The sequence below is a fragment of the Agelaius tricolor genome, unplaced genomic scaffold (genome assembly GCF_023055355.1).
Source record: "Agelaius tricolor isolate 1412-34295 unplaced genomic scaffold, bAgeTri1.0.p SCAF_20, whole genome shotgun sequence".
Classification (NCBI taxonomy): domain Eukaryota; kingdom Metazoa; phylum Chordata; class Aves; order Passeriformes; family Icteridae; genus Agelaius; species Agelaius tricolor.
This window is the reverse complement of record NW_027269280.1, coordinates 506,016-626,562: the sequence shown is the minus strand read 5'-3', so window position 1 is coordinate 626,562 and position 120,547 is coordinate 506,016. Positions and strand designations below refer to the sequence as shown.

The window sequence follows — 120,547 nt, the reverse complement described above, 5'->3', positions numbered from 1 at the left end:
TGTGAGAGAAGCTGGTTCAGCATGTAACTCTCCTCTGTCTTTGATGGATCATTTGCTCAGACATAATGAATTCTGCTGGATCTGATAGCTTTATTGCTCGTGAAGTTATCACAGTGAAATAATGAGTTACTATATCATCATTTCTGCTTTGTTTCTCACTGCTTGCCTTTTACACTTGAAAAAAGTCCTTGAGTTCTTGATTAGTCTTCTTGGCTTAAAGGACCTGTCTTTTGCCAGGCTGAAAGAAAAAATTATTCAGATTCTTCCCTTTTGATTCACCATTGCTCTGAAATAATGAATGGTATCCTTCCTCATAATGACCCAGAACATCAAGGGTGGCTTCCTCCTCAGTATGAAAAGAGCCAGGTCCAGGTTTTTCATTGGGATAAAGAACTTGTTAATAAAATCAGCACAGTGCCTCAGACACGTTCCCCTGCTAGACCTCCGACAGCAGAGGCACAGATCTTAAGAAGAAGAAGAAAGGGAAGGAGAAACAGAGATTCATGGGAGAAAAAAAGGGGGGAAAACGTGATTTCAGATGGTATCAAACAAAAGAAAAGAATGATACCGTCAGTCCTCTCCCACCAAATTTGCCTCTGCCCAGTTCAATGCTGGGCACTGCTCAGGTCAGGAATTCATTAAAATGCAATAAAGTGACAATATTTCTGAAAACACAGAGCCATGGTGGAGCCACTTGAAGAATTCTCCTTAAAGGGACTGACTCCAACCCAACTAGGATCTTCTGCATTGATTCCAAGAGGCTTTCAATTACACCAGAACCCTGCAGGGTTGAAACAAATGCTGAGCAGGTTGTTGGCAACGTGTGTGAGGGAAGGCAGCACTGCTGCTGCTCAGAGTTTATTGCACACAGGAGCACACCAGAACTGCTCAAACAGAGTTTATTGCACACAGAACACACCAGAACTGCTCAAATCGAGTTTATTACAGACAGGAACACACCAGAACTGCTCAAATCGAGTTTATTACACACAGAACACACCAGAACTGCTGGAACAGAGTATGTCACACACAGAACACACCAGCACTGCTCTAACAGAGTGTGTCACACACAGGGACACACCAGCACTGCTCTAACAGAGTTTATTACACACAGGGACACACCAGCACTGCTCTAACAGAGTGTGTCACACACAGAACACACCAGCACTGCTCTAACAGAGTGTGTCACACACAGAACACACCAGCACTGCTCTAACAGAGTGTGTCACACACAGGGACACACCAGCACTGCTCTAACAGAGTGTGTCACACACAGGGACACACCAGCACTGCTCTAACAGAGTGTGTCACACACAGGAACACACCAGCACTGCTCTAACAGAGTTTATTACACACAGAACACACCAGCACTGCTCAAACAGAGTGTGTCACACACAGAACACACCAGCACTGCTCTAACAGAGTTTATTACACACAGGGACACACCAGCACTGCTCTAACAGAGTGTGTCACACACAGAACACACCAGCACTGCTCTAACAGAGTGTGTCACACACAGGGACACACCAGTACTGCTCTAACAGAGTGTGTCACACACAGGAACACACCAGCACTGCTCTAACAGAGTGTGTCACACACAGAACACACCAGCACTGCTCTAACAGAGTGTGTCACACACAGGAACACACCAGCACTGCTCTAACAGAGTGTGTCACACACAGAACACACCAGCACTGCTCTAACAGAGTGTGTCACACACAGGGACACACCAGCACTGCTCTAACAGAGTGTGTCACACACAGAACACACCAGCACTGCTCTAACAGAGTGTGTCACACACAGAACACACCAGCACTGCTCAAATAGAGTTTATTGCATACAGGAACACACCAGCACTGCTCTCACTGGCACCTTCTGCTCAGGAACTCTGTGCAAGGAAATCTGGCACAGGCCTGAGCTTTCTGAAATGCTTGAAGAGTTAAAATTCTTCACAAGTTTCAAACTTGTTGTATCAAAACTCTCAGAAAGGGCTTGTATTTCCTTCTCACCCAGTACATTTTACAAGTGCATGCCCTTTCCAAAAACCCTTGCATGTCCTACTCCCAGCACTGACCTGTACTGTCTGTGCTGGACCTGGGTATTATTTTTGACTAAAATGAGATCTCTTTCATCAGCTTTCAAAACATTGTGAACTGAAACTGCTCTTATTTAAAAGTTTAACTTTACTTTCATCAATTTATAATCAGAGTTCCTCTGATATGTTTGATTCCTGACAAACAAGGATAAAAGTCTTGTGCCCCCATTGCTAATGAGATGATAAAACAGCAGGGATCAAGTTTTTAATTACTACAGGCTATGCACTGGAGAGGTACCAGTGATATTTTCTATTGCATGTCTAAGTTGTAACTTCAGGCTTATGACAGTCATGCTGTGTTCCTCTGCCTTTGATGATCACTCATCTTTGTCTCCTGAGAACATACAAAAATTTCTGAGCTGGGCTCCTGGGGGGTTGCAATTATTGCTGTAACCTGGCCCAGGTTGCAGGGCAGCAGCAGAGCTGCTCAGCCAGGAGATGAGAGCACACACAACACGGGCAACTTCTCTTCTCACACAATCTGGATTCTCAATCTAGTTGTTCCTTTAATAATTATGCTTTTAATTAAGAGGGAGAATAATTTAATATTGTTCCCGTTTTTGCTTTTAGAAGCACAATCCATTACCTTCTCATACATAAAGCATCAGGGCCACAGGCACTCAGCAGTGCACGGTTTTGGCACTAGGGGACCCAGGTCTTGGAAAATCGGCAATACAAGCACGTTTTTGGAAACGATCATCATTCCTACCCATGTTTATAAGCTTGTGGAGTGAGTTTTGTTTCCTTGAATAAAATTACATTGATGCAAGAGATTAAAATGCGTTTCTAAGCAGCAAATCATGTCCTTATAGGGCAGAGGGCTGAGGCTGGCAGCGCTGCAGAGCCGTCCCCTGCCCAGCTGCAGCTGCTCAGCCTGCAGGGCCTGGGCCATGGCTGTGCTGCCCCAGGGCCTCTCCTGCAGGCTGCTCTTGGCACACAGGAGGGGGCATCTCCCGGGAGGGCACCTGCAAATCCCCTGTGCCAGCTGCCCAGGGCCACAGCGCGCTCAGACCACAGAGCTGGGCAGAGGAAACACCCGGGAAACCCTGCAAGGGCTCCTCACTGAGCCTCCGAGAGCTCTTCTCTGAGCACCCAGCCTAGCTTCTCATCAAGGAGTTCGTGAAACCTGAGCCTGGGCCCGTCAGGATTTTCAAATCAAGCAGAGGCTGCTTCCACTCAGGCCATGTCCCCCAAACCTGCTCTGAAGCCACCACTGCTTCTCTTCTGCCACAGCTGCACAGCTCTGCCACTGTTCCATGGCATCCTACAGACAGCATTTCCTTTAAATTCCTTTATGCTGAGAGAGGCACTCTGTGAAAAATTATTTCATCCCTATTTCGTGTTGCCTTTTCTGTTTAATCTCTGCTTGATGTGAGAGATAGGTATGTCTCAGCCTTTTATCCAACTAAAATGAAGCTGCCATTCCTTTTCTCAGTTCCTTCAGTTCAGACTTCCTCTCTGCAGCTAAATCCTAACCCAGGAGAGAATTTTCCCTCTGGGGAAGGAGTGAGGAGCACAGAAGCAATGACATCTCCAGTGCAGTCAGCAAGGGGAAAAGACGAGCCTGGATTCAGGAGCAGGAGTCCTCCTTGAGAGCTGAAATACAGAAAATAAGAAATGACTTTTTCTCTGCCCGAACCAAGGTTTGACAGTGGCATCATTTGTGCAAGGGTGAAATGCCAAAGGACGTGCTCGTGTGCAGAGATATTGTGAAATCCTCGGTGTGAGCAGCCCTCCAGTAATGTATTCATTGATTTCTGTGAGAGCTGGGAGTTGGGATCTGACCGGGGCTCTCCAGGGACTGCATGTCACACGTGCTGCAGAAATCAAGAGCCCAGCTGACCCACTTCTCTCTGGCCTGAGGATAAAACCCCCCTGCTTGGGTAGCCCCATCCAGCCTGGCTGCACAGAACCATTCCTGAGGAAAACACGGGGGTAACCTCACTTCAAAAAGTACTGCACAAATCTGAAACTTCCATTAAGTAACCAACCATGATTAATGCACTTGGCTGTAGAAATCAATTATGTGTAAAAGCCAATCATGAAGGAGACTTCATCCTTGTTTTCTCTTACAACTGAAATGACAGATCAAAATGCTAACACTACAAATACTGCACTGACTGGGACCCAAGTATACTGAAATGCACTGATTTATTTCACAAATGTAGGACATCCAAGTGGCAGACTATTGTTGTGTGGAGGCAATCCATGGCACTTGAGAACTTACAGCTCAGATCAACCCCAACCACTGCATAAACAGAATCAAGAGACATTTACTGGGCTGCAGAATAGAACTTGAAATGAAGTTGACCATAAAATGTGTGTAATCTAAACTGCAGAAATCCCTCCACTCTAACGATCTGTTCCCTAAAAGGAAAATGTAAAATGTTTAAAAGATTTAGCAAAATCTCTGCATAAATTGAATAAATCATTATGGTATCAGTTATATCTTTAAAATGGTGTTCAGCTCTTATAACATCAAGGACTGGTTTTAATTATGGCTTCAGTGTAACTAATATTTTCTTAATTTAAATGACTGTTGTCCTATTATAGGATTAACTTGTGATGAAGCTGAAGAAGCCAGAATAATTTTCAGATAAAAGAATTGCAAAGACCTTTGACAGGTCCACGAAGAACAGCAGATTGTTTTGAAGTACATTGGATTTTGGCCCAAATGCTGTTCCAGTTTCTGCCTCAGAGGATCATCCCCTGGCAGTATGGCAGTGAGACTTGGCCTTTTTTCCAGAAGTGCAGAAAGCAAATATTGCAATGGGCTGCAAGGGCAAAGCTGTAGTAAATTCCTGCCTGTATGTGAGAGATCCGTGTAACTGAGATAATCCCAGTACATCACTGCAATTCTTACTGGGCAGGCACATCAGTGACTGCAGCCCTGCAGGTTCCTGAGCCCAGCTGTGGCTCCTGTTCAGTTTTATTTATATCCAGTGAATAAAACTTTGAGGGCACCGATGGAGCAGCAGAACTCCAGCAGCAAGGCAGGGTGTGCACTGAAATATTGTGTAAAGCCCAAAGAACCACCTGGGGGGCTCCTGAATCAAAAAGAAAACAAAAAAACCTGACTTTGCACTTATCATAATTTCAAAGCATTTTAATGTTTTACTATTGAGGAGGAATAGAACTTAGGGAGCTGCAGCCAGGGCAGAGAGCCAGGGGTGGAGCAGTGCCAAGAGCCCATTTGTGAGCACTCAGTGTCCCCTCTTTGCCTGGCACACCCAAGGGTGACCATGGCCTACCTGCTGTGCATGTCCAGGGTTTTTGTGTGGGTCCCTCCTTAGGCCACTGCCATGAATGAGCTCTAATGTGGGACATAGAGGAGCTGGAGTTTGTGATCCACACACGGCTTGTGGGCAGAGCTGGGGCTGTGCAAACACCTGAAGTGTTAGGGCAGAGATTAGCAGTCAGCACTCAGCCTGGAAAATGGGCTGGGAACACAGGGGAAGGAACTTCACCTTGCCTTTATACTGAGACTCTGCTACTGGGAAATTCAAGTAAGAATTCCAACCCAAAATATTCATGTTCTCAGAGAAATGAGCGCAGTTCTTGAGGCTACACTCACCTCAAGCCTCGTGATTTCTGCGTGCTACAGACAGAAACATTTGCATCTGGCATCTCATTTTTCTTCAGCAAATTCATTTCCTGTGACTCTTTCATTAGAGGAGCTGTAGTGTGTATCAAGAACATTATTTTGCTTATACAAAAGGAAAACTGGATAATAGGTGCTTTTTATGTCTCCTGCTGCTGGAGAGCCGTAATATTTAAGCCATAAATGGGCAAATGTCAAAGCAGGTCTCCCTCTGGGCCTGACTCCCTCTAATAATTAGGTGCTGTTTTATTGTTGTGGGGCTGAGTTGTGACTCCAGCTGTCAGCTGACACAACTGCTAATGGAAGGACCACATTCCTCACAACCAGACAACTCCCTCAAAATCCACGGCACATTTACAGCCCTCAGTTTGCAGGGTCAGGTTCCATGCCATAGCTGTGCACAGCAAAATAACATCTCAGCCTGTGTCACTGCACTCTTAAATGCATGAATCTGGCTGCAAGAATTTCTATTCACACAAAATAAGGAGGAGCTGAGCTTCCACCCAGCTGTGAGTGGGCCTTGCCTTTTGCTCCCCCATCCATGGAATCAGAAGGAAGCCCCATGGGAAGAGGACCTCTGAGGTTCCCAGCCACCACAGTAGACATTTGCAGCAACCACCCACTAAAAAAATTCAGCAGCTTGCCAAAAAGCAAGAAAAATGGTAAAAGTCACCTGGAAAGGTTGTTGGGAGCATACCCAGGCTCTGATTTGTGTTTGCCAAAGGAGAACCCAGCAGGCATTTGTGCCTCAGCTGTGTTGGAAAGGTGTTTCACCATCCTGCCCGTGTCAGGCACCTGGGAAGCTCCTGGGGTACCATAGGAATGAGGGGTTGGTGTCCCTGGCATGGACATAGAAATTATATTTAAAAATTTATCTGAAAAGAAAGGCAATCACTAAATCAGTAAATTCTAGGGGTTTACTAACAGCCATGTATTGACCCTGGTGAAGATGTTAATTCACTTTAATGTTGTACGAATAGGAAAAAAGCACAGTGAAAAAAAAAGAGGGAAAAGAAAAGAGGAAACAACGTAAGATATTTTTCTGCTTTCTAAACAGTAACTGATCAATCAGCCAAGTTTTTGCTAGATAAGAAAGTTCCAGTGGTGGTATTTGTAAGATACTTAATGCAGAGAGACTTTTTTCTAAAATTATTTTTGCCCAGGAGACAAATGTGTAACCATATGATTTTTCCCCCTGCTATGTTAAAAATGCATTTATATTTTTCCAAGCACACCCCGATTAAAGAGGGCACATCTGTTTTAAGTCCTCCTTTATGAAAATTACTGAGCTTCCTCTGAAAGCTTATCTTTTAATTTCAAAATTCTTTGTAGCAATAACTTAGATAATAACCAACCATATTTCTGTCTTCTTTAGAGGAGGAAAAAAAGAGAGAGAGCGAAAGCAAGGAGCATTTTGAGCTTTGAGCTGCCCTGGCGGGGTCTCCTTCGCAGCGCCCCTCATTTGCGGTGGATGCTCGGGCTCTGATTAGCGCCGGTGCGGGCGGAGCGGGCGCAGCTCGGGCGTGCGGATTCCTCCTGCCCCGGCCGGCACCGAGCATCGCCCCTGCTGCCCGCGCCTTCTCCTGCTCCCGCCACGCCGCTTCTCTCTTTATTTTGGTGTTTGTCCTCTCTCCCATGAAGGGTTCCCAAGGCCGGGTCACTCCGCACAGCAGCGCTGCCCCTCCCGAGCACGGCCGGCCCTACTGACCATCTGTCTGTCTGTCTGTCTGCCTGCCTGCCCCAGCCATTGTTCACGGCAAACATAATTGAAATACCTAAATTGGGACCTGGAGAGCTTTGTCATCAGGGCCATATTATGGCACCTCCAGTGTTTCTGTTCCCCCCAGTCTGACTGAGGTGATGTTTGCCCTTTATTCAGTCAGCAGAGCTGTAGAGGACGCTGGGCTGGGGCTGTATTAGCAGTATTTAATAACTTTCACCATGGTCAGCACTTGGAACACCAAGTCTGAGCCAGCTCTGAGCAGACTTTTACAAACCTGTTACCTGGCCTTAGCTACCTGTGCCTGTCTGTGGTATTTGGGTGCTGTTACTCATCATCCCTGCTGAGATGATGCCTCAGGACCAGTGAAAAGGGGTTGTCCTTCAGCAGAACAAAAATAAACAGCAGGCAATGTTGTGTGCCTGAGTTGTAGCCCAGTTTTGTGTCCTCTGAGCCCACCAAGGAGGAGTTCCTGCAAAGCTGGGCTCTCCCAGGCCCGTTGTGGCACAGGAGCCCCAGTGCTCCATGAAGGGCTTTTTTGGTGAGTGACACATCTCCCTTTGCTCCTTGGCCTCCAGCTGCCAAGGGCAACCCTCCCTCCTGGAGCACGGGGAAATTATCTCCACAGGAAATTATCACATCTACAGAAGGGCAGGACCACTGCCCAACTCTGCCCATCTAAAGCAGGCACGAGCTTGGATGACGGTTCTGGAGAATCTGTTGTTTATGGGAAGAAACCAGCACCTGCAGCACGTGGCCATCCACATCAGTGCTTACATTGGAAGGAATATCCTGGATTTGTGGGGTGTCCTACTCCCACTGACGGGGCACACAGAGCTGAGCAAGGGAACCTCAGCACAGGAGGCACCAGGGAGAGCCCCCAGGGTCACTGAGCTGGGCCAGGCACGGGGCACTCCAGCCACTGGGGCCAGACTCCTCCAGCTGGGATCTGCCCGTCCCAGTCCATGCCAGGGCAGCCAGGCACATCCTCTGCTTCCAATGGCCAGTGTATCTGAAACACATTCTAATGTATCTGAAACACATTCTAATATACCTGAAATACATTCCAATGGCCAGTGTATCTGAAACACATTCTGATATATCTGAAATACATTCTAATGTATCTGAAACACACTCTAATATATCTGAAATACATTCCAATAGCCATGTATCTGAAACACATTCTAATATATCTGAAATACATTCCAATAGCCAGTGTATCTGAAATACATTCCAATATATCTGAAATACATTCCAATAGCCAGTGTATCTGAAATACATTCCAATATATCTGAAATACATTCCAATATTCAGTGTATCTGAAATACATTCTAATATATCTGAAATACATTCCAATAGTCAGTGTATCTGAAATACATTCTAATATATCTGAAATGCATTCTAATATTCAGTGTATCTGGAATACATTCTAATATTCAATGTATCTGGTATGTGCCAGGGTGGCAGCACGGCTCAGAATCCAGGCCAGAACAGGTTTTCAATAAAATGCAATTATTACACCTTAGATTACTGCTCCTGACACCAGGATCTTCACCACCATAACCTCACCCTTTCCCAAAGGAGCCCATGTGCAAACCCACAGGATCAAACCTGGCAGGATCATTTGTAACGTGGGCCATCAGGCAACTGACATTTTAGAAGTTAAACAAGACAGAATTTTTAAAGTCAGTATCCACTGAAAAAATATTACAAGGGAAGCAAGTGAAAAGGGGACAGATGTTCTGCATGTAAGCAAATACAAGCTTGAACACAACATAAAATGTGTGAGAATTATTTAAACCCTATTGCAAAGTTAATTATTGGAGGTTTAAAATTGTAAAGCACCATTTGGGCTTTAAAGAATGTTCAAAATAAAGAAAATAGCTCAGGTATTTATTGTTTTGCTTCAATTTACATTGATGCTATAAATAGCTGACAAGAAATGATGACAAATCAGCTATTGTAACCCTTTGGGAGTTTATTAGGTCATTTGTGAGAGGTCTGAATAGAGTCATTTGTTGCCCTCAGGTGTTTGAGAGTCTCTTTACCCTTGGGAAAGGAATTTAACAAAGGAGTGTATTTCAAAGCAGGCACTCTGTGTTTTCCACCCTTTTTCTGAAGTGTTTTCAAACACACTCCAAGCTCAAACTCCTCAGAAGTGAGAAAGGGAGGTGTATATCAGATGACCCCTGAGGCAGCTGACAACCCCGGGAGCAGAGGTAGGCTCACATTTTAGATGCTTGAATCCCAAATGCATTTTCACTATAGGAGGCCCTGATTTATTTTTGCCCCACCCACTGGGTGCAAACTTTGAAATGCACAATCCAGGAGTGTTGGACTAATGCCCTGCTTGCATTTTTTTATTTGGCTGAAATGGGACATGTCTTATTCCTTGTGTGCTTCCAAAAACACAGGGCAGGCCCTTTGTGACAGACAGCCATTGCATCTGCCCCAATCTGTCCATCTCCTCCATCAGACACAGCATCAGCATTTGTCCAGGCTGGAGTGAAACAGGCAGTGACCACACAGCCATCAAAATGAGCCTGGCAAAGAGCTCTGGGGAAACCAGGAGCTGCAGGCTGGATTGCCAGGGAGCACCGGGGAAGCTCTGCCCCAAAGCCACAGCACAGCCAGGCCCCTCACGGGATAAAGGGGAAAGGGAAAATGGAATTTCATCTGGCTCTGGGGTTTTTTGGTCAGTGTGATTTTGTTCAGGGTCCCAGAGGTTCAGCAGGTTCAGCATCCCCCATCCTCTGCAGCCCAGGGTCTGAGTGCAGGGGGATTCCTGACCCACACTGGGAGCTGGGCACTGCCTCTGTGTGCACATAACTCATGGCAAAACTGGCCCTGCTCTCCCTCTCCCTGCTGGGGCAGGGATCTGTGCATTGCCAGCACCCTCCAGAGCTGCTTACAGAGCTTCCAATGATCCCAGACATGGTCCTGGCTGCTGTGCAGCTCTCCTGTGCCCGCTCCCAGCAGTTCAGAGCTGCTGAACCCACCGAGTATCACAAACTCTGCACCCAGCTCAGGGTCTGGGTGCAATGAAGATGGCTGGGGCTGGAAGGAGCTCCCCTGCACAGTGAATGAGACTCAGGAGGGGTCCCAGACTGGCCAGCCTCACACCTGGCAGGGCTGGAAGCCCTGGATGGACCCGGGCTGGCACTACCAGGGAGGCTCTGCAGAGCAGCACCTGGGGCTGCACGAGGCTCAGTGCGGTGCCACCACTCTCAGAAATGATTTCCTGCCCTTCTTCAGGCCTTCAAGAGCCCACTGTCATCCACTTGGACTCCACTTGAACCCCCTCTCAAGTGAATGCCCTGCAGCTCTTGTCTTCAAACGGGGCTGTCCATCCTTTTTGATCATCCCAGGCATGCAGATTTTTCAAAGGCAGAGCTGATGCTCACAGCCCCTCTCCTCTCCTGCTTGCTGATTTCTTGACTGGACTCACTGTGCATTCAGCTCACAAGCCATTCATGCAAATAAGGCACTGCATTCTCAAAAGGTGTCCAGGATGAGCAATAGCTGAGATCAGACTGCCCCTATTGGAATAATTCATGTAGCCCACATATCTTTAGCTTAGGCTAAATTTGAGAGCATACCAAACTTGCTTGTCAGTGGGCAAATATTTTAACTGTGACTACAGTTTATTCTGCTGCCACTCATTCCTGGTTACTCCAAGTCTTTATGGGGCTTCCCACAGCTTGCCCATATTGTCCTGGATGTACCCACAACCCACATCCATCCAGCCTGGACAGACTTACTGACTCCTAAGCAACCTCTGATGCAAAGAACCTGAGGAGCTTTGTCAAGACAGTTTTTCTGCTGGAGAAGTGCAGAAGAGTAACTTGGAGTGCCTGAGGAAATCTATAACAAAAAGTTCAGTGCATTTGAAGTGAGGCATCTTCAAGGATAGAGAGCACCTGAGCAGGAGATTCCAGCAGCAGCCTGGTTCTCACTTCAGATGACAAATGCTACTTCAAGACTTGACAGACGAATACAGGAGGGAGAAATCAGGAACTTTGCAATGCCTTGGACACACTGCAGTGAAGTCTCTGAAGGCAATGAACCCTCAGAGGAAGTCAGCAACTGCTGGCCAGGATCTGAGAGCATCCATCAGTCTGGAATGGCACAGAACTGAGGGTGGGTCTGGAGGCAATGAAATGCTCACCCTGTGTGGGAATCTATAAAATCAGAGGGTTTTAGGAAAACTGCAGAAGACAGGCTTCAGATACAGCAGGATTGTGAACAGTGCTAAAGCAGCAGGGAATTCACAGGTGTCTGAGCTAAACCCAGCGCCCTCACAGGCGGCCCTGAGCACACAGGGGCCCTGCTTGTGCAGGCTGCAGGTGACAGCCCCTCGGCCTGCCCCTCTCAGCAGCTGCTCTGGGAGGTGTCACCCACACCTGCTGCAGGAGCAGGCCCCCAGAGTGCCCCTTTTCAGGGGACAGCAGTGTACTTAGGCACCGAATTGTCTCTGCATCCCTGGTGAGGGGAGCAGCAGGACGGGAGTCAGTTCAGCCACGGTGGAAGAGGCTCAAAGGCAAATTCCTCTGGAAAAGGTCAGGGAGCACCAAGTGCTGGGATCTTATTTTCCTCCTAAATACAGAGCAGTTGCCTTGGTGCAATGAAACGCTCAGCTGAGATAATGGGAGCAGAGCAGAGGGAGTGTGGTTTGGCTGGAGCAGTAACCAGGTGCACAGGGCGTGCAGGAACGTGTCTGACTGAGCTGGGCTGAGCTGGGCTGAGCTGGGCTGAGCTCTCCCACCCTCCCCAGCCCCACAGCCCACACCTCAGCAGCCAAGGGCTCCTGCTCACACTTTACTGCTACCCCGAGGAGTCCCCTCAGCCTTTTGTAACTCAGGGTACCACTCCTGACCCACGCCCTTGTCACGGGTGTGTGCCTGTCAGAACCCACCCATCTTCCAGAAGCTCTGGGAATACCAAAGCTGAGGATGCCCTGGCACAGGCAGTGCCCTGGCTGTGGCTCTGAGCGCAGGCTGTGCCTGGCAGTGCCACCAGGCTGTGCCCTGGGAGTGCCACCAGACTGCCCTGTACCATGCACAGCCTCAGTGCCACCAGCCTGCCCTGGCAGTGCCACCAGCCTGCCCTGTGCCATGCACAGCCTCAGTGCCACCAGCCTGCCCTGGGAGTGCCACCAGCCTGTCCTGTGCCATGCACAGCCTCAGTGCCACCAGCCTGCCCTGGCAGTGCCACCAGCCTGCCCTGTGCCATGCACAGCCTCAGTGCCACCAGCCTGCCCTGGCAGTGCCACCAGCCTGCCCTGTGCCATGCACAGCCTCAGTGCCACCAGCCTGCCCTGGGAGTGCCACCAGCCTGCCCTGTGCCATGCACAGCCTCAGTGCCACCAGCCTGCCCTGTGCCATGCACAGCCTCAGTGCCATGCACAGCCTCAGTGCCACCAGCCTGTCCTGTACCATGCACAGCCTCAGTGCCACCAGCCTGCCCTGGCAGTGCCACCAGCCTGCCCTGTGCCATGCACAGCCTCAGTGCCACCAGCCTGTCCTGTACCATGCACAGCCTCAGTGCCACCAGCCTGCCCTGGGAGTGCCACCAGCCTGCCCTGTGCCATGCACAGCCTCAGTGCCACCAGGCCACTCATTCTCAGGCACGGCACTGGCAGAGTTTTCCATGAAAACATTTCAAAAATGATTTTGCAACTTAAGAAAACATACTTCAGCAATTACCATTTCCTTTACCATGAAACCAAACTCACTGTACATTACAGCTTTAAAGCTGAGATCTAAGGTTCAGATCAACTCTTTAATCCTGACTGTGGCTTCGGGTACTTCCTGATATTTATGAGAAATGCTCCAGGCCTGCAGCTGGGCTTTGAACAAAAAAATAATGAACTTCGTTGACTGTGAACAAAGTTCTACACTATTTTAAAGGAAGTTAAGCTGTGACATTTTTTAATCCAACATTAAATCACATAACCCAAATTCTCTGCACAATTCAGGAATGTTCTCAGCAATAAAAAGACAATTAGATCAAACTGAGTTGCTAAATGAGCTGAAATCAATCTATCTAAACTTGAGAATTCTTGTTAGCCTCTCTCCTGGAACACTCCCATTTTACTGTATAATATCTGAATCAAAACACTGTTCTATTCTAACATACTCCATACACTAACTCTCCATCTCCTCTTGCTAAAAACATAGGTAATAAAGGATATCTTACAGAATACACACCTTACAGAATTTAATATTATTTATTGAATACGGTTCACAAATCTAATTACAGTATTAACTTCTGGAGGCCTTGTTCCTGTCTGTGTAATGTGACCTCTCCATCTAATACAGTTGTTATTGAGAACATGCCAAATCACTTCTTGTTCACTTCATGCAGGATTTGCACACAAAATAAATGTCAGCTAGGCCTGATGTGAATTTTTAATATAGCAGGGAAATACAAAGTTGAAACCTTTATTTTCTCTCTTCTTGAGAGAGTGCTTCCATGATACTTGCTATGCAGTGGTGCAATATCTCCTCAGTGGTAATTCTCCTTTCTGTCTCATGCCTTTTGCTCTCTGCTTTGGGATGCAAGCACTGCCAGTGCCCACACCCCAGCCAGGGCAGGGCCATTGGCTCCTCTGTCCCAAGCTCCATTCCAGGAAAGGACACGTGGCCCTCAAAACTTGCACTGGGAAGAGGCTGTTGGCTCCTGATTCCTATTGCAATGCCACACAGGCTTTAAACATTGCCTCTCTCACTTCAGGAAAAACTAATGAAGAATGTAAAAGCACTGTGGTCCAGACTCACAACTAGTTCATACCTACCACAGGAACATGAATTCCAATGCTTATTTTTGAGAAACTCCCCTTTGAAAATTTCTTAACAAATGCTTAATGAGATTCAGGTGCACCACGCTGGGCTCCTGAGAACCTGGCTATGCATGCAGGTTACTGAGTGCTGTTCTGAGGGGTTCCTCTGGCTCCAGCACAGCAAATAATGGGGTTTATTCTTCTGTCTGGAGATGGTGCCTTCTCTGGATTGGAACAGAAAGAGCTGGTGGTACCTGGTCCTGGTGCTGCAAGAAATGCACGAAGGTAAGAGTGCAGCCTTCCTTGTGAGGCGTTTGAATACACTTCAGCATTCCACTAAAGGCAGTGAAGTGTTTTCCTCCCTGTGTGCACTGGAGTTTCTCCCTCATTTGCCATTCAGGAGCCCAAAGTGCTGCTCACCACGCAGCTGTCTGCTGGTGCAGTTCCTGCCTCCTACCTCCTCAGGCATCTTTTTCCTGTTTATACTTGTACATCAAATGGGCCTCTGGAAAAATCCCTGATTTTCTTTTGTTCTGTGCTCTTTGTTGTGTTTCCATGCAGTCCTTTCCCCTTTGGAGATGACCTGGATGGGAAATGGCTCATTGTAGCAACAGGAGACAACAACAATTGCATCAGGGTAAAGCAAACATCAAAGCACAGTCCACGCCAAAGAGCTGGGGGAAATTTCATGTGTGATTCTCTGACGTGCTGAAGTCCAGCTTGGGAGGGCTTTGGCAAGGCAAAAATGACGTGCAAGCAGTTACCATTTTCCACACCTTGTTTGCCTTGGTGTTTCTTGGAGCAGCCTGGGCTGAGGGCACCAGGGACCTGCAGCCTCTCCTCATTCCCTCTGCCTGTGACAGTCCTCTGAGGCCCCTGCACAGCCAGCTTGAACTGGATGGAACTGCTCAAAAAAAGCAGGCCTGAAAGACTGAACCACACTGGAACCTGTCTTTCACTAAGCTCTAATTAACTGTCTGACAGCCCACGTATAAAAATTAGAGTGCTTATTGTTGATGTTTATTTTCACTTTAATAAGGAATTGCTGTAGGTAGCCAGCCTGATTAAATAGTTTAACAACTCCCTTCTGAAGGTAATTAAGTTCTGCAGAGAAATGTAAGGAATTTGGCATCAGAAAACCATTAAGCAGGCAGATATTTTAAATGAATAAACAAACATAACTCTTTCCAACACACACATTCTGCTTTCTCATGATTTACATAACGCAAATGACTTTGACAACATCTTTATATTCTGTTTATCTTAAAATACTGCTGAGCCAAAACAATCTGCATATTGTGTTTCTGCAGCTCAACCTCTGACCCACTGGAGAGTTCTGCAGGCTACAGAGCAATAAAAGTTGCCACTGTGGGTGAAGAGCCCATGGCAAGGAGTAATCACTGCTCCTAAAGGCACTGAACATGCCACATCTAAGGGTATGCATTGAGTTTCTTAAATGTTTATCCAGATTTATATGTGAATAATGGAGATCACATGCTAAAAGTACTTAGGTTGTCTTTAAGCAGCAACATCCACACTTCCATAGTTGGAAAGCTCTGCTTTTTAACTTCTGAGAGAGAACCGAGTGGGTTGCTGTGCTGACATAGTCAGCACAAGAAAACTGGCTTTGAGGACAGACTGACAATACAAATGAAACAAAAAGAGATATTCCTGTTATTTAAGTATTGATGTCAACAGGCTCACCCACTTCTACCTGCAATAGCAGAGAACAAGGAAAAGGAGCCTTGTTCACTGCAGGAACCTCAAAAACTGTAAATGACCTCACAAGGTCAGAGTGGTGTTTCACAAAGGTGAGTGTTTATTAGGGAATATTCTTTATTAGGGAATGTTCTCTCTGTCCCTGGAAGTCAGTGTCCCAAACACACCAGGGCCATTTAATCTTTAAGCAAAGGCACACTGGCAAACAGAAATGGTGCACGTGAGCCCTGGTGCCATCTACACATCCCTTGTTCATGGAAAGGCTTGCTGGGCAGTGAATTCCCACTTCAGACCGCTTCCCCCAACACTAAGGTCTTCTGGTTCTGTTGAGAAGCCCAAAATACAAGTTATGGTTCCCTGTCCCAGCCATTGGGAGCAATGGGAGCTTTTCCCCTCTCTGTGATTGCCGGTGTCCCTCGGGGCAGGAGGGTCACTCGCAGTGAGCTGGGGTGCTGCAGCAGGCTGGGTCACATCCCTCCTGGTGGCAGCCTGCACCACGCTCAGCTCCACTGACACGGGCTCTGTACCTCCGAGGCAGCCAGGAACGGGTTACGCTGATTTTTATTAACATTTAATAAAGCCATTTAATAGAGTCAAAGTAAAAACGTGTTTTAATAGTTCTTATGGTAAGGGTTGTGCTTTATTGTTTCATAGTTCCATGTCAGTTTTATTAGTCAGTTAAGAAGTCATAGTTTCTCAGGACTTATATTTATTTTATTGCTGTGGGATAGATAGCATTAAACACACGTGTGTTAAGTGCATTAATTGGAAGCACTTTAAAACACTTTAAATGTATCAACAGGTTTCCATGTATGGCATCTGATTGATTTGAAATTTCCCAAAAGATGTTAATTTGGTAAATGCAGATGCTACCGACATAAATAAAGTCAGGGCTGGTGGCAGGTCAGTGTGCGAGCCGCAGGCAGCGCAGCCCCGGCTCCCAGGGCGCCGAGCGAGCCTCCCTGCGCTGGGCAGCCAAGCTCCATTTCTTGTTGGACTGCTCCATCTCCTGGCGAGCTGAAATGCACCTTCCACCGCCGGGGCAGGGGGAAACCACTGCCAACGGGACCGCGCTCCGCCTGCCCGGGACTGCCCGGGACATCCGAGCCCGCCCGCAGCGGGGGCAGCGCCCCGGGGCCGGGGGAGCCCCGCCGTGCTGGGGTGGATCCCCGCTATCCCGGGCTGCATATTTATTGGGATAAGGGTGGGAAGGAGAAGATAGAACACTAATGCTGCAGGTTTCTAGCGGATCCCCGCTATCCCGGGTCGGATCCCCGCTATCCCGGGTTATATCCCCTCTATCCCGGGTCGGATCCCCGCCATCCCAGGTCGGATCCCGCGGGCACAGCCGCAAGGGGCGGTGCCGTGAGGGCGGGGCAAGCGCCGTCCTTCGGCTCCCTTCGGCTCCCTTCGGCACTCTCCGGCAGCGCTCGGCAGCCAATCGGCGCCGCGGGCGCCTTCCCGCCTCACCCCGCTGTCGCGTGCCGTGCGGGCCCGGTGCTGAGGGCGCGGCGGGGCCGGCGCTGTCCCGGGGCTGTCCCGGGCCTGGCCTGCGGCAGCGGCGGCGGCTCCAGCGGGGACAGAACCGAGGGGGGGCTCGGGGAGGGCGGCTGGCTGTCTGCGGGCGGCTAGGAGCAGTGTCCCCGTGCGGCCCGAGGGCAGGCGGAGGTAAGGCCGCGGCCCGGTGCGGCTCTGGTGGGGTTTTGGCCCCACAGGCTGCGCGAGGCGGGCCGGGAAGGCGAGCCGGGCCCGGGCCGGGGCTGGGAGTGCAGGAGATGGGCCGGGCCGGGCCGGGCCGGGCCTGGCCTGGCCTGGCCTGGCCTGGCGGGACCGAGCAGGCCGCAGCGCCGGCACATGCTCTGGAGAAGGAGCTCTGCCCTGGGGTAAGGGAACGAACCGGCCTGAGCCCAGCCTCGGGGGGAGCCTGGGGGGAACGTCCGAGGGCCCGGGTTACCTCGGCTGAGGCCGCAGCTCTGACTGACTCACAGCTTCAGCCTTGAGGCGGCCTGTGCCCGTCCCTGCAAACCTGACTGAAGGAAGGGCCTTGCCCACGCTCCCCTGATGGCTCTGTCAGTGTGGAGATCCCCGAGCAGAGAATTCGGCAGGGATGGGTGTGTTCTGCTGAGCCAGTTGAGGTCAAAGCAGGGCAGATGGTCTAGTGCTGCTCATAGTATTTATTGGAATAAGGGTGGGAAGATAGAACACTAATGCTGTAGGTGGCTTGTTTTAGAAGATGACTGGAAGAGCTAGAGCCAGAGGAAGGCCTCCCAGACAGACACCTCCTCTTGCTGCAGTAGGAGATGCACCTGTGAGTTGGTTTTCTTTTTTCTTTCTTTACCAGGATTTGAGAGTCATACCTCACCTACTTCCTATTTCAATATCAGGCAGACGTGTTCTATGTTTTATGTGTGTATGCATATATTCTGCTGGGTGTACAGTTAATACAGCTCTGTTTTATTAAAGATATTTTATTAAGTTTCCAGTAACATGAAACTCTGAATTGTGGGATTGCCCGTGCTGTTCTTCCAGCCGCGACACTTTTTAATGTAACTTATTCACTAGCCACTAAAATTACATAAGACATTTTTATAGAATAACTAATCAGTTACTTGAGGTATCAGAGGGATTGTAGAAAATGAGAAGTCCATGAATTTTAGTTAGAGCTTGGAAAGAGGGGATTGGCATTAGCTATTAGTTAAATGAATAATAACTTTAAAAGTTTCCTCAGTCCAGTAATTTTGAGTTTCAGGTGTAGAACAGTAACTCTGCTACTTAGTATAGCACAGAAAGGGTTTAAATGTACATAACCTAAATGTACGTGTAAGGGTTAGAATGTGCATCCCTCGTGCCCTGGAGTGCGTGGTTTCTCTCCTCAGTGAGTGCCCTGTTTGTTCCCCAGTGGCAGGTCCAGCAGGGCATGCCTGGCCCGCTGCGCGGCCGGCGGCACCCACAGCAGCCCCAGCTCCAGCAGCAGCAGCACCCACAGCAGCCCCAGCAGCAGCTGCAGCACCCACAACAGCTCCAGCAGCAGCTCCATGTTCCTCCAGCACAGTCGGAAGAGCCCGGGGGCCACGGGCACCTGCGTGCCTGTGAGACCCCCCTGCAGGAGAGGAGGCCAGAAGGTGAGAAGGGCTGGGACATCCGGTGTCTACAAGAGCACCTGTTCTGGAGAGAATACAGGCATCCTTTAGAACACCTGTATTTAGAATTGAGGCATCCTTTAGACTGTATTCATCTCTTTTTTCTTTTCAAAATGAGTTTTGTTACTGAGATTTGGAAGATGTTTGCTACATAGCAAAAGCTGAAATTTAACATTTTGTGATTACTCTTAAATTTGTCTTAATACCTTTCAAGATTTAATGTCATTATATATTTTTATTTGTTAATATGTGATAGTATGTGTGTTATTTATTACTTAGTTGTGATTCTTGAATTTTAAACAATAGGGTTACAGGTTTCCTCAGGACTCCAGGATTTGTCTTTAAGAGATAGGGGTGGACGTCGCAGAGATTTCCATGACCTTGGGGTAAACACTCGGCAGGCCATGGTGCACGTTCAAGAATCCAAAACTGGTATGTTTAAATCAGACTCTAGACATGTAAGCAGTTTGAAATGGAGGAGTCTCCTTTATTTCTGCTCTTAGTTTCCCCTAAAGAGCCAAGTAAGATAAATCTTCAGAGTGTATTAGAAGAAGAGAAGGAGTTGTTGCTGGTACCTGAAGAGGAGCACGGAGCGTTGTCCTGGCAGCTGAAGGCTGTACAGAAAGCTCCAGAGGGTGGATGAGTGTGTCTGGTAATACAGAGTGAGCCATAGCTCACGGGGTTAGAGCAGATGAGGAACACCACTGGCCTCTAATCTTTGTCTGCCTGCCACAGCTTAAACAACTGTCTCAGGCTGTTGAATGGCTGTGAAATGGTAACATTCTGTAACTGTTCCCACGTTGGCTCTCATTTCAGGTTTTTCAGGAAAAATGATCAAGCTGACCACCAACCACTTCCGTCTGACGTCGCGCCCGCAGTGGGCGCTGTACCAGTACCACGTTGGCTACAGCCCCGAGATGGAGGCGCGGCGCCTGCGCTCCGCCCTGCTCTTCCAGCACGAGGAGACCATCGGCAAGACACATGCCTTCGATGGCTCCATACTGTTCCTGCCAAAGAAACTGGAGAGCAAGGTATGACACCAGAATGCCCTTTGGTTTTGTGTCATCGCTTGCAGTTTGTTCTTGGTTCTCACTAGCTAGGTGAGCTTAGGGAATTGATGTCCCACAGGCAGTGTGTTGAATATACCAATGTAAGCTAATTTGTTGTGTAGAGAAATTTGGTAATAAACTTCTGGTTCTAATGGTTAATTTCTGGAATCATCCTCTGCACAGAAGTGATACTACAGACAGTATTTCTCCTTTTGTTTCCTTTGTACTTAGATCTTTTCATACCGTCTGTATTTTAACGCCCCACGTAATTGAAAGGGTGGATGAGCTGGGTGTATGTGGCAAGGTTTTGGTAGCTGGAGGGGTCAGGGTGGCTCCTATGGGAAGGGGTCAAGGTCAGCCCTGTGTTGCACAGTCATTGCCAGCCAGATTCAGAATGGACCCATCACAGGCTAAAGCTGAGCCCATCTGCAAAGTTGTTGGCACCTCTGTGTATTTAAAAAGCAGGGAAAAATTGCAGAGCAAAGAAAGATCTGAGAAGAAAGGAGCACCAGGGGGAAAACACCTCTGTACTGATGGCAATCCCTGCCCTCTGTGCTGTATGCCACTCCTTGCTTCACTGCAGGGACTGGGTGTAGCCAGTGCTGTTCACAGAGGGGCCAGAGGAGTCTGGAGTGAAGCTGAGTTTGGAAAAGGGAGAGGGGAAGAAGTTTTCACTCTGTGTGCTAATCTTTGTCTTTTTGCTTCCCAGTATCTGAATCAGTAATTAAATATATATTAGTTGGCAATATGTTAGCTTATTTCCTCAAGCTGAGTCCTTTTCCTGTCTGGTAATGGGTAAGTGATGTCCCTGCCTTCATCTCAAGTTCAGCTGCTCTGGGAGAGCCCCATTCTACCCCCAAGTTGTTTTCATCCTCATGAGCAGAGTCTTGCAGGTTGTAGTTGACAGTCCTAGTGGGAGATGGAATCCACATTTCAGTTAGTCTTGAATTATTGCTTGGAATAAAAATGGCTGAGTCCAGTCTGATATTACTGGAGCAGAATGCAGAGACAGCGCTGTTTGCTCTGGTTTTGTTAACCTCATTTCACTTTCTCAGGTTACTGAGCTGTTCAGTAGGACTCGAAATGGGGAGGATGTGAAGATAACAGTCACACTCACTAATGAGTTGCCACCCACTTCACCTACTTGTCTGCAGTTTTACAACATCATTTTTAGAAGGTATGCTCTACAAGTTATGTCTTTATAAGAAGTTACTCTAAAAATATCTGAAGTAAATTTTTCCACTCCAAGGAATAGGCTACAACAAATAAGTATTATAAATGTAAATTTTTAAGCCTTTCTGGCTATTGTTATTGTGGGGCCAGCCACATCTGGCAGTACTGTCAAGTGCAGTTGTGTGTATTTCTGAGCCATGTTAGTGTGAAAGGAGTTAATGCTGTTGTAGGCAGTTACAACACCCCACCCTCCTTTTTGTGTGTGGGTTTGCCTCTTAAAGCAAATTACAGAGCAGGACATTGAACTGCAAATTTCCTCCTTTGTGGCTCTGGTCTTTCCTCTTAACCTTGGTATCTGGCCTGTTGGGACTGCTGCTTTCAGCTGGTTGGTGAAGGGTGGAGTTGGACCTGAACTTCTCACCTGATTATTGTTAATAAGTGTCCATGACCTTTATAAATTGAGTGTAATGAGAAGTTCATATTTTACATAACCAGATGAGCATTGAGTTTGTGCATAGGGATTGGACCATGCATGATATGATGATGATAATAATAGTAATAATGCTAAAGGACATCCATTTTTCTATTTTTAGGCTTTTGAAGATGCTGAATTTGCAGCAGATTGGACGTAATTATTACAACCCCAGTGATCCAGTCTGCATCCCTAACCACAGGTTAGGCAGAACCCTTGGTTTTCAGAGGGGTGCAGGGGTTGCTGCTGTCAGGGCTGTCCTCATTCCTGCAGGATCCCTGCAGTGTGCCTGGTGCTCCTGCCTGCCCTGGGCCTGCTCTACGAGCTGGTGGGCCTGAGCTGCCTGGGGGCCATCATGGGGCTGTGCTGCACTCCCTGCCTTTAATCTGGCCTGTACAGCCTGGCTGCTGGGAGGAACTGGGCAGTGTCCAGCTGGATAAACTCTGGTCTTTTTGTTCTGAAAGTCTCCTGAATACCTACACACTTTGTGAGGTACTTAACAGCATGAAATGGATTTCTTAGCTGACTAAAGATAGCTACCTGTAAAATATTTTTGATTTTGTTAACCTTCAAGAGCTTGTTATATTTGGATCATGGCTTCACTGTGCCATCACAGTGAAGTGCTCTTGGGTGTCTGTGAAAGTGGGCAGGAATAAGGGGTCAGAATGAAGATCCTCTAAAGCACACTAAGATTCTGTGTGTTCTCCTTTGCCAGGCTGATGGTGTGGCTGGGCTTCACAAGCTCCATCCTGCAGTATGAGGAGAATATCATGCTGTGTGCAGACGTGAGCCACAAGGTTCTCCGTGGGGAGACAGTGCTGGATACTATGCACAGCCTTCACTCCCAGGTTGGAGAGGAGAGATTTAGAGATGCCTGTGCTAAAGAGCTGATTGGTTTAATTGTTCTCACAAAGTAAGTCTTCTTGGAGAGCTCTTGGTGCTCCATGTCCTGAAGTAGGCAATAAAGCATCAGAAAGCCAGAAAATGCTGTCATTGTCAAACTAGCAAACTGATCAGGGTGACAGCATTTGCTAAAGCAGAAAGTACACACTGGTTTTCTTTGATTTTATTACAGTTTAGCTTGAGGTAGAATTGAGAGCCTATTACAGTTGAAAACTTGAAGTTATTACTTCTGAAAGGAGCAAAACTTCCAACTTTCATGAGTACTGACAGTAACTTTGTCATCCCAGTGTATTTCTTTTCTATTTGAGTTAAGATTTAAACAAAGAGTGATGAAATGTTTATGTAGGTACAATAACAGAACATACAGAATTGATGACATCGACTGGGATAACAATCCAAAGAGTACCTTCAGAAAATCAGATGGTTCTGAGATGAGCTTTGTGGACTACTACAAAAAGGTATGAAAATGTAACTGTGTGTTCTATGCTTTGACTTGGAATGCTCAGTCATTGTTACAGGTTTACTTAGGATGCACGGGTTTCTAATTAATCCATAGTATTTTAATTTAACAGAATTTTGTTTAAAGGACACTGTGTAATCTGAGATCAGTAACTCACCTGCACAGCATGGTTTGCTGAGAGGAGTCCATCCCAGGGAGTAGTTGGTCAGGCAGGAGCCTGCACAGATAAGCAAGGAGCTGTTGGGAAAACGCAGAAGGGAAGCTTTGGGAAGGTGGAAGCAGGGCCAGGTAATGTGGGAGGAACACAGATACATTGTCACAGCGTGCAGAACTGAGGCTGGAAAGCCAGAGTGCCTCTGCATTGAGTGTCTGTCACAGCTGCACCCCTGGAATTGTCAGGTCTTCCTTCATGTGTACCAGCTTCAGCAGAAACAGGGCTATGGGAAGGCTCAAGTTCAGAAACTTCACTTGGCAGTCTTGTTTGATTTTTGTGATTTCTTAAATCCAATTACTCTGTAGGTTGGGAACTTTGTCCATTGCTGAAGTGGAAGGAGCATCCCAGTGTTGAATTAGATAGCCCAGATGATAATGCCTCAGGCAAGGCACAGGCTTTGTTTCTGTTGTCTCTTACACATCAGTAGTTTGATGGCATCAGTTGAGAGAACAGTGCTTCCCTGCTTTGCCTTTTCTGGCAAAAGCAATTCTTCTGAGATGTGCTAATTGAAAAAGATTACTAGTGGATTTTGGGTTTGTTTTAGGAACAATACTTGTTTTCTAAAGTGAGCACTATTATTCAGAAATAATAATGTTTGTTATGAGTAACTTGTTTGTTATGAGTAAATTAACATGCAGTCTATATTTCTGATACAGCAATATAACATAGAAATTAGTGATTGGATGCAGCCTGTCCTGATCAGTCAGATGAAGAGGAAGAGAGGGAACATACAAGGATCTGTGGCTCTGATTCCAGAGCTGTGCTCCTTAACAGGTACTATAGCATTTTCCATATCAAAACATCTGTCAAACCATAATGCCTACTGAAAGAGGTATTCTGACAGCAGCTTTCTGCAGAGTTCAGGGAAACTGTTTTGTTTCTATAAATGTGAGTCTAGGAACACACTTTGTAGCTACAAGATTGGATATTTAAACGGGACCGGAAAGCTTGAGGGGGTTTGTTGTTGAATAGTGTTTAGCTATGGTGTTCAACATCAGCACTCTGAAAACTGGTGGAGTTTTGGTGGTAGAACTTCTGTTGAAAAAGAGCAATTCACTAGCAATTGATGATAATTTTGTAAGATACATAAATACATGTTTTGCACTAGCAGTACCTGAACATCTCAGCTATTTGTTTTGATTTGAAAACGGAGCTGAAGAGCTGCAATGCCTTGTGTGGTTTCCTCTCAAGTGCAAAAATCCAGGATTTCTTTTCATGCCTATGGGGATGTATGTACAGGAAGCAACTGAAAACTTGGGCTACTACTGCCACCACTTCCTCTGTCTGCAGGACATGTAGTACTAATCTGCACGAGCAGCAAGTTTCATTTTTACAGTCCTTCATCTTGACTCGGACTCAGAAAAGGCTTTGCTGTTGGCAGGACTGACCGACAAGATGCGCAACGATTTCAACATGATGAAGGACCTGGCCATCCACACACGGCTGCCGCCCGAGCAGAGGCAGCGCGAGCTTGGCAGGCTTCTCAACTACATCCAAAAGTATGGCACCTACTGTCCTCTGCTTCTGTCTCTTCAAAGATGCCTATAACAAACCTCTTGCAGTGAAACTTCTGAAATCTTACTAGATTTTAAAAAGTCAGCAGGAACAAATTTCTCACGTTTTTCATTCATATCTTGTTTTTAAACAGAGATGACAATGTTCAGAAGGAGCTCCGAAACTGGGGTTTAAGCTTTGATAATAAATCAGTGTCCTTTACAGGAAGAATTGTTCAAGGAGAAAAGATCTTTCAATCAGGAGCCATGGTAAATAATAAATCAACTTCTAAAATCTTCTGGGTGTTTCACTGATGAAACAAGTTCTTAAGGAAGGAAATGGTACTTTTTGGTTTATAAGTGAAGGATAAAGAGTGAAAATGTTATACACAAGTCTTTGTCCAAGCAGGAGATTTGCAGATTTCTTAAGTTGTTCCCAAGCTGTAGTTAGAAACCCTTGAAGGCACTCCATCACAATGGGGCTGTCCTTGCAGAGCAGTCCTTCTGGCCAGGCACACAGTCCAGGAGAGCAGAGGTGTTTCCCATTAGTTTCCATCTGTTAAAGAGGTGCCAAGGCTTTCTGCTGAAAAGCCACTAAGGATTTCAGCTGGGTGGCCAGAACACAGGCAGGATGAGCACAGGATGTGTGCTCAGCACAGGTAGGATGAGCCCTGTGAGCAGTGCAGATGTGTGTGCAGTCAGAGGCTGTTGTCAAACACGAGCTGTTTGCCCCGCAGTTCGATTACAACCCCCAGTTTGCCGACTGGACCAAGGAGACGCGCGGCGTGCCCCTGATCCGCTCCATGCCCATCGACAGCTGGCTGCTCATCTACACCCGCCGCAACTACGACGTGGCCAACACCCTGCTGCAGAGCCTCTTCAAGGTCACCCCCTCCATGGGCATCCACATGAACAGGCCCAGCATGTGAGTGTCCTCGCTGAGCTCAGGGAGAACCGTCACTGTGCTGGGCTGCTCTGTGAGGGGAGGGTGTAGTGTGTCCCACAGCCGGTGTCTGGGAGGTTTTTCATAAAGCACAGTTGCTTTCAGTATGCAGATTGTTCTGTTTTCTCTTGGGATTGACTTTCCTTACTCATACTTTTATTTCTGAGAGCTTTTCGTATGCCAAAACTAAGAAGTATCAGGCAGACAGTCATTGAAACAAACCCTTCTCTAAGGAGTATTTTTTGCTGACTTAGGATGTATTCTGATTCTGATCTGTTCTCCTTGCAAATATCCTCCCTTGAGTACCTGTACTTGCTTTTAATTTTGAATTTCATTGTGTTTGGAAACCTGAGTTTGGAGGTGATTCCTTTTAATCTTCAGATGTGTGAAAGTGGTTTGTTAATAGCTGTAAATGTGACATTTCATACACTATTGATGCGTAGTGAGCTTTTATGCTTTTACTAAGTTTCAATAGCTGTTAGCTGTTCTTTTTCTGTAAGCATTTTCTCTCTTTCTTTTCAGGATTGAAGTAGATGATAGAACAGAAGCATATTTAAGGGTTTTACAGCAAAGGGTTACCTCTGACATAAACATAGTATGTATTTGAATCCATAATTTCAAATCCTGTTTATCTCTGTAACTGGTGTTCAGTGGGATTTGCTCTCAGAACCGCAGCTTTGGGCTCCTGAGAATCCACTATGTACCTGCCAGTCCTCCTGTGCAAAGCTAACACTGACCATGGGTATCCTTCTGGATAAGAGCCTTTGGTTCTGAAGTACAGACACTGACACTTTGCAGTTCTTTCTTTCACTGTGAACATTTGAATATTTCTCTTGTGCATAAGAACTTTTTCCTAAAGAACTGTTTAAGTGCTGTGTAGCTCTGAGAATGCAGCTTCTTACAAAGATTCTTTTTCCTTCAAAGGTAGTTTGTATCTTGTCTAGCTCCCGAAAGGATAAATATGATGCCATCAAGAAATACCTGTGCACAGACTGCCCCATCCCCAGCCAGTGTGTGCTGGCTCGCACTTTGAGCAAACCGCAGACTATCATGACGGTAGCAACAAAGATTGCCTTGCAAATGAACTGTAAAATGGGTGGGGAGCTCTGGAGTGTGGAGATCCCCGTAAGTATTTTCTTAGGAATGGTAAGTGCTCTTTCTGAGGCTGTAGTTCAGAAGCAAGGCCGGTGTGCAGCAGGTGCTGTGTGTGATTGCCTTGCAGCTGAAGCAGGTGATGATTGTGGGCATCGATTGTTACCATGACACTGTCTCTGGCAAGCAGTCCATCGCCGGCTTCGTCGCCAGCCTCAACCAGTCTGTCACACGGTAAGAGCGGGCTGCCACGGGTAAAAAACCCTCAAAACAGTAAAAAAACCCTTTCAATGGGATCGCCCATCAGGAAAATTCATAACTGGTTTGCTGTAATGGTTAATGTGAAATGTATTGTGAATTTTACCCACTGCATCCCTTGAAGGAGTGGCCTTGTCCCACATTGCTTGAGAGAGGGGTCAAGTGGTGGAGACATGGCTGGGATGAATAGAGAGCATCAGGGTAACAGGGTCTTCCTCTTTTGTGTTGACTTGTGTGAAAGGCTCCTCTTGGTTGAGAAGAATTTTAAGTCACGCTATGGCACTTTTGCCATGTTTTTATTTAGGGGGAATATTCTCATAGAACCCCAGCTCTTCCTTGGCTGCATTGACCCACGACACCCATAAAGACTAAGTGGTCATGGGCATTTTAAAAATAACTTCATTGCAGCAAGCCTGGGAAATGCTTTGAAGGTTTCTTTCATTTTGTTCTTCACAGGTGGTTCTCCCGCTGTGTTGTTCAAAGTCGTGGGCAAGAACTTGTGGATGGAATCAAAACCTGCTTGCAAAGTAAGGGAAGGAAAGGGAAGGAGTTCTGCTCTTGTAGTGCCAGATCTAAGAACTGACAATTCAGCTTCTCAAAATCCTCCTCTCCTGCTGGTCTGAGAGGAGGCTTTACCAGCCTGTACTTGGATAACCAGAGATTAAACATTCTATTATAAATACTGCTGAAAATGAATAGCATCTTGTGTAAATCTTTCACTGATTGCCACATTCCTTTGCAATAATTAAAAACTACTGAGCAGTGCACTTCCAAGAATGCTTTAAGGGAGTCTGATTTCAAGGAGGGCAGCTCCTGCTGTGAGAGAGGCCAGCAGAGCAGGTGTGTCCTTGGGTCCTTTCTGGTTGTGGGTGCACAGGCAAACCAGAGCTCTTCCTTGCAGCTATGTTTGTGCAGCAGGACACTGAGGGATTGAGGACCTTACTTTTCCAACTTACTGCTGTTTTTCTAGGAATAAAAATCTATTTCTGTTTTGGAATGAATTGTCATCACAACTAATGGCTTTTACTCTTGTTTTTTTAAGCTGCTCTGAGGAACTGGTCTAAATGGAATAAGTCTTTGCCCTCTCGTATTTTTGTGTATCGTGATGGTGTTGGAGATGGACAACTCAATACTTTGGTTAATTATGAAGTGCCTCAGTTTCTGGATTGCTTGAAGAGTATTGGTACTGACTACAGGTAAATCTGTTTCTACCAACCCTCTTCTTTATACTGCCAGAGAAATAAACACTGGCTACAAAACGAGCCTATGGATGAAGACTGTCTAAAGTTGTGAACAGTGTCTTACTCTGAATCACTAAAGACTTACCTGTGAAATTAATGCCCTGGAACCCCAGAGAATCTGCCCCTGAATACTCCTTGTGCAGTTTTGTAGGAGAGTATTGTTTTTTTCCTTTTCCCTTTCTTTTAGCCCGAGACTCACTGTGATTGTGGTGAAGAAACGAGTGAATGCCAGGTTCTTTGCAGAGGTTGGGGGAGGACTCAAAAACCCACCCCCAGGGACTGTTGTTGATACAGTGGTGACCAGACCAGAGTGGTGAGTTCCTGCAGAGGTAACACACACACTGCTCCAGGCTGGGCACAAAGGAGATGGATCCAACAGTGGGACTGTAGGATCAAGTGTAAAAACACTTCCCACACTTGTGTGGCTCAGGGGCTGGAGAAAATGAGCAGTGTAAGCTAAGGGCATGTGCAGGGTGGTTATCAGGAGGAAAAGGGGACAGAACAAAGAGTTGAGGTTGTTCTGGTCTCAAGACCTGGTCCATATAATAAGGTTATTCACGTTCCTCCAGGTCTCCTGGCCTTTCAGACACACAGGAAGCTTTTGTGGCCACAGCCTAGGCATCCTTGTGGGGTGCACTCAATAAGCATGAAGTGGCTCTCAAAACAAGACAGATCCATGGGGACTGTCAGTAACGGGCTGGGGTTCCTGTGGCAGGTACGATTTCTTCGTGGTGAGCCAGACGGTGAAGAACGGCTGCGTGGCACCCACGCACTACAACGTGATCTACGACACCAGCCAGCTGAAACCCGACCACGTGCAGCGCCTCACCTACAAGCTGTGCCACATGTACTACAACTGGTCGGTGAGTGCTCCTGCCAGGGCCAGCCTGCATGCAGAACTGACATTGCCCACCTGCAGAAGTGTCTGCTCCTTTGTGGAGGTGCAGCTGTGCTGCTGCATTGCCTTGAGGCCTCTGTGGCACACACAGCTCAGCACACACTCAGCTCGGGCACTTCTGCAGCCACAGACAGCACACACACCTCCCACCTTCTGCAAGGCCCAGCACTGAATGTTAACCTGTGTAAGAGGTAGCAGGAGGGCACCACAGTCGGGAAGTTTTGGGGTTTTGCATCTGTTCTTTTTTGGGAGTATGTAAAGTTATTTTCACAAATCAGCATAAACAACAGGCAATACAAATTTTACAGGTATGCAGACTTTGGAGGTCCAGGGCTCTTTGTTGTAGCATCTGCATGCTTATTTAAAATTACCTGAAAATAATTGCCTTCCTTTTCTTTTTTCCCCTTTCTGCAGGGTATTATCAGAGTACCTGCTCCTTGCCAGTACGCTCATAAGTTGGCTTTCCTTGTGGGTCAGAGTATTCACAGAGAACCAAACCTGTTGCTCTCAGACAGACTGTACTACCTTTGAAGCTGAGTTACCAGCCAAACAGAAGAGAGCAGTTCCTCTCTAGGGAATGTAGAATTGTCTGGGCTTTTGGTTTCATTTTGGTTTTCGTAAGAGACGTGCACAGGATATGTGCAGCTGTGGAAATTATTTTATTTTCATTGTACCAAGGAAAAGCTTGAGATTTGCATTTTGAACAGGTGTCTGCTTGCTAGAATAACTACAAAAATTTTTATGATATTTGATACTTACTTTCTAAAGTTTTTCTCAAATTCTTCCCAAAGTTTATTGGTTGTTCTTATTTACATTTTGATAAGTCTTACACAGAATTACTTCTTGCATGGGAGATAGTTATGCAGACCAGAATCCCAACTCTTCCAGCTGGTATTTACCCTTCTAATTTTCAAAATGCTTCAATATTGTTGATTCCTTGTTTTTCTTGGTTAAGATGAGGGCCAGCTTTGTCTCCTGAGCTGTTTCATACCTTAAGAGGAGGTGACCAGGTGCTCTTGGTTACCAAGGCTTTGTCTGCAGGCTGCACAGAATGCAGAACCTTGGCAGGATTTTGAGCAGTTGTTGTGAGGGATTTGCACACCAGCCCCAAACTCTGGTGCTGCCAGGGCAGGGAGGGCTCTGCCAGGCTGGGCAGCTCAGGGCCAGTGCTGTGTGCAGCCAGGGGCAGTTCAACACAGGCTCCTTAACTGAGAAATACATTTCCATCAAGGAATATCAGTGCCCTGGCAGGCTTGGGGTTTTGGTTTTGTAGTTGCAAGCACTGGGAAGCAGCCCTGGTTTGTTCATGTCTGAGGTTTTCATTGGTCACTGTTCTGCAGCTCATTTTGTGAAACTAACAGCAGCTGTGGGGATGGAGGTTGATTCCAGATTTTTGCAGTAGCAGAGTCAAACTACTGCACCTGGAGAAATTCAGATTAGTGCTGGTTTTCTTAACCACCTTGTTGTGAACCTTGTTGCTTTTCTTTGTGAGATTTAAATAAAGTTGTTGCTGAAATCCTTGCCCGTTTGAACCTGTTCTGGGTATTTTGTACTTCAGCACTGGGCTTTGGGCACAGATGGGACAATTGCTGGAGTAACTTTGCAACCCTTTTTAACCTCTGGGAAGCTCTTGCAGATGAGGAGCTTTTCTTTATTCTGCAGTGAACTTCAGCAGCCAGGGGCAGTTCTGAAACAAGGCTGACACAGGAAGGCAGCAGCTGACACAGGGGATTTATGAAACATACTGCACTCTACAAAATATCAAATTATTTATTTATATAAAATATAATACACAACGATCGTACACATGCACACACCCACACAGTACTTTACCACAAATGTAGGCCAGTTATCTTCTTTAATTAAATGTTATAATCTAGCACACAGTATTTTACAGTAATTTACATTGTTATCTGAAGACACAATGGGGAAGCTTTGATCATTCATTTATAAACCTTCCATAAATTACAAAAAGAAAGGCAGTCTGAAAAGTATGTATAAACAGTAAAAACAATTTACAAATGGACAAGAATTACAAAATAGTAACAGCCAATGACTGCCATCAGGGTGGAGGGTTGGTTTTTGTGATATGCCAATGTTGCAGTTGGGTTTGATAGAGCCTGGTGTGGCTGTAACGCTTTGTCCTTTCACTGCAGATGGACTTGCCTCAATCTGACAGCAGCAGAATGAAAATGCCTTTTAACCTAGCACTGAACCTCCACAGGAAAGAACGGGGGAGTAAAGGGGTTTTGGTGTGCAGTTGGTTTTTCCCAGTAGCTTAGGAAGGGAACCAGGAACCCCAGAGCTGGAGGATGGAAAGGGGTGAGGTTTGAGTAATTACACTGCCTGGTTCCCCTGCATGAGAATGGCAAACCAGTGCAGGGTTTTGGTTTTTACTGGGGCAGCAAAAACTGAAAAGGGTTTAGCACAGCACTTGCACACTGCCAGGAGTCCATCAGCCGGGGCTGGGGCAGTACCAGTGTTCATCTGGAGCTACTGGTGGAGGGAGGATGGACACAGCTGCATACACAGTACATACAAAGTATACGCTGCATATTTATTAGACAGTACAAATCATTGTGCATTAATAAGGCAAAACATCAAGGCTGATTCAACTAGGAGTTTCAAGACCATTTTTGTTAATGAGTGGATCCAGTGGGGGGATCTCTCTGAACTAGCAATCAGTGAAGAGAGTTTCCTCCCCCCACTCATGGTTCAAGGAGAATAAAGGCTGAGATTTTTCCAATGGAGTTGTAGGTGTTGAGATGACTTCAAATAAAACCATGTTCTTCTGGTCTTAATCCCATAACTTTTTTTTTTTTTTTAACTTTTTAAAAAATACTTTTGCAACAGCAAATCCATTTCCCTTTTTTCCTTGCTGTTTTGATTAAGCAATTGGCATGACTCTATTGATGTCAGGGTTAAAAATGCAACGGTCTGGTAAAGTACTGCATAGTCATGAAAGCCCTAGTTTTGACTTTAAAAACAAAGAAAAGTACACAGACTGGAAGCTTTACAGGTTGTCCAGGAGCACATGACTCATTTCACTGCACCAAGCCTTTTCAGCAGTTTCTTGCCTTTGGAAAGCAGCCCCTTTTTCTTTTTCGAGGCCATATCCCTGCCTCTCCCGGGGCTCCCCGAGCCCAGCACAGGTGACGGAGGAGACCCGGAATGGAGATGAACTGTGGGGGAAGGTGCTCTCCGGGAGGTACCTGTATTCTCAGGAGGAACCTAGTAGGTACATTGTTATCATTTATTCAATCTTTGAAAGCTTCAAAGCCAACAGAGCAAGAAACTTGGTAACATCACCTGTCCCATTACCCACTTAAACAAAAGGGGTTTCTTTCTTCTCTCTGGCTCAAAATACTGCGTGGGCTTATGGAAAATACATCAATTTAGAGGGGAAAAAATATAGAAATTGAAAACCCACCAATAAAGCCCAGTTTTGGTTGTACCTTTGTAAAGGAAATGTTGGATACACTTGCTTTGCCAGAATTCTGGCCATAAAAGCCACAAAATTGGCTTTGGTTTTTCATTTCAGTACTCTGATAGTACTAAAATGGAGAGGGATACTTTCAGCTATAGATTTAAGAAAAATAAACATGTTAAGTACTACAGATTAGCAATCTATAGAAGCCAAACTCTTTTCAGAAGAAAGTACTTAAAATGCTACATGATCACTTACTTTTTAATGTCCTTTAAATGCCTTTTCTTTAAAATTGGCTAGCAAACTTTATGTACAGATTAGAGAAGATGGCACACTGGCTTAAAAAAAAAAAAAAGGAAAAAGAAAAAGCTAAAATGAACCTTAATTGCAATCAAAGAAAGCTTAAAGGCCCTGAGTGCTTGATGTGTATGCTGCAGCTATGAGGTTGTTAGATGACAGCATTCCTAAATATTTTGAACAGCTTTTTTTTTTTTTCAGTCATCAAAAGCACTTGGATGAAAATGCTAAAATTACATATACTCAGCCTATCCTAACTACAGTGCCCAGCTGGCAAAATGGTTGCTATCAATTAGGATGATATTTTCACAGTAGAATCCATGCTGTAGGGAGGCCTGCTAGCTTTAGTTCAAGTTAAAATGTCAGCAATTCACTGGCTCATTGTGCAACAGTGAGTTAAGCAAAGGGGCTTCAAGCCTACTTTGATTTTAAATCAAGGTCTAATTCTAATGAAAAAAAAAAACCAAAACAAACCAAAACAACTTGGTAAAGCACCCCAACGTACACCTGAAGATACCAGATATGGAGTCTAATGCATTCATTCAGTGAGCTGCATGTTTCAGGTCGAGACTTTATTGCATTGGTAAACCAAACAGTCGCTAATATTGCAAAGGTACGCTGCTAGGAAAATCCAGTGAATTGTACCACAGGAGGGGATTCTTTTCAGAAGTGTTGAATAGTTGGTCTTAGGCAAACTGGGGTACAATAGATTGTGGAAAACACATTTTAAGGCAGACAATTTAAGTGGCTGTGTTTGAGTGTAGTGAGTTTCAGAACCAACTATCCCCTTGTAAACTACCGTCCGTGCCAGCGGCACTGCTGGTTCTGCAGGGGCTGCAGCTTTGTGCTTTTCTCTTGACACATGAGCTTGGAATTTTTACATCCCAGCTTGGCTAGCAATGCAATATGCAGCTTTGTTTGTAGGGTAGTTAGACATCAAACTCTCCTCTCTATGTAAACATAAACATTGAGCTCGGGAAGAAATATGTTCCAAACGCTGACCTTCATACAGGGAGGGCTGATGGATTTCAGAGGTTCCTGTTTTAAAGGATTTGTCTCCCAAGAAAGGAGAGGACTTGACTAGGTACAGCAAAGGCATGCAGCCTGGTCTTCTGTGGCCAAGGGGTTTGGAGACATATTTCTTTTCTTTTCCCCCACAATTAAGTTTCAAGACTTGCATTAGATAGCCAGGTAGCTTTAATTGAAATCTCTATTGGTATCTTCAGTTGCTCACTTACGTGAAGGCTACATTGCCTTATTAAGGTGTGAAATGAACACTCTTCTTCTGTTTCCAAGCAGATGAGCAAAGAAATAAAAATATATATAAAATATATAATATATAAAAGTATTGCAGTGATGAAACAAAACCAAAAATGAGATACTCTAAACATGATTAATTCTTTCATGAAAGAGAAGTCTCTGAGCAATTAATTATTGCCAGTTGGAACAGGAAGTTGTAAGGATTAAGAGAGGACAACTGTCAGTCCATCAGCTGCAGTTACAGTTTGTATTTAGAGGAACACTGGTACCAGGCTTTTGTGCAAAGGAACCTTTTTGAAAGAGCAATTTAGAAGCTTTGGGAAATAGCTATCACCAGGAAAGAGCTGCTTAAATTCAGGTTATGAAGGGCGGTACTGCAATGACTGCCACCACACAGCCCACTCAGTTTCTCCATTTACAAACGTAACGAGCTGGCAAAGGCTAAAGCCACTTTCCCTCAGGTTTTATTTTATATATTTGAAAGGTAACTTTAAATGGGCAAATGAATTTAGATGTAATGTTAAAGATAATGTCTAAATGGTACGAGAGACAGAGTGGGATGGCAGATGGGAGTTTAGGTGCTCCTCAGGGGGCTGCTTACCCTTTTGGCCTTGGCTCGCATGGGCGCGTCGTGGGCGTAGCGTGAGGGCGCCTCAGAGAGAAACACTTCCACATCGTCAGGCACTTCTTCGAGGAAGTTGGAAGGAACCAGCCCCTTCTGTCCATTGAGCTCCCCCTGCCAGCAAGGGAAGGAGCAGTGAGTGCTTTCCTCCCACCACATCTGCTCCCAAGGAGGCAGGGACACATTTCTGCCTATTTCAAAGCTGGCGAGGAAGAGGAAATTCCCCTCTACGGCCCCTGGGGAGGCTGAGAGCTCACACAGTTCCACATCCCCTCCCCAGGCTGGTGTTTGCTGGAGCTGGGAGCAGTTTGGGCTGAGCCAGCAGACACAACTTACATAGTAAAATCCATCTTCATCGATCTCACCAAAGACAGTGATGATGTCCCCAGTGCAGAAGGTCAGCTCGGCCTGCAGGAGAGGAGCAGGGACAGGCAAAGATCAGCCTTTCTTTATTAATAGGGAATCCATTCACTTTTCCCCCCACTCCTTCATGTTAAGACACTGGTGAAACCAAATTGATCTTTGACAGCCAAACTTCTTGTTTTTTCCCTTGGGGTTTTTTCCTTGCTAAGCCCAGCCCCTGTCCCAGTGTGTGTGGACACCCACAGGGCTCCCTGTGACCAACAGCCAAGACATTCAGGCCTTGAAGAACCTGCACAAGCTTTGAGGCTTTGAATTGCAGCTTCAAAGGGTCCCTAAATCCATCCTGGTGGAGGGGGAGCTGCTCAGGGCTGCAAGGGAGCTCAGGGCATCACCCAGCCCAGCCCCTGAGGCACAAGGCTCCTGCACTGCAGCTGTGCTGGATTCTCTTCAGCAAAACCTTCACAATGGGCAGCTCCTCTCTGATCAGCACCCAGTGCACTGGGCTCTTTTAATTGTCTGTGGCTTAAATGCAATTAGGGTGGGGCTTTTAAATTATGTTTAATTTCCTGTGGCCATGGGAGAGAGAACAAACAAAATCTTTGCAATACATCAGCACAATTTATTTGATTTGTTGGCCAAACTACTTTGAAACACCATAATTTAGAAAAAGATTTGGTTCAATAAGAAACAGAAAAAAACCCAGGCTGTGTTTTAAAGCACCATGTCCCACATATTTCAAAATTCACTTTCTCCTTCTACAATTCCCCAATTAAAACCAAAACCAAAACAACATTTTAGAGGACGGCTGAGGAAGCTCACAGGCTCTGTGCCCCCAGCCCCCGGGGCCCAGCTGTGCTCCTACCTCCACATCCACGTTGGGGGAGCTCTCCCTGGGGTCGTAGTCGTAGAGGGCCACCATCCTCCTGGTGGTCAGCGGCTGCTGCCGGCCCCCGCGCCGGCCACGGGGCTCTGCTGGGAGGGCAGAGAGAGAGAGTCCCTGGCACAGGTGCTGCAGGCCCTGACACAGGTGCTGCAGGCACTGACACGGGTGCTGCAGGCACTGACACAGGTGCTGCAGGCACTGACACAGGTGCTGCAGTCCCTGACACAGGTGCTGCAGGCCCTGACACGGGTGCTGCAGGCACTGACACAGGTGCTGCAGGCACTGACACGGGTGCTGCAGGCACTGACACAGGTGCTGCAGGCCCTGACACGGGTGCTGCAGGCACTGACACGGGTGCTGCAGGCACTGACACGGGTGCTGCAGGCCCTGACACGGGTGCTGCAGGCACTGACACGGGTGCTGCAGGCCCTGACACGGGTACTGCAGGCACTGACACGGGTGCTGCAGGCCCTGACACAGGTGCTGCAGGCCCTGACACGGGTGCTGCAGGCACTGACACGGGTGCTGCAGGCACTGACACAGGTGCTGCAGGCCCTGACACGGGTGCTGCAGGCACTGACACAGGTGCTGCAGGCGCTGCAAATGCACTCCAGTTACTGCCATGGCTACTGCAGGGGCTCATACAGGTGCTCAGGTACTGATAAAAGTACTGCAGGTACTGATACAGGTACTGTAGGTGGTGATAAAGGTACTCAGTTATTGATAAAGGCACTGCAGTTATTGCTACAGGCACTGCAGTTACTGCCACAGGTACTGCAGGTACTGAAACAGGTACTGCAGGTATTGATACAGGTGCTCAGGAATTGGTAAAGGTACTGCAGTTACTGCCACAGGTACTCATGTATTGATGCAGGTACTGCAGGTGTTGATAAAGGTACTCAGTTGTTGATAAAGGCACTGCAGTTATTGCTACAGGCACTGCAGGTACTGATATAGGTACTGCAGGTACTGATACAGGTGCTCAGGTACTGATACAGGCACTGCAAGTACTGATAAAGGCACTGCAGTAAATATTTCAGGACACAAAACCCACTCTTTTTTTTTTAAATCAGAAAAGAAAGCAACAAGTGGAGCTGCGAAGCTGCAGGTCCCCATTTGCAGCCAATGCTATCACCATTAAATATTAGTTATATAAAGTTGTCCAGACACTGACACAGAACGTATCCCCTGGGGCAGTAATGACTGCAAAATGTGGATGCATCTGCATAAAAACAAGAGGTAAATGCAGCCAAGCTAAGGGAGCCAAGAGTCTGGAGGGAAATGTCTGCATTTTCCCTTACCTATTTTCTCAATTGGAGTGTTCAAGGGAAGGAAACCTTGTTTAAGGAGCTGATCCATCATCTCTTCATCATCTGCCTGTATCTCAGAGACCATGTTACAGGGGATAAGGCCAACTCTTGCACAGGTTTCTCCACGGTAAAACCCATCAGCATCTTTGTCCCCATAAACCTGATATTCAAAGAAGGATAATATTGGTCAAAAAGGTTTTAGCATTTAGGAAGCATTTGGAAAATGCTGCAGCTCTGCTCTGGCACAACACCAGCACTTCTGGGGTTCCTCTGCCACAAAGACCCTCTCTGCAGCAGCTCTTCCTGCAGGGTTTGTGCCAATGGAGCTTCAGAGCCACAGTCTTGGGCTTAACCTAAACTTTTAATAAAGACTGGCCCTCACTATCTACAGCAACTTGGAGATTTTTGCCCGTTTTGTGATCATTTTTAAGCCCTTAGCACTAGATATTAATTGCCAGGTCCGGTGAGATTCACACCTGAGCCTCTGAAGGAAAAGCCCCAGGGTTGTGATCACACAGGCAGCTTTTCCCCAAAGGAGAGCCTGTCTGTAAAAGTGCTGTGGTTCCTGTGGCCTCAGGTCTCACCTTAATGATCTGTCCCTCCTTGAAGGGCAGCTCCTCCTCTGCAGCATCGGGGTTCGGGGACATGGTCAGTGGGTCGTAGTCAAAAAGTGCAACAAATATTCGAGTGGAAAGGTCTTCTGTGCCAGGGTCTGTTTCAGACTCCTCATAAATGTCTGGGGAAAGGCGGTCATGGCCACCGTAGCCATCTGTGACAGCAAATTCAGGAAAGAACAATTCAGTAATACAAGCTGGCCTCATCATCCAACTCTCCCAGTTAATATTTGAAACATGTTTGGCATTTCAGTGAAAAAAACCCAAACCTCACTGCGTGTCCTATAAAGCTTGGTGAGTTTTTTTGTTGGTTTTTTTTTTTTTCATTAGCAAGTTGCTATTTTTTAAAAAAGCTCATAAAGCCTGCACTGGAAGCTGGGCTGATTTCCTGTACCAGACTGACATTTGCACAGCTCACGTAGGAAAGCCATTTTTGTTAGGTTTGCAAGAGTTTGCTGTGAATTAATGAAAAAAGTAGTCAAGAGAATGGCAGGTGAACACAAACGATGGCTGATGGATGGCAGGAAGCACGGCTGGGACAGGCCTGCATGGCCACACTGACCTCACTGACCATGAGTGACCTGCCAGCAGCTTTGCCCTGAGGTGAGATCCAGCTGTGCCTGAGCTGAAACCACCCCAGAGCTCAGCAGGCACTGAGTGCAGAGCAGAGCTGCCAGCAGTGCCAGTGACTGCCCTCACAGCCGGGCAGCCCCAGCTCACCCGGTCCAGCAGAGCTCAGTGTCTGCACCCATCTCACCCCCTCACACCAGGAGCAGCCTGGCTCCACACTAGAGCCTGCTGCTGCCTTTGAAGGCATTTGATGCTTTCCTCCCCAAGCCTGAGGCTGCGAAGAACAGAAATGCACGGCTCTGTCCAACTAACCAATGGAGGGGACCAGCAGGGGCCGAGACCTTTGTGGCACTGCACTGCCATGGGAGGACCTTCGGCCTGCATGCTCCACCCTGTCAGGCCGTCCTGCAGAGGCTGGGTTACCTAAAAGCTAAAAAACAACAACAGAAAGAACAGGCTCGTCAGTTCCACGCATGGCAACATCGTGCTTACACGGCTGGACACGGATCAGGTCAATCACAATTGGAAGCACAAGCTCTAAAGGCAACTAAACTTAGCTTTTAACTGAAAGGTTAGCTGAAAAGTGAGCACTGCTGCCTGGCAAACCTGCAAAAGAAAAAAAATGGTTCCCTGATTTATGGCAGAGCTTTGTAAACCAGCAGTCGCACGTCAGAACAAAAAGAAAAGAAAAGAATAATTTTTGAAATATTCTTTTGCCTTTGCTGTTGCGGCTATGGTGGCGTTTGAGTGTCCTGAAGAGTGGCACGGGCAGGCTGAGGGCCGGGCAGGTGGGGCCGCCCTGGCAGCCTGTCACACCTGCAGTGCCAGCCCTGGAGCTGCAGCAGGGAGCCAGGATGGCTCCTGGTGGCCCTGGGCAAGGGCAGGAGGGCTGCAGACCCCCCAGCACAGCTGCCTCTGCTGCCTGGGCACTGCAGGGGCTGTGGGAGCTCCCCTGAGCTCGTCCTGCTCTCACTGGCACCAGCACTGCCTGGTCACTCCTGCTGCTGGGAGCAACTGGGGGGTCACTCCAGCCTGGCCTGGGAGGCTCCAGGAGCAGCAGCTGGCCCTGCCCTGCTGTGGAACACGTCAGGATGGACTGTGCAGCCCAGGGCTGCAGGCACAGGGGGCAGAGCTGGCCCTGCCCTGCTCTGGAACACGTCAGGATGGACTGTGCAGCCCAGGGCTGCAGGCACAGGGTGCAGAGCTGGCTCTCCTCTCATGTGCAATGTGTCAGGATGCAGTGGGCACCCCAGGGCTGCAGGCAGAGCTGGCTCTGCTCTCGGGGATGTGTCCCTCCCTCACACCTGGAGGCTCCTCTGGACGTGACTGGGCAGAAATGCAAACAAGGTGGTGCAGAGCATCCCTGGCAGGTGTGCATGGCCCTGGGCTCCCCTTGGCAGCAGCTCTGTGCCTGCATTCTCTGCAGAGATGCAGTCTGCAACTTCAAAGGCAAGAAGAGATGGTCTGACAAGGACGGCAGCGTGGTGACAGCGCGGAGATAAGGCAGAAAATGAAAATGATGAAGCTGTGACTCCATAAATCTGGGTCACTGTCACACTGGGGGAGAGTCTTGATTCTTGTCTTGAGATGTTCCATGATAAAGAGCATATCCTGAAAATTCTGGGAATGAGATGAATAAAAACAACATGATGAAATGAATTTCTTGACAATAATTAAAAAAAAAATTAAAATATGGATGAAACATTTCTCCAGTTAAAAATGCAGCTTGTTTTTTTTTTGTTTTTTTTTTTAGAGCAACATTCAGATAGGCAAAATAAAGAAAAGCAATCTTTTGGAAAAATTATAGTTCAGCTAACCCTTAATTAAAATTTAGATTCAGTTGTCCTTTAATAAAAGCAGCCATTATTGTAATTTGTTTGGGGGGAAAATCATTGCAAAGCAAATTAATCTGATTTCAGCATGACTCAAAAGAGGACCATAAATGAAAATGCAGAGTAATAAACCAAAATGAATGGGGAAGAAAAAAAAAATGGGGAGAAAATGTAGCAGATGGGTCCAAAGGACGGACTTTAAAAATCAATTTGGGAAAAAAAATGAAAAAAGAAAAAAAAACAAACCAAGAAATAAAGAGAATAAAGAGACCAGACTGATTTGGCAAGCAGATGTTAGAAGGAAGATACTTCACACACCAGGGAGTCTTGTGCATCTCTGAGGGGTGGCTGTGCAAGGCCAGCAGCTGCCCTAGGCCCGGCTGCTCTGGGGAGGCTCCTCCAGCCCCGCTCCTGCTCGGCTCTGCGGGGAGCCCCGGGCTGCTCCAGCTCCCCGAAATCCTCCTCGATGCTGCTCTGCCGGGTCAGGGTCCTCCTGCGGGACAGCGGCGGCCGCGGGCCCCGGCGGCACGGACAGGGATCGGGGTCCGGGGGGGCTCGGGCAGAGGGCCGGGACTGCTCTTCATCGCTGCCCCTTTGGGCTCTGACACCATAACGGGGCTGCTGCTCTTCATCACTGCCCCTTTGGGCTCTGACACCATAACGGGGCTGCTCTTCATCACTGCTCCTTTGAGCTCTGACACCATAACGGGGCTCCTCTTCCTCACTGCCACTCCTGTGTCTGACACCCAACCAGGGCCGCTCTTCATCGCTGCCCCTTTGGGCTCTGACACCACGCCGGGACCGCTCTTCATCACTGCCACTCCTGTGTCTGACACCATAACGGGGCTCCTCTTCCTCACTGCCACTCCTGTGTCTGACACCGTGCCGGGACCGCTCTTCATCACTGCCCCACTGGGGTCTGACACCGAACCGGGGCTCCTCTTCCTCACTGCCTCTTTGGGCTCTGACAGTGCGCTGGGGCTCCTCTTCCTCACTGCCACTCCTGTGTCTGAACCTGGGCTGGGGCTCCTCTTCCTCACTGCCTCTTTGGGCTCTGACAGTGCGCCGGGGCTCCTCTTCCTCACTGCCACTCCTGTGTCTGAACCTGGGCTGGGGCTCCTCTTCCTCACTGCCCCATTGGGGTCTGAAACTGTGCTGGGACCACTCTTCATTGCTGCCCCTTTGGGCTCTGACACTGAACCGGGCTCGCTCTTCATCGCTGCCCCATTGGGCTGTGCCACCAAACCGGTGCCGCTCTTCATCGCTGCTCCTTTGGCATCTGAAACTGTGCTGGGACCACTCTTCATCGCTGCTCCTTTGGGCTCTGACACCGAACCGGGACCGCTCTTCATCGCTGCCGCTCCTGCGTCTGCCACCACCCCAGGGCTGCTCTTCATCGCTGCCCCACTGTGCCCGGCCCAGCCGGGGCTCCTCCTCCTCGCTGCCGCAGTCCAGGCCGCTGTCGGGGCTGCGGGACAGGGCCTGGCTGCATTTCCCTCCTCTGTCCTCCAGCTCCTGCAGCCCCGGCACTGCCCTGGCCCTGCCCGGGTGCCTGGGGCTGTGCTGCTGCTCCTGACGGCAGGGCCTGCCAGCTCTGGGGCCTCTAGCTATTCTGGGGTTCTTTCTATAGGGCATACCTAAACCCTGCTTGTACAGCACTTCGGGGTATTCACCGTCCTCTTCAGCCACCTCTGGGATACTGAAAAGCCTTTTACTGTGGCGTGTCTGCTGGGGAAAGCCAGGCTGTTCCACAAAAGTGGCTTCAGTGGTCTTATTCTTATCGTACTCCTTAAGATTATGTAATGTCAAAAACCAGACAGGGAACAAAGAGTGTGTGACAAAAATAAAATGGGAGGGAAAAGGGAGAAAAGAAAAATAAAGACAGAATTAGTTTTAGAGCAATGGCAAACGTAAGACATGCAGCTTATATTATGAAAAGGATGTCATGCTTTGAATGAGGATCTGTGAAAAACAAAGATGTGGTTAAGAAGTTGCTGGGTGCCAGGTACAACATGAGAGGTCAGTACAAACAACTGAGAGATGCTCTTAACAAGAATGAACTCATGCATTTGAAACGGAGTCATGGAAGCCACGCACAGGGTGCAGCATGGTGGATGAGAATGGCACTGAAACTCCTTCCTGCCCCGTGCCAAAATGCCATCTGACCTCCTCTGTAACCAGAACCCACAGCTGAGAATGACAGCTCTGCCCTAGCAAGCTTGCTTGCTTTGCATCTCCTAAAGCTTCTGTGTAAGAAGTAAATCTCTTCAGTCTCCTGTCAGAGCAGAGCTATTCCACAGCCATCATTAAAGGAGTTCTGGTTTCCTCTCTACAACTCTAAAAAACCCGCACCATTTTTAAAGCTTGGCTCCCAGGGAAAGCCCCAGGGTCACCTGCTCTGCACTGCCATCAAACCTCATCATGATCTGGTACCTGCCCCATAAAACCAGTGCTTGAACATCAGCTGTGAGCCCAAGTGTCTGTTTGTGCCTGGAGCAGATAAAAATGACCCCAGCCTGGGTAAAACCAGCATTCTGGACATGCAGATACATTCAGCGATTTTCCTGTTCCATTTCCACAAAGCACTGACCAAGAACCCTGGGAGAGGGAAGGGAGCACAGGGCAGGAGCTGCTGGCTCTGGCTGCCAGGATTACTGACCCTGCATCAGAGATCATCTCTCCTTGTGCCTAATGCCCGGATCAGGGGCACCTCTGGGCTCAGGAGCACCCAGAAATAACAACAGATCCTCCTGGAGATGTCACAGCATCCCCCTCTGAGCACTCTGAACTTAGCTGCCGTTTGGACCTTGTCCCTTCCAGGCAGAGGGAACTTTCCAAGTCACTTTAGACTGTTTCACCTATTTTCCTTTGTTTTTAAAATGTGTGTAACACCTGTGAAACTTGAGATAAAGCACCATGGAAGTGAGAAAAAGATCACTAAGCATGAACTACATCAAGAGAAGCCTGCAAACTTCAGCAGGTCAAAAATGATTTCCAACACCAGTTAAGGCTCTGGAACTTTCTCAGTATCAACACTGGCAATTATTTTAAATCCAAGAAGTAAATACACCTTCTGATGCATAAAGAACAAGAACAGTCTGGGGATTATTCTTTTTGCCAGGGAAGGGGATACAATGGGCGTGCAGAAGGATTTTGGTTTCAGCCTTTCTGCTGGTGCAGCAATACAAACAATGGTAATTCCTTACTTTGAAAAGGTCCCTGTCTCACTGCAGACAGTGTCAGAATAAAAGGACTGGATTCACAGCACATGAAAGCAGTCATAGCAATGGTCAGAACTCTTGTATGCATGACAAAATAGTACTGATTTTAGTTAAATAACGATCTACTGAGGAAAAAGGTAACCTGTGGGTTTGTGCTTTCCAAGAAAACCCAGTTTGTGTAATTACTACACACATAAAGAAGCAAATACAATTCACAGGTACAAATACAATATGGCAAATACATATTCAGTACTGGGTATGCTCAGTGCTCTGCATATGCTTTAGGTGCTGCACTGAAGTTTCCTTCATGATGAATATTCCTGTACTAAAGCAATATTTCTGGAACATATTTCCTACTCTCTCTGGTGATTCCCTAAAATTCAGAGCACAAGGAGTTCTGATAAAGCATTGATCAAACAAAGCTGAAACAACTCCCTTCTCACAGGAAGGCTTTATGCCTGTGGAAGGGATGGGACCAGCACTGGGTACATGGACAAATCACTCACACAGGAAAAACAGAAGTTGTTTTGTAAGTCTTTACAAATCTCCTTGCTCAGAAACAACTCATTTTTCAGGGTGGCACATGCAGTATATCCTCACAGAGACAGGGGAAGGCCCCAGATGCAGAACAGAAATTGCAAGGGCAACAATCACAGACAGGAAAACGCTCTGTTAGTTAAAAGTTTATCTATCAAATAATGTAAAAACCATAAGTAATAAATACATTAAAGCAGCCCAGCTCTACCCTCTAGGGCAGAGTGAGCTTTAGTGTCTGCAGGCTCTGGGGTGGCTGCAGGGAGCACCCAGGGGTGCCCAGGCTCACTGGGGTGGCTGCAGGAGCTCTCAGGGGTGCCCAGGCTCACTGGGGTGGCTGCAGCAGCCCCAAGGCTGCACCCAGGGGTGCCCAGGGGTGCCCAGGGGTGCCAGGCTCACCTTGAGCGCGCCGTGCGAGCCCAGGCTCAGGCGCCGCCGCCCTTCCTCCAGCTGCATCTCGGAGTAGAGCTCCTCCTCATCCTCCTCCAGGATGTCCGACAGGTCGGAGCCCCGGCTGCTCTCCGTGTGGTACTCGTCCCCCAGGCAGTAGTGAGCCTGAGGGGCACAGAGAGCTCTGCTGAAGCTGCCAATCCTGCTGAGCCCAGAGGAGCCGCCGCAGCCACAGCCCGGCGCGCTCTGCTCTGCTGCACACATCCATGGAAATTCTGCTGCTTGCCCTTTTATCACCCTAACTCCAGAAACCCAGCCTCAATCCCATGGAAATTCTGCTTGCCCTTTTATCACCCTAACTCCAGAAACCCAGCCTCAATCCCATGGAAATTCTGCTTGCCCTTTTATCACCCTAACTCCAGAAACCCAGCCTCAATCCCATGGAAATTCTGTTTTGCCCAATTTATCACCCTAATTCCAGAAACCCAGTCTCAATCCCTGTGGAAATTCTGTGGAAATTCTGTTTTGCCCATTTATCACCCTAATTCCAGAAACCCAGTCTCAATCCCAGGGGATACAATAAAGGACATCTTCATTCACAGCACCAAATCTAGTTTTAGTCTTGATTAAATTCCCCTTATTAAAGAGGTCCTTCATACATCAATGGCCTTGCTGACCAAACTGTGAGAGCCTGAGGATAATTCACATATCATCTGTTCTTTGCAGCTGTTTGTTACATCACATTATCATTTCAAAGTGGTCAGCATTTAATTCTTGCAGCATATTGCCACCATTGTGGACCCTCCACACAGGAGCTCAGGTCTTTGAGTAAGGTTTTTTAAACTATGCCAAGACATGAAAAACCCATCTCTTTTCTAGACTTTATATCTCCCTTGAAATTAATGTAATCAGTTATTTAATAGTTGCTTTCAGTTGGATCAGACTAAAAGCTGTGCAGTTGTGCAAAACACAGGGAACAGGAGCATCCCTGCCCACAGCTCAGCCTCACCTGTGACACCACCTGTGCCACAACCTGTGTCACCTGTGTCCCAGCCTGTGTCCCCGCCTGTGTGACTGTGTCCCAGCCTGTGTCCCAGCCTGTGTCCCCGCCTGTGTCCCCGCCTGTGTCACTGTGTCCCAGCCTGTGTCCCCGCCTGTGTCCCCGCCTGTGTGACTGTGTCCCAGCCTGTGTCCCCGCCTGTGTTCCCAGCCCGGCTGCAGCCCTGGCAGTGCCCTGCCCGAGCTGCCCTCCAGGGATCCCTCTGCTCCTGCTGAGCCCTGGCACAGCCAGGCCAGCTCCTCACCTGCTTCCCAAGCTCGGACTCCTTCAGGAACTCGTCCACCGAGGCTCCCCTGCGCTTCACCCTGGGCGAGTCGTAGCCATCCTCCTCCTCCTCGTCCGAGTACGGGGCTGCGCTGCTCCTCTCGCTGAAAACGCTCCTCCTCTCCATCTGGGGACAGCAAGGGACACTGGGGACACTGCCCTGCACCCACAGACACAAATACAAACGCTCCTCCTCTCCATCTGGGGACAGCAAGGGACACTGGGGACACTGGGGACACTGCCCTGCACCCAGGACACAAAGACTCAAGCACCCAGTTTTTAAAAGCTCCCACAGTTAAAGCACTTTAGTTCCCCCTGGCTGGAACCTTTGAGGAGTTTCCAAGAAGTTTCTGCCTGTTTTGTTACCCTCACTCTTAACCAATTACCTGACTGCATGTGCTTATCAGCTGAGCTGCCAGCTCTCCTCCCTGTTCTGCTTCCCAAAATTCCCAGTGCTCTGCACTCAGAGCTGCCAGCAGACACGCTCCTTTCCCTGGCAGAGCAGTGCATGCTCAAACCACAACAGCATTTGTGGCCCCAGCACTAAAAAGCCCCAGATGAGGCTGTGGCTCCTGCTGTGCTCTGAGGAGGCTCCTGGGCTCAGCAGCTCCTGCTGGCTCTGGGGACTGAGCCCATCAGCCCCCAGCAGGCAGGGCAGGCCCACAGCTCCTTCTGCAGCACTTGCCTCGAGTGAAGAGTTTGTACCACAGGGGACCCAACGTGACAAATATCCCTGGCAGGATTTGATTTAATTTAGAATCAATTTGTCTGTAAGCTTCTGTCCAGATTCCTGAATAAATCATTTCAAGCATCACTTAAACTAACGTAACCAAACGTGGTCCAGAGCACATGTTATGTCAGCAACTTTCCAAACCAGAAAAAGGATTTCTGTTCTCTTTCCCAGTGTGGTTCTTAAATCAACTTTCACCTCATAGGGCCAAAGAAACCAATTGCCTTTTTTCCCTCTATTCCATTCCAGTCTTATTTATAAACAAAAGAGAGATACATACAGATGCATACATATGTATTTATCAGACCTATTATCACTGATCCAGAATTATTCAGGTTCTCAAAAGCTTGCTCGATTTACCCACTGGATCAAATGCATCCCAAAACAGGAACAGTCAATTAGCTGGGGCTGTTAAGGCATGTGTGAACTGTCCAAATTAGTGGAGCTATTTTGGAGATACAATGGGAGACTAAAAACTGGACATAACTGATGACTGCCAGATGAAGCACCAAGAAAATCTGTGGAATATGTGACACTTGCAAGAAGTAACAGACAGTTGTGAGCAGCTTGTGATGAGACAGTAACTGCCCAGGGCACTGGGAGTATTTAAATATTGCATATTTGTGTGGAACACACACAGCACGTTGTCAGGATGCATCCACATCAGCTGCACTGACCCCAGAGCCCCAAGTGTGGGATTGAAATCAACTGGCAAAGATCTGAGCCAGTGCACAGCCTTGGGTCAAGGTGGTCCCAAACCAGGGGTGTCCTTGGGCAGTGACACTGCTGGAGGGAGAAGCAGCTGCAAACCCGTGTGAAAAGGCAGCACTGAGAAGGGCGAAAGTGTAAAATTCCCTGTGGATCCACCACAGCAGACACAGGAGGGCTCCATCAGCCCAGAATTCCAGCACTCTGCTTCTCAAGCTGTGCATCTTCAGAACTTAGGAACGATCACCCACCCCTTGAAGCACATGATGAGCAATCTTTGGTGGCAGGTGCCACAGTGGACAGACCAGCCGAGAAACGCCTGAATGGCAGGGGTCAGAGTGAAGAGACCAGAAAAGCCCCAGTGGTGCCACAGAGCCCAGCCCAGCCCAGAAAAGCCCCAGTGGAGCCACAGAGCCCAGCCCAGCCCAGAAAAGCCCCAGTGGAGCCACAGAGCCCAGCCCAGCCCAGAAAAGCCCCAGTGGAGCCACAGAGCCCAGCCCAGCCCAGCCCAGCCCAGCCGGAGTTTGCCTTTACCCTGTTGCTCTCTGCCACCCTCTGTGCAGCCTCTCTCGCCATGGCTTTTGCGACGGTGTTGGGGACCGGAGTGCCTTGAGGCTGGGGCAGGATCCTGTTGGGGGATGGAGACCTCCTGCCCTGGAGGGGGCCGTGGAAGGTGGGTGGCTCCAGCATGTGTCCGTGCCCGGGGGACACCGAGCGAGTCTGCTCCCAGGACTCATCCCGTTTGAAATGCGGCCCGAAATGTTCTTCTTTGGTTTCTGGGGCTCCGGCACTTGCTAATGGCTTGGATTTGGGAGCAGTCCTGGGGTGGGGGGGTGGAGGCACCAGGAGGTCGGGGGGAATGGCAGCAGGGGCAGAGTCCAGGGACTCGCCCTGCGCGGAGAGCGTCCGCACGGTGAGCTCGCGGGCGTCCAGGGCGCGCAGCCGCGGCAGCTCCAGCGCCGTGCCCTCTGCGGCCGGGAGCGCCACCTCGGATACCTGGGGACAGACACACAGACACCTGTGAGCACAGACACACAGACACCTGTGAGCACAGACACCTGTGAGCACAGACACACAGACACCTGTGAGCACAGACACCTGTGAGCACAGACACACATCAGTGCTGTGCCCTCTGCGGCCGGGAGCGCCACCTCGGATACCTGGGGACAGACACACAGACACCTGTGAGCACAGACACCTGTGAGCACAGACACACAGACACCTGTGAGCACAGACACCTGCGGACAGACACACAGACACCTGTGAGCACAGACACACAGACACCTGTGAGCACAGACACACAGACACCTGTGAGCACAGACACCTGTGAGCACAGACACACATCAGTGCCGTGCCCTCTGCGGCTGGGAGCGCCACCTTGGATACCTGGGGACAGACACACAGACAGACCGGGGTTACACACCAGTGCTGTGCCCTCTGCGGCCGGGAGCGCCACCTTGGATACCTGGGGACAGACACACAGACACCTGTGAGCACAGACACCTGTGAGCACAGACACACATCAGTGCTGTGCCCTCTGCGGCCGGGAGTGCCACCTCAGATACCTGGGGACAGACACACAGACACCTGTGAGCACAGACACACAGACACCTGTGAGCACAGACACACAGACACCTGTGAGCACAGACACACATCAGTGCCGTGCCCTCTGCGGCCGGGAGCGCCACCTCGGATACCTGGGGACAGACACACAGACACCTGTGAGCACAGACACACAGACACCTGTGAGCACAGACACCTGTGAGCACAGACACACATCAGTGCCGTGCCCTCTGCGGCTGGGAGCACCACCTCGGATACCTGGGGACAGACACACAGACACCTGTGAGCACAGACACCTGTGAGCACAGACACACAGACACCTGTGAGCACAGACACACATCAGTGCCGTGCCCTCTGCGGCCGGGAGCGCCACCTCGGATACCTGGGGACAGACACACAGACACCTGTGAGCACAGACACACAGACACCTGTGAGCACAGACACCTGTGAGCACAGACACACATCAGTGCCGTGCCCTCTGCGGCTGGGAGCGCCACCTTGGATACCTGGGGACAGACACACAGACAGACCGGGGTTACACACCAGTGCTGTGCCCTCTGCGGCCGGGAGCGCCACCTTGGATACCTGGGGACAGACACACAGACACCTGTGAGCACAGACACCTGTGAGCACAGACACACATCAGTGCTGTGCCCTCTGCGGCCGGGAGTGCCACCTCAGATACCTGGGGACAGACACACAGACACCTGTGAGCACAGACACACAGACACCTGTGAGCACAGACACACAGACACCTGTGAGCACAGACACACATCAGTGCCGTGCCCTCTGCGGCCGGGAGCGCCACCTCGGATACCTGGGGACAGACACACAGACAGACTGGGGTTACACATCAGCGCCGTGCCCTCTGCGGCTGGGAGCGCCACCTCGGACACCTACGGACAGACACACAGACACCTGTGAGCACAGACACCTGTGAGCACAGACACACAGACACCTGTGAGCACAGACACACATCAGTGCCGTGCCCTCTGCGGCTGGGAGCGCCACCTCGGATACCTGGGGACAGACAGACACATCTCAGCACCCAGCTGGGACAGACAGACACCCGTGAGCCCCCAGAGTGGGGTTACATGTCAGCGCCGTCATTTTGCTTCTCCTGTGTTTTGCTGCTTTGGAATGTGGTTGGAGATTGTTTATCCAACAGGCGATTGTTCATTAGTTTCATGTGAATTGTTTTGACTTAATTATGATTAATTATTAATTATTGTTTTGATTAATCCTTAATTATTGTTTTGACTTAATTGACTTAAAAATGACCAATCACGGTCAGGCTGTGCCGGGACTCTGGAAGGAGTCACGAGTTTTTCATTGGTATCTTCCAGCCTCCTGTCTGTATCCTTTCTCTATTCCTTAGTATAGTTTAGAGTTTATACTTTATAGTTTTATATAGTATAGTTTATAGTTTTTATAGCATTCCTTAATATAACATAGATCATAAAACAATAAATTAGCCTTCTAAGAACATGGAGTCAGACTCATCATTCCTTCCTGCATGGGGGGACCCAGGAAAGCCCATGTCCCTGGCAGCAGGATGCCAGCAGAGGTGACAGAGGTGGCAGAGGTGGCAGCGGTGACAGAGGTGGCAGAGGTGGCAGCGGTGGCAGAGGTGACAGAGGTGACAGAGGTGACAGCGGTGGCAGCGGTGGCAGCGGTGGCAGAGGTGGCAGAGATAGCAGAGGTGGCAGAGGTGGCAGAGATAGCAGAGATAGCAGAGGTGGCAGAGGTGGCAGAGGTGGCAGAGGTGGCTGAGGTGGCAGAGGTGACAGAGGTGACAGAGGTGACAGAGGTGGCTGAGGTGGCAGAGGTGGCAGAGGTGGCAGAGGTGGCAGAGGTGGCAGAGATAGCAGAGGTGGCAGAGGTGGCAGAGGTGGCAGAGGTGGCAGCAGTGACAGAGGTGGCAGAGGTGGCAGAGGTGGCAGAGGTGGCAGGGACTCACCCGCTGTCCTTTGGCATAGACGCCGTAGCCTGTGACGCTGGCACCGTGGGACGTCCCCGTGGCTGACAGAGCTGGGGGCTTCCAGCACACCTGCAGCGTGCCTGGCGCGCTCCCTGCCCGCACACACACCTCCTGAGGCGGGGCTGGGGGACCTAGGAGAGAGGGCACGGTCAGGTGGGGCTCAGGGCAGAGCAGCTGGGCTGCAGCACGTTCCACAGCTGGACACAGGACAGCTGGGCCCAGCCCGGCCTCTGCACCGAGTCAAAAACACACCCAGAACCTCTGAAGGCATTTAGTGTGTGTCAGTGTGACAGCACACCAGATACCTCCTTAATTAACAGGCATTACCCTGCTATAAATAGCTCTACTTTGGCCAGAAAGCCAAAGTAGAAATATCACAGAGATTATTAGTTCATGAATTTTTCAAGCATCCCGTTGTGTTAATTGAAGCACCCAGCCCTGAGCAGAGGCTGCTGCTGCTGCAGGGCTGGGCTGCAGCCACCTCTGCAGAGCACACACAGAGCCTGGCTGCTGTGGGATTGCTTCTCCCAGCAAACCAAACACCAACAGATCTGTTCATCCGCCAAAAAGGCTGCAAATACTTCAAATGTGCTTGACACACGTGCAAATATCACACAAGACCCCTGGCAACTGCCAGTGCATTTCACTGCTTTGCTGCCACTGAATTTCATCCTCTGGTGGACATGGAAATGAAATCATGGTCATGTTCAGGACAGTAGAGGCACAACAGGAAGGCTTGGCTCATACCACCCCTGCATCTATAAAGTATTTTTATCCTGCAAGTTGAGAGTATGCAAATTGACCTAATACTATTCTTGGCCAAGAGAGATTTTGGTTCAGGATTGAATTTCAGCTTTCCTGGCCATCCTGTTTTACTGCCAGCCAGCACTCCCAATTCAGCAAGGCTGCTCAGCTTACAGAAAGCATGCACCTGATCTAACCCAGCATCCTGCCAGTGACAATGACATTAATGTGCTCCTGCAGGAGAAGTCACCTTCCTTCCATCCTCCCACAAGGAAACAATCCCCAGGGTGTCTGTCTCGACCTTCCCAGGCTGTGCAGAGATAGGTTTAATAAACTGCAGTGCCCGAGGCTCAGCATGGCTCCTATTTCCTCCCATCATTACATGGGAAATGATTCCTGGTGATTTTCTATGGCCTTGGTCATCAACATAAATGTTTGTTTTGGAATTCTGCTACGCTTTGGTCCTCATAGGGTTCTTTACATAAATGAGCTCCAAAAGCTGCAGCAGCCCATTGGTCCCAATCCTGTGCTTATATCCATTTTTAGATCTGAGTGCCCAAGAGAGAGACACTTGTACTTTTATGTGAGCAATTCCATTGCTTTGATGAGTCGAGATGAGTTCAACTGCATGGCACTCTGTGATGGCAACTCCCATCACTGACTCCAAATTCATCTTTTCCTCTGCTCCAGTGACTCTGCAATCAGGCATCAGCCTCTAACCACTTCACCAGCTGCTGTTTTGTTTTCTCTACACAGCAGTGAAGAGCTGGCCTCTTTCTCTGGAAGTGCTCCCAGTGGAATGAAGCAGTGGGGAAGGTTCTGGGAGCTTCACTGCTCCTCAGCTCTCGGCAGACAGCAGCTCTGTGCTGCTCAGCAGGCTTCACAGCTAGAGGGAGGTACAGCATGGCAAGTGCTTGGCCTGGAAAAACCTCACTCAGAAGGCCCTTCCTAAATAGCAAAGTTGAAATAAGTTCAGGCCAGCACCCAGGCAGTGGCTCCAGCTCCCCCAGGACAATCCCAGGTGTGAAATGGCCTCTCCTCCCTGCACCCTGCACTGCCACCACCGCTGAGTGACCCCAGGCTGAAGAGGAGCCCGGGAGCAGAGGAGATCCCCCAGGGTCTGTGCTGCACCCAAACAGGAGGCACAGAGCTTCACTCCCCCTGCCCACAGCCCTGCTGCCCTCTCCTCTCCTCACCCAGGCCAGGGAGGGAGCAGGGTGGATGAATTCCTGCCCTTGCTGGATCACGCCCTGCAGGCAGGGAGCAAACCCAGCTCAGGACGCTGCTGAGGCTTCACCTGCCAGGGCCACTCGTGCCCGAGTGTCCCTCCAGAGGCACCCAGGGTCTCAAAGACTGAATAGCTGAGGGCTCTCCTACTTGGCCACGGTTAGATGACCCTGGGTAGGTGAATCTATACAGAAAGACACTCCGATTTTTTCACATGCTGCCACACACCCCCAAAATGATGAGATTATCCTTCAAATTCACTGCTTTATTTCTGCTCTAGTTTTCAACATTGCTTCAATGTTCTTGAATAATGGCAAATGACTGACAACACTTACCAACACTCCTAATGCAAAAGCCAGGTGGGAAAAGACCTCAGACTCTCCAAAACACAATGAATCTGTTGGCTTTACAAATTCAAACTGTAAAATGAAGTTAATTACACCTTCACAACCAAAATGCACTTGCATCCCCTAAATGCTGTGTAGGTTAAAGTATTTTATCTAGTATTTTCAGAGAATTTCAACTGAAGAATTTTGGGGCAGGGAGGAAAATATCAAACCTGCTGGCAATGTAGAAAATTCCACAAAGGCTTCCTTTTTCTCTCGTTGCTCCAAGGGAAGCTGCCAGGGCATCTGGTGGGGCTTTGCCATGACCTTCACCTTGTAGGCCATATTGGGCTTCAAATTAAAAAAATGGTACTTGTAGCTAGCAGCCTTGACAATGTCAAACTCCTCCTCGTTGAGGAAGATGACATGACTGTAGTTGCTGTTTGTGGGGAGCCAGGAGAGCTCAGCAGAGATCTGGGTGATGTTGTCCACGCGGAGGTTGGAGGGGGCCACGATGACGTCCTTGCCCACCAGCAAGGTGCACTGCAGCTCGTCGGAGCTGCCCTTGCTGGTGATGCTCTGGATGGATATCCTGTAGGTGCAGGTGGAGGTGTTGAGCTTCTCTATCAGGGCTTTGGTCCTGCTGCCCAGGGCGATGTTCATCCTGACCTCCTTGTCCACCAGCACGTTGTAGCTGCTGACGGTGCCCCAGCCGGGCGGCACCAGGGGCGGCTCCCAGCCCACGATGACGCTCTTGGCCAGCTGCTTGATGAGGGTGATTCTCCTGGGGTAAGGCACAATGTCTTCTCCGATCTCGTCGATGTTGACGTCCAGGGTGCCCGCGCCGTTGCTGAGCCCGCTGCTGGGCTCCAGGAGCCCGGGGGGGCTGAGCTCCAGCTCCGCCTCCAGCGCGGCCCCCGCGCGGTTCAGCGCATTCTGCTCCTCCACGCTCGACAGCCGCGCCTCGCTGTCCTGCACAAAATCCACAAAGTTCGAGGGCACCAGTCCTCTCTGCCCGTCCAGAAGCTCTCCTGGAGAGAAAGAGCAGCGCCATTAGAAACCCTGAAGGAGAATCTCGGGGTCTCTGCTGCTCACAGTGACCCCCAGATGTGTTGGAAAGTCTCTTTTCCCAGCCTGGTGCTTGAAGGAGTCAGGGCTCTTCATTTCTCAGTCTCAAGGTTGTTTATTGTATCTTATCTATAAAATTCTTACTCCTGTCCTGCCGAGGTCCACTCAGCAGGAGAGACAGAGGCACTCTGCCTGCCCCCGGGGTGGTGTTATCTTTTTATAATAAAATCTGCGTGTACAATATTTACAATCACTTTCAATACTCGTCACCTATGTTAGACACTGAGCTTCTACTCTAAACCAATCTAAAAGTGCCAACATCACAGCAGAAGATGGAGGCCAAGAAGAAGAAGGAGAAAGGCTGGACACGCCCAGATCTCTCCATCTTTCCCCCTGAACCCTCCATTCCAAAAACCCCCAAAATCCATTTTTCACCCCATGATAAATTCACTATCATTCCACTTAAACTGTCGTGGCTTGCAGATCTTCATATAAGGTTAGTAACTTGCTCCATGGGTCATAATCAAACCCACAGGGGCATTCTGGGCTCTGTGCCAGGGTCCCTGAGCCCCTGGCAGGGGTCTTGGCAGTCCAGGACAGCCAGAGGGGTGTCCTGGGTTCCAACAGGAGAGCAGCTCATCCATGGCAGTGCCCTGAGAGTGGGCAGGGTAAGGGGCAGGGGATGAGTGACAGTGCATAAACAACATCCCGGCCTGGGAGCAGAAAGGCTTATTAAGGGAAATACCAGAACTGCCAGTAAGCTTTTTTGTCAACTTCAGTCTTGCCAGTAGGAAAAGCTGACACTATAAAATATTTTATAATTAGCTCTGCCTGCAAGGAGCGGCTCTGCTGGTGCAGAAACTCTTTTAATTAACACCACGACGATAAAGCCAAATTTAGCAACCGATTTCGGAGCAGACAAAGGAGAGAATTTGGAGCGTGCTTGACAGGGGAGCTGATCCCAATCTGCATGAGCTAGCAGGAACTCAGGGGCGCAGTAGGAAGCACCTTCATAGAAGCCATCCTCGTCCATGTCCCCGTACACATAGAGGTACTTCCCAGCCGTGAGAGGCAGCTCCGCCTCGGGGTTCTCGTTGGGTCCATCGAAGGGGTTGTAGCTGTGGGGACACACACAGTGATGCTCAGCAAGGGCTGCAGCTCCCCGAGGGCACTGCCCCCCTTGCATCCCTCCCGAGGCTCCTCCTGGGCGGCTCTGGGGCACTCTGTGCCTATGGGGTCCCCTCTGCCCCTAAACCCACGTCCCCTCCTGCAGGATGCCCTTAGACACTTCTCACTCGAGGCTCTTGATAAACACTGGCCAAATTCCCTTGATTTTCTGGAGCGAATCAAAGCAAACTCAGTTGTGGGGGTCTTTTCCAGTCACTGCATTCAATTTTATGTTCCTTTTACACCAGTTCCTGCAGGATGCACTTAGACACTTCTCACTTAGGGCTCTTGGAAAACACTGGCCACAATTATCTTCATTTTCTAGAGTGAATTAAAGCAAACTCAGTTGTAGGGGTCTTTCCCAGTCACTGTATCCAATTTTATGTTCCTTTCACACCACTTCATTAAGCTTCTACAGAGGCAAGGTAAAAGAAGACAAAAAACAGTGAGCTACAACTAAGAGAAGCTACTGAGAGAAAAAAAGTACTTGTGAAGTACTTAAATCTCTATCCATCCTGAAAGAAACTGCTAGCCACTGAAATTTTTATCATGACAGTCCCTAACGCCTGAAATTTTAATGTGCAAAGCAGTGATGGACTTCAAATCTCCTCTTGCCTGAAGAAGTAATTGAAAAGAAGAGACTGAGACTCCTCTCTAGAGCAGGAGGAACACATTTATTTAACCTGATTTAGACACTGGAGGACAGGGATGCAGGGGGTGGGAGAGCTCAGCTCCCTCTGCCAGCTGGGGCACAGGGACAGGCTCTGCTCTGCAGGCAATGAAAACTGCACAGAACATTATTTCCATGTAATAATTCAGTGTATGAATGAGGGGGAGCCATACCTGGGACAGGCTCTGCAGCAGTGCCAGCAGCACAGGCTCCCCAGAACACCCTTTCCATGCCATAATTCAGTGTATGAATGAGGGGGAGCCATACCTGGGACAGGCTCTGCTCTGCAGCAGTGCAAACTGCACAGGCTCCCCAGAACACCCTTTCCATGCCATAATTCAGTGTATGAATGAGAGGGAGGCAAAGCTGGGACAGGCTCTGCTCTGAGCACAGGCTCCCCAGAACACCCTTTCCATGCCATAATTCAGTGTATGAATGAGGGGGAGCCAGAGCTGCTGTTGAATGCTCAGCTGAGTGTGGTGCCTGTGAGGAGATGGGGCTTTACCTGTAACGGGCAATGCAAAGATGGACTTTCCCAGAATATCTCTGCTTTGAGGTATTGGAATTCTGATCATTATCCATCTGTGGGGAGGGGGAAGGAGAAAAAAGATAATGTGGTTACAAAACAAGAAGAATGAACAGTTTTCCTGACAGGTGATATCAATCAGTGAACACACAATATCAAGGAAAAAAAATTAAATTCTAACATGGAGCACAACTGGTTAATTTTACTTAGAAGGGCAGACTCCAGTGACTGAGTACCTAAAACAAATGCTGAGTTTAGCACTGGTGCAAGGGTCAACCTCCAAACACATGGAAACCACGAGGATCACACAAAATACAGCACTTGCCAACCCAACCCAACCCAACCCAACCCAACTTCATCCAATCCAATCCCACCCAATCCAATCCCACCCAACCCAGCCCACAGCATCAGCATCTCTTGAACACCACCCTTTCCACTAACTGAGGGAAAGAACATATTTTCTATATTTTCTTCTGAATTTCACATCCCATTGAATTCAATCCTGCAAAGCCACAGGTTTATTCTATTACAAATCTGGTCTACAAAACCTGGAGATTTGACTGTGGTGTTGAAGCTACACAGACTCTGCCTGTTTCAGCCCTGCACGAGGTCTCTCACTGGTGAAACAATAATTTCAGCTGTGCTTTGAGCTAGCAGAGGTTTTAAAGAGGGGGATGAACTTCACTTACTATACAGTTTGCTGTGAGCCATTTCAGACAAAATGACCAACGTTTTGCCTGAGCTTGAGAGAGCTTTGAGTAAGGTAGAAATACTGGGTTGACAGTGGGACCAAATGAAATAAACTGTCCAAAAACAGAGCAGAATTTTACAACCCAGCCAGGGCGGACCCTGAGCTGCAGCTTCCAGGTCTGAGCTGGTCCCTGCCAGGAGCACCCCAGGAAAACCCCCAGTGCAGAGGATTTTCCCCTGAGCTGTCTCCTGAGGGTGCTTTAGCCCAGAAGGCAGCTCCAGCAGCTCCTAGGGGTTCCCCCATGCAGCACGGGGGGATCCAGGAAAAGCTGCCAGGATTTTCCCCCTGGGACCTTGACATGGGCTCCTCAGGGAGCACAGAGCCAGGAATGGTTATTCCAGAAGGCTTTCCAACAGGAACAGCCAGGGCCATTGCAGAGTAGCACTGGTTTATTGATTTATTTATTGACTGATTGATTTAGTTCAGACTTCCCAGCATTATGTTTCATTTTTTAGATTTTATTCACACGCCCTCCCCTGGGTCTGGGTATCTCTAAAGGGAATGGAGCTTAATTTCTGTGAGCTTGCATAAAGTGAGAGTGGATCACATAATTACACTCCAGAAGGCACAAAACGTTCAGCTCTGCAAAAGAGGGCTTGGCATTCTCAGCCAGAGATAACTCAAAAATAATAGAAAAGGGGAATTAAATTTGACGTTTGCTTCTCCTGTTCCTTGCTGTTAGTTCTGCTTCCCTAAGTCTCCTTGCTAAGCTGCTTTTTCTGTGGCCTCTTCAAAAAGCAGTGAATGTTTCCACTTTTCAATAATGCTGCTACACAAATATACACAAATATTTCCCCTGGATAATCCTCAGATATGCCCATGCAACTCCCACTATACAAGAATCCAGTATTTTGTTGAATACCCTCAGGCTTGTGAGCCATTTAGAAACATTTTGATTCCATCAACTATTTCAGTATCAATTAATATAACACAGATAGAAAATATGCACATGGTTGCAACTTATTTACTCCTGTAAGGATGAGGAAAGGGATTTCCTGAAATGGGGTAAAATCTGAGGATCATTTTCTTGTGGCTATCTGCCCATCTAAACCAGGGTATTTAATAGAGAATAATGCCTTTCTACAGACTTTCCAAGATTGTTCTATGCAGTTTTTATATTTAATATTTGTCCCAAACCTTAAAAATCAACTTGTTATGGCACCTTTGAACAGCTCTTCTGAGCTTCCCATTGGATTTCTGCTGGAAATCCACTGAAAAGCAGAAAAGCTTCCTAAGGAAGGAGGAACAGCCCCGTTCCAAAGCACGTCTGAATACAGAACGTGGAGTGCATGGCTTTAGTGAGAGCACGCTGCAATCTCAGTGCCCCTTTCCAGGCTCAGAACCCTCTGGGGAGGCTGTGAGCAGGAGGTGCCTGCCCTGCTGCAGGGAGGCTCTCACAGCACAGCAGCAGGCACAGGAGGAGCCCTGCAGAGTGAACCAGCCCTGGAGAATGAACCAGCCCTGGAGAGTGAACCAGCCCTGGAGAGTGAACCAGCCCTGCAGAATGAACCAGCCCTGGAGAATGAACCAGCCCTGGAGAATGAAGGAACCCTGCAGAGTGAACCAACCCTGCAGAGTGAACCAGCCCTGGAGAATGAACCAGCCTTGGAGAATGAACCAGCCTTGAACCAGCCCTGCAGAGGGAACCAGCCCTGCAGGATGAACCAGCCCTGCAGAGTGAACCAGCCTTGAACCAGCCCTGCAGAATGAAGGAGCCCTGCAGAGTGAACCAACCCTGCACAATGAACCAACCCTGGAGAATGAACCAGCCCTGCAGAGTGAACCAGCCTTGAACCAGTCCTGCAGAATGAACCAACCTTGAACCAGCCCTGCAGAGTGAACCAGCCTTGAACCAGCCCTGCAGAATGAAGGAGCCCTGCAGAGGGAACCAGCCTTAGAGAATGAACCAGCCCTGGAGAATGAACCAGCCTTGAACCAACCCTGGAGAATGAACCAGCCTTGAACCAGCCCTGCAGAATGAAGGAGCCCTGCAGAGTGAACCAACCCTGCACAATGAACCAGCCCTGCACAATGAACCAGCCCTGCAGAGTGAACCAGCCTTGAACCAGCCCTGCAGAATGAACCACCCTTTCCTGCCCAGCAGCCGTGGGGCAGGGCAGGAGCTGCTGATCTGTTCCTGTGCCCAGTTTCCCCTGCCAGAGCCCTGCCCAGAGCAGGGATGCTGCTGTGCCCCTCACCCAGAAATGCTCTGTGGGCAGCACTGAGAACTTCAGAGGGGTCCTCACACTCCTCATCTTCATCCCATTAATCACATTTATTGTATTAATTACAACCAGCCCCCCTTAGAGCAATCCCCAGGCTGGAAAAGGGCACATTTTTTATTCTTCCTCACACCTATAACAGAAGTCTTCCCTGGTCAGGAACCTTTGGCCAATTTACCTCCTTCTGGGACATCAGCTGCACCTTCTTAGAAAACACCACTCAAATTCCCACTGCTCCCAAGCTGCCCCACAAAATGAGAACCTTTGTGTCATGACTTCTCACAAGCACGTGGATCTACCTGCAGCAGCCTGCTGGAGCAGAGGAGCCGCAGCCCCAGGTCACTTTCCCAGTAAAAAATTCAAAAGGACTCACGTCTGAATCAAATCTGCATCTTGGGGTGTCAGATCTTGACTTGGACAGGAAGGTGGGTTTGACAGACAGCTGCTCTGGTTTGTCCCCAGAGATCTGCAGGGGTCGGATGAACTCCGAGATCACGCAGCGACTCCCAGAGGGGCTCTCATGGCCTGCCAGGGACAGAGCACACACATCAGCATGGTCACTGTGCCCTCGGGTCAGAAAGCACCAGGCAGGCTGTGCTGGGCAGCTGCAGAGCACGGCAGCCCCTCGGCCCACCTGCTCCCAGACTGGGGCACAATCAACAACAACCTGCTGAGATCAGCAGCATGGAACAGAACAGCACACAGAGTGCAGGCACCTGCAGCCAAAGAACCCAGGGGTGAAGGCTCCCCAGTGAAATCATCCACCTGTGTGCCCTGGTGTGCCTGGGGAAGGTGGGACCCGCTGTGCCACACACCCAGCACTGCTGCTGCTGCTGCTGCTGGAGCCTGCGCTGCCCTGGGGACCCTGTCCTGACCTGCAAGTCAGGAGGGAGCCATGCATCCCTCTCCTGAGAGAGAGACGGGAATGCGAAGGATGCAGTTGGCAGGATGCTCATTTGCAATGGAGTTGTTTGGCTTCTGGCAGTCAGGGAGTGCCAGCAGCCCCTGCCTGGTGTTTCCTGGGAGCTCCCCACTGCCACCAGCACCAAATTGATGGATTTGGCCCTGATTGGATCCCAGGGCCACCCCTCCAGCCCCTAAAACACAGAAACTCAGACTGTGCAGAAGGAAACATCCCCAAAAACCCTTCTGGAATATTTTACTGTGCTTTGTAAAAAGAGTTTAGAGGGAAGGAAAGGAAAATAGAGATTATACTGCACATTGAGAAGCTCACAAGACACTGAACTCTCTTCTCTCCTCCTGACTCAGGTGGAAACCAGAGGTGAGACAAGCCAAAGGAACAAGGTGGTCCAGGCTGCCAGAGGCCAGTAAAGCTGAGTAAAAGCCACTTGCACATTTTCCCTTGACTGCTGGTTTAGTCCCCAGAGCAGGAATTGCAACCTGAGCTGGATTTGAGCAGGAGCTGCAGCAGGGCACAGGGAGCTGCTGCTGACAGCTCAGACGTGCAGAGTGCATCCTGCCTCTCATTAACATAATGAGCCTCTGCTCTAATTACTCAGCCCCTGAGCATGTGTAGGTTCAGCATTTCCTCTCCTGTTCTGCCAGAAGTCTGGGCAGCAACGTTTTGCTACTGAATTTCAAGATTCCCAGTCCAGGTCACCAGGAATTATCAGAGGAACCTCTTTGTCCTCACTGCAGAGGAGAAAAAGCTCCAGGAATACCATCAGAGGGTTTTCTGTGTGCTCATTAGCCCAATATGATTAATTTTCGCTGCATCACTGTAATTTACAGCAGGCCAGCTTCAGCACATTGACAGCAGGGAAATACACAACTCACCACACAAAAGATTAATTACAACCAGCCCCCCTTGGAGCAATCCCCAGGCTGGAAAAGGGCACATTTTTTATTCTTGGAACCTTCCTCACATCTATAACAGAGAAGTCCTCCCTGTTCAGGAGCCTTTAGCCAATTTAGCTCCTTCTGTTTGCTGTTAATGTGTTTGCCATCTCAGCCTGCCAGTGCCAAGCCATAAATAATTGGGCCAACTGTGATTATTCTCTCACAGGAAGCCTCTGGTTGGTCTCAGACCTCCTGCACCCTCCAGGCTTTGTTTTCAAACTGCTGGCACTGGGTACCCAATGTGGAGGAAGGTTCCAGGAAGGTTCCAGGAGGGTCCTAGGGCAGTGCAGCCCCTGCTCTGCAGCCACACAGGACAACAACCAGCACAGGAACACAGTTACCAGGAACCCCAGGAATATCAGGGGCTGGGAGATGTGGGTCTGGTTCTTTCACCTGATAGAACCTGAAATAAGGTACAGAACATCTACCCTGGGTCCTTTAAGGAGAGAAAGGAGTGTGGGGGCTGTGAGGGCACATCCCTGGCCCCAGGGATTTCACCTCTGCCTTGAAGGGCCTGCTGTACCCTGCCATCATTACTGACAAAGGCCTGATCTCAATGGTTGGTGCTGAAGTCATGAGAACACCTGACCACGGTTTCTCTGCAGGAGAAATGGACGTGATCCAGCCTGGGTGATGCTGATCACACTCCTCACATGGAATAGCACCCAATTTAACCTGTGACTGACATGGAATACACACACAATTTAACCTGTGACTGACATGGAACAGCACACAGTTTAACCTGTGATTTACATGGAATAGCACCCAATTTAGCCTGTGATTTACATGGAATAACACACAATTTAACCTGTGATTGACATGGAATAGCACACCATTTAACCTGTGACTGACATGGAATAGCACACAGTTTAACCTGTGACTGACATGGAATAACACACCATTTAACCTGTGATTTACATGGAATAACACACCATTTAACCTGTGACTGACATGGAATAACACAATCTAACGTGGTTGACATGGAATAACACACAATCCAATGTGTGATTGATTCACATGGAAGAACACACAATTTAACCTGTGATTTACATGGAATAACACACAAGTTAACAATGGATGACACACAATTTAACTTGTGACTGACATGGAATAACACACAACCTGTGATTCACATGGATGACACACAATGCAATGTGGGATTCACATGAATAACTGCACACAGACCCCTCCCTGCCCAGCAGAGGCACTGAATATCCAAGAGCAAGAGGGAAGAGCAGATCTCTGTGTCCTTTAAATACTAGAGAAGATCCCTATAAAGCCACAGGAATTTTGTCCATGAGTCTTTTTAAATCTATATGTGCTTAAAATGGCCTTTATTTTCCTGACTGACAACTGTTTGTTAAGGAAGTCTGAAGAACACCCTATCAAGGAAAAAGAAAGAGCACCAGATCTAATTTAAATGTTTCAGGAGAATGAAATCTGTCCATGCTTGCATTACAATTAGACTCTCCATTTTATTTATTGCAATTGCAGATTCCATATGGACTACCTAAATTATCTAGAAAGACCATTTAAATGAGCCTCTTAACTGATGAATAAATCTTAAGGCTTCTATATCTGATTGTGACATTATTGTAGGTTTGAAGTGAACTTTTTATGCTCTAATCCATCCTGGCTGGGTTTATTTCATTTCCTGATACATTCAGACATCACCAATTAAGGCAAAGCAGCTGGTCATAAACTGATCTCATTTCCATCATTTGCTTTGCTTTAAAGCTCTCCCTGTGTTCCCTCTTGTGTTCTTTCTTCCTCACACATAATAAAAATAATTTCACTTCTGGTTTGAAGAACTTGCTGTACTCTGCCGCCATTCCTGAGGAAGGGCTGATTTCAGCAATTAGAAATCCTGCCCCTGGCTCAAACATGACTTCATTGTCACCAATAAAGTGCATTCATAGGGAGGATCGGTGCTGTCCAAGCAGTTCTGATGGTCAGGCACAAGAGCTGCAGGCCCTGAATTCCAAATCCCACAGAAACCAATGGGTTTGGAGAGAGGGTTCAGGGAGGAAGGCCCTGGAATGCCCTGGGTGCAGACCTGGCTGTGCTTTTACTCAAGGGTACAGGGAGAGCTCAGTTTGGCACCTTTGGAAGGTTTTAAAAAGGTTTTCCATTAGCATAAGAATAAGAATAAATCAGCTTGGAGAGTTTGACTGGGCACCTAAAAGATGATTTCCATTTTTCATTAAATCAACCTCAGTGATGCAGGCTGGACCTCCACTCCTGCCTCAAGGATAGCTCAATACCTATTACCTCTCCTTTCAAATTAATTGTTGTGTGATTCACATGGAATAGCACACAGTTAAACCTGTGATTCACATGGAATAGCACACAGTTAAACCTGTGATTGACATGGAATAACACCCAATTTAACCTGTGACTGACATGGAATAACACACAATTTAACCTGTTGTGATTGACATGGAATAACATACAATTTAACCTGAGATTCACATGGAATAACACACAATTTAACCTGTTGTGATTGACATGGAATAACACACAATTTAACCTGTGACTGACATGGAATAACACACAATTTAACCTGTGATTTACATGGAATAACACACAATTTAAGTTGTGATTTACACGGAATAACACACAATCACAGTGTGATTGATTCACATGGAATAACACACAATTTAACCTGTGATTTACATGGAATAACACACAATTTAAGTTGTGATTTACATGGAATAACACACAATCACAGTGTGATTGATTCACATGGAATAACACACAATTTAACCTGTGATTCACATGGAATAACACACAATTTAACTTGTGATTGACATGGAATAACACACAATTTAACCTGTGATTTACATGGAATAACACACAATTTAACCTGTGACTGACATGGAATAACACACAATTTAACCTGTGACTGACATGGAATAACACACAATTTAAGTTGTGATTTACATGGAATAACACACAATCACAGTGTGATGATTCACATGGAGTAACACACCATTTAACCAGTGATTCACACAGAATAACACAATATAACATGTGATTGACATGGAAGCTGTTTTTAGGTGTCCTCAGGTAACTCCTGCCTGCTCTTTGTCCCTTTCCCATGAATAATGGATGGTTTACAGAGCTCTGCACCTGGAGCTGTTGCCTCTGGCAACAGGAGATGGCCTGGTGAAAGTTCAGCACAGATCTGGGTAAACACTCACTGCTGGCTCTGCTGGGCACTGCAAGTCTAAGAACATCAATACAGATATGATTTTTTTTTTATTGCTTTATGTTCTCCATTTCTCTCCAGACTATTTTCTGCTTTTTTGAAAGTTTTACTTTCAAATTTTTATGGAGAAGTGCATCGTTTCTGTTGCACAGATGAAACTGAGCCCAAGCCATTTTCGAGTCTGTCAAAATACTGCATTTTCTGCCCAGCTCTATTTAAATGGTATTTTAATGCAATGGCCAATGCAGTGTGTGGGGTCTCTGTGCTTTCTTTCCCCATTAACTCCTCCTGAAGCAGAGAGCACAGCTGCTCCTGTGCCTGGGACAGGGAAGGGCTCCCAGCAAGGCCTGGACATGCACACAGGTGCATTTTTACCTGGAGAACAGGCAATTTTAACTCTGAACAGGTGTCCTGTCACTACACTCAACAACAATTAGAGAGAATTTTGCTCGCAGTGAAGTCTGGAGAGGCTGAGCTGGGGCAGAGGCTGGACAGAGGTAAAGGAATAAAGGAATAAAGCAGGGATTTATTAAAGGGCCTTCAGAGGATGCACCTTGGGTAGTGCAAGAGCCCAGCCAGGGCTACACCCAAGATGGAGCCAGGATGGACCCAGGATGGACCCAGGATGGACAACGGTCACGAGTTTTCACACTTTCATCAGTTTTGGTCCATTTCCATACTGGGTTCATTGTCCAATTCCAGCTCCAGGTTGTGCAGTCCCACCCTCCCAGGTTGCTCCCCTCCACTCCCTGCTGATGGCACTTTTTGGGGCTGGAGCTGCAGCTGTCCTTGGTTCTAGGGCTGGAAAAGGATTGTTCTGTGTGCCTGAGGAGAGGAAAGGATTGTTCTGTGTGCCTGAGGAGAGGAATGGATTGTTCTGTGGGACTGAGGAGAGGAAAAGGATTGTTCTGTGTGTCTGAACTCCATACAAAGTGTCAGCAGTGCTCCTCACAGCTCAGGCACACAGAACAATCCTTTCCTCTCCTCAGGCACACAGAACAATCCTTTCCTCTCCTCAGAGTTCTAAACCAAGGCAGTGCAGAATCTGGAAATGTGAGAGCTCAAACCGAAGGCACCAACAGCAGCGCCCAGCTGAGACTGGAACAGGCTCAGTGGAGGCAGAGACACTGGGAAAGGTGAAGGTGTCACCCAAGAGAACTCTGAAAGGTGAAGGTGTCACCAGGGCTCTGTGCTCTGTCTGTGCGTCCGTCCTGGGGCTCTGTGCTCTGTCTGTCCATCCCAGGGCCCAGTGCTCTGTCTGTCTGTCTGTCTGTCCGTCCCAGGGCTCTGTCTGTCTGTCTGTCCGTCCCAGGGCTCTGTGCTCTGTCTGTCCATCCCAGGGCTCTGTGCTCTGTCTGTCTGTCCATCCCAGGGCTCTGTGCTGTCTGTCCGTCCGTCCCAGCCCCCTGCCCCGCTCCTTACCTTTGCCAATGGAGGTGGCGATGCCGTTCATCAGCTGGGCCAGGGATTTCCCGGGGGGCCCCGGGGGGGCCAGCGAGGAGGAGGAGGAGGAGGAGGAGGTGCCCAGGAGCTCGATGGTGCCCGCCTGCTGCCGGAACCGCTCCAGCTCCCGCGACAGCAGCTTAAACTGCTCGCTCTGCGTCCGGCATTTCTGCTCCAGCTCCCGCACCTTGGCCTGGGACAGCAGGCACGGCTCAGACAGGCTGGGCAGAACTGGGACACGGCCAGGGAGAGACAGGACCGGGGACACACAGCCCCCAGCGTGGGGATGGGGACACACAGCCCCCCAGGGTGGGGATTTGGGATGGGGATTTGGGATACAGAGTCCCCCAGGGTGGGGATTTTGGGCACAGGGCGCCCCAGGATGGGGATTTGGGATGAACAGCCCCCCAGGACAGGGATTCAGGACACACAGCCCCCCAGGATGGGGATTTGGGACACACAGCCCCCCAGGATGGGGATTTGGGATGGGGATTCAGGACACACAGCCCCCCAGGATGGGGATTTGGGACACACAGCCCCCAGCTCTGGGATTTTGGGACACACAGCCCCCAGGATGGGGATTTGGGATGGGGATTTTGGGACACACAGCACCCCAGGATGGGGATTTGGGACACACAGCCCCCCAGGATGGGATTTTGGGACACACAGCCCCCCAGGATGGGGATTTTGGGACACACAGCCCCCCAGGATGGGGATTCAGGACACACAGCCCCGCAGGATGGGGATTGGGGATGGGGATTTTGGGACACACAGCCCCCCAGGATGGGGATTTGGGACACACAGCCCCCAGCTCTGGGATTTTGGGACACACAGCCCCCCAGTCTGGGATTTTGGGACACACAGCCCCCCAGGATGGGGATTTGGGATGGGGATTCAGGACACACAGCCCCCCAGGATGGGGATTCAGGACACACAGCCCCCAGCTCTGGGATTTTGGGACACACAGCCCCCAGCTCTGGGGGTCCCTCCCTGGCTGAAGGCAGGGCCCAAGGACATGGGGAACTCTGGGGCTTTCTCCAGGTCTGACTCCAAGCACACCAAGAGCAGTGAAGCCACTACAGCATGGAAGCCCCTTTATCCAGAGCTGCACACTCGCACAGCAGCTGAATTAAAGCTATAATAATGTATCCATCCCAGGCTGGCGCTCTGTGCTGAGCAAACATCACCTTCCTGCATTAAACCCCGCTGGTGCTTAGCTCAGCAGCTGTGCTAACAAAGCAAGTCTGGAGAGCAATTAAACTCCTTCAGCTGAACTAAGAGCTTTGGCTTTCTAAAGGAAAAAACATTCCCTGTTTGTGCAAAAAACCTGAACATTTTATAGATCAAGAAAACAACCTGTATTACACAGCACCTATAAAGAGATCCTAGCTGAAGGAAAATGCTGACAGCACCCAGAAGAACCCAAAAATCTTCTACTATACAAGGTGGCACTGTTTGTTCTTTTTCTTCTAACAAATATTTTTTTAAAGTTAGAGTCAATTTTAAAGATATAATTTCCTTGCGTTCATAACACACAAATTAATTTATTTCTGCAAAAGAAATCTCAGGGTGTCCATCTGATTGATTATGAAACCAAGAACAGCAAGAATCACTCCTAAATTGTGGGAGTTTTACACAAACATGAAATGCTTGGGGTTTTTTCTTTCATTTTTTCACTGTGGTTTTGAGCAAAGAACAGTCTGAATTCACATCAGCCTCAGGAAGCAAATATCACCCAAAACAGCCCCTGCATTAGCAAAGAACAGTCTGAATTCAGACAAAATCCACAAGACAAACAATCTGAATTCAGATCAGCCTCAGGAGCAAATATCACCCAAAACAGTCCTTGCATTAGCAAGGAACAATCTGAAACAATCTGGATTCAGATCAGCCTCAGGGGCAAATATCACCCAAAACTGAACTGTTCCCTGCATTAGCAAAAAACAATCTGAAACAATCTGAATCCAGATCAGCCTCAGGTGCAAGTTTCACATAAAACAGCCCCTGCATTAGCAAGGAACAGTCTGAATTCAGACAAAATGCACAAGGTCACAGCCTTGAGGAAAGCACCAAACCCTTCCTGCTGGTGAGGAACTGGCTGCAAACCAGGATGAGCTCTGGCTAAAGCACACCCAGGTCCGTTCCTTGCACAAAAAGGGCCTGGTTTGGATGATCTGGAGGCAGGCAATAATGCAAAGCATGCTTGCATAGCAGTGGGTCCAGCACACGTCCATGCAGGGCCAGGCAGGGCTCTGGTTCCCATGCAAGGGAGGAGTACAGGGTTCAGGACAGGGAAGGGAGAATCGGTGCCCTGAAATACCTGCATGCTGTCCAGGGTGTTCTGGGTGAGGGCAAAGCAACGAATCCCAAACAAGACACAGGGAACAAAGAGATGAGAAATAAGCCAAGAAATAAAAACAGTCCTGGGCAATTTCTTTCTATTTCAAAGCAGTCTCTCAGAACAGCTACACGTGTAAAAACATGCATCAGCACAAACAGCACTCCAGAAATCAACACTGCTGCTGATCTGACACTGCACACGAAACACAATGATCTGAAACTGCAACAGGCACACAAAATAAAATGATCTGAAACTGCAACAGGCACACAAAATAAAATAATCTGAAACTGCAACAGGCACACAAAATAAAATGATCTGAAACTGCAACAGGCACACAAAATAAAATGCTAACAAATAACGTGCTGGTGGCAATAAAAAGCAAAAGCTTTGGAAATCTGGTTGGGGTTATGCAAGTCAGAGGTTGCAGACAAATCAGCTAAATCAGAATTGTGCTCAGCTTGAGGGGTTAAATAATCTCCTGCTTTCTTGTTTCTGCTTTCCTGTATCAAACACTTTGCACCAGGCATTAAATAAAAACTTCAGCTTATAGTCTGGGAGCCAAAACAAACTGAATCTAAATGATGCTAATGAAAGCCTACAAGTAAAACACACCCTGTGGGAATATTAACTTTTATAGACAATAATGAACAATTGCTTAAATTTATTTTTTTTTAAAGTTGATCAATGCACCAGGAATAATCCACCTTTCACTGAGGCACAGCCAGCAAGTACATACAGAAATTCTGTAGGAAGGTAAAAAGACTGGAAATTGCTTTAGATAAAATTTCTAAATGAAATATTGCCAATGCACGTGCTATTATCTATCATATTTTGCACGTTCTTTAGGATATGTACATTAACACTTGGAACCATGCAATGCCCTTTCCTCAGGCAGAAAATGAAGTGTTTTCTTTCCAGCACACCCTTTGAAGGTTTCTGAAGTACCTCAGTTCTTTCATTAGGTTCACAGTTTCTGCTTCTTTGACACGTTGCTTTATGTTTATTAGACAGTATTTAATTAGGAACCCTAGGTAACTGATTGGTATTTGCTGCTGTATTTCCAGCCTAATAAATCAAAGTTCTCATCACTCATCACTCCCTTTAATAGTATTTTACAAAAAATGGTACCAAAAGAGAAACATACATCACTTCCAACAGCTCAGCCTAATGCTCTCCTAACTGAATTATAAATCTTATAATTATAAGGATGCAATTATAGCAGAAGAGGAAAAAAAAAAAACCCTCTTTGCCTACATATTCCTTGAAATGCTCACAAGTGATGATTCTGTAAATCACCCTGTTCAGAGGGGAGCCCAGGGGATCTTACCTCTAGCAACTGAACTGCTCCTTCATGTTCCTTCTTAGCTTCAACCTGAGCCTGGGGTTGTGGGAGAGGAAACAGGACAAGAGAGGGAAAGGGAGGAAGAGGGAGAAGGAATGAGTCACGCCACACACAGTCTGCTGTGAGCACAGCAGCAGCAGCAGCAGCAGCTCAGCCTGAGCCAGCTGCCAGCAGCAGGGCCAGCTCTGCTGGGCACTGCCAGGCTCCCAGGGGTGTTCATTTTGGGGCCTGGGTCTCAGGGCAGGGGATCTGCTGGAGCAGCACCACACGCTCTCCAGGCTCCCAGGGGTGTTCATTTTGGGGGACTGGCTCTAAAGGCAGGGGGATCTGCTGGAGCAGCACCACACACACCCCACATCCACTCCAGCCTGGCAGGGGTGTTCATTTTGGGGCCTGGGTCTCAGGGCAGGGGATCTGCAGTGCTGGAGCAGCACCAGATGCTCCCCAGGCTGCCACATCCACCCCCAGCCCTCCCTGAGCCCCCCAAGCCCAGCTGAAATGCAGCTTGAGCCCGGCTGAAATGCAGCTTGAGCCCGGCTGAAATGCAGCTTGAGCCCGGCTGGAATGCAGCTTGAGCCCGGCTGAAATGCAGATTGAGCCCAGCTGAAATGCAGCTTGAGCCCAGCTGAAATGCAGATTGAGCCCAGCTGAAATGCAGATTGAGCCCAGCTGAAATGCAGATTGAGCCCAGCTGAAATGCAGCTTGAGCCCAGCTGAAATGCAGATTGAGCCCAGCTGAAATGCAGATTGAGCCCAGCTGAAATGCAGAGTGAGCCCAGCTGGAATGCAGCTTGAGCCCAGCTGAAATGCAGCTTGAGCCCAGCTGAAATGCAGAGTGAGCCCAGCTGAAATGCAGAGTGAGCCCAGCTGAAATGCAGCCTGAGCCCAGCTGAAATGCAGCCTGAGCCCAGCTGAAATGCAGATTGAGCCCAGCTGAAATGCAAATTTGCTGTGCACACTGCAGGGCTCAACCCTCCCAGGGCATTTGGGAGAGGGCAGCACAAAAATGAAACTCATTCTTTCAATGGAGCAACAGATTTTTCACCAGAGCAAGCAGCTCACAAAAAAAGGCAACCACCAGCCAGGCTGTTTAAAGAGGAGAGCAACACTTCAGGGCCAATCAACTGGGTCAAAGACAAAAAGAGGGAATAAGTAAGGGCAGAAAGGGAATTTTGTTCAGTTATCAAATTTTGGTTGGCAAAAGTCCAAACCTTAAAACCAGAGGAATAGCACTCAGTAACTTGGGTTATCTTAATTTTACTTCAATTTGAGTTTTCCCTGTGTCCTTCATTGAAGCTGGCCCAAGATGAGCACAGATTTGTTACCCACAGTGTCATTCATTCTGCACATTCCTCACCAGAGAAAAGCCATGAACCCTCCTGTTGAGAGGAGGATAAACCCCACAGGCTGTGTGATTCCATAGAGATGGACACAGCTCTGTTTAACTGCAGGCTCAGGGCTCCCAAACCCTTCAGGGGGACCGGGGTCAGGCCATAAAGTCACCACCAAACCATGGACCCAGACCCAGAAACACAAACCCACAAACACAAATCCACAGACCAAACCACAAACACAAACCCACAAACCCAAACCCACAAACACAAATCCACAAACACAAACCCACAAACCCAAATCCACAAACCCAGATCCAGAAACACAAACCCACAAACCCAGATCCATAGACCAAACCACAAACCCAAATCCACAAACACAAACCCTCAAACCCAGATCCACAAACACAAACCCACAAACCCAAACCCACAAACACAAACCCACAAACACAAATCCAGAAACACAAACCCACAAACACAAATCCTCAACCCCAAATCCACAAACACAAATCTAGAAACCCAAACCCTCAAACCCAAACCCACAGACCAAACCCACAAACCCAAATCCACAGACCAAACCACAAACCCAAACCCACAGACAAAAAACACAGACAAAAAACACAGACCCAAATCCAGAAACCCAAACCCACAGACCAAAACCACAGACCAAACCCACAACTGCACATCCACAAACCCAAACCCACAGACCAAAACCACAGACTGAAATTACAGACCAAAGCCACAACCGCAAACCCTCAACCCCAAAGCCACAACCCCAAGCACAGCCCAAGCCCAGAGGCCCCTGCCCTGCCCTGCAGTGCCTCTGCTGACAAGGGACGAGGTGCCAGCAGTGCCAGTGGTGCCAGCTGTGCCAGCGGTGCCAGAGGGCCTGGAGCACCCCTCAGGACACATTCAATAAAGCTGAGCTCTGGTGGATGATGACACAGCCTGCACCAAGAGTTCTCTCTCCTCACCATCACACTGCCCTGCCTTAGGGTTTGCTTCAAGAGAAAGGCTGAGCCCCCATCAGCACAAACAACATTGTGTTCTTCCCTCTGGGCTGAGAATGTGATCAGCCTGTGCAGGTCTTAAACACAGAATGGAGTTTTATTTCCATTCAGAGTGTGGCAGCAGAGGCAGGGGCTGTAGCAGGAGTGGCTCTGCTCTGAGGTGCAGTCTGGTGCCTCATCAGCCTCTAAAAGGTACCCAGGTGTGCTGAGAAATGCCACCCTCACTGCCCAGGCCCCCCAGTGCCCTCTGGAAACACTTCCTACAGTAAAGACACCTCCAAACAAACCAAACCAAAAGGGAAGGAAGAATTTAGCACATCCTGGGTCCATTGGGAGGCCAGCCCTGGGTGAAGTGTGAGCAGCAGCCCCTGTTGAAGCTGGCAGTGATGTGTTTCAGCTCCTTAGATAACAGATTCATTTCAAATATTTATCTTGAGCTTGTTGCACTGGGTGGAACAGCAGATCCAGCTCAGCCTGGGCTGTGCCTGGTGCCTGTCAGTGCAGCTCAAAGAGGAGCACACAGATTTGTGCTGCCAGTCCAAAGCAGGATTTATTAGGAGAATGTAACAAAAATTAGCAAGAAATGCTGTATCTTCCTTTGATTTCTTTCCTTTGCCAGGAAATTTAAGTCCAAAATGTATGAGGCAGTTCTAATAATAACAGCTGAATATAACTAGAAATGGCATTTTGCAGTGTGCCTAAGTACACTTATTGAGAAAGACTAAAAGAAAATTAACTGGAAGATTTCATTTGGTCAACTACAGCATTCTATTTCAAGCATCTATATTAGATGCATCTTTTATTCTGCTGAGAAGGTCCCTCCTTGCCAATTCTCTACCAAATTATCATTAGCAGCATTATTTGTGTTTTAATCTAGTCCAGCAATTGGAAAAATCAACATTAGCACTGATACAAATGGATCTTTAAGTGACTTTGGCAAAACTGAAACTCAGCATCATGGTTTTTGTATTATAATGAATACTGAGAAATTGCAGTGTGAAAAAAAAGAAGTCTTGAAGTGATTTGTGAATTAGAGAATGCCCTTGAAGTGAGGTGTTTAAGGAACTGTTCAGTTTCTGAGCAGGGCTGGTGCTGGCTGCACACCAAGCCCCTGCCACACAAACCTGACACATCCTTGAAAAGGAAAATAACTGTGATGTGCCAGGACCTTGACAAGACTTCCTTTTTCCTGATTTACTGGGGAGAGGCAGCAAGAATTGCATGGCTGGGGGAGGAGGCCAAAGAAATCCCAGCAACCATGGATGTGTCAGTGAGAGCACCACCAGCACACTGGAAACGGCACAGACCTCGGGTTGGGAGTGTCAGGGGATGAGAACTGGGCTCCTTTGTGACTGTTAAGGAATGCACAAGTGCTACCAAGCCAAACACGGAGGGGAGCAATGGAAATGCAAAGGAAGCCCATGGGATCGTGCCCCTGCTGTCCCCGTGGGAACAGAAAAGCTCAGCCCCAGTGGGCTCCAGGGAGGAACACAGGGCACCCTCTTGTTCCAGGGCCTGGAACACCCCAGGGCAGGGAGCATCTCCTGGGAGTGCCTCCAGTGCAGGGGATCCCACCAGGGACCCCTGTCCCTGCAGCTCCTGCTCCCACCTGCCTGTCCCTGTCCCATCCCCATCCCTGTCCCATCCTGGTACCTTCTGCAGCAGCTTGATCTCCTGCCTGTCCCCATCCCTGTCCCTGTCCCTGTCCCATCCCATCCCCTCCCATCCCCTCCCACCCCATCCCATCCCTGTCCCATCCCATCCCATCCCCTCCCATCCCATCCCTGTACCTTCTGCAGCAGCTCAATCTCCTGCCCTGTCCCATCCCATCTCTGTCCCATCTCTGTCCCATCTCTGTCCCATCTCTGTCCCTGTCCCATCCCCGTCCCTGTCCCTGTCCCATCCCCTCCCATCCCCTCCCATCCCCGTACCTTCTGCAGCAGCTCAATCTCCTGCTCCATCCCTGTCCCTGCCCCATCCCATCCCATCCCATCCCATCCCCTCCCATCCCCGTACCTTCTGCAGCAGCTCAATCTCCTGCTGTTTGGCGTTGAGGACAGCCAGTGCTTGCTCATGCTCCAGCTCCAGCTGTTGCCGCCGCTCCGCAGCCTCTCGCATGTGCTGTGAGGAGGAGGAGGAGGAGGAGGAGGAGGAGGAGGAGGAGGAGGAGGAGGAGGAGGAGGGGACAGTCCCCAGGGACAGCCCTCGGGGACAGCCCACAGGGACAGCCCTCAGGGACAGCCCCAGCTGCAGCCACACGGGCTGCCAGGCCAGGGGTGCACTGCTGCCCACACACACCTGCCTGGCACCTGAGAGGCAGCAGGAAACCTGGAGGGGCTGGGCTTTGGTCAGGGAACTCAGGCACGTGGACATCAGCCCTGCCAGGACCCAAATCCATGACACTGCCATGCTCTGACACTGCCAGGACCCAAATCCATGACACTGCCATGCTCTGACACTGCCAGGACCCAGGGCTGACACTGTCAGGACCAAGGCTCTGACACTGTGCCCCTGCCAGGACCCAGGCTGTGACACTGTGCCCCTGCCAGGACCAAGGCTGTGCCCCTGCCAAGGTGCCCAGTGAGCAGGAGCCATCCCACCCAGGCACACATTTTAGGGAGCATTGTGCTGACAAACTGGAGCCTGGACAAACATCCCCTCCCCAATTCCCCTTTATCCAGAGTGCTGCTGTGCCTGGCTTTGCCAGTGCTGACCCAAAGGAGCAGCCTGGCTGATCTCTGCCTCTGGTCTGCAGAAAGTGAGACAGAACAGAGCTGACCAGGTGGGCTTGGACAAAAGGGACCACACTGTAAGAGCCAAAATGAGGGATGTGGGGCTCCAGGCAGCTCTCCAAATGCAGTTTATTGTATCCAAGACATTCCAACAGTCCAGGGGTGTGGGTGACAGAGCTGTGCCCACAGCTGTCAGCTCCAGCTGCAGGCAGGCCTGGACACCCTTTGGTTTTGGTTACAATGCATGATATATTTTACTTTTGGTTACAGTGCATGATATATTTTACTTTTTGTTACAATGCATTCTAGACTTTTCTTTGCTGAGCATCTTAATACAGTAGAACCAATCTACACCTTAACTATTACCTATAGCCTATCATAAATGCTGTAATTACCATATTCATGTTACTGTTCTCCAATCACTAACAGTCAGTACATTACAGTTTAAGCTAGAAGTTGTTTTTCAGTTTTCTTGCAGGGGAAAATTCTGAGACCTTTTTTCTACTTGCCACATTTGCTGCCTTGTTTGCCTGTGCTCTCTTCCTGCTTGGTAAAAACATCTTCTTGTTTGGGGTGGGTTTATCCTTTGCTCTAAGCCATAAAAGCCCCTTCTAACTCACACACTTTTTGCCTCCTTGGTTATCCAGTGAGACTGGCTCAGCAATTCTTTTCTTCTATATCAAAACTTGCTTCCATCCCTATAAGCACCCATATCTGTGAGACTTTCTTTCAAACTTTCCTCCTTGCCAGCAGCCCAAACTCCCAGAAGTTGTGGGGAGTGTTGGATGCCAATGACTCTCAGCAATGTGGGCAAGGCTCCTGGGGGAGCACAGGCTGCACAGTGCCAGGACACCCTCTGCAGATAGAAATCTTTCTCATTACAGGTTCATATTACTCCCCAGCATCCCTGTAGCTTTCAAACACCCTCATATTAAATGGGAGTTAAGAAAGATCTCTTTCTAGATTCTGATCTCCTCCCTGGTGAACCTGGTATTAAAGATTTTTATTTTCCAAATTACATACTATTCCCACAATAGTGTCTGAGCAGAGGCACAATGCCTTATCTGCAGCACTGAGTTATTGCACACAAACCTGTGAGAAATCAGCACTTGGCAAAACAAATGCATGGAGAAAATGGGAGAGAACAGCCCAAAATATCTCTTATTGTCTGCAGGAGAGAGCTGTATCAAGCTCATTTCTAGGCTGCAGTGAGCTGCTGTTCCCTGCACGCTGCCCACAGCCGGGGGCTGAACCCTCAGCCTGCACATGTCTGCAAAAGAGGCAGAATTTGGCCTCTGCTTGGGATTTATTCACCTTTTGTCTGGTTATAAACAACAACAACATTTCCCACGTTGTAAGTTCTCACCCTCAGCCATGGTTTGTTTCCTGGGAATTTTGGGAGGATTTGATGTTTGCCTGTGGCCATTTCTGCACTGCATACTGTGCAGAAGTGCACAGGGAATGTCTGCTCTCAGTGTTTTATACCAACCAAGAAGAACTCTTGGCTCTGATTCTCATCTCACCCGAATGAACATCACCCATTTTACCAACGGTTCTTCCTCATGATTTAAATTATCAGGAAGAAACTCGCATTTCACTCCATCGAGGTTAGTCTCAGATTGGTACAGCGTATTTTGACACTGCTGAGCTCTCCCTGTTTCACACAAGCTACCACAGAACATTTCTGCTGAGCACTGACTCCTGAGGACACTCCTGAAACACCAGGGGTGCACCCCTGGGCATGGCTCAGGGCTCAAGGGAGCTCTGGGGCTCTGCAGCTCCCTGGGGAGAACAGCTCTGAACTCTGGCCAGGAGCAGCCAGGATCTCTGCACCCACCAGAGGATTCCCCCTCAGCAAAGGAGAGCTCCCGAAGAGCTGCAGAATGCAGAGGCCACAGGAATGTTTGCAGCCAGCTGGAGTGGCAGACACAGCTCTCTGGAGTGAAACATCTGGGCAGGTTTTCATGCTCTCATCCTCCCTTGCTCATTTTGGCTGAAGTAACTGCGGTGCAGTGTTGATGCAAGTGCTGATAAATGGCAGATAAAGGGCTCTGGGTGCCCCTGTGCTGTCTGAGACCCTGCCAGTGCCTGGGATCCTCATTTCCCACCCTGACCCAAACTGAGAGGGGCATCCAGTGCAGTGCTGAGCACCAGGGACCATGGGGAGCAGGGGAAGGATGCACTGATGGGATTTGGGGTTACACTCACCTTTAGGACCTGCTCTAGGTTCTCCAGCTTGGCTTGGAGCTGGTGTTCTCCCCCCACAGCCAAATCTCGTCCTTTGGTCACTCTGAGCAGGGTTTCCCGAAGGTGGTCATAGTCTGATTGTACCTGGGAGAACAAACAGGTCATGGCCAAACTGCAGGGAATTACTGCAAACACAAACAGGTCATGGCCAAACTGCAGGGAATTACTGCAAACACAAACAGGTCATGGCCAAGCTGCAGGGAATTACTGCAAACACAAACAGGCCATGGCCAAGCTGCAGGGAATTATGGCCAAACTGCAGGGAATTATTGCCAAACTGCAGGGAATTATTGCAACACAAAAAGGGTCATGGCCAAACTGCAGGGGCACACCTGGGCACACCTGGGCCGTGCTGCAGTGCCAGGGGCACAGCTGGGCACAGCTGGGCACAGCTGTGTGTTACCTGGCCGTGCTGCAGCGCCCAGGGGCACACGCTGGCATGCTGCAGGCTCAGGCAGTTCTCCTCCCGCCCAGCATCCTTCAGCTCCTGCTCCTGGAACAGAAACAAAGCGTGTCACCTCAGCTCAGTGTCACACCCTCCTGTCACACCCTCCTGTCACAGCCCCAGGATTCCCACTTGAAACCCCTGCAGTAAGGAGAGGATGTATTTGTGTATCCTCAGTGTGTTTGGAAGTGACAGATAAATGTCAACTTGAAATATTTGTATTGCTTGCTCAGAGAAAAAGCATTAAAGGACAAAGAATGAGTGACTCAAAGGTTCTGGAGCAATAACAGGTGGCAAAAGCCAGAAACTGAGCCAAAGTCTTGAAACTGCAGCCAAGTTCCCTCCCTGGGCTGTGAGTTCTGGAGGTGATCCAGGTGATAATTACTGTCAGGGCAGGAATCCCAGCAGTGTGGGTTCCTGGGTGTTCCTGGAGGGGGGTGTGGGCAGCAGGGAGCCCTGAGCCCAGGAGGGGCTGGGGATCAGCCCTGGGCACCTGTGCCCAAGGAAGGCACAACCCTGCCCAGGGGAGCCCCAGAAACAGCCCCTGAGTTCAGGCTGTGAAACAGCCCTGAAACACCCAGTGAAACACCCAGTGAAACAGCCCTGTGAGATACCCCCTGTGAAACAGCCCTGAAACACCCAGTGAAACACCCAGTGAAACACCCAGTGAAACAGCCCTGTGAGATACACCCCGTGAAACAGCCCCTGAGAAACACCCCTGTGAAACACCCCTGAAACACCCAGTGAAACACCCAGTGAAACACCCACTGAAACAGCCCTGTGAGATACCCCCTGTGAAACAGCCCCTGAGAAACACCCCTGATTTCAGGCTGTGAGACAGCCCCAAAACAGCCCCTGTGATCTCCCCTGCATTTTGCCCAGGATGTTTTCCCATCACTGCAGTCGGTGACTTTCTGTCTAACCCAGTGACTCCTCCCTGAACTAAACCTGCCTCAATGCTTCCCAGATCAGTCCAATATAAATCTTCAATGAAAAAAGACAGAAGTTAATGCCAGCTGCCCCAGAGCCACCCTGCACTCAACAAGCAATCTGCCCATGGGACAGAGAGGTGAACTCGGGCAATGTCCTGTGAGAGACTCTGCTTCCCAGCAGGTGGGACAGCCTGTGCTTGGCTTCAGGGTGAGCACAGAGATCAGGGCACACCATGGCTGAGCTGGTACTGAGCAGGGCTTTCTCCAAACCAAGGAATTTCCACTTTCCCAAGCGCTGCAGCCAGGAGGTGCCCAGGAATGGCCACACCAGCTGACCAGGGTGGGCACAGGATGTTCCACAGCACAGAACATGGCTGGCAGTGGGAGCTGGGGGTGCTGGAGAGCTCCCAGCCCGTTCCCAGAGGGACAGGTGCCTCCTGACAGCCCCATCTCCCCGCTCCCTCCTGGATTTGAGCAAATGAAGCATTTCTCCATCTCCTGTGCCTGGCAGCAGCACCGAGCCCACAACAGCAGGGCAGCACAGGGCTGGTCTTTGGGGTCTTTGGGGTGCCAGAGCCTGCACAGATTTAAAGACTCACACATCAGCACAAACTTCACAGAGCATGAGACAATTCATAAACAAACAGCTGTGGAAAATTAAACGTGAGACATCAAAAATAAACTGCGTTATTACCTCATATCTAAGTTGCACCTTTGAAAGTGCAGAAATGAAGGCACAAATGTGTGCTCACAACAGAGCAAAAGTAAAAATCCTCCTCTGGATGTGAGGACTGGCTAAAGAATTCCCAGCAGGAGGATGCTTTGGTAGATTTAATGCAGTCTGACACCAGTGACTGGGTAACAAGGCTCTGCACTGCCTGCAGAAAGGCATCTGTTGCCCTGTGTGCTAGTTTGCTCATCCATCAATTATTTTTGTTTAAAAACCCTTGTACCCTGTTCATTTATCTGCAGCCCCTTTTCTGAGGGTCTCTGCTGCCCGCAGCCTGGCAGGGCTGCACTGAGCTCAGTGGCTCTGATCCCCTGGGAGGGCTCTGGGCTGGGCGATGCAGGACAGAATCCAGCCAGGAGAAACGGGAAAACCAGCAGGCACCCAGAGAGGAAAGGAAGAACCTTCGGATCTTTTCCCACGTATCTTGGCCCTGTAAATGACTCACTTCAAAGGTCAGGCTCAGCACCTCCAGCTCATTTTCTGTTTCTTCCAAGGGCTGCATTTGAAAAGCAAAGCAAAGCTGACTCAGCCTCAGCGGCACAGCTGCAGCCCCTGCCACGGCCCACAGCCCGGCTGGGGCACAAAATCCTGCTCCCAAAGCCCTGTGAGCTCAGCTGTGCAGCCAGAGCTGGGCTGGGGCACAAAATCCTGCTCCCAAAGCCCTGTGAGCTCAGCTGTGCAGCCAGAGCTGGGCTGGGGCACAAAATCCTGCTCCCAAAGCCCTGTGAGCTCAGCTGTGCAGCCAGAGCTGGGCTGGGGCACAAAATCCTGCTCCCAAAGCCCTGTGAGCTCAGCTGTGCACGGAGGGACCCCGGCTCTGCACAGTGCAGTAAATGCAGCCTGCCCTGCACAGCTGCACCCACAGGGCACTGGGCAGGGAGGAACCTGGGCAGGCAGCAAAGGCACAAAAGGGAAAAAAGGAGAGAAAGAAGGGAGAAAAGGCAGAGAAAAAAAGGGAGAAAAGGGAGAAAAAAGGGAGAAAAAGCAGAGGAAAAAAAAGGAGAAAAAGCAGAGAAAAAAGGAGAAAAAGCAGAGAAAAAAGGAGAAAAAGCAGAGAAAAAGGGAGAAAAAGCAGAGAAAAAAGGAGAAAAAGCAGAGCTGCTGCTGCTGCCCAGGCTGTGCCACCCTCCTGTCTGTCTGTCCCTGCCCAGGCTGTGCCACTCTCCTGTCCGTCTGTCTGTCCCTGCCCAGCTGTGCCACCCTCCTGTCTGTCCGTCTGTCTGACACCCGTCTGTCCCCTCCTGTCCCAGCACAGGGACAGGGCTGTGCAGCCCTGCCTGCCACAGCCAGCCAGTTCTCTTACAATAAATGACATTTCCTGGAAAGCTACTGCATACAGTGAGAAATAAACAAGACAGTCTTACTGGTTTTAGGTGTTTTACTATTTCCATTTGATGCTCCCTCTCAACTGCCATGGTGAAGCACATGTTAGCAAGCAGCACAGGCAAGCAGTTGGACATTTCCTGAGGTTAGCACTTAAAAATGAATGAATTCCTGCAGAGAAACTAACAACGTGAGCGTTTCCCACTGCCACTCTGAAGGTAAGGGAAGAGCTGCTCAGAAACACTTGCATTTTACATAAAATCACTTCACAATTGGATTTGCTCAGTTTTAAAAATAGGAACTTTTCCGTGCAAATGATACTGTTCTAACAAAGGAAAACAAATGCAGCTTTACCCCTCTAATCAGCAGGCTGAATTTAGCACAAGAAACACCACACAAAAATAGCACTTCTTAAAAAGCACTGCTAAAAAAGGGACTCAGGAACTGAGAAGATTCTTGGCCTTGGGAAGTCCTGCAGCACACAGCAGATCCTGGGGAGGAAACACAACAATTCCACCCCGCTGCATTTCCATTGTAAAAAACCCTGCAGGTGACCAGCCGTGCACACCAGCTCGTTCCATTGTGAAAAATGAGTATTTCATGATTGGCTTTTTGCAAATATTCAAATGAATGTTATATGTGTTGTGTTAGAAGGTAATGCTGTATTAATTCTCTTAAGTAGTGTGTTAAATACAGTTTTAGGTTATAACACAATGTTAAAATAGAAACTATGCTGTGTAGGATACTTTTTCTAAAGAGAGGACTCGCAGTGAGACAGCAGCCACAGGACACCTGAATCTTTCAGAGAAAGAGAATTCATTGCCCTCTTATCAAGCTCTTCCCATCTCCTCAGCCATGACAACACCGTCAGCATTCAGAGGAAGCAGCTGACCCTGCCCAGCCAGAATCCTGTGTTTGAGTGGAATTTATGCATCATGGATGAGGTGTGTGAATATGCAACAGGCTGTTGCTCTTAAGGGTTAATCCTCTGTTAACGTGGGGCCTTTTTCAGGCTTATTTTGCCCAGAAAAAGGTACCAGGACGGTCCATAACTCTTTGTATTGTCTCATATTGTCCTTATCCCAATTGTCCACATTATTATTACTCTAATTGTATTACTATTTCTATAATAATTTTATTACTATTAAACTTTTAACATTTTAAAAACAAGTGATTGGTGTTTTTCACACCATTGACAACAATTCCTTCCTGCTGCTTTTCACTCCCACCAAGCCCTGCAGTGAGCAGCCTTGCACACCAGCTCATTGCACTGACACTGCACAACAACTCCTGCCTGTGCTTTTCTGTTCCAGCAGACCCTGCAGTGAGCAGCCTTGCTCACCAGCTCATTTCCCTGCACAACAATTCCCTCCTGTGCTTTTCTGTTCCAACAAACCCTGCAGTGAGCAGCCTTGCACACCAGCTCATTGCCCTGCACAACAATTCCCTCCTGTGCTTTTCTGTTCCAACAGACCCTGCAGTGACCAGCCTTGCTCACCAGCTCATTTCCCTGCACAACAATTCCCTCCTGTGCTTTTCTGTTCCAACAAACCCTGCAGTGAGCAGCCTTGCACACCAGCTCATTGCCCTGCACAACAATTCCCTCCTGTGCTTTTCTGTTCCAACAGACCCTGCAGTGAGCAGCCTTGCTCACCAGCTCGTTTCCCTGCACAACAACTCCTGCCTGTGCTTTTCTGTTCCAACAAACCCTGCAGTGAGCAGCCTTGCACACCAGCTCGTTTCCCTGCACAACAACTCCTGCCTGTGCTTTTCTGTTCCAACAGACCCTGCAGGTGACCAGCCTTGCACACCAGCTCGTTTCCCTGCACAACAATTCCCTCCTGTGCTTTTCTATTCCAACAAACCCTGCAGTGAGCAGCCTTGCACACCAGCTCATTGCCCTGCACAACAATTCCCTCCTGTGCTTTTCTATTCCAACAAACCCTGCAGTGAGCAGCCTTGCACACCAGCTCGTTTCCCTGCACAACAATTCCCTCCTGTGCTTTTCTGTTCCAACAGACCCTGCAGTGAGCAGCCTTGCACACCAGCTCGTTTCCCTGCACAACAATTCCCTCCTGTGCTTTTCTGTTCCAACAGACCCTGCAGTGAGCAGCCTTGCTCACCAGCTCACTCCATTTACAGTGCTCTGCCTGTCCCTCTGAAGCTCAGGTGAAACCCCAGGCTCACCTGAGCCTCTGGCAGGTTCCCCTCTTGCAGGACCACGTGGAGCCACCTCTGATTTGCTGCTGCTCAGGGCACAGCCATCACTCAGAGCTGCCCATCACAGCCTCCCCCTTATCCTCCTCACCTTTTTTCACTTCACTTTTTTCTCCTCACCTGGTTTTCACCTCTCTGTCTTGTTTTCAGTCTCTTCACTTCTCCACCTGACGTTGGCTCACCTCTGGCACACAGTATAACCATGACAGGATCCTCTCAACTCTTTTAAACACGAAAATGGTGAAGAGATAACTGAGGCATTTCCCTAACACAGGCAGGGCATGGATGAGCAGCCCTGGGAGCTGGGATGTCCCCAGAGGTGCCCCCAGCCCGGGTCCCTCTCTGCTGCCCCAGCCCAGCCTGTCCTGTCCAGCCTCTCCATCTCCCATTTACCAGTGCCCACGCTGCTGCTGCTCCCCACAGCACACATTTATTTATTGATTGATTGATTGATTCCCCTCTGGAAACAGAGGGAGCCCTGTCTGGATCTGCTTTACTGATCCCTGCAATGCAATTAGCCAGACTGGCTCCCACGAACGCTTCTCAAAAAGCTTTTCCTGCTCGTCATGCACGGAGAGCAGAGAGCAGCAAACAAGATCAGCTGTTGCCATGGGAACACCGTGCCCCAGCAGGTGAAAAATTCACTCGTGGCGCTGGAAAAGGATGAAATGTACTGAACCTGAGCATAACATCAACCACAGCTCAAAAGGCTCCGTGTTTTCCCCAAAGACTGGCAGATCTTAGGTGAGAAATGCAGAGATGCAAATGCTAAAGACCCTCCTGTGAACTCTGGTGACATCAGCAATTCTTCAGCTGTCTCAGAGTAATTTTATTAGGCAGGAACTTATATCAATATACTGCATAAGTTTGGAAATCTCTATGAAAAGTTAAGCCCAATTTTTAGAAGTTATGAGTGACTTGAAAACAGAAGATAATTTTTCATTTCGAGACAGACAGGAGAAAAATATGCTGAATAATTTGAAGGATTAGGTGCCAGAAGCATCATTCAAAAACAGCTCTTCATGCTCCAGAAACCCTGCTTTCAGAACAGATCATATTACAGCCTTCAAGTCAGACTGCACAATCCATTCTTCACCTTCTGCTGAGCTAAGGAGGTACACGGAAACACTGAACAAATCTAGGAGAAAAGCAAAGTATTCTGAACCAGTGCTTTCCCTGCATGTTCTCTAAGGAAAGATAAACATTGCCCCTGATATTTACCCAAAGTTTTCTGTTTCAGATACAAACAAACCCAGAGCAGCTCCTGAAGCCCTTCAGGGCAAGCAGGGACGAGAGCACAGGGCCCATTTCTGCACAAACAGGCGACTGTGCCAGAGGAGAGAGACGGAGAGGGAGGAATCGTGGTGCAGAACAGCCCTGATCTGTGAACTGATGGAAAATAAACAAAGGAGAAACCACCCCAAGCCACCCACAGCTGGGCAGGGACAAGGAGCCCAGCAGGGAGAGGTCTGAGACCCTGGGCAGGACCAAAACCGCTCCCAGAACACAGCACTCCACAGTGCTGAACGCTGGACACTCCTGCTGCTGAACGGGGTTCCAGAAATTCACCCCAGTGCTAATGGCACTTGGCCTTGGGCCTCGTCATTTCTAATCCTTTCATTTCATAAAAACCAACTCTGGAGGCAGCTGTGAATGAAAAGCTCTGGAAGTTCTCAGGAAAGGCTGCGGGGAGAGGAGAAAAGAAAAAGAAAGGAATTCTGAAAAACACCAAGCACAAAGAATCTCCTCTATTCTCTATTTAAAATTGCTGCTTATCAGAACTGAACAAGAACCACTGTACCTGACTGAAATAAGCCTCAGGTGTCACCTTTGTACAGCACCTCCTGAGCCATCCCAGACGCCTCCAGCACCACTTCTGGGCTCTCCCAGCCATCAGGTAAACCCAAACCCACCGCAGAACATCTGCTCATGAAGAAAGAATGGATCTCTCACAAGGTAATTGCAATTCTCTGTGCAAAGCAAAACCTTGGAGAAGGTTTGAAAACTACACAAAAAATTTCCAGCACTTCAGACACTTGAGTCCAGACACTGTGAACTGTATTTCTACTTATTATGAATTCCATTAACTTAGATTTTCTATTCCTATTGAACGAATTTTCCCATTGTTGCTTATGTTTTCTCATGATATATTTATTTGTTCCAAGGAATGCTGAGAGATCTTCAGTCCTCAAGCAAACTAATTAGTTTTAATAAAGCCAGAAGAAATTAGTTTGGGTTAAAAATTACCAGATAACAAATTTAAGAGATGCTTCTGGTTCTCAGTGGGCTGAGACAGAGGGGTAATGAAAGGGGATGATCAGTTTATCTCCCATTATGAACAAAGATTTTGCAATTAGGCAACGTTTCCAGGCACATGAAGAAATCATTGAGTTGTGTGCTCATATGATGCTATCAGGGAAGCTCAGGAAAAATAACCCGACAATAGGTCTGTGTGCATCTGGAAGGTCTGGGATGGAGGATGGCAAAGAAATTATTCCAAAGCCTTCTCTCTCCTCAGGAGAGGGAGATGAAATCTCCCAGCCTGACACTGAAATGAAACTGAGCCTCCCCCAATTTCCCCAACGCAGCTATCAGCAAAAGGAGGGATGAGAGTGGAAATTAAAGATAGCCCCAGATGGCTGCACCTTTATGAAGTTTTCTAGAACATGAATTTCACCCCGTTGATTCTTTTTTCCAGCTCTCTGCTGAAGAATGACCCCTGCCTGCAGAGGAGATTCCAGCAATAGGGAAATAGGGAAAACAGCCCAGGAGAGACTGGAATTCCTCCTGAATATCCCTGAATTCCTCCTGAATGTCCCAGTGCAGAACATTCCCAGCGCCAGGAGTGCTGCTCCAACATCCCCACTGCCTGCCCAGCACACCCAGCTGAGAGCTCCAAACCCACCCTGCAGGAGCCCCCAGCCCTGAGGGCATTTCCCAGCCCTGCCTGGGCCTGACCTGCTGCAAGTGTGCAGAATCTGATGTAAATGTGCAAAACCTCCTGAAAACGTGCTAAGCCTGCTATAAGCGTGCAAAACCTGCTGCAAGTGTGCCAAACCTGCTGCAAGTGTGCCAAACCTGCTGCAAGTGTGCCAAACCTGCTGTAACTGTGCCAAACCTGCTGCAAGTGTGCCAAACCTGCTGCAAGTGTGCAGAATCTGATGTAAATGTGCCAGACCTGCTGTAACTGTGCCAGACCTGCTGTAACTGTGCCAAACCTGCTGTAACTGTGCCAAACCTGCTGCAAGTGTGCCAAACCTGCTGTAACTGTACCAAACCTGCTGTAACTGTGCCAAACCTGCTGCAAGTGTGCCAAACCTGCTGCAAGTGTGCAGAATCTGATGTAAATGTGCAAAACCTGCTGCAAGTGTACCAGACCTGCTGTAACTGTACCAAACCTGCTGTAACTGTGCCAAACCTGCTGCAAGTGTGCCAAACCTGCTGCAAGTGTGCCAAACCTGCTGCAAGTGTGCCAAACCTGCTGCAAGTGTGCCAAACCTGCTGTAACTGTGCCAAACCTGCTGCAACTGTACCAAACCTGCTGTAACTGTACCAAACCTGCTGTAACTGTACCAAACCTGCTGCAACTGTACCAAACCTGCTGCAACTGTACCAAACCTGCTGTAACTGTGCCAAACCTGCTGTAACTGTGCCAAACCTGCTGTAACTGTGCCAAACCTGCTGCAAGTGTGCCAAACCTGCTGCAAGTGTGCCAAACCTGCTGTAAGTGTGCCAAACCTGCTGTAACTGTGCCAAACCTGCTGTAACTGTGCCAAGCCTGCTGGCACCTGCCCTTGCAGCCCCCAGCACAGGCAGCAGCAATCCTGCAGTGCAACACAATCACAGCAAACCCAAAGCCTGTCTCTGCCTCCCTGGGATGCTCTGAGCTCCCAGTGCAGGATCCAGCCCTGAATTTGCCCTTCAGCACAGCAGCAATGAGAGGGGTTTGACTCTCTCCTCGGTCTGTGTATCCCTCATTAGCCAATCTTTTCCTTCCATTAGTGCCTTGCTGTTGTTCTATTTTCTGAGCTCCCAGCAAATTAACACTAAATTGAATTCCACAAAAAAGTTGTTGCAGGCTTTCTCCCCCATGCCTGATTTAATCCCATTTTCTTCTCCCTCAATTTACGCTACATTTAATGGTGGAAATTATTTCTAAGATTGATTTCTGATGATGATACTTATCACAGCTCAGAGGATTATTCTTCCTGTCTATTTTTAGCCAATTCTCAAAGAAAAGATTTGCTCTGGAACAACTTGTGAAGGCCAAAAGTGATATTTAAACAAAAGATCATTTCTTTTCCCTTCTGCCTCCCCTTTACAGCAGCACACCCAGCCTGTGGCAGGAGACACAGAGGCCTCACAAATTTCCTCCTGTCATAAATAATGCCAGCAAATGGGGGAGAATGGACAGAAGAATTAGAAATAATCAGTATTATTCATTTGAATTAGATGCATAATAAATTATTTCCTTTATGGACAAACCTACAAGTAAAGACATTCTCCTACAGTTTTCAACTGCTCTGAAATTCTTTTAAGAAAATAAAATTATCAATTATTGGTGCTATGTCGTGAATATAAGCTGTTTTTAAAAAAATATTCTCCATATAAAATTATCTCTTTTTAAAGCCCTATGCTTCAAATTGTTTGAAGTCTGATGGGAGATTATCTGCTTAATCCATTTCTTTCACTTGGGCATTCCAGATTTCATGCAGCTGTGCAAAGCCAGTTCTGATAACAGACCCGTGAGGCTCCTCACAAGCAGAAAAGGAGTCAGGAGGAAAAAAATGTACAGGCAGAGGGTGGTGGAAAAGGGCAAAGGGCAGAGGAATGGGGCTGCAGGGGAGAAATGCAGCGTTACAGCCCTCACTGCTGCTGCCACGCTGCAGGACCCTGCTCCAGCCTGCACCTTCTGCTGGGCAGGCAGCAGCCCCTTGGGAGCTGCATTTCCTGCGGGAGCTGCATTTCCTGCAGAGGGCAGCCTGTTACCTGCATTTCCTGCAGAGGGCAGCCTGTTACCTGCATTTCCTGCAGAGGGCACCTTGTTACCTGCATTTCCTGCAGAGGGCACCTTGTTACCTGCATTTCCTGCAGAGGGAACCTTGTTACCTGCATTTCCTGCAGAGGGCACCTTGTTACCTGCATTTCCTGCAGAGGGAACCTTGTTACCTGCATTTCCTGCAGCAGGAACCTTGTTACCTGCATTTCCTGCAGAGGGCAGCCTGTTACCTGCATTTCCTGCAGAGGGCACCTTGTTACCTGCATTTCCTGCAGAGGGAACCTCCTGAGCTGCATTTCCTGCAGAGGGCAGCCTGTTACCTGCATTTCCTGCAGCAGGAACCTTGTTAGCTGCATTTCCTGCAGAGGGCAGCCTGTTACCTGCATCTGTTACCTGCATTTCCTGCAGCTCAGGTCCTGCTCCATCCCTGCCCAGCTGGAGCTGCCCTGGCTGAGGAGCCTCAGGCCCTGCACCCCAGCATCCAAGGGTGCCCAGACATGGAACTCCTGCCAGCCCCTGCTGGGCTCGTGCCTGGCTCAGCAGCTCAGTCTGAGCCTTCCCTTCTGCTTTCAGCACAGCGTGACTCAGGGCTGGTGCTGCCCTGACTGGGCTTTGAGCCCACAATTAACCAAATGAGTTCCTTCCCTTGATTATTGCTCTGGGTGACTGTGGTTTCCTGTCCCCTCAGCTCGGGCAGCTGCCCCAAACTGGCCCAGCCAGGGATCTGCAGGGCAGGGCTGGACCCTCAGCTCTGCCCTGGAAATCCCATCCTGCTCCCCAAGAGCCTGGAAGGAAATCCAAGTCCTGAACACTTTATCTCTGCCAGATTGTCAAATGGCATCATTTCTTCTTATGTGCAAAATGTGTGCTGGAAGTTGCTCAAATGCCAAAACTTGTCTGATCCTGCTACAGTGTAGTAGAGGATAATTTCTAAATTTAGGAAGTAATTGCTCTGCTGCCCAGTGAAACGTACACTAAAAAAATAATTCCTCTAGGCAAGTCCTCATTTTAACAGCAATTCAGACTGCAGTGACACAAGCAGTAAAGCTCTGGGAAAGGGAAGCTGTGCAATTCCATTGTTGCTGTTTTCTGTTCCCTTGCTGTTTCACAACACAATCCAAACAACAGCAGCAGTGCTCAGATGTCATCCAGCACACCCTTACAAAGTGCTTGGCAAATAAAACCACGCCGTTCTCCTGGGTAATATTTCTTTTTGTGGAGCATTCTGACTCCCCCAGCTGTGTTTTATTGGAATTCTGAACAAAAAGCTGACATTTCCAGCTCCTTTGTGCAGATGAAAGGAAGGGAAGGTTCTGGTTTCAGACACAGCCTGCCTGGCACTGCTGCCCTGGAGCTGCCCTTGCCAGCCTGGACCTTGGGGGCACCAAGACTTTGATTCCAGGAATTTCAGAGGCCTGAAATCCCAGCTCCTAAAACCTGAAAGAGGCTGGAGAGAACAGCTGTCACAGACATCTTTTATGAAAAATCCTTTCCTGAGAAGCTGAGAGGCCTCAGGAACAAAATGTACCCAATGGTTATCTGCTGCTGTGGAATGCAACAGGTGCATCTGGGATTGGGCTCATGTGGTTGTTTGTAATTAATGGCCAATCACAGTCCAGCTGGCTCGGACTCTCTGTCTGAGACAGCAGCTTTGTTATCATTCTTTCTTTTTCTATTCTTAGCCAGCCTTCTGATGAAACCTTTTCTTCTATTCTTTTAGTATAGTTTTAATGTAATATATATCATAAAATAATAAATCAAGCCTAAAACATGGAGTCAGCTCCTCGTCTCTTCCCTCACCCTGGGACCCCTGTGAGCACGGTCACAGCCAAGCAAAGGAGCTGACAACAGAGCAGTTTGCTGCCATCTGGAATGGCTCCTGTGACAGCCCACAGGGGGTTTGAACCCCAGACCTGCAGCCAGGCAATGCCACCAGCCCTGCTCTGCAGGCACCCCCAGAGCAGCTCTGAGCCTCCCACAGCTCTGACACCCTGTGAGTTGCTGCTGGATTAAACATTCAGTGCCAGACACTGTTAAATTGGGATTTCACAGTTCTCCCAACTCAGCCCAACCCTGACAGGGGAGGGAAGGGCAAACCAAAGTCCCAAACTCGCCGTAAGTTTTTGTCAGTGCTCAGAAAGGATCAAGGGGAGCCCAGGGTGCAGCTGCACAGAGCAGTCAGTGCATGGGAATCACAGAGCAAATGCAGAGAGCCCAAAGGCTGCCCCAGGTCCCAGAGAGCCTCACCACCCCCTGAACTTCAGGCAGAATCTCGAAATTAGCAGACCCAGCAGAAAGCGCAGGTGCTCAGCTATCAAACCTGCCCCACACAGACCTCACAGTGCCTCCTGCCCGTCCTCCCCAGGTCACTGACCATGGGGCTGCCTTCCCCACAGGCAGAGATCTCCCACTCACACTCCAGGGGCTGCCTTGGTTTTAAAGTTAATTGCATGGAAATGTGCTAAAAATGCTGCTGCTGCATGGGAGGAGTGCAGCCCTCTTCGTTTTATAGGTAAGGACACAGTCCTGTTTCAGGGGAATTATTCCCAGAACCTGAATAGCTGAGATCTTGCACCAGGCATGGCCCAGCTCGTCTGCCAGTCTAAATTGGTTCATGTGGCAAGAAAATGCTCTCAACAGGGCTGGAATCTGAGAAATAGAACTTAGAAATAGAAATTAAAATCCAAAGTTGAAGTAAAAAAGCCCCAAAAGCCTCCCAAACCCTCCTACTGATACAGCAGTCAGTCAGCCTATCAAAATTACATGACTTTTAACACGCTTTAAATTGCTTTTAATTATTACCATTTACACTGCCCTGAAAATGACAAAGTGTCTCAGCTGGAGTCAGGGATAAATTTTCAATAATGTTGGAAAGCAAAGCAACAGTCTCAGAATGTGGACTTCAAACCTGCCCCAAATCAGCTGTGAGTGTGCTCAGAGCACGTGGAAGCAGGGCCAGGCTCCCTGGGAAGGCTCAGAGCACTCTGCAGAGCTGGGAATGGCCCCAGGGCGCCAGGAACTATTCTGCACACAAATAGCACAGAGACGCTTGCTTCTGTCTGTAATGAGAATTAGCAGCATTTAGCCTCAAAAAGGAGCCAGACTCACCCCTGCCAAATGCTCTGGTCTTCAAGGAAATGGATGAAATGTGGAAGGAAGATGGGAAAACTGAATTTGGTTCACAACTATGGCCGGAGAACAAGCAAACCAGGTTCCAGTCTCCTTGTGGCCCTTTGGAAGCAAAGCTGCACCCAGCAGCTCCTGCTTCAGATGCAAATAATGCAACCTCAGGTGACAACAAATGCACAGCAACAGTGCAGTGCAGCACAGCAACAGTGCAGTGCAGCACAGCAACAGTGCAGTGCAGCACAGCAACAGTGCAGTGCAGCACAACACAGCTCCATCTCCCCAGGACATGGCCTGCCAAAACTCACTGCTGAGCTGCAGAGCTGGGTCACGAGGGGTTAATCACATGAAGGAAAAATGCCCAGAATACATCTTCTCATTATTGTTACTTTTCTTATATTTAGGGCTTTTAACAATTTTTCTACATTGACTTCAGATCAAACTACTGCTAAATTTGCAAACTACACAGCTCCAAATTTGCAAACTACACAGCATTCTATGGAAAAAATAGGAGCAGATTCTCTTATGAATACATTTTGGTCAGTCTTTATCTTTGACTTACTCCCAGCTTCACAACCTTGGTTTACAGCTCAGAGCCCGACAGGAGCAGGGCTGATTCCAACTAAACCAAATTACAGGTATTAATTAATGGCTGATGCTTGTTTGCCAGCTCCTGCAAGCAGAAGGGTGGATAGAAATGTATTTACAGCAGAATTTAATTACCCATTTTCAAGCCATTGGCCTCCTGGCAAAAGCCTCCCGACGTAGTGCAGAATAGGACTTGGATTAAGAATTAATTTACTGTCAGGAGTGATCTGCAATTTAACAGCTTAATCGAGTTTGCTGTGAAATTGGTCAGGAGCTCTGGAGCCTGAGCTGCCCCAGAGCTGCTGCAGCCAGGCAGGGTCAGGATCCATGAATCAGCTCAGCCTCAAAACCAGGCCTGGCTCAGGATCTAGAGCTAAACCAGCAAACCTGAGCCAGGCTCAGGATCCATGAATCAGCTTAGCCACTAAACCAGAGCCTGGCTCAGGATCTAGAGCTAAACCAGCAAACCTGAGCCTGGCTCAGGATCCATAAATCAGCCAGGAACCAGAGCCTGGCTCAGGATCTGCTCAGGATCCACAGGTCAGCCCTAAACCAGGGCCTGGCCCAGGATCCACAGCTCAGCTCAGCCACTAAACCAGAGCCTGGCTCAGGATCCACAGCTCAGCCCTAAAGCAGGGCCTGGCTCAGGATCTGCTCAGGATCCACAGCTCAGCCCTAAAGCAGGGCCTGGCTCAGGATCTGCTCAGGATCCACAGCTCAGCCCTAAAGCAGGGCCTGGCTCAGGATCTGCTCAGCATCCACAGCCAAACCAGCAAGCCCTGCCCGTCTCTGTGACAGGAGCTGCTCAGGACACCTCTCTCACATGGGGTTGCCCTGTGCTGGACTCCTGTCAGCAGCAGACAGTGCCAGGCTCAGTTCTGTGCACCCAGAGCAGGCTCTCCTCCCGTGCAATGCCCCTGGCATCCCCTGGATCCCTGCCCTGTGGGGAGCAGGCAGCAGCAGAGCCGCCCCCAGCTCGAGTGGGAAGCCAGGCTGCAGCCCTGGAAATGCCAAGGCACAGAAAAAGCACGCCTGTCCCAATTTCCTCGTGTTATTTTGGTACACTTCAGGAAAAAGCCCAACAACACATAACTCATTAATTATAACCTTTCAAAAGTGTTTTCCTTCCCCCCCAAACTGCTAAAATTTAGCAGAGCTGCAGCCAAAGTTCTAATAGAACTAATTTTAGCTTTTGTCATGCACAGAACATCATGAAGTAGGTCTCATCCTTCTATTAATGCAAATGTATTGAAGCAGTCGGTGCAGGAAGCTTTCAGAGGTGCTGGTGAGTGTTCTGGGGTCCTGGTGTGTGTGTGCTGGTGTGAGAACGGCCCCGACAGGCCAGGAGAATGAGCAGGGCCCAGCTCCATTCACTGACAGCCACAGGCAGATCTTACTGCCATGTTCATCTATCTCACTGATTTCAGCAACCTTGTCACACGTGCTGGCCTCCCTCTCTGCTGTCTGAGCCCAATTGCCACAGTGCTTTAAAAATGGAAATGCTTCTGGTGGTCACATGCGCTGGCTTTCTTGGGAGAGTGGCTCAGTGCTGATGAGAGGGACCACACTGGAGTTCCCTGATAATCCACAGGAAAACAAGGCACAGGCAGGGCAGCGGCTCAGCCAGATCTCCACTAAAATCCCTGGGAGGAAAACCAAAACCCAAAACCAGCCCCAGGCACCCCTCACACCTCTGAGCCACACTCGGCTCTGCCCGCTCCCATCCTTGGCCCTGTTTGTATTTTCAGAGGCAGGGAAGGAGCCAGAGAGAGCAGTGCCCTGCTGGGGCTGGGCTGTGCCAGGACACAAACAGAACCCTGGCATTTCCATTGCAATGTCAGCTTAATTTACCGTGAGGATTAAAAACTCTGGCACAGGAGTGTGTAGCTGTGTGCTTAGTGCTGATCTAAACACCAGCATTCTGCATGACTTACCCTGTCAGCTTCAAACCCTTCACAAAAGGACTTGGTTCATTTTTGCTTTCAGCCCAACATTTGTCAGTGAAGCACCTCCTGCATTCGGAATCTGTGCTGGGATCCCCAGACAGAGATGCAAATATAAAACATGCATGAGTGCTAAGCAGGGATGGGGCAGCAATTTGTGAACATCAGCACGCTCCAGTGTTCACACTCCCAGATTTGCTGGCTGTATCTGATCAGAAGGGACAGCTCACAAATGCAGGTTTAAACATCTCTCAGACACCCAATATGCTTTTCCCCAGCACACCTTTTATCCCTATGTGCATCACCATGGGCTCACCACAGCCCCTAAAATCCATTTCAGAGGGATTTAAACAGGACTCAAGCTGTCCCCTCAATAATTTGCAAATTAACTCTCAGGCCAAAACAGAAACCTGTCACATAACACACCTCTGAGCTCAGCAGCAACCCCTGAAGGTTTTTGTATGGGGTTTCAGATTTACATTTCTCAGTTTCATCTGAATACTTTGCCTCCAACCACTGTACTGGACAAGAAGCCTTGCAAGATTCTGCAGTCTGAATCATTAGGACGAAAGTTAATTAAATCACATTACATTCTCTCCTCAGACATGCTATTTTGTCTTAAAGATGATTAAACAAGAGACAAATGTAATTAGGGCAGGAAAAAGTATAAGCCAAACGTTAATCTTATGGTGTGCTTTAGGAAAATGGAGCAATAAATCACCTTGCTGCCTTTGTTTGGCAGTAACTGATAACACAGAGAGCCCTCAGCCTCCTTGCCTGATACCAGCATCACTGATGGGGAGTGTGGAGGGAGCTGGGGCTGTGGCAGCAGAAATTCCAGTTTGAGAGAGAGGGAACATCTGAGCCTGGCTCAGGGAGATGGAGCCCTCCAGAGAGGAATCAGTGGCAGCAGATATTCCAGTTAGGACAGAGACCATCCAAGCCTGGCTGGTGCAGGTGGAGCCTTGCAGAGAGCCCTCAGCACAGCCCCGGGTGGTGGAACCCAGGCTGCACCAGGCTGTGCAAACCCCTCAGCTGCCCCTGAGGGAGCCCAGCGCTGCCCCAGGAGGGCTCCAGGGAAGGGGCAGAGCCCTGGACGTGCCCCTGCTCCTGCTGGGCAGGTGTGCCCAAAGGAGATGGTGGCTGTGACCCCCAGGATGCCCCAGGGTGGGAGGGATGCCCCCTCCCCATGCTGGGATTGCACAGAAAACCTGGGATTGCACAGAAAACCTGGGATTTCAGGGAAACGCTTTTTGCCTCCTGAAGGCACAAATTAAATTCTTGGTGTGAAGGAATAACCAGTGAGTCCCCAGTGACTCCAGGGGTGCCCAGGTGGGTTTTTGTGGGCCTGGGTCTGCAGAGAGCCCCTCCCTCCCTTCTCCTGCTCAGGGAATCTGGCCCTGCAGGCAAACACTGACTCCCCCTTTGCCAGCAGACCCCAGCATTCTGCTCACATCACTGCTGTGTAATTATTCTTTTCAGGAGCAGAAATGCAAAGGAGGCATTAACAGCCGTTCCAAATATCACATTTGTGCACTTTTCCCTTGTCATATTAAATATAATTACTTCTGATGCAATCAAACTCATACCCTTCACATGGATAAATCCAGCACCAAATTTAGAACCCCAAGCTTCAAACATCAGGCTCTTAAAGCAAAGCTTTAAGCCTTTACTTTCAGTTCACTGAGGTACAAAGAACAGTGAGAACATAAGGTTTGAAAATGGTATTTTTAAAATGAAATTTCTTGAAATTATTCTGTTAGTTACTGGTGGCAAAGAGCTTTGAAGATCAAAGGTGAGACATGAACTCCATCTGATGGCTCAGCAGCAGGAGATGGGAACCAGCTAACTGACCAAGCTTTCCAGAAGGTTCCTCTCTAAACTGAGAATCAGAGCATGTGAAATGCAAGCAGAACTCCTCTGCTGCTATTGAGAGTCAGGATGGGTGCCCCAAACCAGACTGAGATGTGCTGGTATGTCACAGAGATATTTTATGAAAAATCCTTTTGCTGGGATCTTTTCTCCTGAGAAGCTGAGAGGCCTCAGAAATGAAATGTAACCAGTAATTATCTGCTGCTGTGGAATGCAACAGGTGGGTCTGGGATTGGGCTCATGTGGTTGTTTCTGATTAATGGCCAATCACAGCCCAGCTGGCTCGGACTCTGGTCAGTCACAAGATTTTATTATCATTCCTTTCCTTTCTATTCCTTTCAAGCCTTCTGACAAAATCCTTTCCTCTATTCTTTTAGTATAGTTTTAATATATAATTTTCTTTTAATATAATATATATCATAAAATAATAAATCAGCCTTTTGAAACATGGAGTCAGGATTCTCAACTCTGCCCTCATCCTGGGACCCCTGTGAACACCAGGACACTGATCAGAGCCACAGGCTGTGCCCAGGCTCCTGCACCTGCCATTCCTGCAGCCAGAGCTCAGCACTGGAGTTTATTTATTTCCCATTGTTTATTTCCCAATTTATGTCCCATTGTTGGCCTTGACACCCCCATTTCAGGCTGGGGCTGCCCCACGAGCAGAGCTGGGTGTGCTCAGTGTGAGTGCAGGACTCAGCCATCAGGGCAGAGCAAACTGCAGCCAAACCCTCCCAAACCTCCCCCAAAACGCCCAAACCCTGGAGCTGGGCACACACAACCAAAGGCAGAAGCAGCCCAGAGCAGCCCCTGGGCTGCAGAACAAAACTCTGCAGGTGCAGCAGCTGCACAGGCTGGGGAACAGAGCCAGACTTACTGAGAGCTGCCAGGGATGACACTGGCGTCAAGGTGCTGACATGGGACTGGAGGCCTCTGTCTCTCCTACAAAGCAGCTCTGATCAGAGGTTTCCTGTGGAGCTGCAGGCTGCAGGCATGAGGGAGCATCTCCAAACTGTGCAGGACAAAAGGAAAGCAGTCAGTTTGGTACAGCTGCATTTACACTCCTCTATCAGTGCCCCGTGGGCTCCACTGCCTGTGCCCCCAGAGCTGCAGCAAAGTTGGGGTTCATTACCATTACACAGCCAAGCTGAATTAATTAATTCAGCCTTGCTGAATAAACATTTCTGTCCTGGCAAGCAACAAGGCTGAAGTCCGACAAAAGCTCCAAAATCAGCCTTAAATTTGTGCTCAAACCCAGAGTGGAACGGAGGAGGGGAGAGGATGAGAAGCATGAATCAGTTCTTCCCAAGACTTTATTTTTTCCCCTGGCATGGAATTCTAAAAATACCTTTGGATGGTGTCCCTCCACACCCAGAATGGCAAGGCACAGGAATTGCATCCTGCATGCACCAGGAGCTAAATACCAGAGGCTGACAGATTGCACAGGGGTAATCAATGACAGATCTGCCACCCATCCCCACACACTGCCAGCTATGTTAAATGCCTTTACTTACATCACTGGTGTCTTCATCAGCACAAACCTAATTCACATGGGGGCTGTGCCCTGGGACGGGGAATCACTCAGGAGGGGATGCACCCCAGATCTGCTGAGGTGCAGTCACACCTCTCATTATTCATGAGCTCCCTGAGCAGATCAGGGCTGCAGGGATCGTAATTCAATGCCCTGGAACTGCCTGGTGACTCACTGAGGTGCCTGCTGGAGAGCCCTGGGCACGGCCTTTGGCTGCTTTGGGAGGCTTGGTCTGAGCCTGGCATCGTTTCCTAAAGCCACAAACAAAGGCAGAGGAGCAGAGCCACACACGGGAGGGGTTGCTGCAGGCAGCGTGCCAGTGGCACCGGGATGCTCCATGGGCTAAAGATGCAGCTTCACAGCTCAAACCCAGCACAGGAGCTGCAAATGCAGCTTCACAGCTGCAGCTTGCATTTAAGCCCAGGATCTCAATCAAATGCAAGTTCTCAGCTGGTGTTCAAACCAAGCCCAGGATCTGCAATCAAATGCAGGTTCACAGCTGCAGCCTGTGTTCAAGCCCAGGATCTCAATCAAATGCAAGTTCTCAGCTGGTGTTCAAACCAAGCCCAGGATCTCAATCAAATGCAGGTTCACGGCTGCAGCCTGTGTTCAAGCCCAGGATCTGCAATCCAAGCGCTGTTTTGCAGAGTCATTACCACTCCTGTGGAGTTCCAGCTTTCCCCTGGGGCTCTCTGAGTGTAAAAGAGCAAGAATTCCCTGCAGCTGCACAAATGCCCAGCTGCGGTGCCTGCAGGGGCTCTGTAAATGCAGGTACATTCCTCATCCTCATCATTGTCACCCTCCCAGAGCTCCCACTGAGCAGGGCTCGGGTGACAGGGGCACAGGAGGAGCTGACCTTGCCCCGAGAGCCCGAGCAGCACACAGGCAGCAGAGCTTGCTGGAGAACTGCAAAGTCTTTCTAGGAAATGCCTGCAGAGCCAGGCTCTGCTGGGCTCAGCTCTGCGGGACGAGCTGCAGAGCCCAGCCTAAGGAGCCACATCCCTGGTGGGCACTCTCAGCTTGTGTTTAACATCCAGGGATTGGAATGATGCTGTTGCTGCCTTAGCTTGTATGGTCTCTAGCTATACATCAGGAATAACTCAGCAATTGAATCTTGCATGGTATCTATACATCAGGAATAACTCAGCAATTGAATCTTGCATGGTCTCTAACAATACATCAGGAATAACTCAGCAATTGAATCTTGCATGGTCTCTAACAATACATCAGGAATAACTCAGCAATTGAATCTTGCATGGTCTCTATCAATACATCAGGAATAACTCAGCAATTGAATCTTGTATCGTCTCTATATATCAGGAATAACTCAGCAATTGAATCTTGCATGGTCTCTATACATCAGGAATAACTCAGCAATTGAATCTCGTATGATCTCTATACATCAGGAATAACTCAGCAATTGAATCTTGCATGGTCTCTATCAATACATCAGGAATAACTCAGCAATTGAATCTTGCATGGTCTCTACACATCAGGAATAACTCAGCATTGACTTTGCTGTAAGTGAGGGGTGCCTGGTGATCACAGTGAGCAGCCAGGTTACAGAGCACAAAAACATCCAACATTCCAGGTGCCAACAACTGCCAAGTTCTCCCTCTGCTGAAGCAATGCTTGAACACTGAGCTTGCCATGTAAGATGCTTCAATAAATCCTGCACAAAACACATTTCAATCTTTCCTCTTAAACTGAAGGGATTTTCCTGCCCTGCCTCTGTTCTAACATGTCTTTTTCTTTTTGCCTCTATCAGAGTGTAAGTGTTCAGCATTAGTGAAATGATCAGCAATATTACAATGTGCAGTTGTGCAGCTCTGCACTGTGTGGGTGTGTGCTGACACTTATTCAATACAGACACTAACCTGGTATATTTGATTTACTGTCTATAATAATTTATTACAATTTATTACTGTCCTAGTAAGTCTAAGTAGGTACCAATAAGATAAGCCTTGGGTTAGGGCACTGTTAATTTTTAGTTAAAGATCCCACAGACTCATCACCCGCACTGTGGCAGGGCAGGACAGTGGGCAGAGACTCAGGGGAGGGAAATGCCCCCAGGCAGTGCCCAGGGCACAGAAATTCTGCAATCCCAGCCCTCCCCAGGCTGATCTGGCCCAGCAGCTCTCGTGGAGCTCATGGGAAGAGGAAAAGCCTCCCTGGCTGTCCTGGAAGGTCTCCATGCAGGATGAGGGGTTGATGGCTCAGGGTGAAGTCAAATATCATCCTGTACAGCTGAGAACAGGGAAATACTTTGATGATATTTGTCTTCCACTTGGAGAGCTTTTTGGTGAGTGGAACAAGCCCCAGTTGTGCCCCATTCCATCACATTTCAAAGTCACAAACCAAATTAATTAGGGAGATCGTGGCACCTCCTCCTTAATCTCATTAGCAAAGACTAATGGCTACAGAATCAATTATTCCATACAGATTACTGCCTCAACACCACCAGCCTCTGCATCACACGGGCTCATTCTGAATTTAAATTCTGTTGTAATTTACTCCACTAGTTTAATTACAACCCTTAATTAAGTCCCTTCTTTAATCAACTGTATAGCTGTGTCCATTCATGTATGGCAGCATATAAAATAAAAAACAAAGAACAAATAACAAAGCCATGGGTCCAGCACCAGAGCTGTGCCAGGACTTGGTTGGCCCCAACCTCTGCTCCAGGAACTGCAACCATTCCTTCCTTTGAAATGCCCACAGTGAGCTCCTAACAAACACAAAGAAACACACACTTTTACCCAAGGTTTACAAAGCCATGATTCAATGTTCATTTTGCAGTTCCTGCAAATCCAGTGGATTTGTGATTACACTGACACCCTTCATTGTTTACTCTTCTGTTAGCTCAGCGTCTGGGGGTCTGCAGGTGCTGTATTTTCCAAAATAGAGAATTTCATTTCCAAAGCAATAATTGAGATTTTCCAGCTTCACTCTCCTCTACTATCACAAACAGTTTGCATTTCCTTCCAATGCAGTATGGGAGTAACAAGTTTCTCCATTGGGCTCCACACATTCCTACTTTTGTTTTTTTTGCTGATTTTTTTTCCAGAATGGTAAAAAAAAAATCTTATCATTTCCTGATAAAGAACCCAAGTGGGTTTTTTCTTCAGTTCTACCTTTCATATTCTCATGCATAACTGATAAAACTATCCAGTGACTTTTCTTTAAGATCTACTAGAACAAATGCACCAAAAGGGAATTAGCCACAAAAATGAGAAAAGCCAACACCCTCTCTGTATGCAAATTTCTTCTCTTAAATACAAAAAATGAGACCATGGGAATCCTATTTCAGTGAGCAAATTAACAAAAGGTCAGAAAGCTTGATCTTTGTCACTGGTGTACTCTGTCTGAAAGCTGAACTGCCATTTAAATATTCATAAGGGAGAGCTGTAATTGCAGGTTGAGAGCTCTGTGTGCGCAGGAGAGGAAACTGAAAATATTCATGACATGGGAGATATTCCACCAAAGGAAAATGCAGGTGAAGGAAAGGAGCCCTAACCTGGAATTTCAGTAATTTATGAAGTGTCCTAAAGCCTTTCACTTTTGGGGTCTGCAATGGGACACAGGCAGAGGAGGGAAATTCAGCCTTCACCAGCCACTGGAAACAGAGGGAAAAAGTGGTTCCAAATGATGGCAGGAGCACAGGCAGTGCACAGAACCATGTTCCATTTATGAATATTTTTTATGAAATAAAAAGGAACAAAGGAGGAGCAGCAGCTGCAGAGACGTGCAGGTGGAGAAGCAGACAGAGATGTGCAGCCCTGCTGCAGCTGTGAGCTGGGCTTGCCCCCAGCAGCAGCACCAGAGCCCCCTCCCAGCAGATTGAGGGTTCCCCCACATCATCTTCCTGCCTGGTTTTAGTGCCTCCAACTAAACTAAATTCACACTTCTCCCTGTAGTTTGATACCCAGTTCAGTGAAGTTTCTGCTCAAGTTATTCTGTTTGGCAGCGCAGGAAGCTCAGAGATTTCCCAGCCAATTCTTCCTGCACAAAGCCCAGACAATACCCGTGGTCCTCTCTGCATCCTCCACCTGCGCTCCCTGCGGGCCCAAAAGTGCTTTTCACACCCGGGAAATGTTCTCCTTTTGGCCACAAGGAAATTCCCTCCAGGCACGGGAAGCCCCAGCCCAGAGCTGCTCAGAATGCACAGCAAAGGGCAGCACAGCAAATCCCACAGGTGAGATCACATTCTGAGAGGAAAATGCTCTAAGAGCTGCCTTGCCATAGCCTGGAGGCTTCAAGGGAAGTAATTACAGGATAAATAAAACCTGAACTCTATCACCAATACACACAGTGAGCTCGATAGGAATCCTTCTGAGCCATCAGAAAAGAAAGAGTGTTTGGCTTTCCAGAAAGGATAACTACCTGCAGGGTCCCTGCCCAGTGATCATACTGAGGTTCTGAAAGCAAGCTGCCCCTGGAAAATGGAAAGCGGGCTCCAAAAGAAAGATTCACAGCTCCTTGCTAAATAATTCTTGGAAGCATGTAACAAAAGATGCTCATTGGTTAGACAAGGCAACATCCCAAAATACTCCACTGATGACACCTGGTGGAGTTGCACAGGGCTCTCTGTCAGCTCCTGAACACATTTCAGACTGCAGGTACCAAACCGTGGGACAGTGGTCATGGCAGTGGAGTTCAACTCTGAATTAATTGGATGTTTTCAAAATGATATCATGTTCCTCCCATCCCAACAGCACCTGTGCCAGCTGTGCCCAACCCCAGGCTGCTCTGAACATCCATTATCCATGATCCAGCATTTCAGATGGGGCTGTGGGGCAGTAAGAGATTGCCCTGGCAGGTTCCTGGCTGGAGCATCCATTCAGGGCACGTCCACTCTGGGCCTTCAGCTGCACAGGGCACCCCAAAATCGGGGCACCCCAAAATCGGGGCTCCAGGCTCACAGAACTCACAGAACTCGGGGTTCCAGGCTCACAGAGCTCACAGAACTCGGGGTTCCAGGCTCACAGAACTCGGGGTTCCAGGCTCACAAAGCTCAAGGCTCCAGAGTCACAGAGCTCGGGGTTCCACACTCACAAAACTCTGGGGTCCCAGACCTCAGCAGCTCTGCCCTGCTGAAGGGAACTCTCAGGGCTCATCGGGCAGAGCCCATGGAAGGGAGAGGTGTCCTGGAGGGGGACAGACAGACAGACAGACAGAGATGCCTGTGCTCCCTGAGGCTCTGGGCTAGCAGAACCTGCCACCCACACCCCTGATGCTCTGTCCAAGGTGGCATTCCTGCATTTCACCTGAATTTCAGTCCTGAATTCCATCCCAGAGCCCGCCCCGCAGTGCAGGCGGGCAGGACAGAGCTCAGGGCCAGCTGGGGCAGGAAGTGACCCGGACCTGGAGCTCCAACCTGCAGATTCCCTTTCTCCTGCTGAGCCCCAGCTCTGGGCACAGACAGCATCTCCGCTCTGAAATGTCCTGACACGTTTCCTGGGACAGAGGAAGGTTGCTGCCTTTAATAATCTTGTTTTCCCCCAGCTGGGGCTGCCAGTGAAACCACCCTGGTGGCTGTCAGCTCTTTCACAGCATCCAGAATAAATGAGTAAGATGTGTTTGTCACCAGACAAAAACATCCTTGTGTCTCTGTTCCAGCATCCTCCCAGTATCAGCCAGACTGAACAATTCCCACCACGACAGCAAAGAGGAAACACTGCTGAAAATGCAAAGTTGAGCTTGTGGCTAATTATACAGAGCCAGCTTTGGTGAATGGTGGTCTTGATTGTGAATGGGAAGATTGTTGATTTGATTTTTTAATAAATAAATTTAAAAATTAGAGCTCACTTGTCACTTGCAGCTCAAAGTAAGAAAGAACAATAGGCAGCACTGGAGGCTGTCCAGGCATGCAATCCCAGCCCTGGAACAGAAACACCCAGAGCCTGCATCACCAGAATGATAAAACAAATGCAGAATGAATTGACAAGAAAAAAGCCCTGATAAGCAATAAAATGCTCACACCAACCAATGGAAAACACTGCAGAAAAAGTATGATTTACTTTGATTTGATAAGTGAATTATGTGGCAAAGTGAGGTGTTTCCTTCAAAAATCAGCTAAGGACTGGGCTTTTGGGTTTTTTTCTTTTTTTTCTTTTTTTTTTTTTTACTTTTTTAATTGGAAAAATAAAATCTTCACCAACTATATTAACTATCTATCTATCTATATATATAACAAATTATATTAAAATCTATATTTTCCAGAGTTTTCCACCCTTTTTTCCATTAAGGTCCCCATGGCTCTGTGCTCCCTCTCTGTGAAGCAGACACTGGAACCTCCTTGGCACACAAACTCCACCAGTGAAACTCCACAGAACCCAGCCCTGCTGGGAGCTGCACTGAGCCAGCTCCTGCCTGCAAAAGCCTCCTCTCCCTCCTGCATCCTGCCCTCAATTCCCCTCCTCTGCAGCCACTATCACACTGCCTGCCCTGGCAGTTTAAGAGCTTCTCCACTGCTCTGATTCTCACAGTGGCTCTGCCTGGAGCTGACACCAATTCTGCAAATCACTGCAGTCTGGAGGGCTCCCATATTTTTAGCTACTGTGCCAAATTGCTCTGAATCTAATTAGTCAAACACCTATCTGCAGAAATCTATCCCAAATTCAGAGTGAGAGTCTGCTGTCAAAGTTGTAATGATAAATTCAAAGCAGCTTTGGTACCTTCTGGGCAGGAAGCTCTGATGCAAGTGACTCATGTTGCTGTGTCAATCTGAAACCACTTCTGGCTGAAAGCCTCAGAAAGCAGAGTATGCAGAAGGTGCCAATAGATCCTGTGGCCAGAGCAAGAAATGGGATTCTTGGGCAAAACACAAATCTGGCTATTAGAGGGAATAATTGCTTTATTTAGTGCTCTTTAACACTGATATCAAACTTACAAGGATAAGCTAAGATAAAGAGGCAAGAGAGACGTCCATTCTACTGAGATTTCTTCCACAAAGTATCAAATAATTTACCACATTTACAAATTTAAAGAAGGTTATTGAGCATTTCTGGCTGGTTTCTGCATTTTATTCATGCTGCAAATATTGGCACCCTCTGTGTCCTGGGAAGGGGGGTAAGAGATCCCTCCTGTGCTCAGACCCATCCTGCACAGGCTGAAGGAAGCTTTGCACCGACCCTCAGCTCAAATCTGGATAAACCTCCTGGCTAAGGGAAGAAACCTTAATGAACACCAGATACCCATTAATGCTGAATCTCCTAGAATGTTCTCTCTAAATAGTAAGATTTATATCTTAAAATCTCATCTATTACCCCAGACTTCAGGTTCCTCAAAAGCACACAGGATGAGGCAAAGCTGCCACAGCTGCAGCCCCATCAGCAAAGCTTTTACACCCCAGTTTTTAGCCACATGTGTGAAAAGCCACGTGTCACTCTGCAGGAGCTCCATATAGTACATACAATTAACACATAAATACATTACCTGCCTTTTCCATGGGGCTGCTGATTTTTGTGCAAATGAATTATCTATTGGCCAGACCAGTTCTTCTTTCACTTCACACATGTAACCAATATATTTCTTACTGGAATTATCCCACAGTGATACTACCACAAGTCTAAGGAGAATCAGGCCTTTAAGCCCTAAGTATTATCAACATAAAATGCAAATCCTTTAAAAAGGATTTGAGGTGACTTTTTATGAGAAAACGACAGTCAGGAAAATGTCTGACTGCCTCTGACATAAAAAACAGGACAAGAGCTGAAGATTCATCTCTGTGAAGAAATCTGAAACCCAAATGAAGCCAGAACTGATCTGATAGCAGCTGCTGTCTCTCAATAGCCAAACCATCCTGCACTGAAATTCTCCTTCTGGCAGCACAGAAGCCTCATTCTGGCAAAAACAGAGCTCCCCTGGCGAGGGCATCAAGCAGCATCTTGAGCCTGTCTTGCACAGCCCAGGGTCTGTGCACCCTGCCCAAGAGCAGCCCTGGGAACGATTCTGGCAAAAAGGAACAATTCTGGCAAAAAGGAACAATTCTATGCAGAGAGCAGAATAATTCTGAGCAAAAAGGAATAATTCTGGGTAAAGAGCAGAACCATTCTGGGCAAAGAGCAGAACCATTCTGGGCAAAAGGGAACGATTCTGGGCAAAAGGGAACGATTCTGGGCAGAGAGCAGAACAATTCTGGGCAGAGAGCAGAACCATTCTGGACAAAAAGGAACAATTCTGGGCAAAAAGGAACCATTCTGGGCAAAAAGGAACAATTCTGGGCAAAGAGCAGAACCATTCTGGGCAGAGAGCAGAACCATTCTGGGCAGAGAGCAGAACCATTCTGGGCAAAGAGGAGCCATTCTGGGCAAAAAGGAGCCATTCTGTTCCTCTGCCTCCCTCAGCAGCCAGCACAGGGCTGCTCTGATCACTGTAAGCGATGTCACACCGGACTGAAGGGAGCTGCCAAGGCAGAGTGGATCCTGCAGGGAGGGAGCGTTTCCTGCCAGCCCGGCTGTGCCAGGCCCTGCCCAGCTCCGCAGGCTCTGCTCCGTGCCAGGTGAGCAGCCCTGCAGGCACTAATGGCCCATCACAGCTCAGCTCAGCCCCTGGACAGGAGCCAGGCCCTGCTATGCCCACACCGAGCTCCACTCTCCTGGCCCAGCCCTCTGCAGAAACACAGCTCCCTTTAGGCAGTGAGGATCTGGGATCAGCTACATGGAAATCGTCAATGATGCATCAACATTTTCTTAGCATCAACCATTTTTCAACGTGCGCTGCAGTTACTGAGGTTAAAGATGCTCATAATTAAAAATGAATCCTTTTGTTATACAAAATCGACAATATAAATCTTCATGGGATTATTTTGGTTCTCATTAGAGGTGTATAAACTCGAGTTGTCTGGGCCCTCTGACACTCAGTGAAGAAACGGGCACTGCAGGGTGTAATTTATATCCCCTCTAAGACAGGTACCAAAACCAGAAAGCTTTCTTTCTCCATCTGACTTTTGTAAGTTATTACTGCCCAAGCATTGGTCATGGCCCCTGTGATGGTGCTAAAGCTGCCCCTTTCTGGCCAGCCAACAGCAAATTTACCTTGGCCTCCCACCTGCTCTTCTCATGTACAGAAGAGTCATTTAGAGCTCACCCAGACTGCACACACCTGTGTGGGACTGTGCTGGAACTGCTGCTGCCTCCTGCCCTTCTCCAGGGCAGCTCTTTGAATAAGGGCAGGTTAAATAACTGAATCACCACAGGCCCAGAACCAAGCCCAGGAAGTGAGAATCAATTTACTCTGACTTTCCTATGAAGATGTATGAAGATTGGTTAAAGGATTTTCTGTGTTCTCCATCTGCATCCTGCATCAGCAGAAGGGTGGAACTGCTGATATGCAAGTCACATCCACCTTCCTCTTTGATCCACTTAATCAAAGTGAGATTCCTTGCAATTTCCTGCCTTCCATCTTTGAAGGCATGTGGTCACTTTGAAGATTCCTTGAAGCTTGCAGTATTTCTCCTTGTCACTAAATTCTGTGTCCCCTGGATATCTTACTCCCTTATCAGTGCCAGTGTAAGTTGTCAATACACACCTGTATGCAACCATTGGAATTGTACACAAACATTGGAATTCATCCTTCCAGCTGAAAATAAACCCCAAACCCCGCACCAGCACAGCTCCTGCAGGTGTGTACCTTGCATGTTCTGCTGGCAGCTCAGATAAGCACTGAGGGAAGCCAAGGGAGCTCCAGACAGGGAAGGTCACTGGTGCTGTGCTGTGGCTGGGCTCTGCACACCCCTGGGCCCCTGCCAGCCTGACTCCTGCCATGCTCTAATACCTGCAGCTGACTGATGACATTAATAAACTCCCAGAGAGACAGCACACTAAATTCCAGCCACTGTTCATGCAGGAAGAGAATGGATGTCTTTAATGTCTTTACATACACTTTCTCTTCTAAACCCCAGGAATGAAAAAGGCAAACCCTGGCCTGATTTTCCCCAAAAGAACTCTTCCTTAGGAACCTCCAGCAACCTCCTGATTCTCAGCAGGGCTTTTAGGACCAGGAGAATTCCCTCTCAGCTGAACAAAGAATTTTCTCTTTATTTTTAAGGTGGTTGCTGAAGCCCAGCCAGACAGATGCTGTGCAAAGGCCTCACTAAAGCTTTTGGCATTTCTGAGCTGCTTTTGGCATTTCTGAGCATTTCCCTCATCCTGGCAACCTCTGGGTGCTTGAACCAGAGCACTCAGCACTCAGCCTGTGCCTGAGTCAGCATTACTGATGAAATCAGACCTACCTTGTCATTTTGTCACTATTAGACAACAAAGGAAAAGCTCTTTTAGTGTTTCATAACATAAGCTTCCCAAATTCCTGGTTTATTCATACAGCCCTTTCTTCTCCTTGTTCCAGTTCCAGCTCATCCTTCCTGAACACAAAACCTACACTGACACAAAAAGCCAAAGCTTTAAGGTGTGTTTTGAGAATTCCACTCTCTTTGTAAATGGTTTTAATAATTGATGATGGAAATAATGGAGCTTGTTTGTCACACCTCTCAGAGTGGGATATTGTGATATTTCCCCTGAAGTATTTACTTGCTGGTTTTATTATTTATGTAGTAGTGGTCTATTATCAATCCAACAATGATGGATAGTGATAGTGAACATTCCTGTGGGGCTTCATCCCTAAAGCAGCTTTGATGGAAGTATGAAAATCCAAAAGCATTTTCCCATGCACACTTGTGCTGAATGCAGCAGTGGGACTTGGTGCACATGAGGAGATTTACCACAGATCTGAGCAAGACACTCTGCACCAACCCGTCATGAAAGAAACCCACTGCAGCCTTGAAGTTATTCCAATAAATTATAAATTCTGATAATAGGAGTGCCATGGGCCTTGAAAGCACTGCACCTCACAGGCATGCATTATTCTGCCTAGTTAATGCCAGCAATTATACTTTTAATGAATGTTGCAGGGAACAAAAACTAAATAGTGCTACATGCCTCAAATCTGCATTTCCTAACAGCCATGACTGCTATGAAAATTCTGTTCTCGTGGCAATTGTTACACAGCACAAAGCAAATCTCATTTTTACCCTGAGGCAATGTGGTGCAAGGACAGTCCCGTTCTGCTTACTCGTGAGTTCAGCTTGGAAGGGGAGCACTCCACAAATGACAAGCTTTGAAAAGCTAAACTGTGATGCATTGCTGAGGACAAAGCCAGTACCAGAGACAAGCAATTAATAAATGAGCAAAACTCACCAGGTTTAACAAAGAGCACTTCTGAACTCCCATTTACCAAATGATTTTAAGAAGCAAGTCCAGACAGACAACATCAACCTTTTAATCCTCAGTTTTGCACTCCACCTTCTCACTGGGTGTTTCTCAAACCTCTCCATCTCTTCCGTCCTTTTCCAGTGGCCTGGGGAATCCTGCAGGATCTGACCTCACTTCCAGGGAAGCCCTCAGAGCTGAAGGGGCAAACCAGGCTGGTAAAACCCCGAAGAGGACACCAGGGCAGGTGGGTACTTAGCCCAGACCCCTTTCCTGGTCCTTCCTGTCACTCTTTCAAACACCAGTTTCCAATTCACTGCCGCCAATTCCACCTTCACATCGCAGTGATAACCCAGGGAAACTCCTGTTTCTTAGTTACAGCAAATCAGAGGGAGGAAACATCCTTCCCAACAGCAGCACGGGCCCTTGATGCTATTAGATAGAGGGACACGAAAAATCAACGCTCTGACTGAATGTTCTGGTAGCTTTTATGTGCCAGACTAAATTTTGGTTACAGGAAGCACAAGGGGTGAGAGGGGAAAGGCAGCACAGCTGAGAGGGCTCAGGCCTGGGGCAGGGAGGGAGGAGAAGGATTTGTTCTGTTCTCTAAATCCTTCTGTCTTATTTTAGACAAGAAAAAAATGTGTGTTTACAACACTTTTATCATTATGTTATAAAAATAGCAGCAGCTTTAAGCTTCATACACTTCATTTCCTTGTAACAGTATTTGCAGAAATCAGACAGACATTTTTCAAAAGGGAAGATAGGCTGCAAGCTGAGCACAGGGTTTGGGGGTTATGATAATTAATAACTACCAATATCCAAGGTGGCCAAGCTCTCCCTTGCCTGGAGCTGCTGGGATCAGTACCCAGAGCCACTGGGCAGGGCTGCTCCACTGTGGCTGCACCAGAAAGGTCACCCTGGGAGCTCTGGAAAGGCTGGAGGGAGGCCGGGGCTCACTGGGGCCACCAGAGCTGGGACACTGCTGTGGCACCAGCTGCCCTAAAGGCAGGTTTCCCTTTCAAACACAGAAACATCAGCTGTACCCACCTGCCCTACCAAAACCCCATAAAGCTGCTTTACAGCTGCCCCTTTGTTGTGATTCCAGCTCATCCAGGAGCCTCCAACAATGGTGACACAGCAGCAGGAACTGTGCTCCACCTTCACAACAAACCAGAGCTACCGAAATCACACACGGGAAATACATTTATACAGAAGGTTTAAGGCTGTTGAACAGAGACCCTTCCAGAGAGACATTTATAGTTCTGTACACACAGCAGGTGAACAGGCAGCCCTTGGAGTGCACAAACTGGCTCGAGCCACCCTGATTTATGACAGTAGTAATTTTTTTAAAGATTAATACATTTGCAGGCTCATTACCATGAGTAGCACATGGCCAGTTAATTTAAAATGAAACAAAAAAAAAAAGTCTGGTTTTAGAAGATCAATACTTCCCCCTCCTCCCTTCTTATACAACATTTAATTAAGAGAAGCAATACAATGGACAAATGTTAGAGCAGGTTCTGCAAACAATACCCATGGATTTCCATTGGCCCTGCTGAGTGACCCTGGGCAAATAAACCCGAGGCACACTGAAAATTTCCCACCTGCAAGCCAGCCAGAATGATAGCAAACCATCATTGTTAAGCACTCAGTGAAGAGTTTTCTCACTGAAAAGTGCTATTGCAGACTAAGGGCTTCTCTAGACAAAATGTATTTCAATACTGGATTATAAGGCCTGATATTCTCAAAAAAAACCCAAAAACAAAACCCCAACACACAAAATTTCGTCCAGTCCTTCCTCATTCCCAACCACAACTCTCACTCCAGCCCGCAGCAGCTCAGTGAGCCCTGAGCCCTGGCAGCAGGCGAGGAGAGTGAGGCAGAGACGCCCTGGGGGTGATCAGAGAGCACGGTCAGAGCCACAGACGGACGGACAGACAGACAGACGGACAAACGGAAAAACGCACAGACAGGACAAACGCACAGACAGGACAAATGGACAGATGGACAGACGCGCAGACGGGACAGACACGCAGACGAATGGACCGACTCACAGACGGACAGACAGGACTCAGCCTGCGAGGCCATGCCCTGGCCAGGAAGCCAAAATAGGATTTGTTTCCTCCAGGGCCCAGGCTGGTCCCTCCATGGAGGGCTCAAACTGCACCAGAGAGGGGATAAGGATGGATAAGGGTCTATAAAGGTGTAGAAGGGTGTATTGAAGATGTATAAAGGTGTACAAGGGTGCATTAAAGATATATAAGGGTGTATTAAGGATGTATTAAAGGTGTATTAAGGGTGTGTAAGGACGTGCAAGGGCATATAAAGGTGCATAAAGGTGTACAAGGGTGTATTAAATGTATATAAGGGTGGATTAAGAGTATATAAAGAGTGTACAAGGGTGCACGAGGGTGCACAAAGGGTGTTTGGGGCACCAGGAGTGTGAACTGTGTGTGCACTGTGCCCAGGAGGTGGCCCTGGCCTGCAGGAGGGAGGCAGAGCTCTCACCCTGTGAGTGGACACGCTGCTGCCATTTACAAAAGGCTCCTTCAGCAAACCAGAGCCTAATGAATTAGCAAGCATTAAAAATTGATGGTCCCTACACAGCATTTCTGAAAGCTGTATTGATTCATGTTTTCATTCTGCAGAAAGCACCAGGGCCCAACTGGGATCTGGGGGGACACACGGGGAGGTTTCCTGTGCTCGGGTCCCTTCAGAGCTGCATGGGCAGAGCTCTCAGCAGGGCACAGGGGCTCCTGAATGCTGCATTTCACGTGGATTCCATCATCACCGGGCAGGGCAGGGAGGTTACAGCCAGCCCTGCCTGCACAGCATCCCTGCCAGGGAACACGACTGACCTGGCAGCCCGGGGCACAAAGCTTGTGCCAGAACAAACCCTGCACAAGATTTCTGCAGTCAGCCCACATAAAAAACCTGCTCAGGCTCCAGACAGAGCCTTATGTCAGGCCCAGTATGACACAAGCACATTTTCCCCAACTACTTAAAGGTTATGTAATGGAGATCTGCAGAGCATTAGCTGTCACATGACAGCCCCACTAAGATTCCAAACTGCCACCTACCAAATTTAATTAGCAAGCAGTAAAGAAGGGAGAAGGGAAGGAAGGCACTCCTGCACTGGCAGGGAACGCTCCTGAGGCTCTGAACTCCAGCTCTGGGGGCAGGCAGGTGGGGAGAGCAGCGAGTCAGGCTTAGCCAGGAGGGGGAACTGGGAATGCCACAGAGCAGGGGAATGCAGGGCACAGGGGCCAGAGCCTGCAGTGCTGTGACAGGCACAGCTGAGAGCTCCTTGCCCTGAATTCTGAGCACCAGCAGCCTCTGACCCTGACCCCAAGCCTGACCCTGACCCAGCTCCATCCCTCTTCCCCAGCCCTCTTCCCCAAACCCAGGGCCCCTGTGCTGGGTTTGTTTCCCCCTGGCACAGACCTGTAGAAATCCTGCCTGATGAACACCAGAGACCCCTCACAGTGAGAGGGGCAGGGCTCTCACTGCATTTCCCATGGTTTTCCATACAGGAGTAACCGTGGTGTCCCATACAGGCCAAAAGGCACCTCGGTATCCCATACAGGACTAACAAAGAGCATTTTCAGCTCTGTGAGAAGGAGGTACAGAAATATTCAGCAGGAACTGAATAGGTAAAGTGACAGAATAAATGCCCTGTTCTGGAGGAATTTAGCCTTGATGTAGGATTTTTCTAAGCCAACCCTAAACAGGGTTACCTGCCTCAAGAAAGGCTTGTTTTCCTTTCAAAGCTGGCAAGAGTTGGAGGTATAATTGTAATTTTTTCCATCACACATTCAAAGTAAAAACTTGATGAGGCTGTCTATAAAAGTGATTGATGCTCCTCAGTGAAAGAAAATCAATCAGCCCAGTTCTGGGGTGGTGGAGCATGGAAGGCAAGGGGGGCATTGAGGGCTGCCCTGCAGCTCCCTGTGCTCACACCAAACCCTGAGGAGGAGGGGCTGCTGCAGGGTGGTCCCCAAAGGAAACTGGAGAAGGTTTCTGCTGGCTGTGGGATGGGAGCAGGGAGTCTGTGCCAGGCTGTGATTCCCTCAGGAACAGCTGCCCTGCTGCTGATCCGCCAGCCCTGGGCACAGCAGCGCCTGCTGCTCTACAGACCCAGCCTGCGTGGAACACAAAGCTTTATGACAATTATATATCTTTTACAAAAGCAAAAATCAACCCTCCTGTCCCATTCCCTGTGCCCTGACACTGCACTGTAAATGCTTCCACCAAACCACTGCCACCAGCAGGGGAATGAGGCTCTTCACTCCAGCCTGGACAGACCCACCAGCACCACAGGGAATCCAGCTGACCAAATGCTATTCCAGAAACCCCAGAACAAATTCAAACTCTTCTGGCACTCAGCAGTATTCTTCTATAGATCAACAACACACTATGCAGGCTGTCAAGTGATTTATAAGTAGCATCTAGAAGCCTCTGCTGGGATTCAGCATCCTGATGGAGAAAACAGTATTTGGTCTGAAAATCTCATTTCCTGAGCAGATAAAATAAATAGAATGTAGTGGAAAGAGAGTTCATCATTATTCCCACTTACAGAAGGAGAACAGAGCCCAGGAGATGCTGAATGCTTTGCTCAGGGCCATTCACAGAACCTGTGGCAGAGCTGGAAGCCCCACTCTGATTTCCTATCAAGCACCAGAGCAGGAGCCAAAGTGTGGAGCCAGGAGCCTTTGGAGCACTCAGTTCCTCACAAGATCCCAGCCACAGGGGTTTACAGCCCCCATTTACAGGATGGACACAGCTGCACACATCAGTCACCAGCATGGCTGCAGTGAGGGAGAAGCCTCAGTGCCCACTCAGGCTGCAGCCCCCAGCAGCTGCAGGGCCAGGGCACCCCTGCCCCTGCCCCGAGCCCCTGGCTGGGGCCTTTCCTCCATCCTGAGCCCCCTGCCCAGAGCCCCTGGCTGGGGCCTTTCCTCCATCCTGAGCCCCCTGCCCCTGCCCCGAGCCCCTGGCTGGGGCCTTTCCTCCATCCTGAGCCCCCTGCCCAGAGCCCCTGGCTGGGGCCTTTCCTCCATCCTGAGCCCCCTGCCCCTGCCCCGAGCCCCTGGCTGGGGCCTTTCCTCCATCCTGAGCCCCCCTGCCCCTGCCCCGAGCCCCTGGCTGGGGCCTTTTCTCCATCCTGAGCCCCCCTGCCCCAAGCCCCCCACAGCCTGGCTCGAGCCCTTTTCTCACCACGAGTGTGCTGGTGCTCACAGGGGTCTGAGGATGAGGGGAGAGACGAGGATCTGACTCCATGTTTCAGAAGGCTTGATTTGTTATTTTATGATGTATATTACATTAAAACTATACTAAAAGAATAGAAGAAAGGATTTCATCAGAAGGCTGGCTAAGAATAGAATAGGAAAGAATGATACCAAAGGCTTGTGTGTTGGACAGAGTGTCTGAGCCAGCTGGGCTGTGATTGGCCATGAATTAGAAACAACCACATGAGCCCAATCCCAGATGCACCTGTTGCATTCCACAGCAGCAGATAACCATTGGTTACATTTTGTTCCTGAGGCCTCTCAGCTTCTCAGGAGGAAAAATCCTAAGGAAAGATTTTCCATAAAAGATGTCTGTGACAACTGAGCAGCCCTGCCCTGCCCAGAGCCCTTTTCCCCATCACTGAGCAGCCCTGCCCTGCCCAGGGCCCATTGCTGGAGCCCTTTTCCCCAGCACAGAGCCCAGACTGGGTCCATGGCACCCTGCTTGGGAGCAGCTGCATTCCCCAGCGCTGTGGCTACACTCCAGTTCTATTTTTATTCCTGATATTGGGATATATTTTTCAATTCTAACAGCAAGTGCTGCTCTAACACAGGAAATGCTGCTGTCAGCAGCACTCTGTGACAATCCTCATCTGTGCTGGGCAGGCATCTTCCACAGAACATCAACAGTCACAGTGATCACCAGGTGCTCTCCAGAAAACCTGAACAGATTTCAGTTCCTTGGTCCTGTGCACAGAGACTTTCCAAACACCAGAGAGGAGCTCATGTCTGCACAGCTTGACACGCTATCAGAATGGGATGTACAGGCTGTGAAAGGGGGAAACAAAGGATCTACACAAAACTCCAGTTAGTCAGAACCTTTTGCTGAATAATAACCCAAAAATAAGTCCCAGGAAAGAGTCGTGACTAACAGACATTTCAGCTGCTGTGAGTTATCTCCGAGCAGTGAGGAGGGCCCGAAACAGTTTCAGTGAAATGACAAACAGCCCTGACTGTCAAACCACGCTGCATTCAACATGAATATTGAAGGAGGGACATGCCCAGACAGCTTCTCCTTACAGAGCAAAGTCAGCCCGATTTTGGGTATTTAACTCTGACCTGTGCTGGGGTGTTTGACACACAGAAAGGAAACCCCCCAACACCCGAGGATGTTAATTACCCGCTGATCACAGGCTCCTCACTTCTCTTGTGGCAGCCAGAAAGGCTCAGGGGCTGTGACAAGAGCACCGTTGTGCTGGATGTTGATTTAAGGCTCAGTGTCCCACAGCTGCCAAAGGGCAGAGCTCACACACTCAGGTGTGTGCACGCCTAACACCTCACATCTGAACCAGAGACACATCTGTAAAGTTTGGGCAGATGCAAAAGTGCATCCACGGCTTGTACAGGTGTGGATAGACAGATTTGTTTGTGCAGAAATACAACCACAGCCTGTACAGGTATGGATGGACAGATTTGTTTGTGCAGAAATACAACCACAGCCTGTACAGGTATGGATGGACAGATTTGTTTGTGCAGATGCAGAAATACATCCACAGCTTGTACAGGTATGGATGGACAGGTAAGGATGCACAGATTTGTTTATGCAGATGCCAAGAACATCCACAGCTTGCACAGGCACGGGACTGGTCACATCTACAGAGAGATGCTTCAGGTCTCTGAGCTTGCAGTTGTCAGTTAACTAAAGCAGCACTTAGCAGCTATTCAGACCATTTCCATGCAGAAATCTGTGCCAGGCCCTGCCCCCTATTTTGTTCCACCTCACTCTTCCTACCCCTAAAACCCACGTGCTGTTTTAGAGCTGTAACTTGGTTCTAATTCTAGAAATTTCAACACCTGCCTGTCTCAAAAAGGTGCTCCAGGTAGAGACAAATCCATCAGGCTGGGTGTAATAGCAGAGCCCCTCTGTTCTGTGCCTCTAGCATGCAGCCATGCTGTATTTTAGCAGGCTGGAGCTCATTCAGGTACCTGAGCAGGGAAACCAGGGCTGCTCTCCAGCCTGCAGACAGCAGGGCCTCTTCACTGGATTCATTTAGAACTGGTCTTTCCCCTTCTAAAAAGAAAACAAGCTGCACAGAGCCACTGACCAGGACCATCAGATCAGAAAGGAACAACAAAGAGGCACCTAAAGAAACCCCAACCTCCTTGAAGGTACTAGAATAGCACAAATATGTTTCAAAGGCTGTCTACAGTGCTGAGTCCTGGCTGACATCTCCAACATCTGATCTGAATTACCTTCTTCTTTGTCAGCTGGGCAGACTTGAAAGCCCTCCTCTAATAAAAATGTAACACCTACCCATCAAAAACACCAAAATACAAAGTGACTACAGCAACTTTCTTATCAGTGCCATATCCTGCTATTTTTTATCCTATTGGCTTTATGGGGATGCTGTATCTTCCCCTCTGCTGCTCGGTCTGTGTTTCAGTATTTCTGAAATACAGTATTGGTCTGTATTTCAGTATTTCCTGCTGTTTTCTTAAGGCCCTCTTCTATCTTGCCAAGCAATAGTCCTTGTTTTTGTTTGGATGATATCAATCATGGTATTCTTCCCCCGTCACAGAATACTTGGTGCAATTCCTAACGTTACAACCAGTGGCTTTGAATGTAGGTATTTCTTCAAAATATACCCAATCCCTTAAGGAGCAGACTCTGTATTTACCAAGTGCGGTGCCAAGGCTCACTCGTAAGTGATTCTGCTGAGTTATTTCATGTACAAACCCAGCATCACTACCTGCGCTGGACAGAACGGCCCAGGCAGTGTTTTACACTAAAAAACCGGGCAGCGGTAGCTTCAGAAAGAAAAAGCAAAGCTGAAAGGTGCCCTGAGGGTCTCCTCAGGCGCTAAGGCCGTGCACAGCTGTAATGTCGACCATCACATCACCGTGGCAAAGACACACCCCCGAGCCCAGCAGGAGCCAGTGTGGGGAGAGTTCACAAAACCCCGCAGTGCCCCGGAGCGCTGAGCACAGCCCGCACGCTAATTCACCGGTATTGACGGAAATGTGCAATAATACATGGCATTATTCTGTCCTACGTGCTGGTCTGCAGGGCAGACATCCCCCAGTCCCGTTATCTCTGGTGTCCATGCATCTGTCCGTATCTATGTGCAAATCTCGCCGTTCCGAGGGACAAGGATGAGGTATTTAGTCGCAATTGGTCCGGTTTAGCCTCAGATGCCAGACAAATGGCACGTATTCGCAGGGCTGCGCGGAGGAGCGGCCGCGATGACTTTGCCATGACACGACAATCCACATTTGCAAAGCAAACACATTCCGGGAGCAGCACCGTGCCTGGGGCCGGGGGCAGGGACAGCCACCACCAGCTCTGCCCACAGACACCAACGGAGCAGAAACACAGCCACAGACCTGCCAAAATGGCTTTTGTTTCATCGGAAACCCTACAAGCGACTGGGAAATGACATCAGATTAAACATCAGTCGCAGGGAGGATGGAATAATCTAGCAAGAGTTTAATCCCTTTACCTAGTGCTCGTGCACGATGCACATTTTATTATTCAGAGCAGCACCTAGCAGGGAGGATGCAGTGAAGGGCATCGCCGAAAATGCTGCAGAATAATAAAGTTTGCCTGCCTGCGATGCGAGTTACCGATGCCGGAAGGGGACTGTCCCCCCGCATCCCCATCCCCGTCCCTGTTACCGTCCCCATCCCGTCCCCACGGGCCCCAGAGCAGCCGCGGCCGTTCCCGGGAGCGATCCCCGCGTACCTGCGCTCAGGCGGTGCCGAGGGCGAGCGGGATCCTGCGGGAGCGGAGCGGGGCCGGGCAGCAGCAGCAGCAGCTCCGGTGTCGGAGGGAGCGGAGCGGGGCCGCGCAGGAGCTCCGGTGTCCGCAGCAGCAGCAGATCCCGGTGTCGGAGCAGCTCCGGGGCCGAGAAGGAGCTCAGGCTGTCGGCGGCAGCCGCAGCTCCGCTGTCGGAGCGGCTCCGGGCCGGGCAGGAGCTCCGGTGTCGGCAGCCGCAGCTCGGGTGTCGGCAGCAGCAGATCCGGGTGTCGGAGGGAGCGGAGCGGGGCCGGGCCGGCGGCGGCTCCGGTGTCGGTGACAGCGGCTCCGGTGTCCGCAGCAGCCGCAGCAGCTCCCGGTGTCGGAGCAGCTCCAGGCCGGGCAGGAGCTCAGGCTGTCGGCAGCAGCCGCAGCTCCGCTGTCGGAGCCGCTCCGGTCCAGCAGCAGCAGCCGCAGCTCCGGCGGCGCTCGGCGCTCGGGGCCGGCGCTTCACGGGCGCGCCGCGGGCGGGCAGGCGCGGAGCCGAGCGAGCATCATCGCCGTGCCGGCCGCCCCGAGCCTATGAGGCTCTCGCAGCCGCCCAAGATGGCTCTGACGGCTCTGCCGGTGCCCGCGGCGCTCACATGGCCCGGGCCGGGCCGGGCCGGCGCGCCCGGGAGCGGCTGCGGGCAGAGCCCGGGGCTGCGCTAGCGCAGGAGCCGCCACTGCTGCCTCGGCTCTGGCCCTGCTGGCACGGACCAATGAACTGAGCACGCCAGCCCAGCCGTGGGGCTTTTCCGCCGCCCCGCCTGCCCAATGGAGGCGCAGGAGCGCCGGTGCAGAAGGGAATTAAGGCGGATTACCTGGAGCATCCCCAGCGTTCTGCCGCTCCTCTTGCCGGGAAAACGGGGGGCACCGCATTCCCACAGAGCTTCCGAGGTGCGACAACATCTCCAGAGGCAGAGGGAGATGCTCTAAGGAGATACGGGAACAGATTGTCAATAAATCAAATTTTAGAAACCCAGCTTCAGTTGTTTTTCTCATTGTTTCTTGCTCCTTGTTTCTCCTGAGCACAGGTGATCCGAGTGACAGAATCTGATCACTTTGGGAGTGCATTCACTACAACACAACTGAATTCCGCAGGCTGGTGAAGGTTAAATAATCAAGAAAACATCTGAATTATATTGAGTGGTATTTCTGTATTTTCCTTTTAGTATTTTACAGAGGAAGGAAATATTGCACTCTCGAGGCACTATTTTATTGAATTCTGCTAAAGTATCTAGAGAAATAAATCCCTCAATTCCATTCTGCCTTTCCTACAGTTCCTTTTCAGACACCAGCCTTCCTCGCATGGTTTTACCCACAGACAAAATGAGGAAGAGCAGGAGAATTTTCAGGCAAGTTTGGCATTAACCAAAGAAGGCAGAGTTCCCCCCAAGCCCAATGGTTCTCTCCGAAGTTGAAGTGCACGGGGGGTTCCCTGCTCTCCAGAGCTGCAGCACCTGATGCTCCTCTGGAAGGAATGAGGAGCCCCGGAGGAGGGAATTCTCAGGTTCTCTCTCTCTCAGGTTCTGTGCCAGCTGCGTTTCCAGCTCGGTGTGAACCCCTGACGGTCTCTGAGCAGCTGGGCAGCCTCTCCCACCCGGCCTTGTCAGGATTCATGGAGCAGCAGCTCCCACCCACGGGCATGGAGCACATTTCTCCTCAGAGGTTTGGGGTTCGCTGGTGGCCACAGTGTGACCTGCAGGGCAAATCCTGTCCCTCCTTGTGTGAATGCAGCGTCCAGACCTGAGCTCTGAGCCCGGTGCCACTGCAGGAGGAACGGATGAGGAGAAGGTTCACAGGCAGCCTGTGCTGCCTTCCCTGCAGATCCGCGCTGGCACCACCCAGAAACACCAGAACCTTCTGAATGGAAGCCCAAAATCTCAAAACAAGCCCCCCAGAGCCCTCTGTTGTGCAGATCTCAGCCCCAAACGACCTTCCCTGAGATCCCTCATGACTGCAGCAGAAAAACAAAACTCTGGCATTTTCTGAGGGCAGAGCTGCTCCCAGCCAGGCTCCTGTGTTCATTCCCAGACTGGATCATGGCTCTGATCATCAGGCAAGGCACTCTTACTTTTATAACCACTTCATGCCATAAATGGCTTGCTGTTTTTCCTTTTTTGAGTCTAATTTTGGCTAGTCAGATTTCTCCCCTCAGCTGAGCTACATTTCAAACTTAAATGTTCCTTCTGACAGTACCAGCACTGAGCACATTGTGCTCCAGCCCCAGCTCAGATCTGCAGCTCCAGATCTCAGCTGTACCAGAATATTCTGGCACATTCTGCAGGTCTGGCTTGCCCAGGCTGGAGGAACGAGGCTGTTCCTCTGTGTGCATTTGTACAAGCACAACAAAAACTCACCAGGCCAAGCTGATCCCTCAAGGTCTGTCAGGCCACTGTGAAATGGTGTTGTGGATGTGCTAAACTGAGCCAAACCAGCTCTGCTCCTTCCCTGGCATGGTGGGTTTCAAACATGAATATCTGTACAGGGGGTGTGGGTACATACAGGGATAAAATATGTAAATGATCATAAACTTTCTGAAAGCCTTCTTTTAAAAATATGCAAAATTATAAGAGTAAATTTGATTAAGTCACTCTGAAAGTAAAATAGCAAGTAGTTTTGTAAACTACCAGTACAGACTCACTGCTAAGAAGGTTTTAAAACATATTCTTTATCTCAAGAACATGTTTAGCAATTTGAGTCATAAACATTTGACATATGCAACTTGTTATGCCAGAGCAGACGAGAACTGACATTTTACTGGAACTGTAAGATGTTCGGATTCATTATCATAAACATTTTATTATTATTTTGGTAGTTTGTGTGCATTTTTACCTACCCTCAGGTCTCCCAGCTGATTTAGGAGCTCTTCACAGTCCCTTTGCAGCAGTTGGATCTCCAGCTCCTTCATGCTTTTGGATTGTTTGTTGATGTTTTGGTGCTGTTGAGAGTTAGCACTGACAAGGTGCATTTTCTGCTTGGAGGCAGCGTTCTGGAGATTGTTTTGTGATGGCAGCTCTGTTATTGGATGACAGTGTCAAAGGAGATGAAGGGTTGACAGCCTGGTAAGGAGAAAATACATTTCTCATTCTTCATGTCATTCTTGCTAAAGCTTTGTCTGAGGGGAAGAATTTAATTCAAATTCTTTCAAAAATCACAGCGTAAGTGCTTTATTTGAAAGTTTTCTTCCTCAGCCATTTCATTCAAGCTGTAAGTGAATAAGAGACAACCTTGCCTGATCAATCACCGCTGAAGAGATAGGGCTAACACAAGGAAAGGAAAAGCAGACGATTTCTTTTCTCTTTTCTTTTCTTTTCTTTTCTTTTCTTTTCTTTTCTTTTCTTTTCTTTTCTTTTCTTTTCTTTTCTTTTCTTTTCTTTTCTTTTCTTTTCTTTTCTTTTCTTTTCTTTTCTTTTCTTTTCTTTTCTCTCCCCTTTTCCCCAGCCAGCCACGCTGGGTGGCTCCGGGGACACCGATGGATTTGCCACTGGATGGCAACAGAGCTCTGCTGCTGCTGCTGCTGCTG

The 120,547-nt window shown here is 48.8% G+C and overlaps 2 protein-coding genes across 13 annotated transcripts; one reads left to right on the top strand and one right to left on the bottom strand.

Annotated features, from left to right (window-relative positions):
* Positions 1-17,524: 17,524 nt before the first annotated feature.
* PIWIL1 (piwi like RNA-mediated gene silencing 1) lies at positions 17,525-30,630 on the top strand. The gene is made up of 21 exons (XM_071444937.1): positions 17,525-17,584; positions 18,147-18,224; positions 18,816-19,038; positions 19,363-19,488; positions 19,873-20,087; positions 21,161-21,282; positions 21,872-21,952; positions 22,466-22,663; positions 23,000-23,111; positions 23,984-24,101; positions 24,709-24,826; positions 24,976-25,090; positions 25,558-25,745; positions 26,286-26,358; positions 26,688-26,888; positions 26,986-27,089; positions 27,570-27,640; positions 28,156-28,309; positions 28,542-28,667; positions 29,070-29,217; positions 29,667-30,630. Exons 2-21 carry the CDS (start codon positions 18,150-18,152, stop codon positions 29,781-29,783), a joined length of 2,685 nt encoding a protein of 894 aa, XP_071301038.1. The 5' UTR covers positions 17,525-17,584; positions 18,147-18,149; the 3' UTR covers positions 29,784-30,630.
* Positions 30,631-31,004: 374 nt separating this feature from the next.
* On the bottom strand, positions 31,005-117,769 carry RIMBP2 (RIMS binding protein 2). Of its 12 annotated transcripts, none has more exons than XM_071444928.1 (24): positions 116,986-117,766; positions 96,152-96,286; positions 77,503-77,592; positions 77,061-77,183; positions 74,137-74,241; positions 69,765-69,815; positions 66,076-66,289; positions 59,956-60,107; positions 56,589-56,665; positions 55,255-55,364; positions 53,412-54,209; positions 50,861-51,012; positions 47,872-48,333; positions 45,880-46,026; positions 44,585-44,740; positions 41,536-42,218; positions 40,749-41,445; positions 38,911-39,028; positions 37,999-38,183; positions 37,406-37,574; positions 36,084-36,193; positions 35,195-35,266; positions 34,838-34,972; positions 31,005-32,483 (listed from the first exon to the last, which is right to left on the bottom strand). In XM_071444928.1, exons 5-24 carry the CDS (start codon positions 74,236-74,238, stop codon positions 32,292-32,294), a joined length of 4,782 nt encoding a protein of 1,593 aa, XP_071301029.1. In that variant the 5' UTR covers positions 74,239-74,241; positions 77,061-77,183; positions 77,503-77,592; positions 96,152-96,286; positions 116,986-117,766; the 3' UTR covers positions 31,005-32,291. The 12 variants fall into 12 exon arrangements, 11 of the variants coding, with proteins under 11 accessions (XP_071301029.1, XP_071301026.1, XP_071301028.1 ...); XM_071444931.1 differs by adding an exon at positions 34,215-34,261 and having other exon boundaries at positions 32,379-32,483; positions 40,749-42,218; positions 116,986-117,769; XM_071444925.1 differs by having other exon boundaries at positions 40,749-42,218; positions 116,986-117,767.
* Positions 117,770-120,547: the final 2,778 nt, after the last annotated feature.

Bases quoted from the DNA above. Each gene is read 5' to 3' on its own strand.
- PIWIL1 (XM_071444937.1), top strand. From the start codon at position 18,150: ATGACTGGAAGAGCTAGAGCCAGAGGAAGGCCTCCCAGACAGACACCT. The intron at 18,225-18,815 runs GTGAGTTGGTTT...TTTGTTCCCCAG, and splicing joins CTGCAGTAGGAGATGCACCT to TGGCAGGTCCAGCAGGGCAT. The intron at 27,090-27,569 runs GTAAGAGCGGGC...TGTTCTTCACAG, and splicing joins CTCAACCAGTCTGTCACACG to GTGGTTCTCCCGCTGTGTTG.
- RIMBP2 (XM_071444925.1), bottom strand. From the start codon at position 74,238: ATGCGAGAGGCTGCGGAGCGGCGGCAACAGCTGGAGCTGGAGCATGAG. The intron at 69,816-74,136 runs GTACGGGGATGG...CCACAACCCCAG, and splicing joins AGATTGAGCTGCTGCAGAAG to GCTCAGGTTGAAGCTAAGAA. The intron at 60,108-66,075 runs GTAAGGAGCGGG...TGTCCCTGGCAG, and splicing joins CGCCACCTCCATTGGCAAAG to GCCATGAGAGCCCCTCTGGG.